Source organism: Haliotis rubra, unplaced genomic scaffold (genome assembly GCF_003918875.1).
Source record: "Haliotis rubra isolate DU_JTF1 unplaced genomic scaffold, ASM391887v1 Scf42, whole genome shotgun sequence".
NCBI classification, from domain to species: Eukaryota; Metazoa; Mollusca; class Gastropoda; order Lepetellida; family Haliotidae; genus Haliotis; species Haliotis rubra.
This window is the reverse complement of record NW_025767102.1, coordinates 1939268-2083446: the sequence shown is the minus strand read 5'-3', so window position 1 is coordinate 2083446 and position 144179 is coordinate 1939268. Positions and strand designations below refer to the sequence as shown.

The 144179-nt window shown below is 40.1% G+C and overlaps 3 protein-coding genes and 1 non-coding gene across 6 annotated transcripts in view; all 4 read right to left on the bottom strand.

Moving 5' to 3' along the window:
* LOC124288568 overlaps positions 1–3833 on the bottom strand; it is a 7245-nt gene extending 3412 nt beyond the window's left edge. The window contains exons 1-4 of the mRNA XM_046725120.1: positions 3662–3833; positions 2028–2207; positions 767–884; positions 217–369 (exon numbers count right to left, since the gene is read on the bottom strand). Of these exons, the coding sequence (XP_046581076.1) occupies positions 217–369; positions 767–884; positions 2028–2152 (396 nt within the window). The 5' untranslated portion in view covers positions 2153–2207; positions 3662–3833. The remainder of the gene's footprint in view (positions 1–216; positions 370–766; positions 885–2027; positions 2208–3661) is intronic.
* On the bottom strand, positions 3706–17311 carry LOC124288566 (dentin sialophosphoprotein-like). The gene is made up of 9 exons (XM_046725119.1): positions 17248–17311; positions 8993–9067; positions 8064–8702; positions 7265–7606; positions 6794–6882; positions 6075–6139; positions 5376–5405; positions 4486–4660; positions 3706–3839 (listed from the first exon to the last, which is right to left on the bottom strand). The coding sequence occupies exons 1-8, from the start codon at positions 17291–17293 to the stop codon at positions 4537–4539; spliced, it is 1410 nt and encodes a 469-aa protein (XP_046581075.1). The 5' UTR covers positions 17294–17311; the 3' UTR covers positions 3706–3839; positions 4486–4536.
* Positions 17312–40175: 22864 nt separating this feature from the next.
* On the bottom strand, positions 40176–98907 carry LOC124288529. 3 transcript variants are annotated; one of them, XM_046725049.1, is made up of 15 exons: positions 98856–98907; positions 50806–50889; positions 46988–47050; positions 46576–46734; positions 46070–46318; positions 45487–45642; positions 45125–45202; positions 44761–44937; positions 44444–44488; positions 44145–44316; positions 43491–43681; positions 43095–43275; positions 42567–42734; positions 41969–42059; positions 40176–41700 (listed from the first exon to the last, which is right to left on the bottom strand). In XM_046725049.1, exons 1-15 carry the CDS (start codon positions 98890–98892, stop codon positions 41632–41634), a joined length of 1920 nt encoding a protein of 639 aa, XP_046581005.1. In that variant the 5' UTR covers positions 98893–98907; the 3' UTR covers positions 40176–41631. The 3 variants fall into 3 exon arrangements, with proteins under 3 accessions (XP_046581005.1, XP_046581006.1, XP_046581007.1); XM_046725050.1 differs by lacking the exon at positions 98856–98907 and adding an exon at positions 80473–80509; XM_046725051.1 differs by lacking the exons at positions 50806–50889; positions 98856–98907 and adding an exon at positions 48134–48152.
* Positions 98908–136026: 37119 nt separating this feature from the next.
* Positions 136027–136108, bottom strand: Trnal-aag. The gene has a single exon. It is a non-coding gene; the product is annotated as a tRNA-Leu (tRNA).
* Positions 136109–144179: the final 8071 nt, after the last annotated feature.

Below are 144179 nucleotides of genomic sequence, written 5' to 3'. Positions count from 1 at the left end.
AGTCAGAGAGCCTGACCACCCGATCCCGTTAGTCGTCTCTTAAGACAAGCATGTTTTATTGAAGAGCAATTCTAACACGGATCTTCAGTAGTCTCCCCGTTCAACAAACCTTCACAAGTATGTGTAAAAGGAAAATTGCGTTGAGAATATTATGCACTGATCACTAAACCCATCTGTTCCGAAAATGGCTGAATATGTAGTTTATACAATACTTACACTCCTGTCGGAATCAATGCTGGGGAAGCCTGACTGGAAGCCCTTCTCGGCTCTGTGCTGCTTCTCCATGGCGCTCTGGGCTTCCACCGAATGAAGCCATGACCTGTTTTCTGACTGGTAGGAGTACGGATCGTAGCCATCTGGCTGGTAACCCTGGAAACAGGAGATGCAGGGTGACGTAGGTCATGGTCATGTGGTAACTGGATGTATACTCAACAAAATTGGAAACGTGACACTTGTCAGAAGGTATGTATGGCCAAAAAGCTAAACGTATTACCCCTCCGGTCAGTAATTACGTTTTCCTATTTAAATTAACATTGTTATGGATATTCAAGGTAAAATAGTTTTGTACATGTGAATTATCACTGTACAGACAAATAGTTTGTTTCCCTAAACCAAAGATCCCTACACTTTACCAATTTACAATAAATAGATCGCTCTACCTTTGGAGACAACTCAATGTATTACATTCGGATGTGTATATGTTTGACGAGTAAGTTTAAATTATTTTCACATTTTTCGTGTGTGTTTATTCCTTTGTAGACATTACCTCGTTGCTATGCGCCATGTTGGTGTAACCGGTTTTGAAGCGTGGGTTTATCAGGGATCGGCGCTGATTGAAGTCTTGCAGTGAAATATCGTGTCCCCCTTCAGAGTAACCGTCAAGCCTGTAGGCAAGAACAGTTGTTATACGACTGGCAAAACATTCATACTACTCATAAAAAGTAAAAGAAAAATTGAATCTGACATATAAATCATTCTGTAGTTAATCTGCCCTCGAGGATATGGCCTGGACGTGTAAATTGACACCATTCACGTTCATTTAGATCTTTGCATAAAGATGCAGACAAATAAATATCACAAGGCTGTATGACAAAAGGGGTTATTTCAACTTTCCAATACTCAGCTTTCATTTCATGTCGGGCAATACTTTAAATGTTCCGCATCAGTGACAAACATGACGTCCGGTGCAAACCTCTGTGATAACTTGCACCACATGTTCCCTAACTGTTTCAGCCTATGACTGGTGCTACCGGTGGTGCGGGACACGCTCACCTTTTCGCGAACATCGGGCATCTTCACTATTTGATAGTGATTCATAAAGTGCTACAGCCGGAATTGTACAAAGGACTCTGTTTTAGCAGAGACTTCCTATGGATGTGGAAAGGGTTTCGTTGCAATTATTGTTGAAATATATGAATGCCTTTTTTGTGGGCATAATTTAAATATACATTATAAATATTATATATCTGTCTCTTTGGTTTGCTTGTTAACATACGTATTTTATTTGATACATTTCTTAAATGTTTACACATATTATTTACAGTTTTCGTTTCATTACTGACTTGTAACATTATAAAAATGATAATAAGATATTTTATAAGGATCTTTTTTATAAGACTCGAGTTACTACCAGGTATCAATGATAGGAATAAACAACAGTAATAATTATTCTTGTCTATTTTACCGTAAGTATTTTGAAGCTAGATTCCTAAAAGGCGATAGATGTGTTGCTGCATATAAGCATTACAGAAACATGGTTGAGTGTTGTTTTACGCCGCACTCAGCAATATTCCAGCTATATAGCGGCGGTCTGTAAATAATCGAGTCTGGGTCAGACAATCCAGTGATCAACAGCGTTTATCTACGCAATTGGGATACGATGACATGTGTTAACCAAGTCAGCGAGCCTGACCACCCGATCCCGTTAGTCGCCTCTTACGACAAGCATGGGTTACTGAAGATCAATTCTAACCCGGATCTTCACGGGTATTACAGCAACTAATTATCATGCAATGTGGAATCCTTACAATGACCGGTCTGTCTTGGGTCCCTTCCTTCTTCTGAGACAGCAGTAGATGACGGCGACAGCGAGGATGAGGATGATGCCTCCGCCGATGCTGCAGGTTATGATCAGTATATACATCCAGTTCATCACCTGAGTCTGACACTTTTCGCCGCTGTAGTCGTACAAGCTGTCACTCGAACACCTGGGAGTGGACGGGGTAAGTCAGTGGTTAATGTCATTACCTGGAATTTCCGTGTTTAAGCGCCGGGCTTAAATACGGAAAATCATTGTTCTAGTGATGAAATATCTTAACTATATTTAAGTCCAGGGGTTAAATTCGAAAATGCGCACGCAATATGTTGATAAAATAAAAGGAATAGTTTTTTGTTTTAAACTCATTTATCAGTAATCTGGTCAATAAATTCAAAATTGAATGACTACTTGGAGAGTAGTTGTTTTGTGATATGAATAAAGTGTTACGTAAATTGTGTATGTAGAGTGTCGCTGTGTATGTGCACCTAGAATGTCAGCCCACATGACAGTCATGTTCACTGTGTGGTAATGATGGGACTTTTGGATACATGATATGACCATGATTTTTTGTCATCCTAATTATAAACATTATTATCATCATTAATGACAGTAGGTGTCTTCTTGTAGCGCAAGAATGGTAGCAGAGGTGGCAGCAATTACATTAGCAGTAGCAGTAGGAGTAGGAAGAACAGTCGCAGTAGTAGTAGTAACAGTTGAAGCATTAGTATAAGTAGTAGTAGGAGTAGCAGTAACGGAAGTAAGACTAGAAGTAGCAGTGTTAGTAGTAGTTGTAGTAGCAGAAGTAGTAGTTGCATAAGTATCAGTAGCAGTCTCAGTATTAGCAGCAGTTATAGTAGTAGTAAAAGCATTAGTAGTAGTAGCATTCCTGGTAGTAGTAGTAGTAGAAGTAGTAGCAGTCCTAGTAGTAGTAGTAGCATTCCTGGTAGTAGTAGTAGTAGAAGTAGTAGCAGTCCTAGTAGTAGTAGTAGTAGGAGGCAGTAGTAGTTATAGTGGTTGTAGGAGTAGTAGTAGTATAAGTAGTAGTAGTAGTAGTAGTAGTAACAGTAGTAGTAGCAGTAGTAGTAGTAGTAGTAGTAGTAGTAGTAGTAGTAGCAGGTAGCAGTAGTAGTAGTAGTAGTAGCAGTAGTAGTAGTAGTAGTAGTAGTAGTAGTAGTAGTAGTAGTAGTAACAGTAGTAGTAGTAGTAGTAGTAGTAGTAGTAGTAGCAGTAGTAGTAGTAGCAGTAGTAGTAGTAGTAGTAGTAGTAGTAGTAACAGTAGTAGTAGTAGTAGTAGTAGTAGTAGTAGCAGTAGTAGTAGTAGTAGTAGTAGTAGTAGTAGTAGTAGTAGTAGTAGTAGTAGTAGTAGTAGCAGTAGTAGTAGTAGTAGTAGTAGTAGTAGTTGTAGTAGTAGTAGTAGTAGTAGTAGTAGTAGTAGTAGTAGCAGTAGTAGTAGTAGTAGTAGTAGTCCTTGTAGTAGTAGTAGTTGTTGTAGAAGTAGTAACAGTAGTAGTAGTAGGAAGTGGTTATTAGTGTCAACATTCTTGCCCAAGCCTTATTTGACATCTTCATTGAACGAAATATCGATTATTCGTTAGAAGAGGGCGTAGATTTTGGTATACTTACTGGCATTGTGCTTGAATGGAGTTCTCATCTATACCAGCAACTTGACATTCTCCATGGTCCCCACAGTTTAGGAACTCACAACGATGGTAGCAGAGTTGATTCGTTTTATCACAGACCTGATTGAAAGAACATACATCATTCCCGACCGCCTCGCAGAGGTCTCCTAGTGTGTTTGTAACTGTAACAGAGATGTAGGCAGGGATTGACAATTTGTTCAAAACTCCAATGGACACAGATTCATTAAACTTTAAAAATCCACTTAACCAAATATTAATTTCACTTGACCACAATTAACAATTTGGTTTCTTTTGCAAATGATCTTTATCAATTATAAACAACAGACAATCGCATTTTATTTCATCATCAAAATACATACATGTACATGAAAAATTTCAGTAGTTTGGCATTACTGTACCAAGGTAAAATTAACAAAAACCGGATCATCCGCACGGCTGAGGTACGATGAAATGCAATACTTATCCAACGAATACCCATTTTAGTCTGCCCTTATTGAAAACACGACTGGTGAAGATCCGGGTTAGAATTGATCTTCAGCAACCCATGCTTGTCGTAAGAGGCGACTAACGGGATCGGGTGGTCAGTCTCGCTGACTTGGTTGACACATGTCATCGTATCCAAATTGTGTAGATCGATGCTCATGCTGTTGATCACTGGATTGTGTCTGGTCCAGACTCGATTATTTACAGACCGCCGCCTTATAGCTGGAATATTGCTGAACGCGGCGTAAAACTATACTCATCCACTCACTCCCGCCAGTAATGCATATAACATACTGAGGCGTGATCTGTTACACAGCTACTTACAATCATTTACAAGACTGTTGAACTCTGGATCTTCTTTCCATGTGACACCATCTATGGTTTGGGGACATTGTTCATGGCAACCTTCAAGTTATCCCCCAACTGTTTAGCTACAGTCGTATTTGTCGTATAAACATCCGAGGCGTTAAATGCCGCGTTACAGTTCATAGTTGTCGACCTGTAATAAAGTACAGTAATGTCACAACAATTTCAAGCAATCAGTGCGGTTTTGTGAAAGTAGGAACAATGAAAAAAAATTATAATAATTTAAAATTAAAGATCAAAACATATATTTGCATTTTAGTTACTAGATATAAACCTAAAACGATATTTTCAGTGTATTTAATTGAAAGTGAGATATCTTAATATCTTTAGTATAACTCAGATCGGAAAGTGATAAACGAATTCTGGTTTGAGTCCTTTGTCGCTCTAAAATCAGACATGTAGTCACGAGTCGAAAATCTACATAATAAATATTCAATCCATTTGTCAGTTTTATTGGCAAAGCGATCTTTTTTTCGCGGTGGGCGGATCTGTAAAGTTAACCCAACAATAGGAAGCCAAAGTTTGTAATGATCACAATGATCATCTATCATTTTGGTAGGAGAGGGTCCTACAGATGCCTATCGATGCAAACAATCATTATCGATGACATGGCTAAAGTTATTTAAATGATGTTTCAAATATTGCAATTGATAGCCTAAAGAATCTAAACCAGTTTAAACAAGTAGTTATGTCGATGTTTATCATTTTTAAAATCTAGTTGCAATGATAATATACTATGGTTGATATTTCACATACAATTGCCACGATTTGGAAATATAATGTTTGTTGGGTAAACGTACGTTATGTTATGACACACACTCTATAAATACAATTATTCATATACTCACGATGTGGCTCTTTTTCGTCTACGGGCATTACTGAAGAAACAAACGGATTACAAATAAATACAAGGCAAAAATCAACGAATAGAGAGTTATGAAGGTATCAACACCATGTGTGTTAACGCTAAATCTACTGGAAAATAATTGAAAGCACAGTACATTTAACTCTATTGGGCAATAAAAGAAAACGCAAACACTTTTGTTGTTAGCCAAGAAATCACGTGAAGCACCTAGGTTGAGCCTAAAGGGTTGTCGATTCGAATGAAGGAAATACCAATTACAGCCAAAATGTGGCATTTTATAGTTCAAATATTTATTTTCCTTATCATAATTCGCATGTATGACATACACTGATAGTAATAGGTAAACAGTAGACATGACGTCACGGTCGGATATTGAAACCGCCAAACTTCAAGCCCCCTTGAAACACATTCTCTACTTTTGTCTTGTTTTCTCCGAAAATACTCTTTCACACGTATTCAGCAACATTATAGTACTTGTAACTCTGTACTCTGGTCCTATAATTATATATATCATTATTTAAACTGCATTCCCACTTTAAAAGAAGTACTGTCAATATTAGCCGTCAAGCCAGTTGATAACTGTGAGTTGAAACCTCTCATTGACCAATCAGAGTCAATTATTTGATCTTCTATGGGGATCTTCTACGGACTAAGAAAGGAACAGTCAGGGAGGGATACCTACGTAGGTGCTTCCGGGAGAATCGTCACTTTGAAGAAGCCCTCTACAGAGCCAAAAGCTTTTGTAATCTGAAATTAAACAGAATGATCTAACACACACTGACAAATGAAAAAGGGTAAAGTGTCTTTTTAAAAAAAAACCAAACAACGCGTGACGTTTGTATGTCCCACAAACCCTACAATGAATGAACATGAATGAGAGAGTATGGTTTAACGCCACTTTTAGCAATATTCCAGCTATATCACAGCTCTCGGACACAAGAAATGGGCTTCAGACATTGTACCCATGTGGGGAATCGAACCCGGGTCTTCGGCGTGACGAGCAGACGCTTTAACCACAAGGCTACCCCACCGCCCGAATAGACATGTGCTTCATTATCATTATCTGTATGAAGCATTTATGACGTGTTTGTATGTTAGTTTTCTTGTTGCAAAAGGCAACCTTTAACAGGAACCTTTGTCTAGTAAGTTGAGATCTTACAAAGGTTATCTAACTGCATTAACTAAACGCGATGGTAAGCTACGTGTGTCGACATACATATCGAACAGCTTTTAACTGACAATCCTACATCCTTTAAAGATCATGGGTTCAAATATGACAGTACAGGCCAAGAGGTGGAAAACTCAATTCCTGTAGGAAACATACAGGCTGAAAGAGAAAACTCTTTGCAAAGTTTTGTGTGCACTTTGTCTATCTGTCTTCTTATAGAAATATGTACTTACTTCATCTGTTAATTTTCCAACCAGTTTTAATGCTTCAATATACTCTGCTTCTACAGAAACTGTAAAATGAAGTTCATACTTGGCGCCATCTAAAACAGTTAAAAACAGAAACCTTGTATGATTACGTCAGCACAAACACTCAAAGACATATGTATGTATGTATGTATGTATGTATGTATGTATGTATGTATGTATGTATGTATGTATGTATGTATGTATGTATGTATGTATGTATGTATGTATGTATGTATGTATGTATGTATGTATGTATGTATGTATGTATGTATGTATGTATGTATGTATGTATGTAAGTAAAATACAATACGGTGTGTAATTAAACTCTGTGTGGGTTTCATGGCTATTCCATGTTCTTATGTTTCAGCCATATAATGACGACTTGGTGATACCATTGACGAATATTAATGTGATAAATCTCACATTCTCTGTAGCTGACAACACACGATAACTTACCAAGAGAAGGCTTCTTGACGGGAAAGGACGTTGATGCAGGAGGGGCTTGTGTTGTTGGAGGTAGGGTTGACGTAGAATGGGGACTACTGCTCTCCACAGCGCCCGACACTGTACTGTCTGTGGAATCAGTGGATGCCGTACTGTCTGTCGAACCTGTGGGTGCTGAGCTGTCTGTCGAACCTGTGGGTGCTGAGCTCTCTGTCGAACCTGTGGGTGCTGAGCTGTCTGTCGAACCTGTGGATGCTGAGCTGTCTGTAGAATCCGTGGGTGCCAGGCTGTCTGTCGAACCTGTGGGTGCTGAGCTGTCTGTCGAACCTGTGGGTGCTGAGCTGTCTGTCGAGCCTGTGGGTGCTGAGCTGTCTGTAGAACCTGTGGGTGCTGAGCTGTCTGTCGAAACTGGGTGCTGAGCTGTCTGTCGAGCCTGTGGCTGCTGAGCTGTCTGTCAAGCCTGTGGCTGCTGAGCTGTCTGTCGAACCCGTGGCCGCTGAGCTGTCTGTCGCACCCACAGATGATGAGCTGTCTGTCGCACCCGCAGATGATGAGCTGCCTGTCGACCCCGTGGCTGCTGAGCTGTCTGTCGAACCCGTGGCTGCTGAGCTGGCTGTCGCACCCGCAGATGATGAGCTGTCTGTCGAACCCGTGGCTGCTGTGCTGTCTGTTGAGCCTGTGGGTGCTGAGCTGGCTGTTGCACCCACAGATGATGAGCTGTCTGTCACACCCGCAGATGATGAGCTGTCTGTCGCACCCGCAGATGATGAGCTGTCTGTCGCACCCACGGATGATGAGCTGTCTGTCGAACCCGTGGCTGCTGAGCTGTCTGTCGCACCCACAGATGATGAGCTGTCTGTCACACCCGCAGATGATGAGCTGCCTGTCGAGTCTGTGGCTGCTGAGCTGTCTGTCGAACCCGTGGCTGCTGAGCTGGCTGTCGCATCCGCAGATGATGAGCTGTCTGTCGCACCCGCAGATGATGAGCTGTCTGTCGCACCCGCAGATGATGAGCTGTCTGTCGAACCCGTGGCTGCTGTGCTGTCTGTTGAGCCTGTGGGTGCTGAGCTGGCTGTTGCACCCACAGATGATGAGCTGTCTGTCACACCCGCAGATGATGAGCTGTCTGTCGAACCCGTGGCTGCTGAGCTGGCTGTCGCATCCGCAGATGATGAGCTGTCTGTCGCACCCGCAGATGATGAGCTGTCTGTCGCACCCGCAGATGATGAGCTGTCTGTCGAACCCGTGGCTGCTGTGCTGTCTGTTGAGCCTGTGGGTGCTGAGCTGTCTGTGGAGCCTGTGAGTGATGAGCTGTCTGTTGAGCCTGTGGGTGCTGAGCTGGCTGTCACACCCGCAGATGATGAGCTGTCTGTCGCACCCGCAGATGGTGAGTTGTCTGTCGAGTCTGTGGATGCTGATGTTGGACTACTTGATACGGTGCTTGTACTTTCTGTGAAAAGTTGAGATTTATTCCATTTTACTGAGAGAAACTTTCCTCGTTAGTCATCAATCAACATGTTTAAGTTATTTAGATGTTTAAGTTATTGAGTTAATTCCAGAAATGGTAAAGATATGTATGTCATTATGGTTTTGAATATGATAAATTAAATAAGACCAAATATACATACCATACTACACAGTATTTCACAATGCGTTTTAGTTTTTGACAATCTAAATGGTAAAACATAACAAATAACTCTTTTTAAACAGAGGTCAATGTCACAAGTAAAGTTGTCTTACCACTTGAAGAGTTGATACATGCGGATATCACCAGCAGGATATATATCATAAACACGGAGGTTCCCATCTTGGTGTCTGAAACGTGGAAGAAAGAAATGAAAACGAGATGTTGAAACTGTTAATATAATACCACAGCACAGATGGTATTATTCGACTCAAGGTACAACGTGCTAAGAACTCTTCTGATACATTTTCGAAACCACAAAAAAACTGACGATGGCTAATCGATCATCACTTAAAACCACCGTGCCTGTGACGTCATCTCAGGACAGGGAGTCACTAGAACATATTTCAGTCACGGATTCCACTGTGAATCATGCCGACATTAATTCATGTCACCAGAAGATGCGCACTAAACACTGCCTGAAGTACGCCACTAAAACTCAATATCTCCACTAAACACTGCCAAAAGTACGTCATTCAAGCACAATATCTCCACTAAACACTGCCAGAAGTACGTTATTCAAGCAGACAATCTCCAATAACCCTGCTAGAATTACGTCATTCAAGCACAAGATCTCCACTGAATCCTACCAGCAGTACGTCATTCAAGCACAAAATCTTCAGTAAACACTACCAGTAATTCATAATCTCAGAGCAAGATCTGCAATGATCCTTCCAGTGATGGCATATCAGTCAAAAGAAATGCACTCAAACCTGCCACTATTACGCCATACGTGTTCTCTTGAAGAACAAAATATGTACTATAGGAGTGACAAGGTAGCATGGTTGCTTGTGTGGGCCCTTGGACAACACTATTGATGATTAAGTAATATGCTAACCAGACCTCTGGAAGAACATCACAAGTAAATGGGTGGTAGAGTAACTTGTGTGTCCTCCTGAAGAACATCGCAAGTACAGGTATGAAAGGGTCACTTGTTGTCCTCTTGAAGAAAGTTGCAAGTACAGGGATGAAAAAACTTGTTGTACAGAACGAGTACAGGGATGAAATGGTCACTTGTTGTCCTTTTGAAGAACATCGCAAGTACAGGTTTGAAAGTTTCACTTGTTGTCCACTTGAAGAACATCGCAAGTACAGGTATGAAAGAGTCACTTGTTGTCCCCTTCAAGAACATCGCAAGTACAGATATGAAAGAGTCACTTGTTGTCCCCTTCAAGAACATCGCAGGTACAAGGATGGTAGGGTCAATTGTTGTCCCCTTCAAGAACATTGCAGGTACAAGGATGGTAGGGTAACGTGTTGTCCCCTTCAAGAACATCGCAGGTACAAGGATGGTAGGGTAACTTGTTGTCCCCTTCAAGAACATCGCAGGTACAAGGATGGTAGGGTAACTTGTTGTCCCTTCAAGAACATCGCAGGTACAAGGGTAGGGTGACTTGTTGTAGGGTAACTTGTTGTCCCCTTCAAGAACATCGCAGGTACAAGGATGGTAGGGTAACTTGTTGTCCCCTTCAAGAACATCGCAGGTACAAGGATGGTAGGGTAACTTGTTGTCCCCTTCAAGAACATCGCAGGTACAAGGATGGTAGGGTAACTTGTTGTCCCCTTCAAGAACATCGCAGGTACAGGAGGATGGTAGGGTAAGGATGTTGTAACCCCTTCAAGAACATCGCAGGTACAAGGATGGTAGGGTAACTTGTTGTCCCCTTCAAGAACATCGCAGGTACAAGGATGTAGGTAACTTGTTGTACAAGGATGGTAGGGTAACTTGTTGTCCCCTTCAAGAACATCGCAGGTACAAGGATGGTAGGGTAACTTGTTGTCCCTTCAAGAACATCGCGCAGGTTAAGGGTCACTTGTTGTCCACTTGAAGGATGGTAGGGTAACGTGTTGTCCCCTTCAAGAACATCGCAGGTACAAGGATGGTAGGGTAACGTGTTGTCCCCTTCAAGAACATCGCAGGTACAAGGATGGTAGGGTAACGTGTTGTCCCCTTCAAGAACATCGCAGGTACAAGGATGGTAGGGTAACGTGTTGTCCCCTTCAAGAACATCGCAGGTACAAGGATGGTAGGGTTACTTGTTGTCCCTTCAAGAACATCGCAGGTACAAGGATGGTAGGGTAACTTGTTGTCCCTTCAAGAACATCGCAGGTACAAGGATGGTAGGGTAACGTGTTGTCCCCTTCAAGAACATCGCAGGTACAAGGATGGTAGGGTAACGTGTTGTCCCCTTCAAGAACATCGCAGGTACAAGGATGGTAGGGTAACGTGTTGTCCCCTTCAAGAACATCGCAGGTACAAGGATGGTAGGGTAACGTGTTGTCCCCTTCAAGAACATCGCAGGTACAAGGATGGTAGGGTAACTTGTTGTCCCTTCAAGAACATCGCAGGCACAAGGATGGTAGGGTAACTTGTTGTCCCCTTCAAGAACATCGCAGGTACAAGGATGGTAGGGTAACTTGTTGTCCCCTTCAAGAACATCGCAGGTACAAGGATGGTAGGGTAACTTGTTGTCCCCTTCAAGAACATCGCAGGTACAAGGATGGTAGGGTAACGTGTTGTCCCCTTCAAGAACATCGCATGTACAAGGATGGTAGGGTTACTTGTTGTCCATTCAAGAACATCCCAGGTACAAGGATGGTAGGGTAACGTGTTGTCCCCTTCAAGAACATCGCAGGTACAAGGATGGTAGGGTAACGTGTTGTCCCCTTCAAGAACATCGCAGGCACAAGGATGGTAGTGTCACCTTGTGTTCTGTTGAAGAACAGGGATGATAAAGTAACTAATGGGCTACTTCAGGTTTGAAGACGAGCAAACTTACCCTGTAAATGTGAGACGTCGGTTTGATTTTAGACACACGTATTCGTACTTTTCACTGCACTATCAGTCAGGTAAAACGTCGCTGTAGGACTTTCAAACACAAGTCATATACAGAAGCACCTCGCCACATAACAAGCATATGTGTATGACATCACGGCGTCCTTGTGATAAACATGAACCACTTGGCAACGCCTGTTAGTAAATATGGATCAAGTACCGTCTGGCACAGAAATAAAAAAATGTTTCCTATGTTCAAAGTGTACTTTACCTTGATATTTTTTAAGATATTGCTACAAATTTGTGTGCTCAGGCTTCACGACTTCAGGCTTCAATATATATATGGAACAGAAATATAGACCTCTATCCAATCTTTTATTGCATTTGAGGAGATAGTTAAGTCTTTTATAAGCCTTTATGTTTTATAACAAGTGTTCACACACATCTCAAAGCTAGTAACCTGTGCGTCTATGGGGAATCATAAATCACAGAACCATTAAACGTAAGTACAGAACAACGCTCCCGAGGGGGTAGTAGGACTGTGAAACATAATTCACCCCGACATTTACAATGCTCTTTTCATGATTTAGGGAGTAATAGAGCATCGGGGCAACGATTTGATTTTCTGCTGGGTGGGGGTGAGGTGAGTTGACGAGGTTATAGGAATGGTGCAGGGTGTTTTTGGGAAAGAAATAATCACACTCTGGTCAACTGAATATGTTTTAGCTGTAATAATGTCGTTTCTATATAAAAAGACAAGACGTGAGTGAGTGTTTTTAGCAATATTCCAACAATATCACAGCGGGGGACACCAGAAATGGACTTCAAACATTGTGCCCATGTGGGGAATCAAACCCGGGTTTTCGACGTGACAAGTGAATGCTTTAACTACTAGGCAAACCCACCGCCCCAAAAGGGAATGAAGATTCAGGATGACCCACAGTACATCAATCGAGGTTTGCATGTTGTAAATTCATCACTGAATCAAGAAATTAGCCTTGCTATCTTCAGCTGATGTTACTTGGAGTTTGCTAACCCGAACACCCTTCCGCAACAACCAATCTGAGTAGCATTCATCAACCTCACAAAGCCTTCATCCCCGTGTACCGAGACTGATTCCTCGGGGTGATCCAGTTTCTCCAAACATCCATGAAAGAAATCGTGCAGTGGAGTAAAGCAGGGCTGTGTACTTTGTCCTACCCTTTTCAGAATCTTCGCAGTCGCGCTTTGAACCCTTGCGGTGCTGAGTCGTTCAATCGGACCAGCCTGCAGTCAAAATCTGAAGTACGTGAAGCCTTATCAGAGCCATTCTTTTCATAGACGTCTCGGCTGTGGCAACCCGTTCAACAAAGGCAAAGAAAAGACATTAACCACGTCATCGAACAGAATACAGCAATCTTTATCAACATCTGGAGATGGTGGACCACCATCAATTTGTCCTTGATGCTGAGATTAACAGGACAGGTAGGCATAGCGTCAACCACCCTCGCCAAACTGACGAAAGGGGAAGCTGACCATCCACACCAGGGTTGTTGTCTACGAGGCCTGCATCCTAAGCAAATTGATGTGCGGCAACCAGTCTTGGACTCTCTCCTGTCGACAAGAGTGAGTGAGTAAGGCTGTACGCCGGCTTGAACAATATTCCAGTAATATCATGGCGGGGCACGTATGTTTCACACATTGCACCAATGTGAGAAATCGAACCTGTGTCTCTAACCACTGGGCTACCCAACTGACCCATGACAAGAACAGATTGTAAATGTGTTCCACATGCGCAGCCAAATGGCGGATCCTTTGAATGAGCTTGAACGACTAGGTCACAAACATAAGGTTCATTTTCATCTTTAGTCGTACCTTCTACTGTGCCTTCTTTGGCAATCATGCTTGTGCTTTTCTGGTACATCATGTATCATCACTGATTGACAGCCATTCATTCAAGTAACTGTCACCACCTATTTTGCCTTTTATTTTACCCCCCAATGGGAATACTCGAGACTGGCAATTCTCTGGTGTTGGCGACAATCATTAAATATAGAACGTGTGTGCAAACGAATACCTAATCTTGACTATCCTCAGAAACAAATTCCGTTTGGTGTAAAGTTTAAAACAGTTTTGAAAGTGAAATGAAAGGATCACTGAAAATCAGGGACGACACCAGGTGTTCAAATGGTGGGCATGTCCTGTCCTACTGGTAGCATCCGCCATGCAAACTTTCCGCCAAATGGAATCATGTTTTGCCTGACGCAAAACGAGTAAATATTTTGTTATTTAAACATCAGTCCAGCAATAGCACTACGGAGGACAGCAGGAATGACCTGCATGGTAACAATGTGAGTGGTAACTTCACCACTACGGAGGACAGCAGGAATGACCTGCATGGTAACAATGTGGGTGGTAACTTCACCACTACGGAGGACAGCAGGAATGACCTGCATAGTAACAATGTGGGTGATAACTTCAAGGAATGACCTGCAATGGGTGATAACTTCACCACTACGGAGGAGGACAGCAGGAATGGCCCTGCATAGTAACAATGACAGGGTGATAACTTCACCACTACGGAGGACAGCAGGAATGGCCTGCATAGTAACAATGTGGGTGATAACTTCACCACTACGGAGGACAGCAGGAAAAGCCTGCATAGTAACAATGTGGGTGATAACTTCACCACTACGGAGGACAGCAGGAATGACCCTGCATAGTAACAATCACCACTACGGAGGACAGCAGGGGTGATAACTTCACCACTACGGAGGACAGCAGGAATGGCCTGCATGGTAACAATGTGGGTGATAACTTCACCACTACGGAGGACAGCAGGAATGGCCTGCATGGTAACAATGTGGGTGATAACTTCACCACTACGGAGGACAGCAGGAATGGCCTGCATAGTAACAATGAGGGTGATAACTTCACCACTACGGAGGACAGCAGGAATGGCCTGCATGGTAACAATGTGGGTGATAACTTCAGCATAACGCGCGGACCCTTTGACCTCTGGTCTATCCCACCACCCCACATAGATTAGAACAACTTACAAGAAAATTTGTTTATCCAGGAAACCTGTCTAGGGTTACTCACGCACTATCACGACTAGAAAACCGGAAATGGTAGTCACAGTTGTCCCCAGCTGAAGAAATTAATCCCTTTGTTCATTGTTCGGACACTTCATCAACTGGACTGTCCTATTGCTCTCGATACATTGTCGGCGACATTCCCGACTTAAAGGTGTTCACTCATAATTTCATATGAATATTCACAGCCTTTCCAGTCACACAAGGAAAAGACAAGCATATTGTACTGGTATTATGCTAAGCTCAGTGATTTAATCCCAAACCCACACATAAGTTCAAATAGGCTTTAATGTCAACACAAACCTTGTCAACAGTACTAAATACAGGCTTGTGTAGTCAGTCACGATCACGTTCTCCTCACAGAAATCTCGAGATAGGTCACGCTGTACACCCATCATCATTCACTGACACAGAGGATGCGATAAGTGTCTTGCATCAGCATTAGGTCACTGTTTGGTGGACAAATACCTACATATGTCCTTCAGGGGCTGTAACATTCTATACTGTTGATCACTGGATTGTCTGGTCCAGACTCAATTATTTACAGACCGCCGCCATGTAGCCCGAATACTGTTGAATGTGGCGTTAAACAACCAACCAACTTAATATTCTAACAGTTTCTTTATGAACTGCTACATGAAATCATAATTGTTACTGTGAATATTATTGACTATTGACAATTTTACATTGACCTTAAACAAGAATTAATTTCGTTTGGTGTATACTCAAACAATACTAGTCCGGCAAAGGTTATATTTGTATAATTTCAAATAACAGGAAACACTTTTAATTATCAAGAAACCGAAACTGCGTTGTATCATACTGAGTCATATTAAGCGTCACTGTCTTTGGTTTTGTTGAGAGTTTAAAAAATAGATATTTAGATTATGAAACATAATTGATGTGTGCGACTTCGCCCTTGAGTGTTTGCGCTCATCCAAATCTCTGTACCATAATGATTTTACAGGGAAAATAATGGCCAGTGACTGCATCATAATGGTTTTACAGGGAAAATAATGGCCAGGAAAATAATGGCCAGTGACTGTACCATAATGGTTTTACAGGGAAAATAATGGCTAGTGACTGTACCATAATGGTTTTACAGGGAAACTAATGGTTAGTGACTGTACCATAATGGTTTTACAGGGAAACTAATGGCTAGTGACTGTACCATAATGGTTTTTACAGGGAATATAATGGCTAGTGTTCACTCACTGACAGAATATTATTTTACGCACAATGAGCATTATTCATGCTATACCAGTACACACTTATCTGGATCAAATAAACAAATGGTGTAAATAACTTCCCGGGCCGTCGTATGACAGACAGCCAACCAAATCCCTTCTACCCCATCCCAAACATAGGTAACTCGGGACATACCTATCTAGAGATCACGGGGTGCTTTTGCCACGTAATTCATAATAATTTGACAGATGAATTTCGTGTCACTGAGAAATCTGTAAGTACTTGGTCCGCTCAGATACCATGGTACAGACCCATGTCAATGAGCCATCTTATTGCGTGGCGTCTGAGAGGTCAACGTGGTCAGTTTATATACAGAAGCCTAATCGTCTTACCACACTCACTGCACTGGTAAGGTGTGGCAACATTCCAGGACATAATGCCATCTCTCTAGCAACCGAAACGTGGTGTAGATAACAGCTCTGTGCATGACATGTCTCTCAATGGTGTAGACCTCGAAGATAAGAAGAGACATGCCACATCCACTAGCTGTGGGGTAGTACTTGTTGTAGGTAGTCGTGAATTGAACATCTCTTGACATGATTGATTGGACGGTAGATTGATCGTTAGACAACAAAGATCCTCATAGATGTTAATTGCTTGAGAATTACAACATTTTAACCAAAAAGAGAGTTATTTCGAAATATTGAAAGAGGACACACACACACACACACACACACACACACACACACACACACACATAGATATATGTATAAGCGATAAGTATTTTATATAAATGTTGAAAGCAGTATAGAAACCGTGACACAGACAGAAGGTGTAGATATGTGAGCGAACGAACGAACGTGCGCACGAACGAACGTGCGAACGAACAATCCGACCAACCGACCACACAATCAAACAATAAATCGATTTCTAAATCAATGAATGAAGGAGTGGGTGGATGAATGAATCAATGAATGAAATAGTGAATGATGCTTTACGCCTATATTAGCAATACCAACAAATGGTTGTATACAATGTTCCCATTTGCCAGTAATATCCAGCACTGCAAGTATAACGTCTTTAAGTGGCATTTAGAAGCTGGTATGATGAAGAGGAACACCTTTTATGGACAAGAAGCAGCTGTCTATCCATAAACAGTATTTCTCTCCACTGTAAGTATAAAACGCAAGAGAATAATCGGTCTGGAGTATCTGCCGACACCGATTCCAGTAGTCGTGATGGGTATAATGATGGTGAAAACTGAATAGCTCACCGAAAATGAGGCGATGACTCCAGGTGTTTTGGAAGAGGGTTAGCATGTCTTTATCAACTGTACTGCATAATTTGTGCTTAATAAGTGCTTAAAATGATAAGTGTTTGGTCACAAAGGTACGCCACAGCCCTTATCACCTGGACAGATAAACAGACACACACATTCTCAGACAATTAACGATTATCTACATATACTGAACGAATGTGAAGAAACTATTTCTATTTATAGGCGGAGAACAAACAGAGAAATATATATATATTAAGTATACATAATATATAGGCAGCTTCACACACAGGCATAAATATAGAGAACTGCGGTTATAACGAAGTCAAAGCATCCGTTAGATCGTTATAACCGTTGTTCCTTAACAGCATTTTGATTTATTTTATAGTGCAAGTAACCAAAATGAAAAGTTCGTTATGTCGGCCAGTTCGTAATAAGCGGGTTCGTTTTAAACGTAGTTTACTGTACATATTTAATTATTGCCAATAAAACGGATATATAGCAACTGCTATTGTTATTGCTTATAGGAGATATATCTTATGGATGTGGAAAGGGTTTTGACGTTCTTATTTAAAAAGAACTGTGATGACATGTGAGTGAGTGTATTTTTACGCCGCTTTTAGCAATATTTCAACGATATCACTGCGGTGGATTCCAGACATGGGCTTCACACATTGTACCCATGTGTGGAATCGAACCTGGGTCATCGACGTGACGAGCGAACACTTTAACCACTAGGCAACCCCCACCGGCCCCGTGATGGCATGTACTGATGTATAATACATACAATAATATAGTACAGTATGATACAGTCGGAATCATACAGTCGAATCTTCTTTGTGAAGAGATTTATTTATGATTATTGAAAGAGATTTGTCTGTTTCTTTATTTATCATTCATTACTTAACTTGATCTCTCCTTAGTCCAAGATAGTGACCATTACATTATTTAACCTTCCTTGATTGTGACGGTGGGCAGACATCAGGTAGACGACGAATGTTATCGTAAACTGTTTGATCGATAGCAGGAAATATATTGTGATTTATTGTTATTCCTTTATGTGGCTCTTTAGATTAGCAAGTAATTCCTTAACAAATCATTATGATAAAATATCGTTGACCGTTCTGTTATATGAGTAAGTTGTATAAATCATTAAAACGACGACTCAAAACCAGAGTTATATATTTCAAACGGAGTTTCCTTGAGATGACCAGGATATGTTCCAACTAAAATGTGTTCTAAATAAATAATTAAACTTTCTTTGAGAGGCATTTTAGAAGTTGTGAAGATGAAGGAAAACTGATTTGTATAGATAGTCAATAAAGAAGTTGACTATCCATACAAATCAGTTTTCCTTCAAATAATTAAACATTAAAATGAGCAGGATATGGTCCAACTAATCACGTGTTTTAAAATAATTAATAACTAAAAGTTAGATCTTTACCTTACAATGGCGAAATCCACCTGTATAAAGTTCCTTGAATCTGGCAACGTAGTGTGGCGGATGCAACCCGAAGTACGTTGCTATCTATATCCGCGAGGCGCGACACTGATAGGGAATATACCTGATCTCACATATACCCCGGGTTTTATGGGTAAGTAGGACCCCACCCGTACGTGCCAACAACGTGACCTCGATTAACCGGCCTGTGTTTCTTCATTGTAGCCATGATCCTTATCAGACATCGCGTCTATGACGTAGTAATAATCTTTCCGGGTCAATCAATATTGCATCGTAAAAGGCATTGCTCAATCTTCCGTATGCTTAGTGGCAAAAACGATATATACGAGTGGTTATGTTTTTTTAAAGAAAATTACAGATTGAGTTTTGGGAGGATAATGATTATGCGTGAACATTACTCTGACATATGGGGACATGTTAGAGAGTAAAGTTCTCGTTTAGGTTTGGTTTGACAATACCTAATTACTTTTTGTTGTCATACTTAGTAACTCGATACTTCCTTCACTTAAGAGTTTACCTCAACATAGGCTCTTTATGCGGAAAGTCGATACGACAAGGAGTTGGGCCATATGACTCGACGGTGGCCATCTGTTGTGACTTGTCTAGTGTTGTGCGGTGGAACGGTTACATGTGTATTTGTCTGTCCATACTCAACTGGCACCCATTTATATTTGTGGCCTGTCTTCGCTCGTCGTTTCAAAGGCCCTGGCATTCATTTATCATTGTGGTGGGTGGTGGGTGGCCAAGTGGTTAAAGGGTTCGCTCGTCGTCAAGCGTACAAGGTTGTGGTGGGTGGCGAAGTGGTTGAAGTGTTCGCTCGTCGTGTCGAAGGCCCGGGTTCCATTCCCATCGCGGTAAATTCGATACCAGTTTCAAGCGTTCCAAGCTGGGATATGGTTGTGGTGGGTGGCGAAGTGGTTGAAGTGTTCGCTCGTCGTGTCGAATCCACGGGTTCGATTCCCATCGCGGTAAATTCGATACCAGTTTCAAGCGTTCCAAGCTGGGATATGGTTGTGGTGGGTGGCGAAGTGGTTGAAGTGTTCGCTCGTCGTGTCGAATCCACGGGTTCGATTCCCATCACGGTAAGTTCGATACCAGTTTCAAGCGTTCCAAGCTGGGATATGGTTGTGGTGGGTGGCCAATGGGTTACAGTGTTCTCCCATTTTGTCGAACCCTCGGGTTCGAACACCGGTACAGTTCGTTATAATTTTCAGGCGTCCTAAGCTGTCATATCGCTGTGGTGGGTGGCCAAGTGCTTAAAGTTCACTGGTCGTGTCGAACACCCGGGTTCGAATCCAAACAAGGTATAACAGTATAATCACAATATATTTCCTCTTTAAATATAACAAAGTATCTTTTATTGTTACAGTAACAGAATAAGACACACCTCATACGAGCCCAAGGCATGTAGGTTGACGATTTCAAGCACCTCGTACATTCGATACCAATTTCAAGTCTCTCGTCAACCAACATGCCTCGAACTAGTATCGGGTGTGTCTAATTCATTTACTGTTACATGACAGATACTTTGTTTCGTGTGTTTTTTTCACTTATGACTGAAGTTAAAATATATGAAAGAGCTACTTGAATATTATGAATAATTCTTCCGGTTTGTTATTGAGTGTGTGTTAATTGATCAATCAATCAATGGTTATCCAATCAAATGCAGTGGAATCATTTGCTGATTGGGATCTGGTGGTCACTGGGGCCAGAGGCCCACTCACTCACTCACTCCCTCACTCACTCATTATTAAGAATCTGGGAAAAGAATGCTTTATTTCTCATATTATAGTATTTTAGAGATTCCGTTTCTCGGCAGTCTTCTGCTGCGTGACAACTGCTATGAAACATTTACCGCTACATGTACAGCTGGGTAACGCACACACAGGTTACTGGTTATAATTTAACACAACAACAGTTAACCGATAAATCACCGAATGACACTGTAATCCCGTGTATAAAAGTTGTGTGAGTAATGGCCTTCAAATCTCAGGTAAAGCAGGTACCTCTGTGTTAAACGTTATAATGATTGCCAGCATCAACATCAAATGAAATATATTAAATATCTTGAATATAAATGATTTAAAAGGGACGTCACATTGGTCATTTATTTCTATGAAGGACACAAGCCTGACTCTTTCCAAACAGTGGTTGGTGGTTTGGTTGGTTGGTGTTTAAGGCGGCACTCAGCAATATTCCAGCTATATGACGTCGGTCTGTAAATAATGGAGTCTGGGCCAGACAATCCAGTAATCAATAGCATGACTTGGTTGATACATGTCATGGTATCCCACTTGCGTAGATCGATGCTCATGCTGTTGATTACCGGATTGTTTGGTCCAGACTCGATTATTTACAGACCGTCGCCAAATAGGTGGAATATTACTTAAACAACAACAACAAAAACAAAATCATGAAATACATAATCGCTATCAGTAAAGAGACAGGTATTCACCATGTATTTGTGATATGTAATTGATTGCCATGCTGATTAAACATAAGTCATATGGTGTGCCAATTTGGAACAATACGGTAGTTGTAGCATAACCTTTTTAATCTTGTTTTTTATAAATTCCATAAACATTTTATGCCTGCTTTAAATATTTTACCCCTTGAATGGCGAGTACCGTTCAACGTTCATGTACTAATGTCCACCATCATGAGTTTTACTTAGTAAATAGTCATGGCCTTATCTTAGTCACACCTAGTTGTTGACGTCGAGTAAAGATCGTAAATATCTTAGGACGCTATCACCGGGCACTACAGTCGGAGGAAGGTGTGTTCATGTACGTCAGCTGGCGATGTAACAGAATTATCATGTTACTCCGTTAATCGAGCTTCCTGAGATATTTCAGTGTCTCATATCTCCTATTTCTGTGCATTACTATGAATCAGTGAGGAAGAGAACCCACTTCCTTGTTGGCCACCTTGTGGCGAAAATAACTTTAGTTCGACATTCAGACACGTTTGTGTCCTTAGCGGGGGAAGCCTTTAGACGGGCACCGTCGTTATTCCCAGAAATAGAGGCGGTGGCCTAGCCCAGTGGGTAAAGCGGTCGCTCGTCATGCAGAAGACCCGGGTTCGAGTCGCCACATGGGTACAATGTATGAAGGCAATTTCTGGTGTCCCCCGCTGTGATATTGCTGGAATATTGCTAAAAGCGGCGTAAAACCATACTCACACACTTTACTGAGAAAATGTTATATTTCTCACGTGTCGTCATGCCCGTTGACCTGAATGTTATTGTTCATGCAATCAAGCATTCGTTTACCAAGACTCTACTAGGTCACCGTGACATAGCTTTTAACAAATGGACTTGGGACAAAAGAAACCCACTGACTCATATTGTAGTTCGTTAAAGGCCGCACTCTGTGGCAGCGTCCAAATGTAGTAAGTGGTAGTTATGGAAGGTCCCACGTTAAACAATGACCTAAATTAAAAGGCAGATAGAGCTTTCTAAACGTTTGAGTGATATCAGTTTCCCCCATGCCCAGTTGATCAAACACCGGCATATGTACAGAAGGAGTACTAGCGTCAGATTTGAATTAGGTCACTCGATCAGACAAACAGATCTGAATATTCATGTTGAATTTGTTATGTACATTCAAGATCAACATACTGATGAGGTAACATGTCAGTGAAAGGATATACTCGGTGCTGGTGTACTGAATCATTGCTGCCATGTTGAATCATGCTTATTGCACTGAATCATTGCTTTTGTGTTGATCCATGGTTTGTATACTGAATTATATGCATGGACGTTCTTCTGAATTATTGATGTACTGAATCATTTCTGGTGGACTGAATCATGGCATGTAGAATGAATCGGTGAATTTCGTAAAGAATCATGATTATCACAGTGATTGGGGATTTTTTCAATATTGTTGTACTGAATTATGTCTATTTGTACCAGGGGCGGTGGGGTAGCCTTTGTGGATAAAGCGTTCGCTCGTCACGCCGAAGACCCGGGTTCGATTCCCCACATGGGTACCATGTGTGAAGCACATTTCTGGTGTCCCCCGTCGTGATATTGCTGGAATATTGCGATGAGATTATGCCCATACTACTGAATTACGGTTATTCTGCTGAATCATGGCTTTTGTATTGAATCAGGTTATTGTGTTATTACTAGTTGTGGTGAATTGTTGTATTGAATAATGGATTTTGAAAATGAATCATTGCTTTGGATTGAATTGTCCCTTAAATCAAGACATTTTGAACTATTGGTGCATCACAATCAATCATGGGCCGATGGCAAATTATTGATGACAAACGGTGCCAACTTAACATGAAATGACCACAATATTGCAAACACATTCAGATTTCATTTTTACTCAACATCACATCTATATTGAAGAGTGAGTGAGTGAGTTTAGTTTTACGCCGCACTCAGCAATATTCCAGCTATATGGCGGCGGTCGGTAAATAATCGAGTCTGGACCAGACAATCCAGTGATCAACAGCATGATCATCGATCTGCGTAATTGGGAACCGATGACATGTGTCAACCAAGTCAGCAAGCCTGACCACCCGATCCCGTTAGTCGCCTCTTACGACAAGCATAGTCGCCTTTTGTGGCAAGCATGGGTTGCTGAAGACCTATTCTACCCCGGATCTTCACGGGTCCTATATTGAAGAGACGTGAGTATGCATTTATTCATGACAATCCGACATTTGTGGGTGGGTTGGTAAGTAAGGTTCAGCAATATTCCAGCAACATCTTGAAGGAGGACACCAGAAATGGGCTTCACACATTGTACCCATGTGGGGAATCGAACCCGGGTATTCGGCGTTACGAGCGAACGCTTTAACCACTAGGCTACCGCTCCCATTGTGAAAGACATCTGAGTGTAATTTTAATAAATATTCTGAGAAATGTTAAGCTATTTTCTTCTATGAAATCGGAAGTTTTTTCCACAGCAGACAGATCCATTATTCTGTCCACAACTCCAAACATCGGTCCTTCATGTTCACGTGTAATCTGAGAATGTTAATGATATTCAATATCTGCCACGATAAAATCGTAAACAAGATTATGTCATAAGCGCCGTGTTTCAAGTGCTGTACAGAGACACATGAAGCGGACTAACATGTTGGCATGCGCAATCGATACCTTATGACGTAACACAGACTGTTGTCCAATCAAGGTCGCCGATATTTTGGAAGGGTATAAAACTGGATGCTTCGTATCAGAGCTGTGTTGTGTCTAGCTATTAGCATTAAGTCTAAGGTTTAACAATGGGGCCACTCCAGTTGTAACATTTGAACATCAACCTACTTCATTGTAAGCTACAGAAGACACAAAATCACGAATATCAAAAGAATAAATCAGAGATCATTGTTGAATGTAAAGTCAAAAATATTCTTTAGCTCTTTCAAAATCGACATGAGGGCAAATGCTGACGTCAAAACCAGTCTGTAACGATACACCTTCGTAGTACGGACAATGGTGCATACTATCAGCTGTTTGTTCAAGGTTCGATTGTATAATCGTTGCTGAGCAGACGCTTGCACGAATTATCGATTCTTGTTGACAGCGGGTTCAGATATTTCCATTCTTAGGATCAAGTCCTTACAATAGCTGCTTCAAGCTTTAGTTGATGTAGGTCTAGCAGATTAGGCCTGGGCTAGGTTCCACAGAACGCATGTTGAAGAATGATAATTTTATGGATATGCAACTTCTTCTTTCTGTGAAAGGCGACGTTAAGCAAGTGATACCGACATAAGAATCTATGTGGAAACGTCGCCTTTCACAGAATAAAGAAGTTGCATATCCATTAAATTATCATCATTCTTCAACACCTCAACTTCTATAATGCCCATCAAAGAAGAGATGCTCATGCTCTTGATCACTAGAATGTCTGGTCCAGAGTCGATTAATCACAGACCGACCCCATATAGTATGGATATTACTGAGATCGGCGTTAAACAACATCCAAACCAAACCAAACCCACCCTAGCCTGTCTACCCAACCCGAACAGTCGCTTCTGTCAAGCCGGGTCGCTTAGGTCAAACAATCTTACCCTGGTCCCCGAGAGCCCGGTACTTATGTGGATGGTATATAGTCTACGTCAGCTGCCCCGCCGCGGAAAGTAAACACTTGAAGAATTATAACCCCCGGGACGGGAGAGATAACACTCGACACATTCCCCTCAACACACTCCTACATGCATAGACCGGGAAGTGTCGTCATATTCCATGTAGAAACAGTTAACTTCGAGGCAATATGTACACTACGACGTTCTGTTTGTTTTAAAACTACAATATGAGTTATTTCTATTGGCTTACGTAATGTTCAAGGTTCGATTGTATAATCGTTGCTGAGCAGACGCTTGCACGAATTATCGATTCTTGTTGACAGCGGGTTCAGATATTTCCATCTCTTAGGATCAAGTCCTTACAATAGCTGCTTCAAGCTTTAGTTGATGTAGGTCTAGCAGATTAGGCCTGGGCTAGGTTCCATTAGAACGCATGTTGAAGAATGATAATTTTATGGATATGCAACTTCTTCTGTGAAAGGCGACGTTAAGCAAGTGATACCGACATAAGAATCTATGTGGAAACGTCGCCTTTCACAGAATAAAGAAGTTGCATATCCATTAAATTATCATCATTCTTCAACACCTCAACTTCTATAATGCCCATCAAAGAAGAGATGCTCATGCTCTTGATCACTAGAATGTCTGGTCCAGAGTCGATTAATCACAGACCGACCCCATATAGTATGGATATTACTGAGATCGGCGTTAAACAACATCCAAACCAAACCAAACCCACCCTAGCCTGTCTACCCAACCCGAACAGTCGCTTCTGTCAAGCCGGGTCGCTTAGGTCAAACAATCTTACCCTGGTCCCCGAGAGCCCGGTACTTATGTGGATGGTATATAGTCTCACGTCAGCTGCCCCGCCGCGGAAAGTAAACACTTGAAGAATTATAACCCCCGGGACGGGAGAGATAACACTCGACACATTCCCCTCAACACACTCCTACATGCATAGACCGGGAAGTGTCGTCATATTCCATGTAGAAACAGTTAACTTCGAGGCAATATGTACACTACGACGTTCTGTTTGTTTTAAAAACTACAATATGAGTTATTTCTATTGGCTTACGTAATAAAGGTGTGTGATATATTGACACCGTTTATAAAGGACACTATTATTTCCTAATACTGCGCCATTGATCAAAGGATGACACTACTATTTCCTAATACTGCGCCATTGATCAAAGGATGACACTACTATTTCCTAATACTGCGCAAAATAACAATCTTTGTCAATATCAGAATGACATTCTCTGGAAAATGTCACACTAAAGCTTCGCCACATATATCACGAACTTTGTCTGGGTTAGAACGATAATTCTAAAACACGAATTAAACAAGTTTCAATATCACCCACAATATCTTTGAACAACATATATAAATTTATATGCAAACTAGTTCACAACTGACTTCCCTCCATTTATCGAACAATTAACTTTGCCCGTCCAGGATATTAAAGAGGTATGGGGACTATTATTCCTTAATTTTACCTGTGACTCGGCAAACGAGTACAACAGGAGTCGTTTGTGTTGCTTTCAGCGTTTGAAATGAAACCGATTTTGATAGTGGAAAAAACTGCAGGTTTTGTTTGTTTACTTGTTGTTTAACGCCGCACTCAGAAGTATTTCATTTGTCTGTACACAATCAAGTATGAACAAGACAATCCAGTGATCAACAGCATGAGCATCGATCTACGCAACTGGGATACGATGACATGTGTCAACCAAGTCAGCAAGCCTGACCACCCGATCCCGTTAGTCGCCTTATACAACAAGCATGGATTACTGAAGGTTCATTCTAACCCTGATCTTCACGGGTCGTAGCGTGTGTGTGCAGAAAATGCATCATTGGATCTTAACATGCACTTCCACCCTGACTAAGGAAATGTCATTCAGGACACACATTAACGGAACGTTCACATCACGTGTTGTTTTTCTACACGAAACTTTTCCCGAACGTGATCGCGTGTATAATAAACTCTGTCAAAAAAGAAACGCAACCCCTGTCCTCAGATATGAAAAATTCGTTTGAATGAAGTTATTGCTTCCAAACTAAATTTTATTCGAATGTATTGAAATGATACACGTAATTAATGAAGATTACCATCCAAACAACTGCATTTGTACGCATAAGTGTATTTTATTGCTTATTCCGTCACAACGCATGAAATGACCCTCATGGTGACTTCGCACAAAAAAAACACATGCAAATCATGAAAATGGCAGTTAATGTAGGGGTGTATAAAAGCCCATGTGCTTCCGTATTATATTCATTCATTTGTCGCCGAAAAGCTGTGTTAAAATGCCACGATTGAGTGCTGCCGACCGAAATATCGCCATTGGTCGTTCAAGCTGGAGAAAGTTTTGAACTGTTGCACGGCACCTAAATGTTCACAAAACAACGATATCCCGACTTTGGAGCCGCTACAACAACTTCAATTTGACCAACGATCGCCCGAGAAGTGGAAGGCCAAGAATCACGATCCCCTTCAAGATCGGTACATCCGGGTCCATCACCTGCGTAATCGGCATGCCCTACCAACCGTGACTGCCACACAAATACCAGGTTTGAGGAGAGTGTCAGCTCAAACGATTAGGAACCGTCTGAAAGAAGCGGGTTTACGTGCCTGTAGACCAGTTGTTGGACCTGTACTACGCCCCCTACATCGACGCCGACGACTCAGGTGGTGCAACAACGTAAGGATACGGACTTTACAAAACTGGAGGCGAATCTGGTTTTCTGATGAATCACGTTTTCTTTTGCAACGTCACGACGGAAGACAGCGTCTGTATAGGAGACGTCATAACGTTTTGCGCCCATCTGCGTCCGACAGGTGGACAGATTTGGCGGAGAAAGCGTCATGGTTTGGGGAACCATCTCATACAACCAGAAATCAGACTTGGTGATCGTTCCAGGAACCTGACAGCCCAACGTTACATCAACCACGTGTTACAGCTTCACCTTCTCCCGATTATTGACCAACAGACACAGATTTTTCAACGGGACAACGCCCGGCCTCATACTGCACGTGCAACAATGAACTTTCTGCAGAATTCCAACGTCAATGTCTTGCCATGACCCCTCTAAATCACCAGACCTCAACCCTATTGAACACCTGTGGGATACTCTGGATCGACGCGTACGTCAACGTCAGCCGCCGCCACAGACGCTGCAACAGCTCGCCGTTGCACTGCAGGAGGAGTGGAGAGCCATTCCCAGGAAAGAATCCGGCGTCTTATCCGTTCTTGTCCAAGGAGATGCCGTGCAGTGATTGCAGCGCGTGGTGCTCATACGAGATACTGAGAAAGACGCCCCCCTGGTGACAAACTGGTGTCTGTGAGATGACTTTTGAAATGACAATTTTAAACATGCCCATCTGGGTTATTATTCTGCCAAATTTCAGACTTCTGTCTTAAATAATAAAAATGCCGTGTCGTCCTAAAACTTCAGATCAAAATCTCTAAAATACAGGGGTTGCGTTTCTTTTTTGACAGAGTTTACATATTATTTACAAATTGAGATTCCTTGGAAAATGTAAATGACAGATTGTGATGACTGACTGACTGAGGTTTTAGCACTTTTCCAGCAATATCACGTAGGGGGCCACCAGAAATGGGCTTCACACATAGTACCCATGTGGGGAATCGAACCCGGGCCTTCTAGAGACTGCTTTAACCACTAGGCTACCCACCGCCCCTAAACACCAAGTGAAACACTATACAGTGATATGCAATGATAACAACAACGAGGAAATTATGGGTGTTTATCTTTGTGTACAATCTGCTGCGAGGAACATTGTGTTATATTACGAATTCAAGTGTGAGTTATGACTAGCAGCTGAACTGTTGTCGCAGTTTATCACTAGTAACTATATAGATAACTGTGAAGCCAATTCCGATACCATCTGTGTCATTATCGAGCTGGTTCGCTCACGTCAACATTGCGACCATTCCGCTATATCAAGTCGCTAGTGCCGCGCTGATGCAGTGAAGCTAGACACCTATATAGTGAAGCTAAACACATATACAGTGAAGCTAAACACCTATACAGTGAAGCTAAAGACTTATACAGTGAAGCTAAACATATACAAAGCTAAACACTATACAGTGAAGCTAAACACCTATACAGTGAAGCTAAACACCTATACAGTGAAGCTAAAGACTTATACAGTGAAGCTAAACACCTATACAGTGAAGCTAAACACCTATACAGTGAAGCTAAACACATATACAGTGAAGCTAAAGTGTTAAACACATAGATACAGGAAGCTAAAGACCTATATAGTGAAGCTAAATACATATACAGTGAAGCTAAACACATATACAGTGAAGCTAAACACATATACAGTGAAGCTAAACACATATACAGTGAAGTTATATAGTGAAGCTAAACACATATTATACAGTGAAGCTAAAGACATATACAGTGAAGCTAAACAGTGAAGCTAAAGACTTATACAGTAAACACATATACAGTGAAGCTAAACACATATACAGTGAAGCTAAAGTGAACTAAACACATATATATACAGTGAAGCTAAACACACATATACAGTGAAGCTAAAACACATGTACAGTGAAGCTAAACACATATACAGTGAAGCTAAACACATATACAGTGAAGCTAAACACATATACAGTGAAGCTAAAGACTTATACAGTGAAGCTAAACACATATACAGTGAAGCTAAACACATATACAGTGAGTGAAGCTAAACAAATACAGTGAAGCTGACACACCTATACAGTGAAGCTAAAATAGAGTGAAGCTAAAGACATGCAGTGAAGCTGCACTATACAGTGAAGCTATATAGTGAAGCTAAACACATATACAGTGAAGCTAAAACACATATATATACAGTGAAGCTAAACACATATACAGTGAAGCTAAAAGAACACTAGTGAACACATATACAGTGAAGCTAAACATATACAGTATACAGTGAAGCTAAACACACATATACAGTGAAGCTAAACACATATACAGTGAAGTAGTGAAGCTAAAGACATATACAGTGAAGCTAAACACTTATATACAGCTAAACACATATAAGTGAAGCTTAAGACATAAGCTAAAGACTTATACAGTGAAGCTAAACACCTATATAGTGAAGCTAAACACATATAAACACCTATACAGTGAAGCTATATAGTGAAGCTAAAAACATATATAGTGAAGCTAAAGACTTATACAGTGAAGCTAAAACACCTATACAGTGAAGCTAAAGACTTATACAGTGAAGCTACAGTGAAACAGTATAAGCTGAAACACATATACAGTGAAGCTAAAGACAGTATATAGTGAAAGACATGCTAAAGCTAAAGACATATACAGTATACAGTGAAGCTAAACACCTATACAGTGAAGCTAAACACCTATACAGTGAAGCTAAAGACTTATACAGTGAAGCTAAACACATATATAGTGAAGCTAAACAGTGAAGCTAAACACATATACAGTGAAGCTAAACACATATACAGTGAAGCTAAAGACTTATAAACACATATATAGTGAAGCTAAACATGAAGCTAAAGATATACAGTGAAGCTAAAGACATATACAGTGAAGCTAAACACATATACAGTGAAGCTAAACACCTATACAGTGAAGCTAAACACTTATACAGTGAAGCTAAACACATATATAGTGAAGCTAAACACACTATACAGTGAAGCTAAACACATATACAGTGAAGCTAAACACATATACAGTGAAGCTAAACACATATACAGTGAAGCTAAACACCTATACAGTGAAGCTAAACACATATACAGTGAAGTTAAGCTAGTGAAGCTAAAACATTATACAGTGAAGCTAAACACATATACAGTGAAGCTAAACACATATACAGTGAAGCTAAACACCTATACAGTGAAGCTAAACACCTATACAGTGAAGCTAAAACACATATACAGTGAAGCTAACAGAAAGTGAAGCTATATGACAGTAAACACCTATACAGTGAAGCTAAACACATATACAGTGAAGCTAAACACATATACAGTGAAGCTAAAGACTTATACAGTGAAGCTAAACACATATACAGTGAAGCTAAACACCTATACAGTGAAGCTAAACACCTATACAGTGAAGCTAAACACATATTCAGTGAAGCTAAAGACTCATAAAGTGAAGCTAAAACATATACAGTGAAGCTAAACACCTATACAGTGAAGCTAAACACCTATACAGTGAAGCTAACTACATATACAGTGAAGCTAAAACACTTATAGCAACCTATATAGTGAAGCTAAAAACTTATACAGTGAAGCTAAACACCTATACAGTCAAACTAAACACCTTTACAGTGAAGCTTAACACATATTCAGTGAAGCTAAAGACTTATAAAGTGAAGCTAAACACCTATACAGTGTAGCTAAACACCTTTACAGTGAAGCTCAACACCTATATAGTGAAGCTAACTACCTATACAGTGTAGCTAAACACCTTTACAGTGAATCTCAACACCTATATAGTGAAGCTAAATACCTGTACCGTCAAACTAAACACCTATACAGTGAAGCTAAACACCTTTACAGTGAAGCTAAACACCTATACAGTGAAGCTAAACACCTACACAGTGAAGTAAACACCTATACAGTAAAGCTTAACACCTATAAGGTGAAGCTAAACACCTATACAGTGAAGGTATCACGGAAGCTAAATACTTGTACAGTGAAGCTAAATGCATATACAGTGAAGCTAAACATCTACACCGTGAGGCTAAATTGAGTTAGTGAGTGAGTTGGGTTTTACGCCGCTTATAGCAATATTCCAGCAATATCACGCGGGGGATACCAGAAATGGGCACATTATACCCATGTGGGGAATCGAACCCGGGCCTTCAGCGTGATGAGTGAACGCTTTAACTGCTAGGCTACCCCACCGCCCTTTAACACCTATAAAGTGAAACACTATACAGTGGTAAGCATTGATAACAACAACGAGGAACGTATATCGGGCCGAATGCAAACCGTGTTACTAATATGTGCGAACAGTCATTCTATAGTGTAATGAGATCCCGATCTCCCCGAATATCTCCAAACTTCAAGTGTCTCTGTGTCAAACCGTTTTAAAAAGTGTTTCTACCCGGTAATTACCTAAGTCGACGCCACACCTTGTTCAGGCTATCACAATGCATGAGGAAACATTTCACTCAAGTGTGTTGGGCTGGGTTCTATTTGACCCGAGCTGGTCACGCTGTGTATTTATTTACTCGAGAAGGATATAGTATGTGAACCGACAATTGTATTTCATCCTCTGAGAAGGAGGGTCAGACCACTTTTCGATACATTAAATAGTTGGCAAGACAAAGTTTTACACAAAATTACCAAATTCACCTTTCGATACATTATCTTTTAATGTATTACTTTTATGGACAACATGTCCTATATGTATTTAGTGTCTCATAGGTCAGTGATGGCCGGACACTTTTATAAAGTGTGTGACACACAAATACAATAATTTTCTTCTTCTTCTTCATAAAATAATTGGCAAGGCAACAATTAACATGCTCGTATATGTGACACAAAATGACCACATCCACCTTTTCGATACAATAACTGGCAAGACAAAAATTACATGCTCGTACATGTGACACAAAATTACCACACCGCCTCACCCACCCAAGTAACCTGATTAGGCAATAACAATAAACGTATAACCCGTGTCCTCTTCCCCAGCATATGTTGGAGCAATTGTCAGAATACTTATGTCGTATATAAGTCATAAAACCACATTTGAACCGTGCGGACATGCCGTTATGACACTGTGATGATCATTGCTCTCTGTCCAGGCCATCCGTTTCGACCTACTACCACGGTAACATCATTATCACGCATCGTACAAGGTCTGTTATAAATTACATGTGAGAGTGACGGGAATTTCTAGTGCCATAAAGGCTAAATCCTGCTGGCACTCCCAATCACCCAGACAAGGCCTCTGATTGGTCGTCTATAAATACACCATAATATAAGGCATTGAGGACTCGATCAGATTTGATAACAGCTGCATAAACCCAGTGGTCGTGTGTGGTGTCAGTACTGCCCATATCTGTTGAAGCGTAGTATGTAACATGACCGGTTTTTTAAATATCCTTGTGACGTGTTGTTGTTACTAGAAAAGGATTTTTAAACTAACAATTGCACCAGAATAATAGTTAACTAACGGTAGCACACGAATAGGATTTAATTAACGATAGTACACGAATTGAAGTTAACTAACAATAGTACACGAATAGGGGCCAACCAACGATAGTACACGAATAGGATTTAATTAACGATAGTACACGAATTGAAGTTAACTAACAATAGTACACGAATTCGATTTGACTAACGATAGTCCACGAATAAGATTTAACGGTAGTACACGAATAGAAGTTAACTACAGATTGTACACAAATACTAGGTAACTACAAACATTACACGTTTACGAGTTAACAAACAATAGTACACGAATTGAAGTTAACGTGTTTGTACTTGACTATGTGTTAACATTGTGCGACCCGAGTTAACCAACAGTAGTACCCTAATAGAAGTTAACTAAAACAGTACCCAAATAAGGGTTAACTAACAAAAGTACCAGAATAGGAGTTAACACGTTTGTACTTGAATATGTGTTAACATGCATAACCCGAGTTAACTAACAAGAGTACTCGAATAGGAGTTAACTAACAATATTGCACGAATATGAGTTAACGTGATTGTACTTGAACATGTGATAGCATGTTAATGACCGAGTTAACCAAGAATAGTACCCGAGTAAGAGCTAACTAGCAAAAGAAACCGAATAGGAGTTTAGTTTAGGTTTACGCCGCACTCAGCAATATTCCAGCTATATGGTAAACCGAATAGGAAGTACCATGTGAGTGGCCAAACAGAAGTTAGTATGGGTCTCAGTGATCTTTTGACAAAGAATATGTGCTTCATGAAATCACTATTGATTGTATCTGATCAAGTACAGGCGTATCGGCGTTTGTTAATGTCGTATTGAAGCGAAAATTGTGATCACTAAGCAAAGAGTGAGTGAGTGTGGTTTTACGCCTCTTTAGCAATATCACGACGGAGAACACCAGAAATGGGCTTCACACATTGTACCCATGTGGGGAATCGAACCCCGGTCTTCCGCGTGATGAGCGAACGCTTAAACCACTAGGCTACCCCACCGCCCAGAATGAGCGAATGACTAAGTGAGAGATTGAGTGTGGGCAAGTGAGCGAGTGAGCGGGTGAAACGCATTGTGATGACCAAAGGCTATGAATGGAAAATGCCTTTCAACGTTAATGAGAATGGTCGTACGATGATTACTCTATCAATATCAATGGAGAAAGGGGAGGTTTAGTCTCAACATATTGTACTAATGTCGGGAATCAAACCCAGACGGCTTCTATCACCAGACAACCCCAGCACCTACAGCTAGTTTCAGCACATGATTGGTACACAGCAGTCAAGATCACGAGGGCCCTGGGGACGATCATGTTGTCTGAATTTAAATGTTATATCCAGAGAGGAGACAATATCGAGACAACACCTTTCGATTTTACAGCAACAGTGAATAACAATCATTTTATGTTTGATTCTAAAGTCATCAATTCATTTCCTGAAGACTAAAATCTCAGTTCTGACTGACTTAAGTTGTTAACTGTGCAATAAAATAGACGTGTTGTCTAAATCTGTCTAGTTAATGTAAATATATATCGATACTCATCTATCTGCGATGATGTACTATTCTCTAATACAATTATAACACCATTCAAACACATAACATGTATTGATTTTAATAATTTTCTAGCTAATACATTATATAAATAATTCATATTATATCATGGCTTTCTTTGGTAAGGGAATGACATCTTTTGTCACGGAGAACAAACAGTCGTGGCAGAGTTATTTCCCTTACACCGTCATGACACCCGCTACCCAAGCTGTATCAGTATCGGTAATGGATAGCGTTTCCTGATTCACTCAGATATTTCAGCTTTATGACGACTATCTTGAAATACCCGAGTCTTAACCAGACAATCCAGTGACTGGACCATAACGTTAGTCGGCTCTTCAACAAGCGTGGTTTGCTGAAGATCTTCACGGGTTTCCCGATGCATTGATTGAATTTGATACATGCGTTGTGTTCAGTGGTACTTCAGCAATCTTCAGATTCATATTATCTAAGTGAGATCTGCAAACACCTGGTATCATCAGTATTCTCATCGTGAGGGTGAATTTAGTTTTACGCCACACTCAATAATATTCCAGCTATATGTCGGCGGTCTGTAAATAATCGAGTCTGGACTAAACAATCCAGTGATCAACAGCATGAGCATCGTTCTACGCAATTGGGATGTGATGACATGTGTCAACCACGTCAGCGAGCCTGACAACCCGATCCCATTAGTCGCCCCTTATGACAAGTATGGGTTACTGAAAATCAATTCCTACCCGGATCTTCATGGGTCCTTAATAGTGAAACATATATAGATACAAGTCATTCTTATGATACATTCGGTGTCTTACAAAGATTTCTGGTTTAGCATTACTGTGTTTGTGTATGGAAAATGATTTTGTTGCTGTATTTCCATTCTATCATGACGTGTCACTTTGATGAAGTACGAGATGACGTACTCGCTGACGCTTGTTAAAGCTACACCATGCACACACCCTTCTATTACATTTACATCATCTACCCATCCTTCTGTGTACATTTACATCATCCACACATCCTTCTGTTACATTTACATCATGTACACATCCTTCTGTTACATTTTCATCATCCACCCTTCCTTCTGTGTACATTTACATAATCCACACATCCTTCTGTGTACATTTACATCATTCACACATCCTTCTGTGTACATTTACATCATCCACACATCCTTCTGTGTACATTTACATCATCCACACATCCTTCTGTTACATTTACATCATCTACCCATCCTTCTGTGTACATTTACATCATCCACACATGCTTCTGTGTACATTTACATCATCCACACAACCTTCTGTTACATTTACATCATCCGCACATCTTTCTGTTACATTTACATCATCCGCACATCCTTCTGTTACATTTACATCATCCACACATCCTTCTGTTACATTTACATCATCCACACATCCTTCTGTTACATTTACATCATGTACACATCCTTCTGTTACATTTACATCATCCACACATCCTTCTGTTACATTTACATCATCCACACATCCTTCTGTTACATTTACATCATCCACACATCCTTCTGTTACATTTACATCATGTACACATCCTTCTGTGTACATTTACATCATCCACACATCCTTCTGTTACATTTACATCATCCATTTACATTTACATCATCCACACATCCTTCTGTTACATTTACATCATCCACACATCCTTCTGTTACATTTACATCATGTACACATCCTTCTGTTACATTTACATCATCCACACATCCTTCTGTGTACATTTACATCATCCACACATCCTTCTGTGTACATTCACATCATCCACACACCCTTCTGTTACATTTACATCATCTACACGTATTTTGTAGTACAGCCAAACACTGTTGTGTCGATCTTTGATGTTTCAAACTTACGGTTATCTCGAAGTAAAGTTTTGTCCCTTCATGAGGTTTTATGTCACCAGATTCCTGTTGTGTCGAACCACGGGTATCTCGAAGTATTTACGTAGGTACCTTCAACTTCGACACAAATGTGTTTGCCTGTATACTAAAACCGCGGGGATGGGGTAGCCTAGAAGTAAAAGCGTTCGCTCGTCACGCCGAAGACCAGGGTTCGATTCCCCACGTTGGGTACAATGTGTGAAGCCGATTTCGGGTGTCCCCGCTGTGATATTGCTGGAATATTGTTAAAAGCGGCGTAAAACCAAACTCACTCACCCACTACTCAAACCTACCCGTGTTCATAGCAGGAAAAACATTCCGACAGAACCCCTTCCAGCATCAGCAACGGGAATCGGTTCCAGAACATAAAGAGTATATATACTGTAATGCCAGTCTACAAAGCACAAAAGATGCAATAAATATCTACAAACAAGTCTCTGACTGTCAGATAAACACACCAGACCGCCGCATGGATCCACAATATCCACAGTAATTCTGTTCCACATGTCTTAGCGCATCATGTTTCACCAAGGCCAAGTCTACGTAAACACCAACAAGACGCTAAATAAACAGGGCACAGCATATATTAGATATATATGATTGTATGCTTTTAAATCTTCTTTGACGAAATATTCTTAAAATGACAATTCCACAAATTGTTCATCTCGTACTCGGTATAAGGTCACCGTTGGGTAATGACTATTTAAAATATCTTTTCTGTAGGATCTAGCATGGTAAATATTCTCTTTCTTATTATCCCTTTTTGTAAACCTGGCTTTAAGTAAACATATTCCATTCCATCTGATAAACCACTGCATTCTTTCAATGAAGTCCATGTAACCAAGGTGACGTCATCTTACTAAAGTACAAATTCCTCAGAGTTTCGAACATGTTCAACCATAAAGAAAATTTGATTTTTTTAAGAACTTTGATGTGCTACTTCTATTATCAAAGGTCTTTTTAAAATTGAAAGGGTTGTTCCAATGACCTGTTTGTTGTTAAGAATGCACATCCTTGACCCTAACGACCTCCACTGACAGACAGAACACACTGTCTCTGAATCTGGGCTACCGATGTCTCCCCGTACCACGATTCTGCTGTTGATGTCATCGTCGCAGGTCATCGGCATGACCCAGAGAAAGGACTTGGATGCTGGGAAAATAATAGTTACATATCACCGGGCGTGTCTGGTTTGTTCGCGTATGGGTGCCATACCTGATACCCACGCCTATTCACAAATTTCTTTCCGAGCCGTCCCTCCTTGTGATGGACGGGGACACTGAGATATCAGTGAAGGTATTCAAAGAGACATGTTTTACTATGGATTGAAGAACCCATTCAGCGTTAACGGTGTTGTCAGGTGTGTTAGGTCGGACGGTTTAATGATAACGGTTGTTGTATCGGTTGACAGGTGAACAGATACTTTATAATGAATATTCTTTTAAATAATCATAAAGTTCCTATTCTGGATATTAAAGACACACCTTCTTGAATACGATGCTTAAGCCTTTTTCTTGATCGCTATGCCATGTGGCTGTCAACTTGGCCCGTTTCAATCAGTTTTAACCACTTCACCTGCTCTATATTATGGTGTTCAGTGAGTGAGTGAGTTTAGTTTTATGCCGCTTTAGGCAATATCACCAGAAATGGGCTTCACATTGTATCCATATGGGGAATCGAAACCGTGTCTTCGGCGTGACTTGGATGACCTTATCTACTGTTAACCTTATATTCTCTTTATTGACTTGATGACCTTATCTACTGTTAACCCATGGCCACCTGATGACCTTATCTACTGTTAACCCAGCTGATGACCTTATTTACTGTTAACCCAGCTGATGACCTTATTTACTGTTAACCCAGCTGATGACCTTATTTACTGTTAACCCACCCGAAGACCTTATCTACTGTTAACCCGCCTGATGACATTATCTACTGTTAACCCACCTGATGACCTTATCCACTGTTAACCCACCTGATGACCTTATCTACTGTTAACCCACCTGAAGACCTTATCCACTGTTTACCCACCCGAAGACCTTATCTACTGTTAACCCACCTGATGATCTTATATACTGTTAACCCACGCGAAGACCTTATCTACTGTTAACCCACCTGATGACCTTATATACTGTTAACCCACCTGATGACCTTATCCACTGTTAACCCACCTGAACACCTTATATACTGTTAACCCACCTGATGACCCTGAAGACCTTATATACTGTTAACCCACCTGATGACCTTATATTCACTTCATGACCTTTTACTGTTAACCCACCTGATGACCTTATCTACTGTTAACCCATCCGAAGACCTTATATACTGTTATCCCACTTCATGACCTTATCCACTGTTAACCCACCCGAAGACCTTATATACTGTTATCCCACTTCATGACCTTATTTACTGTTAACCCACCTGATGACCTTATCTACTGTTAACCCACCTGAAGACCTTATCTACTGTTAACCCACCTGATGACCTTATCTACTGTTAACCCACCTGATGACCTTATCTACTGTTAACCCATCCGATGACCTTATCTACTGTTAACCCACCTGAAGACCTTATCTACTGTTATCCCACTTGATGACCTTATCTACTGTTAGCCCGCTTGAGGACCTTAGCTACTGTTAAACCACTAAATGACCCTATCTACTGTTAAACAACTTGATACACCTCACTTAGTGTTATCCCACTTGATACACATCACCAAGTGTTAACCCACTCGGTACACTCAAAACACATGACATAGTGGCAACAAACAGGTTCGACATCACCCTGTGTCCAAATCTCACTTGAAACAGTGGGCTAATGTTACGATTCGGGTCAAGTTTCGGGTCAACCCGGGAAATGTCATGATTCGCTGTCACATTTGCAGATGTCACAATTTGGGTCAAGTGGGCTAATGTCTTGGCACGGGTCAAGTTGGCTAATGTTGTGATTCATGTCAAGTTGGCTAATGTCATGATTCGGTTCAGATAGGCGAATGGAATGTACCGATTCAGGTGATGTGGCCTTATGTCATGATTCGGGTCAAGTGGGCAAGTGACGTCATTGGGGCTAGTGAACTGTTGTCCCCATTCGGGTTATGTGTGTCAAATACCCAATTCGCGTCAAGTGGGTTCATGCCATGAATTGTACCATGTCAGCGAATGTCATAATTCGGGTCAAGTCACATTCCATTACCCAGTGTATTATACTTTCGTTCTATAATGATATATCGTCATGCAATGGTACAAGAGAGTTGATGCAGAAAATGGTTTCCTCTGTGTAGTAATGTAATCGTGTTCAGTCTAATCATCTTGACAGCTCTCTTGTATTAGAATACTTATCAGTTGTGTTCTGTTTCCCACGACTGCAGCTCATTGGTGCAAAGTAAAAAACACGTAATATCCAGCTAATTAAAATGAGTGACTGAATGTTGTTTTACGGCGCGCGAGTAGCGTTTCCATTATTTCGTTCTATCACCCTATAGGATAAAGCAAAAACATTTGAAAGTAGTAGATTTTAATTTGTTTGAAGCATATGAGCACAGGCTTACTTCTGGAATCAGTTCGAATCTGGAATCAGCTGATCCTGGCATTGATATGGGGGGCAATTATGATAGCTTTCTCTCAGATGCAACAACGCTACCGACTCATTGCAGAGCCGTAGTTCAAAGTTGCATTTATGAATAAACTTTATACATTGCTTGGAATTAAACCCAGGTTTGCCAAGTGAGAGCATTAACCTTGGACCTACCTCAGCATGACCCCTGGTCAGTCTTGCCTGTGGATATACCATGAGAACAAGAATACAGTAAAGACAAGATCAAGTACGTCAAAACATTTAATAAATATCATATCAATATGGCCATGAGATATGTCGTGTGAATGTATACAACAGTGATGTCTATTTACATATGAATATTGCACCGGGATATATCAATATGTATTTACAATATTTACATCTTCATATACAATTTACAAGACAAATATACAATGTTCAATAACTTAAAATGTCTAACATAACAAATATAGAGATATATTTCATTGCAACCCCAACTTCTCAGAAAGAAGACTAAATATTGAATTGTACAAAACGACTAAAATGTCTCCCACAAAGATAATCAATTATCGCAAAGTGAAATTACATATTTTATAGAATACTCGTATAAAGCGGTGGTTGGTTATAATCAGTTTTAATTTTTGTTTTAAATCAAAGCTAATTCCCTCGGCCAAATAACTGGAATATGATTCACTGTGTAAAGAAATATGGAAGACTATGCTGGAATATCACAGAATCGTTCATTTTGAGACATTTCACTACAGCTAGATCGGTACACAAAAATATTGCAGTACCAACCTCCTTTAGAGAGGAATACCCGTGGTGAGCAAGATATTTTTGGCAAAAGTGGCACTAGAATTATAAATTAAAGCCTTGAGACTCATCACATCCCTCAATATAAACTACGTCATTTTGTCATTTTACGACCAAGACGTAAAAACGAAATTTTGAAAATTACTTGAAAATTGAAACACCTACAATTCGAACACCAAATATTGGAACACTAAAAATTGAAACACCTAAACTTGGAACACCAAAAATTTGAACACATATGACTGTGTATTGCATTGTAATGAAATATAGTTCCGATTTTGTCTTCTTATTACAAATATTGGTTTTGGTTCACATCGAGAGATGGCATCATTGACATTGTTTATCCAAGTACGTGAAATGTGTGAAGCCCATTTCTGGTGTCCCCCGCCGTGATATTGCTGGAATATTGCAAAAAGCGGCGTAAAACTAAACTCACTCACTCACTCCAACAACGTGACTGTATAAAGCGTGATCGTTTACGACTACAGGGTGGGATTATACGTCCTCTGTCTAACACATCCCTCAGTAACATTGGTCCTTTACATGGTCACCTAGGACTATGCAGTGTAGTCTCCGTATTATTGCATCTTTCAGCTGCCCAAGGGCCCACGTGCGGTTTTGCGCCCACTGAGATCAGTTCACTGGTTCCGTTTCCTGTCACGTGCCATGCACGTGCAGTACGTGCAGAGCGTGGAACTCGCACTCTTCGATCGTCCCATTTAGCTGCCTTGAGAAATATCAGGTTTCAACGAGTTTCCTTGGTTCGAAACTGGTTGTCAAAACACCAAGGAAACAAGATCCATCTCCACTCCATCCAATAGCCTAGCAACGGTTGCTAAGCCTCTTTTGGGACAATCGTCACATTTGAGCAAGTAATAATTTGTTATCCTAGTTTCAATGTTCCGACTTAGGCGTGCGTTCCTGTTTGATGGTATATATCCAGGGGCGTCAAACTCACACTAGGACGATCGATATACTGAAAATATAAAATATGAAATAAGTCGAGGCAAATGTGGTTATTTCGAACAAAATAGATATATTTAATTGTACTTAACTAAGTTTTGTACAGCATTAAGTCTCGATTTATAGCTTAAGCCAATATCCGATAGAATTCATCTTTGCTTTACATCATAAATTTATATCGGCATGTTTCGAGGACCGCATAACTCGACATAAATCGATAATTCATTTTTGCATTCCTTTTTGCATAGATATTAACATATAAACTTTTACTCAATACTTACATAGCTGCTAATTCCGAGAGCATTATCAGCATCATTGAAGGCGCCGGGACCGGAGGAGTCATCGTCACCAAAGTAGGAGTAATCCATGTCCCTGGAAAAAGAAGTTCTCACGTAAGTCCTGAGTGAATGAGCGAGTTTAGTTTTACACCGCTTTTAGCAATATTCCAGCAGTATCACGGCGGGGACACCCCACCGCCAAGTCCTGTGTGAACACCGTATGGACATAGATATTGACACAAATAGCAGGAAGTAATACATTCTTATATTGTGTTACCGGAATTCTGTAGAGAAATGGGTGAGTGAATTTAGTTTTACGCCGCCTTTAGCATTATTCCAGTAATATCACGGCGGGGGACACCAGATATGGGCTTCACGCATTGTACCCATTCAGGGTATCAAACACACATTTTCTACAATCATTAAATGCCGATGACTTCGCAGAAACGAAAATGCGAACATTGGTGATTCCTGGGGATTTACCTTTATGATACATGTCTGAGACCTGCGTCTCTTCGGGCTTTACGTTCAGTGCACGAAATACTGTTCAAAGAGGTGCGTAATCTATTCGCTCGCTCATTATTGACGAAATTCAACTTACTCTTCCTTCTTCTTCCTGAAGAACGCAATGTATATGCAGGACGCCGTCGTTGCCATGATCATCACGGCAGCACCGACACCAGCACCTACAATTTGGCCTGTGGTGTAGGACGGGTCCTGGGTCGCCGGGGCCTGCTCACATAATGACCCGGAATATCCAGTACCGCATCTGTAGGGAGAGAAAACACAACGTTAGGAGTGGCGTAGTCGAATACGTAATATGTACGAACTTCTGTTTTGTCCATTATATTTTTCATATTAATCATGGTCGTCATCGACCCATGCTTGTTGGGTGGTCAGGCTCGCTGACTTGTTTAACACATGTCATCGTATCCCAGTTGCGTAGATCGATGCTCGTACTGTTGATCACTGGATTGTCTGGTCCAGACTCGATTATTTACAGACCGCCGCCATACAGCTGGAATATTGCTGAGAGCGGCGTTTAACATTAATCCAACCAACAACTCATCGTCGTTGTGATGATTATGATGCTGATGATGAAGATGATGATGACGATGATGCTACTTACTGGCAATATGCTTCGTAGTTGTCGTTGATCTGACAGGCGCCCCCATGCTGACATTGATCAAACAGCCCTGTGCTGTAGCACTTATGTTGGCAGTAAGTTAACGAAGCCTGGTCTCGAATACACGTGTATTCTTGGGGACAAGCGTTTTCTGCTTTACATGCATCCGTTAACAAAAGCTTGGCTGGAAAATAGAAATAGTTACATTTTAATAATAATAAGAGTACTTTTTAGCGCCTCATCCACATCACCGAGGGACATGCTTTAAGCGCATTTTAGCATTACTTTCACGTATATCGGATATATAAAATTATTTTATTGATTATATCCATGATTATATATTTATAGTCACGAACGAAATATATTGAATGGAAGGTGCTATTGAAATATAAATATTACCTGCTTCTCCAACGACAAGACCATTGAGTTCTGAATATACCACTTCGTCGTTTATGGTCATGTTGTTGATGGCAGGTACGCCAACTCGGACCAGCTGGTCAAGAAGGTCTTGGGTCTGCGTATTGTCCGTGTTGCTTCTGGCCCCAGTGAGAGTGACCACCAGATCCCAATCAGCCGTCACGCGTTTGTTTCTGTAAAAAATATATTGCAAATGATTCCACGGCATTTGATTGGATAACCATTTGATTCGAAAACACCCCACCCCACCCCCACATTTGTGAAAATGACTAAAGTTGATGTTTTGCAATGGCGGAGCCAAGGTGGGATTCAGGGGTTTTGAACCCCCTTTGAAAATTTCTGGATCCGCCTATGATTATTATTTATTTATTTATAATGATGGACTGCAAGTGTATTTGTAGGTTTTCTGAGGTATAACCACAAAGACTACTGGAATGAGTTCTTAAATTAGAGTCTTTTTTCTGCACCATGGCTGATATAAACAGACGCATACTTGGCTGATGATCTGTTGGCTAATTCAGTTAGGTAATAGGCTAATGTAAACATAGTTTGGTTCACCTCAGCCTTTTCATCATCTGCGTCATTTAACATCTAAATTTAAATCGGTTTCATTCGGCAAAATATAGGACTACTTACTCGTCAAGTCGAATATTCCTCACAACTGCTTCCAATGATCCATTTATCCCGCCAAAAATATTGTTGAGTTGTTGAGTGAAGGTCTGAATATAGTTCGCTATTTCTTCCGGTGTCAGAGGCTGATTGTGTTGTTTGTCCAGGGTCGTGCTGAACTGCATATTGAACGTCGGGTCTGAAAAAGACGGCATACTCATGTCATTTCTAATAACTTTTGTGTCACATTCCTCAATACGGAATTTCGGTAACAGTAAAATGTAACAGAATAAAAGTGCCATTAACTGTTCAGTAACGGTACTTACCTTCTGTGGTATTTGTTGTAGGCATGAAACTGGCTCCTCCTCCATCTGTAGAAAGACAAAGATCACAATAATGAAAACAACGTCATTTTCCAAACATACCTCAATAGCGTTTAATCGTAATTTAAAATATTCATACGGGCAAATGATAAATAAAGTGATGATCTCGAGTCCACGGACTGCAGTACAACGGCATCTATCGCGATTGAGATTTCGAGTTTTTCTGTGCGTCATAAAGGTCCAGGAATGCTATTTTTATCGAAGGTACCATGTTCAACTTAGTTTACATAAATTCAAATATTAGTCCGGTGTTGACGTACCTCCTGAACCAATAACATCATCTGGCTGAATCTGTCTCTTGAATCTCCGAATGATCTCCTCGGCTTGTTGATCGTTAGAATAGATCTCGTTCTCAAGAGCATCTTCATCCACCTCCTCCTCAACCTCTTCCAATAGAGGCTGCAGAACAGGCTTCTCAGGGAGGACAGGTTTGACTCCTGTAATCAGAAAGTTATCAATAATGAAAACTTTGTCCAATGCCTATCTGTTAAATGGGTAATGAACGATCGCTAATTTTCGAATCCTTGGAAACCATTGTATTCTCCGTGAACTGATAAAGTCAATGTAATAATATTATATATAAACCCACAGAAGGCCTGTGAACAATGATTTCATGCTTCTTACCCTCTCTCTGGAGGAGTCTTCTGTGAAGTGCCGACTTTTCCACTTCAGTTTGTTTCTTAACTTCTGGTTTGATGTCATCTGAAATATAAGAATAATATAGCTATATTAAAACATTTTAAAACTATATTTAAATAAACTCTAAAGGATGTAAGCAATGACATTAACGTATACTATACGAAGTTGACACACATCTTCGCTATTGTTTACAGGCAGGAAATATATAAGGGTATTAAAGGGATGCGGGGACAACAGCCAGTCGTTTGATTGTTGCACAGACCAATTTTGATAATTCGAAACATTCATGTTTAATGTTTTAGTGTTCCGTTATTGTTTCCGTCAGTATATTCACAACATATGCCCACCTTCTTTCTTCATTTGTTCCACCAAGTCGTTTTTGATAACGGGTTGGCTCTGCTTCTTTGTTGCAGCTGGCTTCACCACCTTCTTCTTGCCAACGAGGATGAGTTCCTCTGTCTCCAGGAGACAATCCATATCGGTTTCTGGGTCACATGGCTCATCTGTAACAGTCAAACACTGCATTAATAACTTCGACCTTAAATACCTACCAAAGCCATATTAAATCTAACTTAAATATATTACAAATCCTTAGTATGAGACTACCGTTAATTCCTATGTTAAGATAATAATTACGTATCTATGTAATTGAACTGCACCAAGATCAGTAAATTCATGTTAAAATCCTAATACATCCAAATGAAATTTATTACATAGCATTGCTATGAAGCTAATGTTAATTCCCATGTCAAGATAATCATTACGTATCTATTATTGAATTGCATCTGGAACAGTCAATTCAAGTTGAAATCTTGTTACATCCAAATGAAATATACTACATAGCATTACTTTGAGGCTAATGTTAATTCCTATTGTAAGATAATCATCACGTATACTTGCGAGAACAGTAAATTTGTGTCCATAGCTTACCTTCATCAAGGATTTGCGGACTAGATACATGGGATGGTTTTTTGTCGGTCTTGACAGTTTTAACATCAACTCTCTGCTTGTGATCATCTGCAGCCTGAAGTGGTTTCCTGCCTGTGGCATATGCGGGTTTTTTGTGTACTGGGATCAAATTCTCTGATTCAATTTCATTCACTTCCTGTTTGGCCGCTGGTTTAGGTTTTGGTTTAGCTTTAGGTTTATCTGGACTCTTATGGACTTTAGTATCTGTCACTGAAAAGGTGAATGTGAAAGATTAACCATTTGTCTCAGAACACATGTCAATAGATCAGCAAATAGAAGGGCTGTAACCCGTACTCGGTATACTTTGTGTGCAATATTTTACGAGAGCTTTTATTTTGTAGCCCCCCTATTTCGCAAGCCGTATCGCAGTTAAGCAAATATTTATGTAGGCGTGAGTGCAGTGTCACTCCTTCTAAGCTCAATATCAAGTTAAGAAATGTTTGGGTGAGGTTTTTCAAAATACTTACCATGCGATAGGGCCTGTGGTTTTGGTTTTATATGAGGAGCGTCAGGTTTTGGATTTGTTTGTTTCTTCAGTTGTACTGGTAGTAGATGCTCGCTTGAGAATAGATCTTCATTATCCCCCCCATCAAGGGGATAATCATGGACGAACCACTTTGGGTCAGCTAAGAAATACAACATAAATATCCCTAAATGAAACAAAATTTAGGTCATGATATGAACAAATGAATAAGATATGATGTAAAAATAACTATCACTGATATAATTTTCGTTTTATAAAAATATTGTTTTACATTATGTTATTATATGATAATAATATTGAGAGTTGACAAATATCAAACTTTAAAAAACTATTATTTTTTTTATACAAAGTTAATGTTTCTAAATAAAAAAATCATAAAATATTTTAATATTCACCTATCACAACGGAGATGCTAATCCAAGTGATGATCAGTATAATCCACAGATTCATCGAAGTTTCTGAAATAGCAGAAAAACACACTGTCAGGTAATGTGTCCTTGTCGTACTCCAAGTCCAAATTTCTTACAGTGTAATGGCGTGCGCTTCATGAACCAGCACGAGCGCTCACATGAACCAGCATGTACGCCGCTTTGAGAACTAATGTTCAAGTGATCATAGTTACTGTCTAAGTATGAGTGAATCGGCTGCCATTTCCAATCGCAGCTTATATAGCTGTTATTTTGGTCACATATTGTAGAAGAGAAAAGTACAGTGACGCAGGACAGTTACTTTCCCCGTCAGCCAATCACAACCTCACCAGGGTGTGTCTAACGCTTTCGGGAGGAGCCAGTCCGCTCTCCGTTGTCACAATACGCGAAGATAACCGTTGCGTGTAATTGTGCCATTCACGATTTCGTCGCTATTGTGGAAGAACTCTGTTCCGTGATTGTTGTTGGCGAGTAAGTATAACGTCGCTTACAGCATATCAGTATATGTCTCGTAAACAACCACCTTAGCATCAAATCATTGCCAAGTACATTTAAGTCATGGAGACTTCAATTGAGGAAAGTTACTTAAGCATAAATATTTTGAATCACACGCCCGTTTTAATGTAGTCGTACTCGATGGACCCCGCTTACGTACGGAAAATGTTGTGTCATTTCATGTGAATATGACAGCTTTTTCAGCGTAATTTTCACAACACTGTTTTAAAATAACTAGTAAAATCTTTCTAAATATCAAATATGAAATGAAATATTCACTATGTTGTTTACAGTCATCACTAAAGCTTTCAAACTGTTTAATGGTAGACAGTGGCGGACATATCCAATGTAACGTATCAGAGACAAAACTATTTCCGACACAATTCCTTAGGTTTGTACTATATGCTGCCGTGTTGTTTCAGAAGTACACATGCCTTGCCTTTGGGTGTATTTATTACGGGTTTCAACGGTGGAGCAGGATACGCACACCTCACCTGGTATCATCGCTATTTGATTCATTAACACATGTTTATAGTATACTGACTGAATGAGTATGGTTTTACGCCGCTTTAGCAATATCAGGGCGGGGGACACCAGAACGGGCTTCACATATCTTACCCATATGGGAATCGAACCAGGGTCTTCGACGTGACGAACGAACGCTTTAACCACTAGGCTACCCCACTGACCCTACGCTTCATTGAGGAACTTCAGTAAAACTTCCGACCAGGAATTTGACTGAATATTATGCAGTTTGCTCATCACTAAACCAGGTATGATATATATACCTGCCTTGTCATCAGGAAATTGAAAGTCACCATATAGACATGTGAAATAAAGTTCCTTTGTTACATTTGAGTCATCCCTTATGACGATAGTAGCGGATGCTCTATTATCAGGAATCGAAGCGGAACACAAATGGCGTCGCAGGGGTTAACCTACACAACGTGTCCCATGTTTGCAAACTATTGTGCAATTGCAATTACATCATAAAGACTGTTAATAAATACACGAAATTTCTTTTTTAACTAAACTGACGAGAACTGATTCAAGACAACTGCAAAGTTTCAATGTATCAAACAATCTTTTCAAAACTGTTGTTTTACATAGAGAAATCATAAGGCTAAACAACACACCCCTCCCTCACCCCCTAAAGGAAAAAAAAAAGCTGGAATATGTGAATACCCCACTCAGACACATTATACTGACTCCGAGCCGACCAGTCTTTGGTGTACCCATTAATGCCGCGCACCAGACAGGGACCAACAAGTACCATATTTTAACGTGTTAGGGTATGACGCGACCGGGGACCGACCCCTCAACCTTCAGCTCTCCGGGCGGACGCTCTAACCACTACACCACGGAGGCGGTGGCATATGTAAGGCTGATGGAGATGTTCCCATAACGTCGATATTATCCATAAATTAATAATATTTATTTAATAATAATCAAGTAATATTTTTTAGGAATATGGAAATGTCGCTTCTCTTTATACAAACACTTCTGTTACATGATGACGTCCACTGAAGGTATATTTCAATAAGCTTGGCTATCATAATAAATAGATTCTTATTAAAGTCACGGAGCTTTTACTTATCTAAACACAATCAGATCAACAACAAAAAAAAGCTGGTAGTGTGCGTTTACGTAAAGACGTCGAAAAACAGCGTGGAAAGACATCCGCTATATTTGTCATCGTGGGCGTGGTCGTCACGCTAGAGCATTCAGTGACTTGAGGCTGACGCAGCCAGTGACAAAATGTCTCCTCACATCACTTGTATCCTATTGTTATCCTACAATAATACTTTGACGTCATTCAGGTAGGGATTTAGCATGTGTTCTTTCACTAATGTATCACGAAAATTATATTTATCGACTAGTGTGGATAGCATGTGTTCCTGGGTGTAAACGGTTTTGGGTCAGTGGTTGTGTTAATGTCAGTTTGGGTTGGGCTATAGATAGGCGCAGGTTGTAATTATAGACATTCAAGTTTACATGCCTATATTCTGACGTTAGTTAAACGGATCACGATAAATATTTTTGGCCTGATGTTGTTTGGCTTTGCAATACAGCATAAATCCATGAATTATGTGGGTGGTGATTTAGTATTAATGCGGGCCGACAATTCGTTATAGGAAGAGATGGTGAGGAATGGAGCAGGAGTGGACTGGGGCTTTGTCTGGAGACTAGATATTGTTTTAGCTAGAGTCGAAAATATTCTTTTTATTTAAATAGTTTGCCTGAGATAAAACAGCAGCAAAATGTATTTCTAAGGCAGATAATGCCTATTATTTTCATTTTCTAAGAAGGGGCGGTGGGGTAGTCTAGTTAAAGCGTTCGCTTTTCACGCTGAAGACCCGGGTTCGATTCCCCACATGGTGACAATGTGTGAAACCCATTTCTGGTGTTCCCCGCCGTGATATTGCTGGAATATTACTAAAAGCGGCGTAAAACCATACTCACTCACTCACTCGACATCCTTCTTTAAAGTTCATTATCACTGATAATAGTAATCTGTTACCATACCACCCTTTCGTTTTAGTTATCTCTTACGACCAACATGTGGTGCTTGTGGTATGTTCTAACATGTTGGGGAGGTGGGGTAGCCTAGTAGTTAAATCGTTCGCTCGTCACTCCGAAGACCCGGGTTGGATTCCCCACTTGGGTACAATCTGTGAAACCCATTTCTGGTGTCCCCCGCCGTGGTATTGCTGGAATATCGCTAAAAGCGGCGTAAAACTAATCTCACTCACTCTAAAATGAAAACCTCGACACTGTAAGCCAGAAGATATAACTAACGGATTTTCCCGAAACACCTGAAGCAAACTACATCGTTGACTTCATCTCGAGACTACAGTTGTCACATTCCGGCTTAGGGGAATGGTCTTCAGCAGCCCATGTTTGTCTAAACAGACGACTTATGGGCTCAGGAGATCAGGCCCGCTGATTCATGTCCTAATTGCGTCGATGTTGTTGTTTTTCCTATTTGTTTTGTTTGTTGCTTAATACCCCGATCAGCAATATTCCAGCTATATGGCAGCGGTCTGTAAATGATCGAGTCTGGACCAGACAATCCAGTGATCAACAGCATGAGCATCGATCTAGGGTACGATGACACGTGTCAGCCACGCCAGCTAGCCTGTTAGTAGCCTCTTAAAACAAGCAATGCCAGATCTAACCAGGTTGCGTAGATGTATGTTCATGATGTCAATCACAGGTTAAACAACAAACAACTAAAGATGACGTCCCCAAAGAAACAACAGCTGCGACTACCAGCTCGTCACACCTACCTCGTCTTTGGTCCTTCAGCCTGGTCTGCTGTGATCTAAGTCGGGCTATTTCTCTCTTGTTGAGGCAGCCACTATATTTCCGTTCTGTAACAGAAAATGTTCAACAGATATAATTTCAGTGGATTGATAGAAGAGATATGTTGGGTGTTACCGAGGAAGCAGTAATTATTTAACAAAATGTAATTTTCTTATTTCCTTTGACAAACCGCTGACAGTGACTGCTCCATTCGTAACTACTCGCCTCTTTCCGTGACCTACAAGAAGACTCGTACCTGTATAGTACGCCATTACCAGAATAGTGGCAAACCAATCAAATCGCGCGTAGTAAAACGCATTTCAAAGCATGACAATGTCAGCACCGTCGAACTTTAAAACTTCGCTAAACAATGCAAAGCACGATTTAAACATAAACTTTGAGCTACAGGATTAGCAGCTTTCAGCACTGAAACATATTTACGAAGGGAATGACTGTATATCTGTTTTGCACACGGGATATGGGATATTCTAGGAGTAGCAATGGCTGGAAATTCAGAATTATCTTTCCTTGGAAATAGTACTAGACTATATTCATCTCAGTGCCCGTTTGCGCACGACAGGGCCAAGTCGTGGACATGGCCACGAGAGGGGTACGAGTCGCCATCCGGCTTGCCGGAATGACACGAGTAGTTACGAATGCCTAGAAAGAGAAACTTCCTCTTCCGGCGTAACAGTCGTCTGCTTCACAATGCAAACACAGAAAAAGCCAACAGACAACGGACATAGATGGTGCGTATATTGGCGGTAAAAGTCTTGTCAAACCTGGGATACCTCTTTGAAAAATAATATCATTTTATTTCTTACAGCAAGATAATCGGTTGTTTTGTTTATGAGATTGGACACATTAATAATGCACAAACGCAATCAATTAATATATTTGACTTATAAAAATGTCAGAAATGATGCGAGCTTCTATTCAATATTCGAGTGAGTGAGTGTAATTTTATGGCGCTTTTAGCAATATTCCCGCAATATCACGACGGGGGACACCGGAAATGGGCTTCACACATTGTACATTTGAACATAATGACAGTATATCGTGGGAAGAAAGCCCTGCATATACATGCTTATATACTCTGTACCGTATGTATTTTATGTGACAATTTGAGGTGAGACTTTAATAAATAATCTGTCTGTCTGTCCCAATGTTTACACTCCTGTAATTACAGAGCTCAGAAAAGGTTAATGTCCAGTCGCTCAATGCATGTAAAGAATGTAGAACATGCATCGTCACCATTGGAACAATGCACTCATTGTTTCATTAAGGAATGAATCATATTCTCCAAAACTAATCAGTTAATAAAGCAGAGAACTCCAAACATTTTGCTTGGTCTAAATATCCCGCTAATAAAGTATATATAGAAAAGCAGAGTTTTAAGTATTATCAATACTGTCAGTGTTGACATTAGTAATTCCATTACTGCGCTCTATTATTTGTCTTCCATGGTGCAAATTCTCCCTTCATCAAAATACACGCACGCATGTTGTATTTAAAGTAATGTATTGCCAAATGACAGTTCTATTTTATTGATTTATTATTGAAGTGGCCATTCATAAAGCATGCCCACATGGATACAATATGTCAAGCCCATTTCTGGTGTTCCCCGCCGAGATATTGCTGAAATATTGCTAAAAGCGGCGTAAAACCCAACTCACTCGTAAAGCATGCTCATGGCGTTATATCATTACCCTGGTCAATGGACACCCAATTTTTATTCTCAGCTTCTTGGGGAGTATACTACCCAAAAACCTCTTGAGGAGCAAGAACGTTAACATGGATGTATATGCAAACCAGGCCATTAAGAGTATTTCGTGAAGGGAGGATAACAATACATGGATAAACATCATCTTGATCGCTTGCTTGATAACGGTGTCAGAATCTACAGCGAAACGTCTTACTGTAATAAAATAGTTCATCCATATTTTGTTATCCTGCCACAGTGCTCCAATTCTAAATGCCTCTCAAGCAAAAATATTTCGTTGTTATGTTGCCAAGACAATTTCCCCTATCATTACCCTACGGGCTACATGGGATCTACCTGTTATGAAACAATATCGAGTCTTTAGATCAATATTGAATTTATCAGCAGTATAAGAAAGGTTCTCTTATATCATTGTGTCCAGTTGATTCGCCTGTATTTGAACAACCAGGCCACTTTATCGGCTTATAATTGAAACTGTGTGATGGGTGTGTCCAGTATACGATTATCTGAAGTACATATGCCGGCACGGTGTTGTTGCGTTAACATATGAATATGTATAGCTAAACGAGGCCGATGTATTTTATATTGACCCGACGATATTATATACATAATTTGAAATTTAATTTGCATTTCTGAAGGATCGGCTTAGTTACAAATGTGGTAGTTATATTCAATAAATTGATATTTCAACCGCACATCGGGGACCCAAAACCCCAGAACTATTTCGTTATATCTATCTGTTCGTTCTAAGCGTGTTCATATTAGTTGAGTGAATATGGTATTCGCCGCAGTATTACCATGGCGGGGATACCAGGAATGGGCTTCAAACATTGCACACATGTGAGGAATCGAACCCGGGTCTTCGGCGTGACTAGCGAACGCTTTAACCACTAGGCTACCCCACGCCCTGTTCGTTTATTAACGTGGTCAACTGTAATTCATCTGAAATGCTGCTCCACTGTAACTCAGTAATTCATATAAACATCTGTCTCTCTGTCTGTGTGTTCGTATTTGTGTCCTTTAAGTCCTTTGGGCGGTGGGGTAGCCCAGTGGTTAAAGGCCTGGGTTCGATTCCTCACATGAGACCCATTTCTGGAATATTGCTGAAAGCGGCTTTGAGCATTGCCTTTGTGTGGTGGAAGTCAGCGCTATATAAATACTCTTATTATTATTATTATTATTAAACCCAACTCACTCATTAACTCACTCACTTTAGGTCCATTAAATTTACCATTTAAGACCGCCACGATATTGCTGGAATGTTGCGGCGTAAAACCATACTCACTCACTACCATTTAAGATGTAGTATAATGTTTCTGTCTCAGCGCCGCTGAAGGCTATTGGTAACTCGAATTCACTTCTTATTATGCCGAGGGCTTCGAGATAACAAGGTGTCACTTTTGTCTAATAGTACATCTCTATTAATCTATCTATCTACATGTATCTACTATTTATACCTATCAAATACACTTACATGTTGGTGATATCCCGTTACTCCCAACTGATTTACGTTTATCGTCTATCAGATTTGAGGAACCGTGCGCCTTTCACTCTTGCGCAAGAGATTGTCACTTAACACTAACAAAACACACGTATACACATGCGGTATCTGCGAGAGTGCACGGTTTCCAATGTCAGCTATGATGTCATGCATTCGATCAATCATACACTATATGCATAATGAGAGACGCCGTGAATACGACTGCCTTCAGTACATGCTCCGCTCAATAGGAAGTTATGCCTGTTCTGTTCCATAGGAAGTTACACCGACGAGGGCTTAAGGTGTGGCAGGTGTCCTGTATATAAAATATGTTTATTTTAGATTTCTTAAGATTTATTTTGGTGAATTCATCTACTCTGCGCACTTTTAACTTTTGAAATGTTGACTTGGTACTTTGTGAGATGTTTGGTTAATCACTCCCATGTGTACTTAAAGGGGTTTTAGGATGGGCGCGGGCATTTGAACATAAATTGTTGGGATAAATTGTACTGGAAATTCAAGAGGTTTCAACCTTACAGAAAAAGATTCTATTTACTAGTATTTAGCATTTCGGTACACATTGTATTGTATTTCAAATTAAAATTTACTTGTTGGCTGGCTTTTGATCCGTTACCATGACATCAATATATATTGATCAATGAAATATGAATTATAAGTCATACAATGCACTTTATAAATCTATTTAAGTAATTTTTCGTCAATATAGTGTTGTTCCGCCGTTTCGGATCTATCTACAGAATACTCTTCACGTTTTTGTTTGGAATTTTATACAAAAACCTTCAAACGAAAAGATAATTTTCAATTTCAATTTTTCAAACCCAAATTATATTTTTTTTCCGAATACGGATGTTCTTAAAACTAGGTCTTTTATTTGCCGAGACAACAAACCAACTGCTGGTCTAACCCACGTCCAATAGGCTCTGAACCCTCGGCTGCTCGGGGCCTGCACTCTGAATTGAATCACATGGGAACCGCACACAGTTCTTGTGTCACACCTAACGCAGCTCAATAGATTAGCGTTTGTAAAGAGAGCAAAGTAAGTATCCCTCTTGATAGCCAGTTCAAGGCACTGTTCGTTATCAACACTGGATCAAAATGATTAGTTGTTATGCTTTCAGTGCAAGATAGAGCATCATCATCCCAGATGAATGCAGGCGCTGGGATGTCACGTTCAGTCAACATGACATCGCCTGAAGGCTATGTACCCTGACAACCTTTCGAACTTACTTCCAAATTCAAAGACTTAATTCATATACGATTGACGTAAATGAGCACAGGTGCATCTTATCCCATGATAAAGAGAGAGTGAGTGAAAAGAGAGAGAGAGAGAGTGAGATGAGAGAGAGAGAGAGTGAGAGAGAGATTTACGCCGCACTCAGCAATATTCCAGCTATATGGCGGCGGTCTACATAATAATCGACCAGTCTCGGACCAGACAATCCTGTGATCAACATGCGATGAGCATCGATCATGCAATTGGGATACGATGACATGTGATTGGGATACGATGACATGTGTCAACCAAGTCAGCGAGCCTGACCACCGGATCCCGTTAGTCGCCTCTTACGACAAGCATGGGCTACTGAAGATCAACTCTAACCCGGATCTTCAGGGGTCTCCCCGTTCAACAAACCAAGGGTAGCGCTACGTCTGTTCTAGTTATGGTCGTCTTAACGCTAGGATTGCTTAGTGGAACGCAGACCTGGCCATGGTCAGTCAGCGAGGTTCCTGTTCTCCTTTACGACTCTAAGAGACAGATTTGGGATTTTGTGAAAACAAATTAAACCTTCAACACCATTCCCTTGACAAACCCTTGATGTCTACACACAAACGTCTTGGGAAGTAATCCTAGAAATGTTTCATTATTATTTCTCATCGAACCACGTCGTTGCTTGACTCATCGAACTTGTGGGAGTCTGTCTGTAACCTTGGTGGTATACTTACGGCTGGCTGACTCAACTATAAGATATGGCTTGTTGTTATGCTCCATTATACTCCTGGAGACTTGATTTAGCCTACCTGTCTGAGGGCCTTTCAAATAATTTCCATAAACCTCCATAAATTCTATTTATTCATAAGAAAACTCTATCTACTGCTGTGAACTTATGACACCAATTTGAAAGGTTCGCTGGCTATCCGTTATAGTTCGGTTCAGTATGCAATATCACTATAGAGATTTCATGTGAAGGTGTTTTAATTTACTCTTTTTCTAAAAACATGCGTTTTAATGCTTACATGTTGCTATAAAAGTAATCTGACTATCAAGGACAGAAAGTCCCTGAAAAAGCCTTGGATGACAAACGAATCAAGTCACAGAGTGTGTGCAGTGAATGAGTGAGTTTTTTAGTTTCACACGGCTTGTGGCAATATTCCAGCAATATCACGGCGGGGGACACCAGAAATAGGCTTCACATATTGTACCCATGTGGGGAATCGAGCCCGGGTCTTCAGCGTGACGATCGGACGCTTTAATTTTAACCACTAGGCTACCCCACCGCCCCTGTGTGCAGTGAAGCTATAACAGCGTAGGTCGAGGAACAGAAGGTGCTGTTGACATGCACCACCCATTCATTGACAATGTTGTTTCCTTGTTCGTTCTGTCAAGTGTCCCCCCATTCTGGTTATTTATCATGACGTATTCAACACGCAAACACCTGTCACAGGACCATAATTTTTCAAAGCCTGCATTACGCTTGCTGCAGCCCCAATTAACGTTGTAAATTCAAACTACATAATGACTGTTTGGCTTGAAATGCTTGCCATTCTGGGGTGTGTTTCTGATTTGTCTCGCTACTTGACTGGGTAACTATAGGTGCACTAGGTAGAGTAGAAAAACGCACAGATTAACGTATCATTTAACATTGAACCGTTTGCACTGATAGGTTTGGTGTGTCTCGACTGCATGACGCAGGTAGTAACAATGAGAGGGCGTGGGCGGCCTCGTCGTCAAGGAGTCGCCATTCACGGAGTTGCGTCGCCTGGGCAAGACTATGACTTAATGCCCCGTTTGCTGTACTGTACTATCAGTTCTAGGTCTGTCAGCATAACTGCTTTCGCCATAACGGTAAACTCTTGAGACTAAGGCCCCGTTCAGTAAAGCGGTCGTAGAGCTGAAACAGTCGTAAGTCTACGTAAAAGAGTTACCGTAACGATGACCATAGCGATACGATCGATTTGTAGGACAGGGCTTAATTAGCATCGGGCTTTCCTGTCACCATAACCTAACACGCAGTGACAGACCTGTAAGTGAGTGAGTGAGTTTAGGTTTACGCCACTCTCAGCAATATTCCAGTTATATGTAAATAATCGAGTCTGGACCAGACAATCCAGTGATAAACACCATGAACATCGATCAACGCAATTGGGATACCATGACATGCGTCAACCAAATCAGCGAGCCTGACCACCCGATCCCGTTTGTCGCCTCTTACGGCAAACATGGGTTACTTAAGTCCAATTCTTACCCGGATCTTCACGGGTCGACATAGCTGTAACGAGTGTAATAAACCAGCCCCATTACGATCCCGTGAAGATCCGGGTTAGAAGTGATGTTCAGTAACCCATGCTTGCCGTAAGAGGCGACTAGGGGATCGGGTGGTCAGGCTCCTGTATCTCAATTGCGTACATCGATGTTCATGATATCAGTCACTGGATTGTCTTGTTTAGATTCGATTATTTTCAGACAGTCGTGATATATTGCTGGCAAATTGCTGAAAAACACTCTCTCTTAAGAATCAATCGATGCCGTTTTTGTTTCATTTAAACTGTTCGTTGCGAAAATCATCCGCTGGCAAATTGCTGAAAAACACTCTCTCTTAAGAATCAATCGATGCCGTTTTTGTTTCATTTAAACTGTTCGTTGCGAAAATCATCCGCTCTAGGTATCTCTTTTAGGCAGACATTTCATAATAACTACAACTGCTCTGTGTCCTTGAGAATAATACTGAAAGCATGTTCGAGTGAGTGAGTGAGTTTAGTTTAATGCCGTACTCAGCAATATACAAGCTATATGGCGGCGGTCTGTAAATAATCGAATCTGGACCAGAGACTCCATCCAGTGATCAACAGCATGAGCATCGATTTACGTAATTGGGATACGATGACATGTGTCAACCAAGTCAGCGAGCCTGACCACCCGATCCCGTCAGTCGCCTCTTGGGACAAGCATGGGTTACTGAAGATCATTTCTAACCCGGCTCTTCACGGGTCGCATGTTCTGGTCTTGCAATACGTATGTCTATGCTTACCAGACGATGCCATCACTCTAAACACAACAATTTAAGTGGGGTGTTCATTGAAATGTTAACAACGCTACTTCTATCTATTCTTCTTTTACATAAAATATTCATAGATATAAGTTTACAAGTGAGTATATTGAATTCGTTTCCCGACGTTGAAATCCTGTGCTCTATCCTCCACCGGTAATGTTCTCAATGTCTTACTGAGGCGCGATCACCCATCCACTCAAATAGCTGTGAGCGTTAGCCGTTTCTACACTAAATGTAAGCCAGTCAATTTGAATAAGTCGTTTGTGGCAATATTTGGTTGACTTGAGCCCTTAAACGAATTCAGTTCCAGTCGACTTGTTCCGTTACCAACGTCGCACCTTGGGCAGCAGTGGGATATTGACATTGTCGATTTCACTGTCAATCGCATACCAACCCACCCCTCTGTATATGGTTCATACAGTATAACTGTCGATTTTGATAAAAGCATTTGAACTGGTTAATGGAAATGTGATAAGCAATTTCACATCAAGGAACATTCAATCCCGATTGTAACGCGGTAGTCATTTTAAAGTCACGTGTACACGTCATGTGCTCGTATCTACTACCCGTATCTAGCGCCATGTACCCGTATCTACACACCATGTATCTACCGTATCTACACGCCATGTACCCGTATCTACACGTCATGTACCCGTATCTACACGTCATGTACCCGTATCTACACGTCATGTACCCGTATCTACACGTCATGAACCCGTATCTACACGTCATGTACCCGTATCTACATGTCATGTACCCGTATCTACACGTTATTACCACTCTCTAGGCGCCATGTGCCTGTATCTACACAACATGCACCCGTATCTACACAACATGCACGCCATGTATATACACGCCATGTACCCGTATCGAAGCGCCATGTACCCGTATCTACACACATTGTATCTACGTCATGTACCCGTATCTACCGCCATGTACCCGTACCTGTACCCGTATATACATGCAATGTACCCGTATCTACACGTCATACCCGTAACTACACGTCATGTACCCGTATCTACACGCCATGTACCCGTATCTACATGTACCCACCCGTATCTACATCGCCATGTACCCGTATCTACACGTCATGTACCTCTACACGCCATGTCGTATCTACACGCCATGTACCCGTATCTACACGCCATGTACCCGTAACTACACGTCATAACCCGTATCTACATCGCGCCATGCACCCGTATCTACACGTCATGCACCCGTATCTACACGCCGTATACCCGTATCTACATCGTCATGTACCCGTATCTACATGCCATGTACCGTATCTACACGCCATGTACCCGTATCTACATCATGTACCCGTATCTACACGTCATTGTACCCGTATCTACACGTCATGTACCCGTATCTACATGCCATGTACCAGTATCTACACGCCATGTACCCGTATCTACACGCCACGTACCCATATCTACACGTTATTACCACTCACTACAGGGCCGTGTGCCTGTATCTACAGACCATGCACCGTATCTACACGTTATTACCACTCTCTACACGCCATGTACCCGTATCTACACGCCATGTACCCGTATCTACACGTTATTACCATGTACATCCATAAATTATGTATCTACACGCAATGTACCCGTATCTACACGTTATTACCACTCTCTACACGCCATGTACCCGTATCTACACGCCATGTACCCGTATCTACACGTTATTACCATTTTCTAGGCGCCATGTGCCTGTATCCACACACCATACACCCGTATCTACACGCCATGTGCCCGTACCTACACGTCATGCACCCGTATCTACACGCCATTACCTCTAGTATCTACACGTCATGTACCCGTATCTACACACCATGTACCCGTACAAACACGCCTTGTACCCGTATCTACAAGCTATTACAACTCTACCCGCCATGTACCGGTATCTACACGTCATGTACTCGTATCTACACCCCATGTACCCGTATCTACACGTTATTACCACTCTCTACACGCCATGCACCCGTATCTACACGCCATGCACCCGTATCTACACGCCATTACCCGTATCTACACGCCATGTACCCGTATCTACACATCATATATCCGTATCCACACGCCATTACCTCTTTCTAGTATCTACACGCCATGTGTCCGTATCTACATGTCTTGTACCCGTATTTACACGTCATGTACCCGTATCTACACGTCATGTGCCCTTATCTACACGTTATTACCCACTCTCTACGCGCCATGTGCCTGCATCTACACGTCATTATCTCTATCTACACTCCATGTACCCGTATCTACACATCCTATATCCGTATCCACACGCCATTACCTCTATCTAGTATCAACACGCCATGTGTCCGTATCTACACGTCATGTACCCGTATCTACACGTCATGTACCCGTAACTACACCTCATGTACCCGAATCTACACGCCATGTACCCGTATCTACACGCCATGTGTCCGTATCTACACGCCATGTACCCGTATCTACACGCCATGTGTCCGTATCTACACGCCATTACCTCTAGTATCTACACGCCGTGTACCCGTATCTATTCGACAGGCACTTGTACCTACGCGCCATGAACCGATATCTACACGCCACATACCCGTATCTACTGACTATTCTGACCCCGTCTCAGTACCAGCAGCAGCACGATCTGACCACGCCCTGGAGATTCAGTCCGTGTTTGAACGAATAGAAATGGTCGTTTTTCAACAATAACGACTGTAGACCATTATCTAACAAATATCCACCTCAGTAGCTACACGCACCCCGTGGCTCATGGGTGGGAGCTAGATGCGTCTGAGATTAGAATATCAGGGGAACACACTTCAGTGTTGTCGAAACGACACCTCTTCATCTCATGTGTACTCGATCGTGTACAAGGACTAATAGTCATTGTATCGTAACATGAAACATAATCCTTCGATTTGGAAAGTGATGTTTTTTGTAGCTTCTGTTGTGTCAGTACATTGTATATTCGGGATCTTGGGACAATGATAATCTCATTTGATCCAGTTTCGTAGACTAAGGATATAATTGCCACAAAGTTACACTAGACTCACATCACATTAAGAGGTGATGAAAATACTCAGTCCTCATATTTTGTGAATAATAATTTCACTGTCCACCCTGTCCACTCATGAATACAAATATGGAAACACTTGAAAATGCAAGTGTTCCTTTATTCTTTTCCAGGTTTCTTCACAAGGTATGTATTGAACTGTGGGTGAAATTCTGGACATAAATAAAGGAACACTTGTACCTTCATGTGTTCCCTTACTTGTACCTTCATGTGTTCCCTTACTTGTACCTTCATGTGTTCCCTTACTTGCACCTTCATGTGTTCCCTTACTTGTACCATCATGTGTTCCCTTACTTGTACCTTCATGTGTTCCCTTACTTGTACCATCATGTGTTCCCTTACTTGTACCTTCATGTGTTCCCTTACTTGTACCTTCATGTGTTCCCTTACTTGTACCTTCATGTGTTCCCTTACTTGTACCTTCATGTGTTCCCCCCACCTTCATGTGTTCCCCTTACTTGTACCTTCATGTGTTCCCTTACTTGTACCTTCATGTGTTCCCCTTACTTGTACCCTTCATGTGTTCCCCTTACTTGTACCCTTCATGTGTTCCCTTACTTGTACCTTCATGTGTTCCCCACTTGTACCTTCATGTGTTCCCTTACTTGTACCTTCATGTGTTCCCTTACTTGTACCTTCATGTGTTCCCCTTACTTGTACCTCTTCATGTGTTCCCTTACTTGTACCTTCATGTGTTCCCTTACTTGTACCTTCATGTGTTCCCTTTACTTGTACCTTCATGTGTTCCCCTTACTTGTACCTTCATGTGTTCCCTTACTTGTACCTTCATGTGTTCCCTTACTTGTACCTTCATGTGTTCCCTTACTTGTACCTTCATGTGTTCCCTTACTTGTACCTTCATGTGTTCCCTTACTTGTACCTTCATGTGTTCCCTTACTTGTACCTTCATGTGTTCCCTTACTTGTACCATCATGTGTTCCCTTACTTGTACCTTCATGTGTTCCCTTACTTGTACCATCATGTGTTCCCTTACTTGTACCTTCATGTGTTCCCTTACTTGTACCTTCATGTGTTCCCTTACTTGTACCGTCATGTGTTCCCTTACTTGTACCTTCATGTGTTCCCTTACTTGTACCTTCATGTGTTCCCTTACTTGTTTAATGAGTATATCATGAAACCTGAAGCATGAAGAAAAGTAGCACACGAAACTGTTAGAAACCCCATCCTTACCCTAAACCGAACAGACAGGGGCCACGTAACCATCGTACTATTACAGTTCTCAAACTAATAAAATTCATACGATTCATTTTTAAGTCGTTTCTAGAATTTTCTGCTCAAAATATACAAACCTGCAAAAGAAAGTAGCCATACATGTTTAACGGTGGCTACCGATGAAACAACCTCAAAAATTGAATCCGATGATGATGTATTTCACACGGGTTTCATAGCTGTTGTGTTTTATCTGAGGCGAAAATTTGATAACGTTTTCAATATTTTTGTTAAATCCTATTCCCAAGTGTATCCCTCTTTTGCCGGGCAGTTCATATTGCCACGCACGTTCTTGAATATCTTGGAAAGAAAACGGGGCATTTCAATAGCAGTAATATGGCTAAGCTATATCGTTTTTGATGCCGCTGGCGGACTCTTCAGAATGCACGATTCTTACATACTGCCGATTGAATATATAATACAGTTGAACAGCGAGACGTATTGGGGATATATACAGTGGGGTCATTGTGGGCGGTTTCAGAGTACTTGGGTAACCTCAGTCTCTTAGTTCATCTTGGCACACTTGGGAGATTCAATAGTTCCATCGGTTCGTGCAACTGTCACGTAGACAATCATAATCGTGACCCTCACAGAATTGGGCTTGACCTTAAATTGTATACCACATTTTAAGTAACCATTTAAAAATCTTTTACCCAAATCGGTACCCGATTGTACAAATTTATATTTCAATTTTTTTGTACCATATTTGTGTAGAGGGTTCGGCCGCTGTGTAGTTTACTCATACATATACTCATGCCAATAATGGTTGTCACCCCCTTCAATTTTTTTAATTGGAGAGTGTGTGTGGGGTGGGGGTGTGAGGTGTGTGGGGGTTGGGATGTGGAGGGGGGTGACAACCATTATTGGCATGAGTATATATTTATATTTCTCTCATGCAGGAGGTGTTCTATAGGAAACAGAACAAGCGAATGGACCTGAACTCCTTTTTGGCCGTAGAGTGAACCCATTGCATAAAATCAACGAATTATTGCAATGTCATGGTCGACACCAGGTGCTGCTCATGGGGATGGCTGTGTGAGTGGGCTCCATCACATTCTTGCCCACCCCGACCCCATCCCTGGATAAACACACTGTATAGGAACCAGTCGGAAACACGGGGTATCAATACAGATCATTTATGGCCAACGCGTACATTATTCATTGCATGACATTAAAATATTTTCCGGATATCTGGAGATGATTTCTATTAACGACGTAGACGCTGGGTGGAGCTGACCCTCGTGGCTTCGTGGGTGAGTGGAGGTACGTACTGATAAGCAGGTGGGTTCTTTCAGTCGCCGTGGTGAACGGTAGGTGAATGTTGCTGAGTCAAATTGGAGGGTGCATCTATTCTGAGCTCAGTCATCTACGTCAACGTCTCTTGTAACCATTGTCATCGACAAACGTCAGCTGGTTCACTAAAGATCGATCGCCAGCATGTATTGCAAGTCACTGATGTTGCACTTATGTAAACCAAGAAGTCATTGTCTCCTTGCTTCCGCGCATTTTATATTAAGGCTTTTTTAATCATCTTGGATTGGGCGACAATGCAACATATTTTTTACCATTTTGAACATACGATATATATGTTATTGATACGTATTTTCGAAAGCATTTCTTTCCGCGATGTAATCTCGGCTTAATATTTGACAGTGAGTGAGTCTTTACAACGCCTTTAGCAATATTCCAGCAATATCGCGGCGGGGCCACCCAAAATGGGTTTAACACATTTTACCCATGTTGGGAATCTAACCCAGGTCTTCGACGTGACGAGCGAACGCTTTAACCACCAGGCTACCCCAAAGCCCTAATATTTCACAGAACATCAACGGTGATTATAAGGACGAAAACACCACTCTCCTACACCATAAAAGAACTGGATATTTACGGTGCGTTGATTCATGCTAATACCGCTGCAAATGAATATTCAAGAGGAGGCTGAAATCTGGTCTGGAGAAATCGGTTCCACTACAGAAAGGGGAGAAAATTTAAGGGTGGCAGTGATAGGATTAAAAGATTACGGAATATGCAAATATGTGGTGAATGATGTAGACAGTGATTAAGGATGCAATGAAGGAACGTTGATGTCAACAAACATGTGGTCGATGATATGACCAGTATATTGTGGAATGGTCAGTTATGTGTATCGAATATATTCAAACTAGAATTACCGTAAGTGATGAGCAATAAGAAGTGAGGAGTTAAAACACTGGAGAAAATGTTTGGCCGATAAAGATAATAATAATCCTCCTATTTTCATAGAAAGATCGGTTGTGAAAATATTTTATTTGTTCGGTTCCATCTTCAACAGAAAACTAAATTGCGTTCCTGAATCTAATAACCATCCACACTCACCTGGGTTATTAAAACGTGGCTAACAATGAATGGATTGACTACACTCTCAGCAATAAACCAACGGAGGGGAATACCAGAAAAGGGCTTCACACATTGTGCCCAAGTGGGGAATCGAACTCAGGTCTGTGGCGTGACGAGCGGATGCTTAAACCACTAGGCTACCCCACCGCCCCACAACGAACAATAACAAGGAGAAGTTGTGCTATGACGCTATTTGTTAAATCTTAACGTTACGGAATTAATATACGCAACTGTCATGCTACACACAAGAGGTGCTCGGTGACTGAAGGTCTATAAACAAAATTGAATGTTATATTTCTCCACTTCGTTTTTTCCTTTGAACTTTATTACAGGTGCAACAGGTGAATCAAACGAGTCAAAGAAATCTCACGTGATGGAATTCCAGTGTCATGTCTATATATTCGTCAGTTCCCGGGTATGACGAAGACTATTACGTATTTCCATTCAAATGAACATATGACCTTACTCACAACGTGACCTACACAATAGGTACATTGCACATTACCTTTGCAGTAGGTGTCACTGTTACTCTTAGCTGTAACTGACTCTACGGGACGTTATGTACAAAGCCTTTCAATCGAAATATGACTTCTTTAACAGAGTGAATGAGTGAGTATGTATAACGCCGCTTTTAGCAATTACATTCCAGCTATATCACGGCGGGAGACACCAGGAATGGGCTTCACACATTGTACCCATGTGGGGAATCGAACCCGGGTGTTCGGCGACGAGCGAACGCCTTTACCACTAGGCTACCCCACCGGCCCCAAGGGACAAGGAAGGATGATCAGATCTTGTCAACTATTTTTTAACAAATAAGCTCCGCTCCATCCTTCATGCGACCTCTGCCACACATACACTTAGCATTACAAACGATAGTGTACGATGTTCCGGGGTCAACATTAGATGGGCAGCGTGACACTATGCGACTCAACAAAGACATGTACGTTAGATTATAGATTCGCTGCTATCCAGGTCGCCACAAAATGATAGGAATTCTTCCACAGCTTATCGGTGTCCCAGACATCACTTAAAGCCCACACAATTTTGTCCATACAATAAAGATCCCTTTGCTTATATAGGTGTCGACCGCCTAACGCCACAGTTTGACCCGTCTATTGTCCACTGGCCGAAACACGACCGCGTATTTGTCTCCCCTTTAACTCTGTAATGTTTAGAATCGTGCGCGGATGAATACATTCCCCACAGCGCACTAGGCGAACGAAACCCAAGGACGGATGTGATGATACGATTATCATATCGTGCCCTAGAAAACTCACCCCATTCCCCGCCGCTGCCTGTGTTGACATATCTCTGCGTTTTACGATTATTTCCGCGTCTGAGAGTAGTTTTTCTGTTCTTAAAAAGATATGTATGTGGGACATTTTCTGTCCTCCTGTCTTAGTAACCTCGAAACCAATGCCTCCAGTCATTATATAAAAACGGGTCTTTTTGAGGATGCTTTAACCCCTATCGATGTTGACATATACTGGAAAGACACAATTCGAAACAATAATGATTTTGACCACTTTCCCATGGGATCCTGGAAGGGACATTGTCGCATTGTCGCGCTTTGGTTAATTTTGACTCATTTTCCTTGTTTTTGAGAGGGCGACAACGTGTCAGTGTCCCTTCCAGGATTCCATACTTTCCCAATAAACTGTAGCATATTGAAACAGCTCGAGAATATGGTGGGGGTGTAGCCTAGTGGTTAAAGTGTTCGCTCGTCACACCAAAACCCGGGTTCGTTTGCCCACATGGGTACAATGTGTGAAGCTTATTTCGGGTGTCCCCGCCATGATATTGCTGGAGTATTGCTAAATGCGATGTAAAGCCTCACTCACTCACTCACGAATAAGCATGTTTTGACCATCAAATCCAAAAATGTGTTTTGTTCTGGACGAGAAAATATTCGAACATAACAGTTTGCAATGCGAGACAAATTTCCGAATAACGAAACCCAATTTATAATGGAATCCAGAACTGTCCTCATCTTACCCACGGATGTTGGTTACTACTGATCAGGAAGTGAACAAGTGGGAAGGGTGGAGTTGGAGGATGAAAAGAATCTCAATCCTGAATCTTTCGGTATCAGATATATCAATGTTATCAATGCAAGTAAACATTCTTTAGACTTCGGGAGTATTATATATCGCGCGGGTTTAAATTTATATCTACATGTAATCCCCATACAATGAAATACGTGAAAATGACTTTAGTTCTTTAAAAGCGACAAAATCCATTTCATAATCATACAAAATATTTGCTAAAAGCGAAGCCCATTTTCCAATTCTATCAATGTCATGAGCCCGCGTTTATGACTCACGTGATGATACAATTACCAGGGCCTATAAGTCGCTAAGGTAACCTTAGTGTAATGTTAAAGAATGGGAGTTAAGGTTAACCTTAGTAAAGGTTGCTTCGTGAAAGGAGCCCCTGGTCTGCCAGAAAAGGTTAGCGGATCCTGCCCCACCGGTAGCGGCCGTCATAAACACACGCACAGGCAAGTCTGTGTTAAAGCACGGGACCTTAAACTCAATATCCCGGACACAATGTATGGAGCTCCAGGGGATGCTGGCACCACGGAGTCTAGAGACTCTGAAATATAACTTGTGTCGATTATAACTACAGAGGCCGTATTGCAAGCAGCTAGGGTTAGACCTAACCTATCACCCCTAACCTATCAACCCCTGAAAGGATGACAGGCTATTAAAATTGATACATATTATATATCTTATACAAATACTGCGACCTGTTCATAGAACAGGATTATTTACGTCCCCAAAGCATCTAACCGTTACGATTTTCTTTTCTTCATGTTGATTCAAGTAGTAAATAGTGAATGGACCATCTCAGGAATCAAATTAAAGTATCTCAAAAGGTATGTGTTCAATTGCAATTATTGAATTCAATGTTGACGATTTCTATATTTTTAATACAGTTCCATATTTCAAGACCAGTAAGACAGTTGCGGATTAATTAGCTATTAATATCCATCAAATATATTATCCATTTATTTCTCAATAATTCATTGTCAGTAGCCATCCTTAGCAGCAGATCGTTTCATAGTCTGAAGATTAAATGTGATGGGGTAGAGTTATTGTTTGAAACAGAAAATGTTTCAGATGACATAGAAAAAGCTGAACAAAAACTTAACACTTTTGGGAGACCAAAACACCTTATGTTCCAGAGTTTTCAGCTTCTAAATTTAAAAAACCCATTTGTTAGTAAAACCGAATGTCAATTAATATAAATTTGTGTCAGAAATATTTCTTTGTTCCCAAATCGAAAGACGCCTTCCCTCCCCAGGAGCTCGCGTTAGAGGCAGTATTTATACATGTTCAGGTTAAGGTTTGGCTGGGAAAATCCAGTCTTTGCAAACTTCAAAGCTCTACTTCAACGCAAGAAGCATTTTGTACAGACAGTTATGATAATATTATAAATTCTAAAGGCGTAAAATGGGACATTTGTCGATCTTTCCTAATCCGATGGGGATATATAACGTTCTTTTCTTATCTGAAGATAGTACTGTTGTTGTGATGGTAATTTAGCTTTCGATAAAGCTTTTTCTAAGGAACAGTGTGTGTCGCTGACAAAGATTTACCGCATTTATGTAAGTAACGTTCTACTTCAACTAGAAGCGACAAAACCCTTTCCACATTCATAAGAAATCTCTGCCAAAAGCAGAGCTGATTGAACAGTTGTGACTATGTCATGAGTATATATTTGTTCCAGCAGCATTACATCTTCACGTTGTTGTTTGTAAACAATCGAGTCAGGACCAGACAATCCGATCATGTTTTTAAAAAAAACATAACACCACAACGCATCCGATAGTTTGCACATTTTTTAGTGGACGATCACACTCAACTGACCAAAATTAGTTTATACGTATTTTATGTGTTTCTTACCTCTGCCAGCACTGGAGCGGTCCTACGAAATATACATATAAATAAAAAGGAAATAAAAATGTTTTTCACTAATTATGTAACTTAGTTGATTAAATTTTAAAATTAGATTTGTTGGCAATAGCCTTTAAATCGATTTATGAAGTAGATCAAGTCGGAAAGAAGTTTTTGTTAAATGCAGTGATGCAAAATCAGAAAGACGTCGACCTTCTTTTTACGCGTGTGCATGGGCATGGTTATTTCTGCGTCATATCAAGACGTTAATTTCCACAGCGGCGGGGGAAATTGAGAAAACAACACTTTTCATTGTTTCATGTAGGAATGAAAAGGCGAGTGTGAGGTGGGAAACAGACATAAACACGGACAGCATTATGAACAGTAGACTGTTAATATACGGGCCATTTACGTTAGTCCAATATCTCACATTATCATTATAATTACTGTCTTTTAGTCATACCGCCCTTCAGCTGGTTTGGAATTAAAGCCAATTTCTCTATATTCATTACATTAACGACAAAACCCACATTCATACGAAATCTCTGCTAAAAGCAGATTCGATTGTACAATTGTGACTAGATCATGAGTATATATTAGTTACAGCTGTGCGATGTTGTTTGTAAACAACTCGAGTCTGGACCAGACAATCCAGCGATTGTCACCATGCGATAACAAGACAGCATGTGTTTATGAATCACTATGAAACAGTGATGATACCAGGTGTTAGCGAAAAGGTGAGCGTATCTTGCCCCAACGGTGGTACCCTTCATAAACATACACAAAGTCTAGACAATTGTTTACCTGAAATAATTCGGGAATGTATGGTACAATCTTTGTCACTGATGCATCAAATTTCGAAATGTCCTCCACATGTCTACCATAAAACTTTTTCAAAGCTTTACTGAGGTCTTGAATGTTGTAACCTTGATCGAAAACCTTCTGAGCAAGAGTGGTATTGCGCTCTTTGAAATCTTGGTAAATAGAGCACGCTCGATTGTGCCTCAAAAATGTGAATTGTAAACACCAAAGGCTGGAACTGTTGGAATATTGCTGGACATGAAAGGGAAGTTGACTAATGGAAAGTTGAAATCATCCTTGTTGCCATACAGCCTTGTGGAGATTTTTATGTCACTTTGAATCTTTATGTACAGATGTAAATATGAAACAGTTGAGGCGGTCTCACTTGTCTCCTTAATTTCAACTCTAGGAAGATAAATCAGTGGAAGGCAATTGGTTATTTGATAGTTATTGAACGATATAAAATCATCGATATACCTGAAGCTTAAGGGACCCGTGAAGATCCGGGTTAGAATTGATCTACATAAACCCATGCTTGTCGTAAGGGGCGACTAACGGGATCGGGTGGTCTGGCTCGCTGACTTGGTTGACATGTCATCGGTTCCCAATTGCGCAGATGGATACTCATGCTATTGATCACTGGAATGTCTGGACTAGACTCGATTATTTACAGACCGCCGCCATATAGCTGGGATATTGCTGAGTGCGGCGTAAAACTAAACGCAGTCAATCACTCACTCACTGACGCTTTAAGGTGGGTAGATCAGTGAAAGAATCAGGTGCAACTGGCATTGATGATTTGTCCAAAGCTTATTCTGTCAGAACTGGTAGACCTAGTTCCTTGAATGGAATGGTTACCAGGTACTCGTGACACGAACCTAGTACGTGCCGACACTATTCGAAAGGCTTGCTCAATGGAAACCCTGGACAATAAAACCTGCCATTGAAAGCCATTCGTCACTGCCAATGAAGAAAACATATACCAATGGTATATGATCTCTGCCAAGAATAAGTAATCTCACACATTTGCACTACTCCAGAATGAGAGTGTTTTCAACATATAAGCAGATGTTTCTACACCCGTCGCTTGCGTTTAGCCCAACTGCACTGGCACACAATATATCACACAACATGAGATAGCGATTTCTTTTGGGAGTAGTCATGTATTACGAAGTCAGTGTCACAAACGTCAACAACCTAACGCCCATCTCTGTTCTGGCATAATTTATTATCACATGCGTGAGAAAAGATGTGAGAAGGTTACATGCCTTTGTGCACTTTTCCCGTAAACAAAACAACAATTCCATTTTTCCCACAGGTTATATTCACATGGCTAAATGTTCGTCAGAGGATTATATATATCCAGTAAACACGGCCTGTAACAATAGCATAGAGGTGTTATACCGTTCCGGTGGGCGGTTCATTGAGGGAGCGTACGTACTTTAAGCAATTTCGTGACGTTAATAATTAGTTGACTGGGAAGTAGTATGTTGGGATAATGCATAATGATCATGGCATATCCTTGAGAAAATGTGCAAGTAATATGTGAGTAACGGATGCAGATTTTAGTTAATATGGTGCATTGGTGGATGTAGTTCAAATAGGTTATCAGTGTGCAGATCGATATGTTTGGCAGGTGGCTTATATACACATAGGTATTACTGGACATGCATTTCTGAGGCGCTCATGTGTGGCTTTTGTGCATGGGGGTCAGTGTGGACATGCATTCCTGGGGCGCACGTGTGTCGCTTTTGTGCATGAAGATCAGAGAGGACATGTATTTCCGGGGCGCAAGTGTGTGGCTTTTGTGCATGAGGGTCAGTGTGGACATGCATTCCTGGGGCGCAAGTGTGTGGCTTTTGTGCATGAGTGTCAGTGTGGACATGCATTTCTGGGGCGCAAGTGTGTGGCTTTTGTGCATGAAGGTCAGTGTGGACATGCATTTCTGGAGCACTCTAATGTGTCTTTCATGCAGGTCGGTTTTATACATGGAGCGTGTGTGTGGCCTTTATCCTAACACAATGACCTAATACTTAACCTCATTTCGTTGTATAGACAACCTACAGTAGAACCTGACAAAAGTTTAATTTTTGTCAACCTTAAACCATCACACCTGCCCTCTAAAATTCCACACCGGCTCCTATTTCCTGTAAGGTTAAACAAAACCCATCCCTTTGAAGAAAACATTGATAGTGAACTTTTAAACGGAATCTCGTCGATCCGGGCCATGCTACTACTATCAGATATATCTCAACCCTTGACAGTTAAACACGTCTTACACAATACCGAACTACCTGGTTTAAGAAACAGGACCGCCCCGACTTGCAAGGATGTGTCAATGACTTCGATATCAAACGAAACACTCCTGATATTAAAACATGTTTACTTCTAAATAGCGGTGCTTCAGTCTTGCTGGTTCGATTAAATATGTTTCATAAGTACCAGTCAAATGTTTACAAGACTGAGTATCAATATCAATAACAATTTCTATACAACATTAATCCTATTGCCTATTCAGGCCCATGCCCCGGGCTGTGAGTACAGCGCTGAGACTACATGATACAGACGGATAATGCCCATTCTTTGCCCCTGTAGCTACTCCCCAGAGTAATATTCTCACGAACCAGCGAGTACCAAACATCAAAGTCGCCTAGGAAAGAGTTTAGCGAATTGCTTTAAGATCCAGGTTAGAGTGAATGAGTTTAGTTTTACGCCGCTTTCAGCAATATTCCAGCCCTATCAATGCGGGTGACAGCACCTGAAATGGGCTTCACGCATTGTACATATGTGGGGAATCGAACCCGGTGTTCGGCGTGACGAGCGAACGCTTTAACCACTAGGCTATCCCACCGCCCCGATCCAGGTTATTGCCGTGACCTTGGAGTCAGAGAAGTCACTTACTGATTTGGGTGACGCCATGTCATCGTCACCCAATTGCATCGATCGATGATTATGGAGTAAATCACTGGATTGTCTGACCGTCATATAGTTGCTGGAGTAACGCTGAGTGCAACGTTCATGGACAAGCAAACAACTGTTTCAGACACTAAGTTGATGGGTGGGTGGGGAATGAGGGGTGTGGGGTGGGTGGGGGTAGGGGAAGGGTCACTCGTCAGGTTTTTTTTGTGGAGACGGGGTTCGAATCCGACCCAAACTGATTATATCTCTAGGTCTGTAAGTACTGGCCTCTTGGGTTTCATGACGTTAGTGGGGTGGTAGGGTAGCCTAATGGTTAAAGCGTTCGCTCGTCACGCTAAAAACCCGGGTTCGATTTCCTACATGGGTACAATGCGTAAACCCCATTTCTGGTTTCCCAGGCGTGATATTGCTGGAATATTGCTAAAAGCGACCTAATACTATACTCACTCACTCACACATTCACGACGTTAGTAAACGTCTAAGTCCTGCCTTCGTGCTTTCCTCACGATACAACTGAAATAGTTTTCATAGCGGCATTAAGTCCATTCACTACACTGGGCGGTTCAAAAGCCTACTGTGTAGCTCGATGCTCATGATGTCAATCACTGGATTTACAGACCGGACCGTCATCATATAGCTTATTACGGAGTTCAGCAACAACGAAACACAACAGGAAGGCATGCATCGAGAGAAGTTTACAGCGCAGGCGCAGTGATAACATTTCATCACTATTTGTAAAGATAAAAAAATCTCGTCTTACTCAAATATCCCGGTTTGATATTTTCAAGTTCAAGTTCATTCAGAAAGCAAACCACAGCAACACCTTTCTTATCATGATGAAAGGTACACGACCGACTTCGCCTTGTGAAATAGTTTCAAGCTAACGAGCCACAAAAGCTGGATATATTTCCCTAGGGTTTCTTCGTAAGACTTATTTTTCATAATGAGTATATTTACCCCGAACACACATTACCAAGACAAACATTTGGCGACTTATCACCAGGCGATCATAAAGTCAATATACTTCTTTCAATGTCATCTGTAGTAAAAAGTTTATGCCTTTTACTGTCTCTCTCGTTGTGCGTTTCTGATGGTTCCTCAAACAGATGTTTTCACAAATTGTAAATAAATTACTTGCAGAGAAACTTCACCAGCTGTGATCCTTCAAGACTGAAGGTCTTCTGTTTGGAAGAATGCTTGCACTTTTTCCTCTTTCCCACAGTACAAATCACGTGATACAATCAGCAAACACTACATCTTCTTCACAGATATTTGCTCGGTGTACTTAGATGGAGTCAAACGCTGCCCTTGAACTTAACAGTCAACAACACCGTAGTGCATTATGGGCGACGTGGATAGGACATTGTCAACAATAGAGGGCAATTATCATATCATGGAAAAGACACCCCATCTAAAATTCACATATGAAAGGTCATAGATATCTATATATTAGAGCGCTTTTTGGTTGTGAAAGCGGAATAGTATGGACTTAATGAACTTTCAGTGTAAGTGGAAAACGCATTTTGTTAAATGTTGGATCACTTGAGGCTATACGTATTTAACAAAACATTCAAGTTGAGCAACTTATTTTCAGAACATCTGAATATACTAAATGTATGTATGTGCTTACGTGCGTACGTGCGCGCGTGCGTGCGTGCGTGCGTGCGAGCTTGCGTGCGTCCATCCAAAGAATACCAAGCGGTCACTGAGGGTACTGAGACTAAACATTTTTCCGCTACATCTGCAAAACCACATTAAATATCAAACGTCAATGCCAGGGAAGACCCAGTCTCCATTTTCTCCCCACAACCCGCACGTTTTCACAGTAAAAGTAGGTGACACCTTCTATTAAATTATATGGGTGAGTGGGTTTAGTTTTACGGGGGCTTTTGGCAATATTCCAACAATATTACGGCGGGGGACACCAGAAATGGGCTTCATACTTTGTACCCATATGGGGAATCGAACCCAGGTGCACGGTGTGACGAGCGAACGCTTTAACCACTAGGCTATCCCACCGCCCCTTTAAGTGCATGTATATGAAATGAAATCGATCAGACTGAATGTTGTAAGTGAAATCATAAATCTAAATCATCACATTCAGTTTTCGATAGAAAAGGTATGCAAGAGAAACACCATGTATTCCAAGTGAGTGAGTTTAGTTTTACGCCGTTCTCAGCAATATACCAGCTACATGGCGGCAATCTGTAAATAATCGAGTCTGGACAAGACAATTCAGTGATCAACAACATGAGCATCGATCTCCGCAATTGGGATACGATGACATGTGTCAACCAAGCCAGCGAACCTGACCACCCGATCCCGTCAGTCGCCTCTTATGACAAGCGTGGGTTGCTAAAGAGCAATTCTAACCCGTATCTTCCCGGGTTATATGTATTTCAACATAGGTTCGTCATTGTGGTGCACCTGCTTGTATTAAGTCACACCTACTGCAGGATTTTACACTCCAGACAAAGGATTGTGGGCCTCCATATCCTCCAGCCTGACAACAGGATCTCACGCATAACACACACGTAGACATATGGTTTATGAATCATATGGTTTGAAGATTCTGAGGATGGTACACATTTATAAAATTACGTACTATCACCTTACGGGATTAACGACAGAACGACTAGAATGTGACTTAGTCAGCATGACAATCAGTTTCGTCACGCCACTCCCAACACTGAGTCCGTCGCCGTTGTCGATGCCGACTGCATTATGAGTATGTGTTTGCTTGCTTAACGCTCCGGTCCGCAATATCATAACGCTTGTATTCGATTTTTTGTAATGATTGGCAAAATGGACACACGAATCAAATGAATTATAAGTGGTTCTGTATGTTAGGATTGAGGTCATCAACTGCATCGTCGTTCGGGTTCAAATCCCATTCTTAATGACCCGTGAAGATCCAATTTAGAATTGATCTTCAGTAACCCATGCTTGTCGTAAGAGGCGACTAACGGGATCGGGTGGTCGGGTGGACGTGGTTGACACATGCCATCGTATCCCAATTGCGTAGATCGATGCTCATGATGTTGATCACTGGATTGTCTGGTCCAGATTCGATTATTTACAGACCGCCGCCATATAGCTGGAATATTGCTGAGTGCGGCCTAAAACAACAACCAAGCCCTTCCCCTATCTTTCGAGATGTACTTCGAGAGCATAATTCTGTTCGTGAAAACATGATGTGTTTTCACAGGGTGTCAGTATGAAAATATTCCTGAAAACATATAAACTCACCACTGATAAACTCACGTTGTCGGTCTCTGTTTTATCATTGAATATATGATTTATCATCAAATGTTATCGCCAATGCTAGACCCTGCCCACCAACTAAATACTTTATTTAGTCAATATAGGGAGCGTAGTTCAATGGCTCTGTAATTGTGTCACTAGGCCTTGACGAATACATTCATTGCTCGTGAATATATTAATATGAATAGATATATAAATCCTAAATCCACTTCAGCTGTATGAAAAGTATACCCGACTTGAGTTTAAGAACACGTTTGAATATATTACACACTCAAGCTCGATGTGACAGTCTAACACACGAGAGAACATGGTGTCGCTGTCAGGATTCTTACACGCTTATGATCAATCACCTCTTTACACGCTCCTCAACTCCTCAAGTGGACAGTGACACAGTGTGTACAGTAGACGTACTACTGTGTCAGCTTGAGAGCTGAGTATCATTGTACACAACTAATTATACTGTGTATCATATATCTCGAACTAGCAACTGATGAAAATACGAATCTACCTCGCAGGAAGTAGGTGAATTAGTTGTGTAGTTTTATTACAGACATTGACAAGATCATGTGTTACTGTCTTTAACATTTTTGAGTTGGCAGTGACAAGGCTGTCTGGTAACCGGCCTACCCATGATACAGAGATACCCGTGGGGAGATTAGAAACATGGGAATAAACAGGAGAAGAATAACGGGAGTGAGTGGGTTGGGTGGAGTGAGTGGAGTGAGTGAGTGAGTGAGAGTGAGTGAGTGAGTGAGTGAGTGAGTGAGTGAGTGAGTGAGTGAGTGAGCGAGTGTTCTCTAACTAATAAACACAATGAAAGGGTAATAACTGTGATTCAAAATTTATCTATGCTGGTGCATTTGTAAGCCCTCTTTGACGTCATAGTTGTGTTTTGGACCATACGCTTGCAGTGCCGCCGACATTTTTAAGCCTAATAAAGGTCATAATGATCTGATCAAATCAAGGTTTCACGTGTATACTTCATAACCCGGTCACATTATTATCACAAACTATTCAGCTTTAAACATAAAACGTACAAGCCATACACTTGCTATTATATCTATAGGCTGATAGACAGCCACACCCAGTACAAATCACAAAGAAAGATATAATGTATTCAGGTCGAAGATATGTGGATGTAAAGATCATGGAAAGCTCTCAAGACAGGTGGTTAAAAGATATGCTTTCATATCTAACTGCATTTGATACGTCTCCTTTAATTTGCATTCAACCAACCGCCCTGAAATCATTTCGACACGATTACCTACAGGATGTATTTCTTGTCGTAGATTTCTTGTCTAATATCAATTGATCGATGACGTTTTTACTAATTTAAAAAAATTGTTTTGAAAGTTATTCCCACGCCTTTAGCTATAATTGGGGTGGTGGGGTAGCCTAGTGGTTAAAGCGTTCACTCGTCACGCCGAAGACCCGGGTTCGATTCCCCACATTGGTACAACTACTGAAGCCCATTTCTGGTGTCCCCCGCCGTGATATTGCTAGAATATTGCTTAAAAACGGCGTAAAACCATACTCAGCCAGTCAGACAGCTATAATTATTTCAATTTGGCAAGTGTCTCCTACAAAATGTTCGTGTAATGAGCTTATGAACGTTGAGTTTTAAGTTACACGTTTACAATGAACAAGATAGTTGTTTCGTTAAAGATAAAATATTCTATCTTTCTATCTAAGATTCTATCGCTCGACCCCCCGTGATGTAAATATGTACCACCGTGGATTGTATTTCCACGTCATATCTTTACATATATAATTTGGATAGGGATTTCCAGGTTTAACCTTTACACTTCTGTGTACATTTGATTATGTTAATTTCAATTAAAAAAAGTCCACGCCAAAAATTATTAAATCTTGATTACCCTCAAACTCCATTCTGTTCAAAAGGCCAAACAGTGATGGATATTATTTTGAAGATCACTGAAAATCAGTGGCGAAACTTGGTATTTGTGAATAGGATTACCACGTATTACAAAAATATTATTAAGGCGAGAATTTATGGATGCCAACCTCTTTATATTAAGGAACACAACGTTATAAGTATATTCTTACTCCTTAATCAGGGGAGTGAAACAACTAGGAAACAGATAGCTATAGAAGTACATATGAAAATCACTATTGGTAAGATTACAACGCGGGAAGCCAGTAGGTAATTGGTGAAATATATGTGTGTATATTCTACATTAACTTGGGGGAACCAACTGCAAACCATATGCAGATGAACTGCACGAGGATCAGGCATCAGATTGCTGAAAGGCATGTGCAAATGTCGTGCATGTGAACAGCTGAGTTTTGGTGTAAAGTTTTTTTTATGAATTCGCCAAGTTTCACTGATTTTTATCATTTATTGAACTCATGACGATAATCTTTTCATCGTTACGAATTGTTTTACAATACATCAGTTCATGTGTAAACAGTACTTTTAAACAGTCTGGAATCATTTGCAAAATTTAGTTTAGAACAGTTGCCTGAAGTTAGTGGCTATATTTACACTAGTGAGTCTAAACTTTTGATGGGAAGAATATATTATAACCAAGATTCCATTGCATAATCCAAACTCATTTTGGTAAATTCTGATATTTTCATTTGCTTTGAATTGTTGTATTGTTTCAAGGTCAGACGAGACCATTTTTAATGTAATAAAGGTAACTGACTTTGAGCCAGCCAATTTTGATCATATCGAATATTAGAGATGAGACCACTTACTTTGATGTTTCGTGAGCTATAGTGTGATTGTACGTCTTGTGTTTCACTCATTCAAAACCCTCCGCTTTAGTAGTCTCCACTATCTCATCGGGGCGGTAGGGTAGCCTAGTGGTTAAAGCGTTCACTCGTCACGCCGAAACCCCCGGGTTCGATTCCCCACATGGGTGCAATGTCTGAAGCCTATTTCTGGTGTCCCCGCCGTGATATTGCTGGAATATTTTTTTTTTCAGGATCTTACACCCTTAACGTCTGTGCAATGTAATGCAAATAATATTCACAAATGAGCATGTGAAACAAAAATTAAAATTAAAACGGTTGGGAAACAAAAAACAATATTTAAAAAAAAACGATTTAAACACATCAAATAAGTTTCGATATGTAGGTGGTTTAGCAATGATATTACAAATGTCCTTGTCATGCCAAAATTGTATTCTCTTTATTGATATTCAGTGCACTACGGTTGTAACGAACTCGAATGGATCATCAATTGTATTTCGTTATAACCGTCATTCGTTATGAATATTTTGACTCAAAAGTATAGTAAATGGCGGGATCAAACCTAGTTCGATACATCCTCGGCATAAGCGTATTCGTTATAAGCATAGCTATGTAGTTAGTGTTGTCATGTTTCAGTGTTTCCACGCGGTACTGGTCCCATGTCGCTTCAATTAAATATAAGTCAACTGACACCTTCTCTACCTGTCCTGGCTGGCCTGGCGTGTGTTCGTACCCCAACTAAACAGTTCCACTGACAGAATTATGGCAACTAAAGTCCTTGAGGTTCAGCTATACCACAGAATCAAACCCGGTTATATTCATCTCCCTTTACGCGGAAGACCAGGGCCCAGTTCCACAAAGCGATCTTAGCGCTTCGACTGACGTAAGTCTGTGTTAACATATTGGAGGATTACCTTAGCGCTAAGGTCGCTTCGTGGAACTGGTCCCAGACACAACTTTATGCATATTCAACAAAATACCTCCACAATACAGCTATGTTTAACGTATTCCAAGCGTAGAGCTCAGACATAAAACCAGTCGGCCAAGCGAAATATTTTCACGTTAATGTAACACCGCAGCAACTAACAAAGGCTACGAGATTAGCATTGTGAATCACCTCGGCTCAAAACTTTCAATTTCCTCTCACCGGAAAGCCAATACCCCGTACTATATGGGACGGAAAGAACACATTACTATTCTGCAATATAATATTACAACTGTATTTCTACATGTTATAACGATTCATTGTATTTTAACAATTCAACTGAAAATACAATAACGGAACCGGCTATATGTCAGCTCAGTGGATTGTTACAAGCATAAAGGTGGTTTTGTCAATGAAAACATTGGGCAGATAGTAATGCTGAAGACGATTTGAAACCAACTTTGAAAATTCCTTTTTAACCCTTTATCATTTATAGACTATACATCAGACATATCTTTTCTGTCATTTATACACGATTTATCAGGGGGTACATACTTTACAGTAAACTACGTTTGTCGGTTCGGTTTCTTGATGAATATCTTAATGGAAATTACGAACTAAACTGTGTGCGTTCGTTATAACCGAGGCTTACTGTTTGGTATTACTTTAGATTTACTTATTAGTTTACTGTTATTGGTATAATTGTTTTGGTACGTTCCTGTATAATCATTAAATGTACAGTACACGTTTACGTATGTGATAGATATCAGGATAACGTATTATAATTATATACTTCAGCTTTCGTCTCGTTTTTGACAGATTTACATAGATGAAAGATTTACGGTTCAATTTGTGTTGCGTTATAATTATATGGATAAAGAGAGTAAAAGTTTGACAAAAATAGAAAAGAATTAAATTATTTTTATAAACAATGAAACGAAAAGTGATTCTATGGACGTACCTCCTTTCCTCTGTTTCGTCATAACGGTGCATCCATTAGAGTCCTTGATGAATTTAACAGTCAGGTGTCTGATTCCTCTGTGTCGTTTGAGATAAATGATAAACGGCAACGGTTGGTATGAGGTAGGTGTGCGTCCATTGATAAACTTACTCCACCCAGTTTCTTCAATAGCGCTATTTGCCAGCGATAGCTCTACCACGGCAACCGCTAAAGATTTCCAGGCGAGCAACGGTATAATGACCCTGGCTTCGTAATACGTATACCCGTCTACATAGGTACAATGGACATAGCGGCTTGACTGAAAGCTATTGCGGGTTGTCAGATAGCCGCCCTATCTACTTTAGTCCACCTCTGATTGTCCGAAAACAGCAGTTAACAATGTGTATCGATCGTTTTGGAAAAGCAAATAATTTCAAAGGAGTTGAATTTCAATGTGCGAGTCTATGGGATCGGTTGATATATAGTACAAGTATGAAGGGTTACTCGAAACTCTTTTGTGAGTGATTAGAAATGTGATTGTTGCTTGCACTCATGAGTATAATGTAATAACACTTCAATGGTCAGGGCTTTGCGTGTTGGTATTACATTATAGGTGAGATACAAAGGGGTGTGTCCAAGCGTTAAAATGCGAGCACTTGGTCAAGAGCCTTCGCAAGTGTCTTCCAATATTTAAATAAATTCAATTTCATGAGTTTGAACTTCCTTGCCCATCCAGACATATATGTCTTGACTCATACCGAATGACTTTTTTCTGACAGGGCCTCAATCACTTGATCTAAACCAGACGTGTTTGCATATGTTAAATACTACATTGGTAGCTGTATTCATATTTCAATGGGCGTTCTGAACATAAAAGATATCTTTTTAGCTTATATATATAAATTTATTTTTCATCATAGACTGTTTGCAGTAATTGACATAATTTCATATTTATCTAATTTACTGAAGACTTCAGCAAACGGAAGGGAGATTCATGTCAGTGTTACTACACATGAGAGTCGGGTTTGAAAGTTAGTTACAGGATGTATAAATGTGTCTCATTTAGGACGTAATGGAGACAAAATGTCGCCATATTGGTTGATTTAGCTAAAGCGTTTGACTCAGTTAACAGAAACATGCTGTGGTCCTTTGTAAATCTCAAGGCATCAGTACTGGAATTGGCAAAATATTATGTCACAGTTGCATGTGCCACAACATGAAGGCTTGTGTTCGAAACAATAACACCTTATCTGATTCATTCTGCTGTAACATTGGGGTAAGACAAGGATGTATTCTAAGTCCATTTCTATTTTCGTTACAGATATAAGAAAATTGCAACGAGGACATTCAATTGCATCCGGAAACTATAACACTTTTTCTCCTCCTTTTTACTGATGATATTGTTATGTTCGCGAGCACAGTACCTGGACTTCAAAAGTAAATTAATGAACTTGAGCACTCTTAAGCTTGTAATCAATGGAAATTGAAAGTCAGTATCGATAAGACAAAGGTTATAGTTTTCAAAAATGGGGAGAAATTATCAAAACGAGAAAAATGGTTTTATAAAAGTAAAAAATTGGAGGCTGTAAGAAGTTACAAATACTTGAGAGTACATGTTACAAATCGACTAACTTGATCATTGCACTGCGACAAAGCCGCACTGGAGGCCAAAAAGATCCAGTGATCAACAGCATAAGAATCGATCTACGCAACTGGGATACGATGAAATTTGTCAACCAGGTCAGCGAGTCTGACCACCCGACCCCGTTAGTCGCCTCTTAACACCAGCATGGGTTACTGAAGATCAATTCTAACCCGGATCTTCACGGGTCTAATGTTGGAGGAACCTCGGAGTGATACAGCTCTCGAACATTCCACACTTTGGTGAAGCCCACGACCACGAGTAAGGTGCTGGCTGACCTGGAAATATAATCTTGGCAACAGGGATTCGAACCCTTCGATCGAGCCCAAGGATTTACGGTCCCTCAGATGACAGAGACACCGCACCAACACCACTATTACATACCTACCCCCGACTTGGTCGGACTGTATTTACAGTGATTCTAACCAATTACTCATTCTCCTTTATTCAGGTCGATAACCTAATGAAGCTAAGACTTAAACTACCCCAGTGTAAATTATATCTTCATGTTCTTCAATATCGCAATAATTTCACGATAGAACGGAGACAAAGTGTTCCGCTTTTTGAAATCTCAAGCTGTCAGTTCGGTTCCTAATTCAATTGAGCGCCCTCAAATCTACAGGTAACGAAATAGAGTCAGACAATATTTGATCTCCTAAACATAACAAACGAAATGCCAATTCAGTGCTTTATTTCTCAAGGAAATGGCATACGGCAATGTTAGAAAGTTCATATTACAAATATTTGGGTTAAATTATTCAACAACTGGGACCACTTGTGGTGTAGCTATAGTTGACATGTGAAACGCACATCAATGAATACGACGCGGGCATCCAAAGTTATTCGTTGAAGTTGAGCGAGTTAGTCTTTATATTGTGGTCGTTTGTTGAGGGGATTTTTCTATTTGTTTGTTTAGTGCTGACACAGAAAGGGTCATAATCAGGTAGAATCTGGCTTCGAATCCACGATCAGCGGATCCTTGCACTGCTAAGGGACGCAACTCTTCAGAGGGAATTAGGGAGGCCCTCACCTCTCACATTCTCCCTTTCCTCCGCATAAATGCACCAAAGAACGTATGAATTCAATCACCCATTCGACTTCACGATATTTTGTATTTAAAATTAGAAGGTATCAGGTACAAGATAAGTAGCAAACCGTTATTTTTCAGGCGAAACAATGTAAAGCTCACCGCCATTATAACCTCATTATGACAACAAAGATTGTTGCACCTGGAGCCGCTGGCTATATAAGCTTAAAGGATCAGGTCCTTCCAAATAGAATGTTTGTGTGTCAAATTGACCGTTCATTGTTGTTATTACCTTGTTACAATCTACACTAAAAACGGGCGACACGCTTGCCCACTCGATTCAGACTTACATCACTGAGGTGTGTCAGAAATCTATAATCGTGGGTTCGAATCCTCTATTTTAGGTTTGTCATCTCTGCACCTGTGTGCGTGGACTTCATGTCTCGGACTACCTGTTTTATTCCTACATCGAGCTGTCACGTCATTCAGTTGTTTTAAGTCAGACAACTCACCCAAAATGACATGGCCTTATCCCAAGACAACGTGAATGTCCATGTATTTCAGTCTGTGTGTAAACACTTCCGCGTTATCCGTGAAAATCCGGGTTAAAATTGGTCTTTAGCAACCACTGCTGTTATTACAGGACTGATAGGATAGTGTGATCAGGCTCGTTGACTTGGTTGACAGATCTGAATTGGTAGATCGTTCTGATAATGTTAATCATTGGATTGTCTGGTCCAAGATCGATTACATCCAGGGCGCAGTCATGTAGGTGGAAATTTATACAATAAACAACGGCGTTAAACAGCAGCTACAACTCTTCCGTGTTTCGCTGTAAAAGTATACTGTCATTTCGTCACCTTTCTAACGACAGGGTTACTCCGGTGATTACAGGTTTTGTGTCCGAGACTGGCTTTGCCTTCTTGACAGTCAGCCGACGTTGTCCCACTTGCGGTTGACCTTCGAAAGAAAGTTCCTACGTGACCAATGAACAGACGGGCTGCATTACCACTTGAGTAGATTGCACTTGAGATCAGATCGAAAAACCCCAATAAGGACAGAATTATATCCTTTGAAGAAGGAAATACCTTACTGACATGACTCGGGTTCCAGTGCGTGTAAACCCTGAATCAGCCCGATCTGTCGACAAATGAAACATACGATGTTGCTAACCGTCGACAGAATAAAAAGCCCGGAGTGACGACATCGCGTGGTCAACATACCGTGACGGTGTTAATTAATTAAAGAGAAAGTTTGTTTAGAGATTTGCAAGTGGCTATGGTGGCTATACTCGTATCATGAGTAAATGAATTTAGTTAATTAAAAGAATGTCGTTTTGAACAATTTGTAAGAGAATTAATGTTGCAAACAGACTATTATTTGACGTTATGCGAGTGGAAGGATTACCATTTTGGAGTTTAAACATGCAAAAAAAACCTGGAAAGAAAGAGAGAGCTTACAAATTATTTTGTGATATTGGGAGTAGAAGGATTATGGAAATGCTGTTGAAACCATTTAGCATTTGGGTATATATAATATATATAATAGATCATGACATTTTTTTTTACCACTATCAAAATGGCAAATGCTGTGGTGCGGGTTATACTGATTGACAACATTCATGGAGGTCATGCAGAATCTTTACAACAATGGATTCAAGTACAGAGCCAATAGACGCAGAGCTCAGAAAACATACTGGAGATGTACAGGTGCCACCTGTCCATCGTATCTGGTTTCTATCTATCTATCTATCTATCTATCTATCTATCTATCTATCTATCTATCTATCTATCTATCTATCTATCTATCTATCTATCTATCTATCTATCTATCTATCTATCTATCTATCTATCTATCTATCTATCTATCTATCTATCTATCTATCTATCTATCTATCTATCCATCCATCCATCCATCCATCCATCCATCTATCTATCTATCATCCATCCATCTATCTATCTATCTATCTATCTATTTATCTATCTATCTATCTATCTATATTGTGTGAGATTTACGGAAGATATATTATACAAATATGTTATATTGTGTGACATATGATACATACATGTCGTTATATTGACTAAATAAATATATTGTCTACTACATATACCGCACTCTGTTTCTAACTGGTTTGTTAATTTCGAGAACACTGGGCGTGAAGTCACTCATGTAGAACATCATCTCCCTTTCCCCGGACTGTCGACAAGTAATTTGGACGGATTATTTGTTGTTGTCGACAGTCCGGGTATAAACCCTTATTAACATACTGATTATATATGTGATGTTATCTGTTGCGACAGCTCTACGTTGGCAACGCTAAGGTAGCATATGTCGTTGATAACGTCTTGCCGTAGTTTGTCTCTAGTGTGTGTGATTGATGTATGTGTGTCGTGGAGTTGTTTACAGTAGTGTGTGTGATTGATGTCTGTTTCGTGCAGTGGTTTAAAGTGGCATTGGCAGTTGGGATTTTAAAAGACTCACACTGCCTCAACTCAAAGTCTTTTTTTTATTTTTTATGATGAATACATAAGTTAAAGCTTTTTGAAATACATTTTCACTCGCTAATCAGTAATGTTATCTATATCAATAGAGGCGGCTTATATTGAGGATCCTCCTTTTGAACAGCCCGTGTTTTAATATAAAAACGTGCAATATTCTTGTATATGTGTGTTTACATATGCCGCTATGGTCCTACATAATAAAGGGTGTTGCATAATGTGCACTACATCCAGTCCTCATTTGCAGTCTAGTCACACGTACCATTATGTATGTTAATGAGCCCCTCCCGCATGGAGATTATATTAAGTGTTTTATGTGCCTATAGATAATAAAATGCATGTTTATCTGTTGGGGAGCTATGTCGCTTACACCTTGTCAACTAACAGCGACGCACGCAGAAAGACAGCCCCATACTTTGAGATTATTTATTTTATGTGATAATAAGGACGTGACAAATTAATTGTCTTCAAGCAAAGCAGGTGAACGGACCTTTTTCTCACGTTTCTCATCGGGCAGGCAATTTTGTCAAACATATTTAAAGGCTTGGTGGTATAGTGTGTGTTAGGAAAGATAATAGTTGGTTACAATCCTAATAACTTTCCTTGAACTATTTTAATCACAATACCACAATGTTTATCACGCTGTGATCAAAGTGTGTAACATTCTAAGACCAAACCCACTGAATGCTCATTTGTGTATTACATGTATGTAGTTTACAGTGTTATCGATGTGAAAAACTAATCCAGTAAACAGGATATCACGATCTAGTAAACAGGATGTCACGATCCGGTCAACGTAATATCACCATCCACTAAACACGATATCATGATCCGGTCATCGTAATATCACCATGCACTAAACACGATATCATGATCCGGTCAACGTAATATCACCATGCACTAAACACGATATCATGATCCGGTCAACGTAATATCACCATGCACTAAACACGATATCATGATCCGGTCAACGTAATATCACCATCCACTAAACACGATATCATGATCCGGTCAACGTAATATCACCATGTACTAAACACGATATCATGATCCGGTCAACGTAATATCACCATGTACTAAACACGATATCATGATCCGGTCAACGTAATATCACCATGTACTCGATATCATGATCCGGTCAACGTAACATCACCATGTACTAAACACGATATCATGATCCGGTCAACGTAATATCACCATGTACTAAACACGATATCACGATCCGGTCAACGTAATATCACCATCTACTAAACACGATATCATGATCCGGTCAACGTAATATCACCATGTACTAAACACGATATCATGATCCGGTCAACGTAATATCACCATGTACTAAACACGATATCACGATCCGGTCAACGTAATATCACCATCTACTAAACACGATATCATGATCCGGTCAACGTAATATCACCATCATGCACTAAACACGATATCATGATCCGGTCAACGTAACATCACCATGTACTAAACACGATATCATGATCCGGTCAACGTAACATCACCATGTACTAAACACGATATCACCATCCGGTCAACGTAATATCACCATCCACTTAACACGATATCACGATCCGGTCATCGTAATATCACCATCTACTAAACACGATATCATGATCCGGTCAACGTAATATCACCATCTACTAAACACAATATCATGATCCGGTCAACGTAATATCACCATCTACTAAACACGATAACACGATCCGGTCAACGTAATATCACCATCTACTTAACATGATATCACGATCCGGTCAACATAATATCACCATCCGGTAAAGACAATATCCCGATCCGGTCAATATAATATCACCATTCGGTAAACTTGATATCGCTATCTGGTAATCATGATATTGCGATTCAGTAAACATGATATCACGATCCGGTAAAAGAGAAAATAGAATACTTTTAACACGATATCACATTCCAGTAAACATGAGAAAAATGCCAGGCTAATAATTTCTACTGATCTACTTTCTACTGAAATATAAGTACGGACATAGGTTTTGTTATAAAAACAAACCAGAACCCTAAAACTTCAGAGGTTAGACTGTTGCCCTAAACTGTTGCAATTGTTTAGTAGCTGACAAAACATTATGTTATCCATAATGTATTTGGCACGCATAATTTTCCTGACACATTTTTTTAGCTTAACATAATGAACATGTTTATATCAATGCATGAAATAATTTCAAAAGATTTGTTACATGTCGGAAACAACAACAACTACACTGACGATTTGGCAGAAATCGTAAGGAACAATTCACAATTCAATTAATATATTGTCGGTTCAGATTATCCACTTAAGTCTTCTTGATTGAATATGAATGAGAACCTATCCCTCAATTTGTTATACAGGTTCTGACGGGCTGGAAGAAGATCGTTTCATGCATTGAGCTGTATACGGGTCGGTTGACTCTCTTGCTTAGGCGCTGCAGTACGTTACGCAGATTATGTCCCTTAGACTAAACAGGATCCATTGGTCTTGAATTCCCTGTTCACCACAGTTGTGATCCCTGATTGTCATAAATTTTAATATTGGCGATGGATTTGGGGCTTCTATGCCGAAAAGGCGGACAGGCCATGATGTGGTTCAATAAAATTTATCCAAATCAAAAGGAGCATTACATACGATGACTTATGTAGAGATTAACCTTTATCATACCGGTACTAAATCCCATTGTCAGAAACACTTCAAATTTAACAAATAAATCGAAGATGCAGGTATATTCCAGGAAGAGCTAGGCAATGAAATAAACTGACCGGCAAAAGAAAGTATACCAAAAGTTACCATTTCTCAAATTTTAAACCATGATTTTTGGCCTCTGTCTGAGTTCCACATGCACTAAGGGTATAAAACTTAGTGTGCGGACAGGTTACACATGCAGTTTGAAAAATATCACCACAGATATGCCACAACTATCAGCAGTATCAGAACGTGAGAGGGCCATAGGTATGTTCCAGATGGGGTCAACACACGCCAACGTTGCAAGAACCTTCGGCTGCACCCGTGTAGCCGTCTCTAGATTGCTGCAACGTTACAGGCAGACGGGCCAGACACAGGACAGACCAAGAAGTGGGAGACCGCGAGTAACGGCATTTGAGGACGTTACACCCAAGAAACCGTTTCCTGACGGTAACGTCATCAGCGTCGAATTCCCTTGATCACCGTGTCAGTCGATACACGGTGGCTAGACGTCTTCTGACAGCAGGTATCAGAGCCTACAGACCCTTCAAAGGACAGGTGTTGAGCCCTGAACACAGATGCCACAGATTGCGTTGGGCCCGAGTTGTTTGTCGTTGGCAGCAACGAGAGGAACAGCGTGAACGTTCTACAGTGGCCAACACGTTCTCCAGACATGTCCCCGATCGAGCACATGTGGGATGCACTAGACAGACGCGTGCGGAAACGCCCTAACCCACGATTGAAGAGACAGCAACTTGCACAAGCCCTCCAGGACGAATGGCGTCGCATACCCAGTGACCTTGTCCGACGTTTGACGTCTTCGGCTAGAAGGAGGCTGCGTGCCTGTATTGATGCAAGGGTTGGACATACAGGATACTAAAGTGATGGTAGTGAACATTTATTGTGTGTAAATCAGTACCTGTTTCTCCTCTATGAGATTGAAAACTGATTTTCAGGACCCCCACTGAACGTGCGCATGTCTGACGCCACGTGTTTCTGTAGTATGCGTGTGACCTTTAGCTCAGGTTGAGTAAAGATGTTGTTCACACCACTGTATTATGTTTTGTGTGTCAGGTAGTCTGGGTCAATGATAATGACTCTTCACAATACGATATATTGCGGTGCACTTTTCGCGAACCGGTTCAACCGATGCGATCGGCAATTTCCGTGACCATGATCGGTAAGTTTCCTGATGAAGTCAGAAATACTAATAATATTTGTATTTCCTTTATATTACTATACATTAATAGTTTTGAGAATGTTTATTGGTCATATAATTGCATTTGCGTGACTTTTAAACCATATAAATATAACAAAATAGAATTGGTTCTGGCACTCGTTGTTGGGATAAACAAATCAAAATGGCGGACGCCGCTGCAGACGCTTTTACCCGAGTTGTAAACTTTAAAGCGAAGTCTTCAATTTGGAAACATTTTCAATTGATATTGCAATATTACATTTCACAATATATTGCAATACATATTGCAATACGCCAACACATATCGCAATATATCGCAATACGAAAATTTTGGCAATACCCAACCCTAATAATGACCTCTTGAAAACCTTGTATACTTTCTTTTGCCGGTCAGCTTAGTTGTTAAACGATCACATAAATTACGATGATGAGTATACAACGCAGCTGGAACGGGTTTTCTTCCCAACATTTCTGCGACCAAAATCATGTGGCAAGTGTTCCTGAATGATAGTCCAGCCTTGTCACCAGGTCATCTGGTTCTAATAGGGGATTTCAATATCCATGTTGATTCTATGTCGGACTCCTTTGCTAAATCCTTCTGTGACATCTTTCACTCTCCTACAGCACGTGTCTGGTCCAACTCATCGATCAGGTCATACACAACTAGTCATCACCACGGAGAGTTGTGATATTCTGGATGTCGTTGATGTTAGTGACAAACAGATATCTGATCATTCACTTATTCAGTGCCCTGTCACACTTACTAAATCTAAGGGGGCGGTTGGGTAGCCTAGTGGTTAAAGCGTCCGCTCGTCACGCCGAAGACCTGGGTTCGATTCCCCACATGGGCACAATGTGTTAAGCCCATTTCTGGTGTCCCCCGCCGTGATATTGCTGGAATATTGCTAAAAGCGGCGTAAAACTAAACTCAGTCAGTACTAAATGTAAGCAAGTGAGAAAAGGAATTAGCTACAGGAAGACTTGAAATATAGACATAAGACAGTTTTCTAAGGACACTGAATCTTCTGAACTTCTACAGTCACTGTCTGATTCTTGTGGAGTTGATGATCAGACTGATGTGTTAACTACTTGCTTATCACGAATATTGGATAAGCATGCTCCTCTGAAGTATAGTTCTGTTGTCATTCGTCCTTGTTCTGTTGTCATATATTCCTTGTTGAACAGTCTCTTGAAGCTGGATACAAATAATACACTAGCCAATAGTTTTGCCGGGTTTTTTCAACGCCAAATTATGAGATATACGCCAAGAACTTGACATTAGACTACTCTGCAGAATCAGGTTTTAATGAGTAATGATTTAGTAGTACATATTTGTCTGAACTCTCCTTAGCCTATCCGGAAGAAATAGGCAGGTTATATCCAAAGCTTAACCAACTTCTAGCCTGGAAGGCATCACATAATGGCTATGTAAAGGAAGCTTGCAATCTCTCATCAGTCTATTATCCAATTGAGGGATGCCACGGTTACCAAAGTTTTCAAACAGGCTGTCGTCACTCCTCTCATTAAAAAGGCCAATTAAAATTCGGATGAGTTAAAAAACTACCGGCCAGTATCTAATCTGTCTTTCATTTCAAAATGTTTGGAGAAAATTGTTTCACGAAGGCTTGAAGAACACCTACTCAAAAACAACCTGCTTGAACCCTTCCAGAGTGCTTACAAATCAAAACACAGCACAGAGACTGCACTTGTTCGTATCCTAAACGATGTCATGAGGGCAATGGACCAGCAGAATGTAATCCTGCTGGTCCTTCTTGATTTATCATCAGCCTTCGATACCCTAGACCACACGATACTGCTATCTCGCTTGGAGGAAGGACTCGGTGTTACAGGAAAGGCTCTTTCTTGGATCAAATCATATCTGTCCGCCAGAACTCAGGTTGTCAAGACTGGCGACATTACCTCACTTCAGACAATAGTTAACGTTGGTGTTCAGCAGGGTTCAGTTCTGGGGCCTTTGCTTTTCAGCATATATATCCTTCCAAAAGGTGATATAATCAGGAAACACGGTTTGATGTTTGATCTCTATGCTGACAACAGTTAGATCTACATATCTAAAAAGCCACCTGAAACCGCTACTGGAATCAGTCAAATTGAAGACTGGGTGAGGGAGGTTAGATTCTAGATGACTGTCAATTTTCTCAAATTAAATGACAGTAAAACAGAATGTCTACTACTTGGTTCTAAACAGCAGCTTTTGAATGTGCCTGCAGGTCTGTCACTTAACATTGGCAACAGCAATGTCAGAACCACTCAATCTTTAAGAAATCTTGGAATCATATTTCAATCGAGCATGTCCCTTGAAAGAAAAATGTCAAGAACTTCAGCAAAACTTGCTTCTTCCACAGTCACAACATCAGTAAAATCCGCCATCTTCTTGATCATGAAACGACAAAACCTCTTATGCAGACTCTCATCACATCACGACTGGATTACTCCCTTGGACAGCACCCTTTTCTTCCATATTCATTCATCGCTGATCAAAGTTACAGCGAACACAGAATGCAGCAGCAAGGGCTGTAACGCGCACGCCACGAGCTGAGCATTTAACACCTATCCTGAAGGCAACTCCACTGACTGCCCGTGAATTTCAGGATTCAGTACAATATACTTCTTCTAGCCCAAAACTGTGTCTATGGTGAATCATCGTGTCACTATCTCAGAAGTCTTGTCAGCATATACCAACCAAGCCATACCCTCCGTTCTGTCGACCATCTTCGCCTGTCAGTCCCAATCATGAAATCATCAATGGATGATCGGGCCTTCTCTGCCTCAGCTCCTCTACTGTGGAACGATCTTCCTGTTCCTATAAGGACTGTCTCTGACAGATCTCATTTTAAGACTCTTAACGACACACCTCTTCAAGCAAGCCTTTGACTAGCTATTCTGAATGACTTTTTTAATACTAGTATATCTCCTGTACACTGAGCAACCTATATGGATGAAAGTTATAGAAATATATGTATTTATCATTATGTTGTACAGATTAAGAATAGTATGCATCAGAAAGAATTCGGGTGATCATGGCACAGTCAGGCTCATCATCAGCTCAGGGCCCTAGCCCCCTCTACACGCAGCTCTGTGTCGAACCCACGAAGAACTTTTCGGAGAATATGTAGACACCCCAACACTGCAGCCTACTACATTACCCAGAGTGTCAGAAGGGTTGTGCTCCCGATGGAGAACCCGGGTACCAAACCAAGGGCACCAAGAACAATGGGGAGCCTGACGACAGTGTACTTGGGATGCAAGCAAGACATTTCAAAGGCGAAGTCCGCATATTTAGCATGCTTTTCCTGAATCTTGCCAATCACAATGCTGTCAAAAGAGACAGAAAATTCAATAACATAATATACTGTTCAAAACAAGAAACGCATAGCCAGAAAACTGTTGCGAAAATGTTGTATTTTCAAATATGTATAACTCGTCCACAAATAGACTTTAGGAAAGGATTTTTTACATCAGTTTAGAAGAAGGAAATGTCTATACAACCAAGTGGACAAAGTTAGATAACGGAGACGCTGAGCGCCATGGTGACGACGTAGCACGGGCCCGACGTCGGATCTCCTGGCTCTCAGTCCAATCTCTCTCAACCTGTTCCGTACAGTTTGACCGGATATCCTCCGACGTCCAGACACCTGTCTGCTGTGCTCTCACCCGTGGCAGTACAATCACGCAAATGTAGTACCCGGATATACCGATCTTGGGCTGCAGGGGTGACTCGAGGTTTGCCTGTACGGGGAGGGTCATTTGTTATACCTGTTTGGTTGTGACGAGCTGTAAGCCGTGATATCGTGCTCAGACGCCTGGCAACAGAAAACTGGTAATCTCCAGCGTGCATTCTTTCAATGGCGATGCTCCGTGTCGCAGCGTCAAGACGTGGCGTAGTGATTTGACCTTGAAATTCCTTCAAAACGATTCCGATTTCCGGAAGTAATCTGGATGTTTATAGCCAGACAGTACATGCTGTTTGCTGCACAATTTTAACTGGAAGGGGATTTCTGTTGCGTTGTGGTGATGCCTGTTTAATCCTTGTAAGAAATCTCATCAAAATCAACATTTTCAGGTAAAGTCGATCTGTTACTTGTGCAATTGTGTAAAATCATGATCATTCATTGTTTTTCTTATCTTTTAATGCAGGTGATGTGAATATATTGATTTTAACGATGATCCTTCAATTCAAAATTTTGACCTAAATTCTTTCTATCAAGATAAAATTTATTTTGCCATATTAAACCTACATCATTTGTTTCTAAGGACATGTAAAACAACCTTTAAAATAATGCAATTATATATGTCCAATTTATAGAACGTTTTCGGTTGAACACACGTTTTGGGGCATTTTTGGACCCTTGTGAATTCATTTAAGAAACTCAAAAGTATGATTTTGAAATATTAGGACATTGGCAATTATGTTAAGATCAATATGGTAAAAAAACATTAAATTATCTTCACGCATAAAAAACACGCATGAGAAAACCATAGTTGGGTGACAACCTCAACGTAACAATCTTTCCCCTCCTGGGATATGATGAAAACCATAGTTGGGTGACAACCTCAACGTAACAATTGTGTTACACATACATGTGTCATTGTGTTACCCATAGAGGTGTCAATGCATTACACCTAGAGATCTCATGGTGTTGCGCACAAAGAAATCACTGTGACACATAGAAGGTCAGCGTGTTACATAAAGAGCTGTCATTGTGTTGCACATACATATGTCATTATGCTACACATGCAGGTGACAGTGTGTCGCACATAGATGTATCATTGTACTACATATACAAGTGCCAGTGTGCTACAGATACAGGTGTCAGTGTGCTACACATACAGGTGTCAGTGTGCTACACATACAGGTGTCAGTGTGCTACACATACAGGTGTCAGTGTGCTACACATACAGGTGTCAGTGTGCTACACATACAGGTGTCAGTGTGCTACACATACAGGTGCCAGTGTGCTACATATACAGGTGTCAGTGTGTTGCACATACAGGTGTCAGTGTGTTGCACATAGAGATGTCATTGTGTTGCATATAGAGGTGTCACTGTGTTGCACATACAGGTGTCATTGTGCTACACATACAGGTGTCAGTGTGCTACACATACGGTGTCAGTGTGCTATTCATACAGGTGTCAGTGTGTTGCACATAGAGGTGTCATTGTGTTGCACATAGAGGTGTTATTGTGCTACACATTGAGATGTCATTGTGTTGCACATAGATGTGTCATTGTGTTGCACATACCGGTGTCATTGTGCTACACATACATGTGTCAGTGTGCTACACATACAGGTGTCAGTGTGTTGCATATAGAGGTGTCATTATACTATACATACATGTGCCATTCTAGTGCACATAGAGTGATCAGTGCAGTACCCATTGATTAATAAGTTTTGTAGGCAAAGAGAATATAAGTTTGTACCCATAGGTACTTCATATTTCATCCGTATAAGGGGTCCGTAAAAACTGCAGTTTTGTACACATAACCGTTGACCGTTTAGAAGCAACGGATATCACGTTCTTTTTTATACGTTCACTGCTGTTCAAGGTATGTTTAAATGCAGCTCGGGGCGGTGGGGTGGCCTAGTGGTCAAAGCGTCCGCTCGTCACGCCGAAGGCCCGGGTTCGATTCCCCACATGGGCACCATGTGTGGAGCCCATTTCTGGTGTTCCCCGCCGTGATATTGCTGGAATATTGCTAAAAGCGGCGTAAAACCACACTCACTCACTCACTTAAATGCAGCTCACTCACTCATCCGTTCTGTAGTGTTAATCGGAAACATGTTGATGACATGATCCTGCTTGCTAATGAATACTCAATTTGTAAATTTCCACATCAGCAACATTTATCTCAAGTATATACATTCTTGGAAATTAAGCATGATATAATCTTAAATACCAGGATTTAGCTCTTGTGATATTAAACACCCGGATTTGTCAATTACAGCTTCTACTTCAGATTGCATATTTGTACCAATGGTGCTCAACCCTTTTCTTCAGTCGTTTACGGGGGTCAGTTCAGAGTGACTTCCGCGTTTGACGTCATTCACAACATGGGCAAAATTGTTGGAATTTTCGGCGTGTCAGTAAGATGTGATCACTGATGTTCTTCGTTTGTCACCCGATTTTTGCAGGTTTAGCTTCAAGCATGTTGTGTTTGTGAATGCAAGTTGGTTTTGTTTTAATAGCATGAATCATCTCGTGGGTACTCGTTTAAACCAAGCATCAGAAAACATTGCAAGTTCAGCACGATGACACCAAATATTGTTCTCTTGGCCAGTTATTGTATGTACATGCTTTTATAAGTAAGGAACTCATTTACGATTGTAATGATCTCTTGTTTTGCACGTAAATATTATTAAGAATGATGTAGATTTAAAAGGCTGGTGAGAACAACCATGTAGAGCAGGCTGAATGTGCTTCCTGATTTTTTTGCTGATGGCGTTAAGTGGGGTTTATCTTTTTAAACGTCCATTATTAAATTTGTACTTTTGTATTTTAGTGCATGCTGTACTATTTTTAATTAAATTTTAACAAAGGAATTAGGCTCATACATAGATAATGTGCTTATATACGTATTCGCTACATGACGTTTTACGTAATTTACACAAACGTATTATTGGTATTTGGAGTGAGTATGGTTCTAGCGATATTCCATCAATATTAGGGCGGGGGACACCAGAAATCTGAACCCGGGTCTTCAGTGTGACGAGCGAACGCTTTAACCACTACGCTACCGCACTGACCCTGGTATTTGGAAAACTTTCTCTCATTCAATAAATGTTATAGATAGATATATTCAAATTTATCATACAATGGATAGCGTTCTCGGCAGGATAAAGCCAACCTATATTTTCGGTATCCTTTGGGGTCATATACGGATATCGATGCAAATTAGAGAGGTCATATGTAAATTATAGGGACTACTTTCACAGTGTAAACCACTATGATTGACGGCCGTGGTTAGGGTATTATCAGCGCTTTTATCCAAGAAAATTCATGTTTGGTAGTGATAGATGGCGTTGATTACGAAGGCTTACGAAGACACCAATGCCAGTTCCCCGACCGACTGTCACTAGAGTCAGTGTCAGCGTCTCGCGAACATTAAAATGTATTTGTTGTTCAAAAGGTTACTTGAAGGTTTCTGAAGTTCCACACAATTTTGTTGCTATTTTTCAAACGTAAGCTAAGGTTTGTTGACGACAATACGTGCTACGACAATACGTGTTTTAACATAAACCTTACTGGGAACTAAATGACCTAACGCAGTCAATTGAGTGATCAGTAAACAATTGTGTCACCGAGCTTGTGACGTAACGTATTACTACGCACATATTAGTGACGTCATAAATATCTGCACATTCCACAAAGTTAAGTTACATGATTTGTGGCAATTGAAAAAGTATTTTATTTAAATTATAAAGTAATGACATTGTATGATGAATATATAGGTTATCACACTCGTGTGTTTTGGGTTGATTAATATCCTGCATTAGGAATAAACACTATATATTCAAGGCTCGCTGAATACAATGTTCATTCCTAATGCCGGATATTAACCAACCCAAAACACACACCTATATTTCTTTCGGTAACCTTACATCGTTTGAAGAGAGAAAAGTTCTAAATCTATTGCACATTTTTAACATTTCTACATTAATTATTACACGCGCGTGATAACCTATAGTTCTTTCGGTAACCTTACATCGTTTGAAGAGAGAAAAGTTCTAAATCTATTGCACATTTTTAACATTTCTACATTTATTACACTCGCGTGATAACCTATAGTTCTTTCGGTAACCTTACATCGTTTGAAGAGAGAAAAGTTCTAAATCTATTGCACATTTTTAACATTTCTACATTTATTACACTCGCGTGATAACCTATATTTCTTTCGGTAACCTTACATCGTTTGAAGAGAGAAAAGTTCTAAATCTATTGCACATTTTTAACATTTCTACATTAATTACACTCGCGTGATAACCTATATTTCTTTCGGTAACCTTACATCGTTTGAAGAGAAAAAGGTTCTAATCTATTGCACATTTTTAACAATTCTACATTAATTACACTCGCGTGATAACCTATATTTCTTTCGGTAACCTTACATCGTTTGAAGAGAGAATTAATTTTTGTCTAGATTTACTATTAAACCTCATACATCCACATGCTATTCTGAAATATTATGTTTTGTTACTCAGATACTACGTCAGATACCAGTATAATTGTTATATCATCTGAAAACATCGCCAATACTATTCTCAAGTACATTAGAGAATAATCGTCAGATTTTCAATTGTCTGATATTTCCATAAATGATTCATTGATAATTCCAGAGTAATAATGATAAGGTTTTACGCTTTGAGCAGGATATCTAGCCTGGAAAAGGCGCGTTGTAAATATTTTCATTAATATTATTTTATAAAGTTGAAAAAAGGGGGCTTAGTATACAACCTTGCTTTAAACCAACAGGATAGTCAAAATGTTCACTACATACACCCTCATTGCATCTTACAGACACTTCCACCGGAGTATAGAGGCTTAAAGTTCTCTGAACATTTTATCTAGGTATACCATATCATTACAAATAATTCAAGAGATTAATACGATTCGCAGAGACGAATGCGTTTCTAAAGTCAACAAATACGTCATAGAGTTCGTTTTCTCCTTTGACAAATAAGACATGCAATTAAAATCCATAAACTGAGAGAGGAATATTTCAGGTATTCAGTAACGTGGAATGTGTGAGATAAGACTGACATAAGTCATGCTTTCCCTAAGACTACATGAGTGTCACATAGTGTTACGCCTAACGTATTATCGATTACAAATCGGAATATGTTCGCATGAGGCTTGAGTGCCTTTTAATTCCAGAATATGTTGGGGTTTTCTTTTTAAAAAGGCTCTCGATGGCATACTGTCTCTTTGCGTGAATTTTGTAAGTTATAATTGATTTTGTGGTCGTGAATGTGTTTGTTAGTCGGGATCTACCATTTGGATACGTTAGTATTACGACTATCATACACAAATGTTATAGTTAGGGTTATCTTTGCATATTATCTGGTGTTGGCTCTCATGTTGATAGGCGTGAAAGTAAGTGTTGGAAATGAACTGTGCAGTTGGGTCCATCGTGATTACAGTATTGGAATCTATGAATGTTGTTGAAACCCATTTGTCCCCGTCGTGATATTGCTGGAATATTGTTAAATGCCATGTAAAATTAAACTCACTCACTCACTCACTCACTCACTCACTCACTCACTCACTCACTCACTCACTCACTCACTCACTCACTCACTCACGGAATCGGTAGTAAAACTTCAACTCACCGAACACAGCTTTCTCTGTCGACTTGTTGGAATCCATAGAGTGGTTCACTCTAAACTGCCGGTATACTGGATCCTCTGGTGGTATGCTTGACCACGGTAAGGTGGATCCTGCGGCGGTGTAGTTCAGGCTAGTGTGGCGCAGTTTAGACTTAACTGTTGGTATGCTGTACCCTAGTGTGACGTACTTTAGACTTGGTTGTTGGTATGCTGGACCCGAGTGTGACTTCGTTCAGACTTGACTGTGGGTATGCTGGACCCTAGTGTGACGTCGTTCAGACTTGACTGTGGGTATGCTGGACCCTAGTGTGACGTCGTTCAGACTTGACTGTTGGTATCCTGGACCCTAGTGTGACGTCGTTCAGACTTTAGTGTGGGTATGCTGGATCCGAGTGTGACGTCGTTCAGACTTGACTGATGGTATGCTGGACCCTAGTGTGACGTCGTTCAGGCTTTAGTGTGGGTATGCTGGACCCTAGTGTGACGTCGTTCAGACTTGACTGTCGGTATACTGGACCCGAGTGTGACGTCGTTCAGACTTGACTGTCGGTATACTGGACCCTAGTGTGACGTCGTTCAGACTTGACTGTCGGTATGCTGGACCCTAGTGTGACGTCGTTCAGACTTGACTGTGGGTATGCTGGACCCTAGTGTGACGTCGTTCAGACTTGACTGTTGGTATGCTGGACCCTAGTGTGACGTCGTTCAGACTTGACTGTCGGTATACTGGACCCTAGTGTGACGTCGTTCAGACTTGACTGTGGTATGCTGGACCCTAGTGTGACGTCGTTCAGACTTGACTGTGGGTATGCTGGACCCTAGTGTGACGTCGTTCAGACTTGACTGTGGGTATGCTGGACCCTAGTGTGACGTCGTTCAGACTTGACTGTGGGTATACTGGACCCTAGTGTGACGTCGTTCAGACTTGACTGTGGGTATGCTGGACCCTAGTGTGACGTCGTTCAGACTTGACTGTCGGTATACTGGACCCTAGTGTGACGTCGTTCAGACTTGACTGTGGGTATGCTGGACCCTAGTGTGACGTCGTTCAGACTTGACTGTCGGTATACTGGACCCGAGTGTGACGTCGTTCAGACTTGACTGTCGGTATACTGGACCCTAGTGTGACGTCGTTCAGACTTGACTGTGGGTATGCTGGATGCGAGTGTGACGTCGTTCAGACTTGACTGTGGGTATGCTGGACCCTAGTGTGACGTCGTTCAGACTTGACTGTGGGTCTGCTGGACCCTAATGTGACGTCGTTCAGACTTGACTGTCGGTATACTGGACCCCAGTGTGACGTCGTTCAGACTTGACTGTCGGTATACTGGACCCTAGTGTGACGTCGTTTAGACTTGACTGTTGGTATGCTGGACCCTTTTGTGACGTCGTTCAGACTTGACTGATGGTATACTGGACCCTAGTGTGGTGTAGTTCAGTCTTCACTGTTGTTATACGGGATCCTAAACTGATGACGTTCAGTCTTCTCGACCTGTATGCTGGAGCCTATGGTAATGTAGCGCAACCTTCATTCTCCATATGCTGGACCCTTGTACCTTGCAACTAATACTTCACTGTGTTCTGGTTTAAGATTGCTTGCTACATATATCACGTCCCTTCATCGTTCTTCTCAACAAAGCAGGAAACTGGGGAGAGGGGGTGTTTGGTTCGGCCAGTCATGTTATGCACTTTCTAAACGGATCTAGAATAACTAAGTTGATGGGGGGTACTCTTTCATGTGCTGAACAGGATATTTAAACATCCTTAACTATTAGAAAGCTCACATATCATTTCATCCCCAGCTATTTTATATCTTTAATCGGCTTACTTATTCAAGAATACTAATAGAACAAAACACGGGAGCTGCTCAAACTCATTATTTGCAACCGGAATATAGTTGCAATAAATATTATACAGAAACGAGAACCCTGTTTTGCAATATGATTTTAAGACTTCGACAACGACTGAAGTATAGAAATTTTAGTAAACGATCCATATCGCGTAATGGTGTTTTAGAAGTGATGGGCCTTATTGTTTTGTAAAGATTATTGTACGAATATTATAGTATAACCAGGCGCATGTTCACTTTGAACACTATTGTATACCAGATGAACGTTCAATTTGAACACTATTGAATACCAGGTACACGTTCAGTTTGAATACTGTAGAATACCAGGTGCACGTTCAATTTCATAATTACTATTAAAGATATCAGATACACGCTCAATTTGAATTCTATTGTATACCAGATGCACGTTCAATTTGAACACTAGTGTATGACAGATGCACAGTCAATTTGAACACTATTGTATACCAGATGAACGTTCAATTTGAATTCTGAACACTATTGAACACTATTGTATACCAGATGAACGTTCAATCTGAACACTATTGAATACCAGGTACACTTTCAATTTGAATTCTATTGTATGCCAGATGCACGTTCGTTTTAAACACTAGTGTATGACAGATGCACACTCAATTTGAACACTATTGAATACCAGATGCATGTTCAATTTAATACTATCAAAGATACCAGGTACACGTTCAATTTCAACACTATTGCATACCAAATGTACGTTCAATTTGAACACTATTGAATACCAGATGCACGTTCAATTTGATGCTGTTAAAGATATCAGATACACGTTCAATTTATACACAATTGAAAACCAGGTACACATTCACTTTAAATTCTATTGTATACCAGGTACACGTTCAATTTGAACACTATTGAATACCCGATGCACGTTCAATTTGATGCTGTTAAAGATATCAGATACACGTTCAATTTACACACAATTGAAAACCAGGTACACATTCACTTTAAATTCTATTGTATACCAGATGCACGTTCAATTTAAACACTATTGTATGCCAGGTACACGTTCAATTTGAATACTGTTGAATTCCAGATGGACGTTCAATTTGATACTATTAAAGATATCAGATACACGTTCAATTTGAACACTATTGAAAACCAGCTCAGGTACACGTTCAATTTGAACACTATTGAATACCAGATGCACGTTCAATTTGATGCTATTAAATATATCAGATACACGTTCAATTTGAACTATATTGAAAATCAGGTACGTTCAATTTGAATTCTAGTGTATACCTGATGCACGTTCAATTTAAACACTAGTGTATAACAGATGCACACTCAATTTGAACACTACTGAATACCAGATGCCAGATTAAAAATAGTAAAACATGCAATAAAAGTACAAGCTGACAATATTCCTGGCTCTTTACAAACCAACTCAAACATTTTACATACCTCAAAATATGGGTTTTATTCTGTAAAGACATTTAACTGGTTGTAAGATAAAGCAGATAAACATTACCGACACACCCGATCTCAGTACAGGCACCAAGCTGTCTATTCCATTTGAGACTGAATTTGTAAAGATGACACCCCATGGATGGCAAGGGCGTATAACTCTCTAAGATATACGTTGCCATTTTGACTATTTGCAAATATTTAATTTAACTTCTGTTAGTGCGGGAATGTTGAAATGCATTGTGAACCATCTTTTTGCTTCTTGAAAGGATACTTTCATCGTTCCTAAATGCTATGTGTTTATAGATCAATATTATTTGTTGAACAGAGCAAATATAGAATTTGTAGTGAGCATTTTTTTGGCAGGACGTTATTCTATGATAATATTTTCAACTAATGGAACATGTCTGAAGGTCACAGAAGTGGCAAATACCTAGGCGGTCTTAACATGCTGTTATAGCCACGCCTTTGAGTGGAGATGAATTTATACCGCTTTTAGTAATATTGCAGTAATCTCACAACAAGTGGCCTGATGTAGGCTTCACAAATTGAATTCGTGTGGAGAATCGAACTTGAACCTTGGGCGTGAAGATGGAACGCTGCATCAACTTGGCTATCCCACCGCCAATTTGAACTGAAATGCAGTACAGTCATATCCTTGGTGCCTATTGACAATTTCCTCACTCGATTTCCAATAATTTCACTAATGTTAATTCGAGTATAGCGCATGTGTCGCGTAGGGGCGGTTGGGTAGCGTAGTGGTTAAAGCGTTCGTTCGTCGCGTCAAAAACCCGGGTTCGATTTCCCACATGAAATACAGTGCTTGAAGCCCATTTCTTGTGTCCCCGCCGTGATGTTGCTGAAATATTGATAAAATCGGCGGAAAACTAAATGTCACGCATATGTCAAGTTGACATCTACTGCCCATGACCAACTAAAGAGTAGTGGTAAAACACTGGTATTCGCATTTTCATGTTAGGAATCCGGAAGAGAATGGTGCACTTTGGAACGTGGAACGGAAATTGATATGCGGCGGAGATTATGGTGAAACAAAGGATGTTTGTTGAGAAGAATGCATTTATCCTGGTTCAACTGCATAACATACAACATTTCCTAGTATTGTGCTCATTCGGTCGTCCTGAGTGGCTTGCAGTTTAGCGAACACGAGATCTTCGTGTTTGTTTCAGGCGTAGTCCTTATTGCTGAGACCCGTGATGATCCGGGTTAGAATTGATCTTCAGTAACCCATACTTGTCGTAAGAGGCAACTAACGGAATCGGTTGGTCAGGCTCGCTGATTTGTTTGACACATGCCATCGTATCCCAGTTACATCGATGCTCATGCTGTTGATCACTGGATTGTCTGGTCCAGACTCGATTATTTACAGATCCCCACCATACACCCACATAAAGTATTTTTAACATTAAGCCACAGTCACACCCTCATTAAGTCATTTTCACATTCAATCATCAAACTCACCTTCAGTCATGTCATATTACGTCACACTCACACTCACCTTCAGTCATGTCATATTAAGTCACACTCACACTAACAGTCAGTATGTTTAACATTAAGCCACATTTACACCCTCATAATTATAAAGTAATTTTAACATTAAGCCATATTCTCTGTCTTTATTCCAGTACGGAAGAGGCCACAGGCCTATAGTACAAAGTATGATAACGATAATGGCATACAATCACAATGTTTGCAGACGTTGTTTTCTATGTGCAAAAGTATGGTAGATATAATACATACCAAGTTTGCGAAATTAAGTTGTATTATTGGAGTTTATTAACAAATTAAATTTAAACAGGGTAGGATATGAATGGTAATATTGTGGTAGATATTTTTCCTTAAATCAGTGTAGTAAGGACATAACAGCAAAAAGTGGAACTCATTTTCAATTACATTTAATGCACAAAATTTGCACAATCTGTTTTCTCTTGGAATGTTATAATATCTGCCCTTCTCGTTCATAAGATCATGTGAAGAGCATCTAATTCTGGATAATGAAACGTGGAATTTTCTGAGATTAATATCGTGGAGGTGTTGCTCTGCATTCAAAACAGATTTAAAAGTAATGTAAAAAGTGGATTTGGGCGATTGTACTAAAAATGAATTCACACCCTCATTAAGACATTTTCACATTCAATCACTTTCACATTCAATCACAATCGCACTCACGCTCAATCAGTATCACATTAGGTTACAAGCAGCTGGGTCAATATAACAATCATCTTTCTTCAACGTGACAACAGTTTACATTAAACAGCAGTAATGAGATGGTCCGTGTTGAGGACCACATGGTCCAGTTCGTATCAGTTACCCCGAGTATATCCCTCGGTGTGTTTTCCACCAATATTGTTTTGCCTTCATGGAGGTATACACGTATTCGAGTGTGCACACTGTGTAAATACTCACAGCGGATTGCCATAAAGTGTGCGCATTCCTCAAAAGCAAACACATACATGTATCGAAGTCATTTCTTATAAATAAATACCTCAACATTAAAAATTTACAGACTGTATTTGATCATTACTTCAAAAATAACCGTACACGGCGATACGAAACAGTGACATCGTTCAACCGCAAACATACAACACAAGCCCCACCCGTTCTATTATTACCGTTGGTATATAACCTTTCTGATTACTGACTTGCACGGACAAAGCACATGAGCATATCAAATATCCAGGAGTGACTTGCAATACAGTCACTGCATGTTATATCGTACTCGAAATCCCAAGTTACACATCACGTTCCCACTGCGCTAGACAAGCAGTTATTACCCGTGAAGATCGGGTAAAGATTTGTCTTCAGCAACCCATGCGTGTCGTAAGAGGCGACTAACGGGATCGGATGGTCAGGCTCACTGACTTGGTTGACACATGTCATCGTATCCCAGTTGCGTAGATCGATGCTCATGCTGTTGATCACTGGATTGTCTGGTCCAGACTCGATTATTTACAGACCGCCGTCATATAGCTGGAGTATGGCTGAATACGGCATAAAACAACAATCAAACAAACCTTATTGCTGCACGACCCACAACCTTTTTGTCGCATTCCTGTTGACGTTTTCTGGACGAAATATTATAATATGAATAAATACGAAAATAGAATGATAATTCGTGTCATAATATTGATTCAAAGGGGCGATAGCCATATTCAGTTTATACTATGAACATTCAAACATTATATTTACTTCTGAAATCAATTATTTTACTGAAATATGCAATAATTCAACGCACAGTTTATTGTGCTTGTTCTACACAATGAATTTCAGATAAATGAATGATAATATTCAAGACAAAAAATATTTTGACAAATACATATTTAAATTTTAATTCAATAATGAGGTCCGTAATTCAGTCTATTGGAAGCTAAAAATGATTACATTCATTTTATAATTTTCAGGTACAACCAATAGGGAATAAATTTATCTAATTGCAAATATATGTAAATTATAATCACTCCAATAATTCCCATTATAATAGGAAATTTCTACTTCAAGTAGAGTCAACTCTCCACCTAAAAAAGAACGGGAACATACTGAACATGTCAAAATAAGAAATTGTATCGGACACCATTTGACTGACTGTAAGACGTCACTTTAAACGAATATTCACAGGCGGTATCACAGTTGGGTAAATCAACAGAACAATAGGATGTTTGACCAATATTCAACGAAATCAGATTATCGATAGATTTGAAGGATCCAAACTTCTCATCCAAAATTCCTTGTTTTGATTTTACCCGTCCAAGCAGAAATGTATAAAGAGAGAGATCAAAACGAAGGGAAGCACAACTGAAGCCTTCTTGCCTAAATGTCGCATTCCCAAATTCTTCAATGATCCGAAGTCGAACGCCTTGCCACATGACCAGAGAGGTTAACCCCATGATGACAAGGTAAGCGCGGTAGTTGGAACAGTGAAACAAATGCACGTGTGGTAACTTAAACCAAACCTACATGTTCTCTGTGTTTCATTTAATGTGCATACCCCTTTGTAATAGAAACCAATAATAGCTATTTGAAACTATGATCGTTTGTTAAACAACTTTTATCCTCAGTTGAATATAATTCTGTAAATAAATGTATAAATGTTCAATTGACAAGGTAAAATTATGAGGATTCGAAATCTTAATTTCACTTTAGTCGATTTACTTTTTTGTTTAAAGTGAAATTCATCGGTGCGTTTTCACTGCAAACAGACTATAGTTATACCTGCTACAGTCAGTTCAGGATAGAAACAATATACAACACAATTAACAATTAACACGCTTCATGAGGTACGGGACCCGTGAAGATCCGGGTTAGAATTGATCTTCAGTATCCCATGCTTGTCGTAAGAGGCGACTAACGGGATCGGATGGTCAGGCTCGCTGACTTGGTTGACACATGTCATCGGTTCCCAATTGCGTAGATCGACGCTCATGAATGTTGTTTGATCACTGGATTGTCTGGTCCAGGCTCGAGTATTTACAGACCGCCGCCATATAGCTGGAATATTGCTGAGTGCGGCGTAAAACTAAACTCATTGACTCATGAGTTGAGACCTCGACAGTCACATCACGCACGGCCTCATCAATGACCACGCGGAAGAAGATTATACAACAGCCTATTTAATGTTGCAGCTCGGGATCTTCAGTTTCGTGTTGCAGTGGGGTAGCCTAATGGGTAAAGCGTTCACTCGTCACGCCAATGATCCGCGTTCGATCCCCACACGGGTACAATGTGTGAATTTTGGTGTCCCCCGCTTTAATATTCCTGGAATATTACTAACAGCGGCGTAAAACTAAACTCACTCACTCACACACATGTCCAGTTAACATATACTGCCGACAAATGTGTCACTCTCTAGTTTCATGACACGAACACACCATCTTATGTATGGTAGAAGCTGGTCTCTAAACAGTAGTTGATGGGTATACGAGACATCCTTAGAATGGATAATATTATTTCAGGCAGGTAAAAACAGGCAGGTAAAATCGTTGAAATAGTCCAACTATTTCTGATATATGCCCGAAGAATTATCCTGATTCTAAGGATACATTTGTGCCACAGCCCTTCAACAGTGACATGAAATATATTCTTCCAAAAGGAAAAATCCAAAACATTTAATAATAACCGTGTCGGTTCCCACCACAACTAATCACAAATCCAATTATTACATGTTGTCTCATGAATAAGATATTTATTAATATAAAGCATGTGCTCCCGCCTACAACATCAAGTACATCCCACCGAGCCGATATCAAACATGGGCGTTTTGTTTCCTTGGTCTACTGAATACATAAAATGTATCCTCAAACAAATCATAAATATAAATACATTATCACAGGTTTATACGAGTGACGTCTTCATAAAATATATATAATCTAATGTTAGTGCATTGGACATGCACAGGTGAGTGGAAACAGGCGCTTTATTAATAGCATTATCATTATTATTATTGTAATTACCTGACAGTGTCGTATTTCCAATATTTGCTCCGAACTTATTATTATATTGATTACACTTTATAACAGTAACCTTACTGGATTAAAGAGTGAAGGTGTGAAGGCTGTGAAGGTGCGGAGGCGTGGTTGGGTGTGAGTGTTTGTCTGACTTGTTTAAGCTAAGGTGTGTAAGGGGATGAATGTGTTCTTTTAAAAAGAATGTTTGTAAATGTTGTTTGTAATCTTATGCCAGGTGTCTTTTCTACCAGTAATGGCCCGGTGTTTTAAAAATGAATATGTATGCATTCTATCTGTTTGTACACATGTCACCATTAGAAACTATATTATTACAATATTATTATTATTACTTTTTATCGTAAAGCTGTTGACAAAACAACCGTCATGCAACACTGGTTAAACAACTCAGTCAGAACAAATTATAACATGAACAGGGCGGCAACTGTTTGGTTCTCATAAGCACGAGCGAGATCATCGTCGACTACATCGGAAGCTCCAATGCCATTCAGTTGCTTTCACCCAGACACTAATGTTGACGTAAAGGGAGGGTGTGGTCTCGTCTCTCCGCTCCAATACCAACCTAACTATTTCAGAAGATATAATCTGGCTGATTCCCAGGAGATAAATATTAAATTCCCACGTCGGTGTTACAGAGGCATGACATACCCCACCGTGCACTTTAAATTTAGTACTTATGGAAAAAATTATATTGTCACAGGTTTGATTTTCAGGTCACTGTGATGTACTAATGTAATTCATAAGGCGTTGAATATGAATATCAGATATATAGTGTAATTTTAAACAATTCAAAACATTTTAGCGGCGTTGCCTGTCGTATTATCGTTAAGTAACAGGTGTTGTAGTGCGAACAATGAGATGTTTTGGGGGGTTCTTTAATAATTCCAATATTCCATCATGATGTTTTCCATCATGATAAAGTCTGCACCAGACAATCAAGTGATTGAAATCATGGGCATCAGTCTAAACAATTTAGAGAAGAATTAAAATTCACATCCCTCTGGAATCGAATGCTTGAGCGTTTATAAAACTGTATAGCTTATAAATTAATCCTTTCATCACAATAAGAAAACTTATTGCATTGACCGCGGAATTTGCCTAAGAACATCTGAGCGAAAGTGAAAAATTAGAAAACCAAGACAAGGTCTTTGAAGGACAAGATGGTGAACATTTGGAAACAAACTGCTCTTTCAAATATGAAAACATAATTAGTGTGACGGTTATCGTAAACAAGCATAGACACTAATTACGAGAGCATGATTGAAATGGAAACTGGATCATTCGAGCATCGCTGCATCTAACCCGAACTAACGTATTCCGATGTAAAGTTAACGCGATAAAATTACCAGGATACTCGACCAGGAGGTTTTACCTTAGTGTGTCAGCAAACTAATTCCTGGTCTTGCCCGCAGAAAGATGGGGGTACCCTGCGCCACGGGTCTCATCTGTCATAAATACATGCAAAGGCTAGTCAACTGTTTACCTGAAGCTATAAAGGAGTGAGTGAATGAGTTTAGTTTCACGCTGCTTTTAGCAATATTCCAGCAATATCATGGCGGGGGACACCTGAAACCAGTAGGCTACCCCGCCGCCCAGCAATAAAAGAATGTATCTTACAACTCTAACAAAAGGGACTGCATTGGACACGTTGTCAATGACACCTCAAATTTTGAAATGTCCTCGACATGTCAACAATCCCGAACTGATTCTTAGTCTCCTTGATATCACAAGAGTACACTGGCAGAACAGTTCTGTGCACTAAAATACGTTTATAACGAACACCCTTATAACGAACTGTATTTTTAGTCCGACCCACTGTATATTTAAACGGGTTCGATTCCCCACATGGGTACCATGTGTGAAGCCCATTTCATGTCCTGGTGTCCCCCGCCGTGATATTGCTGGAATATTGCTAAAAACGGCGTAAAACCATACTAAGTCAGTCAGTATATTTCAATATAAATGCATGTAACGAACTAGGGTTAAAAGGAACTAGCATAAGTTGTCCCTTTGAGTTTAGTATCAATATCGTTTACTGTATTTGGCCTGAACTGCGCGTTCCTGCTTACATATACCGTATATTGAGACACCCAATACACATTTGAATATCAATTGAGACATTGGCCCTGGGAACCATGGGGGCCTTCAGGATGCCTCTGTTTACCCGGACACTACCTGTTTAAATACCTGGGTGGAGCCCTTGACTGTCGTCACCGGAACGCTGTTCCAATTCAATCTGAGACTGTCAAATCAAACACTGAATGTGTCCCCAGATTAGAATAGCTTTACTTCAGAATCAACCCTGTCATGTCTATTCATCGCTAACGATAACCAATACATGCATGCATATTGCATTATCTGTGTATAGAATTTTTATTATGATTCCTATCCTATATGTTGTGAGACAGACAAGCATGAAACAAGATGATTATATATTCATAGCATATCAGCAGGCTCGTCTCACAACATGGTATTCTCACCATGGGACTGGGTGCGTCCGATGACCTCGGAATCACCTAGCATTGTCACTATGTGATATTTATTCATAAACACATGTTTTTAGTATACCACGGAATCTGCTAAATAAACATTTCTTATAATTTATAAATGATTTTGACAGTTTTAGTTTGGTAACCCTTACCTGGATGAAAAAAGTTTTACGCCGTGTGGTTTCAGCAATTTTCCAGCTCTATCACCATGGGAGACATTATACTTTCGTAGATGAAACCATTGTAAATGATAGTTGGTATCGCAGTTTATACATACATATGTCAGAAATCTGAGTTTATATTTTTGATATTTGATATTTTACCTGCATTTGAAAAGAAGATCTGTCAGATAGTCGATGCAGTTTATCTGATAGAACAATGTACCGCCATGATCACGATGAGCGGAAAATCCTGTTTTAACGGCAATATGTTTTTTTTGTAGTTCAGTAGTTTAGCTTTGTCTAATACAAAAAGAAATTATGGCCATGAAATTAATTTTGTCAGACACATTTTGGTAACTGTAATACCAACATTGCTTCCATGAGTCGACAAGACACTGACTTGTGAAATCATATTGTGAAACCTGTACGTATCTGATCCAACCGGCATGAATTTCTGCGAGGAGTACAAGTTGTTCCTTCTAATTATGAAATTTGTTCTATTTTAAGTTTTATTTAAATAGCTTAGGCCACACTAGATCAAATATGAAATCGTTTAGGTGACCAGTTACCACACAAACACACACACACACTCACACACACACACACTCCCCATATACATGTATGAGACACCAGGTGGTCTATTCTCGATGCGTGCCAATTTAGCCAGTATCTTTGTGTTATCTAGTCCCCCAGCTGACACGTCCCATACCAGAATATATTCTTGTTAGGGTTGGTTGTTGTTTTTCTATCGAGAAGCCCTCCAAACAGGTCTGCCGAAGTTGTAATAGATCCATATGACACGTTCAGGACAGCCACGACACCCTTTCTCCATTTTTGTTGCAAACCTACGATATCTGAGCGCTAAGCCATCTTGAGAATAGACTTAGCTCAGATGTTTTTTGCTGCAACACCTTTGAATTAACGTCAATCTTAGCACTAAGTCATCTTGAGAATCGAGTAAGCTTAGATGTTTTTCGCAACGGCACCTTGTTCTCAACGTCAATCTTAGCACTAAGCCACCTTGAGAATCGACATAGCTTATATGCTTTTTGATACGACACCTTTACCTTAACGTCAATCTTAGCACTAAGCCACCTTGAGAATCGACATAGCTAAGATGCTTTTTGATACGACACCTTTACCTTAACGTCAATCTTAGCACTAAGCCAGCTTGAAAATCGACATAGCTTATATGCTTTTTGATACGACACCTTTACCTTAACGTCAATCTTAGCACTAAGCCATCTTGAGAATAGACTTAGCTTAGATATTTTTCGCTACGACACCTTTACCTTAACGTCAATCTTAGCACTAAGCCAGCTTGAAAATCGACATAGCTTATATGCTTTTTGATACGACACCTTTACCTTAACGTCAATCTTAGCACTAAGCCACCTTGAGAATCGACATAGCTTAGATGTTTTCGCTACGACACCTTTACCTCAACGTCAATCTTAGCACTAAGTCACCTTGAGAATCGACATAGCTTTACCTTAACGTCAATCTTAGCACTAAAGCCACCTTGAGAAACGACTTAGCTTATATATTTTTTGCTACGACACCCTTACCTTAACGTCAATCTTAGCACTAAGCCACGTTGAGAATCGACATAGCTAAAATGCTTTTCGCTACGACACCTTTACCTTAACGTCAATCTTAGCACTAAGCCACCTTGAAAATCGACATAGCTTAGATGCTTTTTGATACGACACCTTTACCTTAACGTCAATCTTAGCACTAAGCCACCTTGAGAATCGACATAGCTTAGATGCTTTTTGATACGACACCTTTACCTTAACGTCAATCTTAGCACTAAGTCACCTTGAGAATCGACATAGCTTAGATGCTTTTCGCTACGACACCTTTACCTTAACGTCAATCTTAGCACTAAGTCACATTGAGAATCGACATAGCTTAGATATTTTTCGCTACGACACCTTTACCTTAACGTCAATCTTAGCACTAAGCCACGTTGAGTTACGACTTAGCTTATATATTTTTCGCTACGACACCCTTACCTTAACGTCAATCTTAGCACTAAGCCACGTTGAGAATCGACATAGCTTAAATGCTTTTGATACGACACCTTTACCTTAACGTCAATCTTAGCACTAAGTCACCTTGAGAATCGACATAGCTTAGATGCTTTTCACTACGACACCTTTACCTTAACGTCAATCTTAGCGCTAAGACAGCTTAATCAATAGGCTGCAAGGTCCACCTGTATCTTCTAATCATTATCCTTTCAAGTGTTTGTTGTAGGCTTGTGGCCTTAAATGATTAACTATCCTGTATAAAACGATTGAAAACTACGCACATATATCCAAACAAAATGCTTATGCTCCAATAATTCTTTATACGAATTAAGCATGCTTACTTAAGAGAGAGTTACACTGAGTACCCGAAATTACGGGGTACTGGTTATCTGAAGATCAAAGGTTTGAATTTACATTTATTTATTCACAAGAGTAGATATTTGGAAGGGTTACTTTCGCTCAGTGTATGTAACTTACTGAAGGTGCGAGAAAGGAGGTAAAGAAAAATGGTTAACTCATCCTTAATTAAGTTACAGCTCCTATGACTACCAAATGCTGACAATGTAATGGTCCATGAGACAAATTACTTTATTTCCGTCTGCATAAAAGCCATGAAACGAAGCTGTCGGAAAAAGAAAACACTTCAGTGGAAGTCTCCCATAGAATTTGCTACCTTATATCGTCCTGTAACTCACATACCCTTTTATCCATCTAACAGCGTTGTTCATCCGAATAGCTGTGAGCGAATATCAAAAGGGACTGCAATTATATACCTGTAGAAAAGCAGTACACATTTTAAAAGATGATTTTGCAAGCATTAGCCATCGGCAAAAAAGTAATTAGTTTATTCATCGACTTCAATATGTTTCACACATTTATTCTGCTTGAGGGATGTAACTTTATACTGTCACCAGACTATCTACTTCCACATGGACGTGATGACCGCGAAGGCGTACTTTCCTCCGAGTTTTTTCACAAGACCTGCTCATTGTAACGGACTTCAAAACAGTTATAATACCGAAACATTCATGAATGGAAACGGCTTATTTATTGATGGTTAAATATTACACAGTTATGCATATTATATAATAATATTGAAAAAGTAAAACGGTATAATAGTTTATTGTACAATGGACATGAAGAAACGAAATCTCTGTTAAATATAGGATGTCGGCGCAAACAAATACCCAGTTTTGAGTATCTTCAGAAACAAATTCTGTTTGGTGTAAAGCAAAACATACCTGTGAAAATTATATGAATGCATGACTGAAAATCAGTGATGACACCTATTGCTTCTGAATTAACACGATAAATTCAACCTCAACTGCGTGTAAATCATGCCACAGCTTACAGAATATCAGCGTCTCCGCGCCGTGGATGTGTTGGAGGCTGGAATGGCTCAAAATGTAGTGGCGAGACATTTTGGTGTCCATCCAAACACTATCCCATCTCTATGGAGACGTTTTCGACATGATGGGAACACGAGAGATTTGCTTAGGCCCGGCCGTCCACGAGTGCCGTCACGTCAGCAAGACAACCACATTCGGCTGATCCATCTAAGGAATCGATTCCAGACTGTTTGAACGATTCCTGGCTTACGTCTATTCAGTAACAGGGCTGTACAGAACCGACTGAGAGAACGCAAAATCTGGTCCGACGGCCTGCAATACGTCCAATTTTGCTCCAACGTCACCGACAGGGCACGTCTTGCCTAGTGCAGACATAATTTACGGTACAGGAGACAAGACTGGGATGGTGTTTTGTTCACTGACGAGCCAAGATTTCATCTGGACAGCTCAGATGGCAGGGCAAGGGTGTAAAGACGGCGAGGTGGACGGTATGCTGACGTGTGCGTTGTTCAACGTCGACATTTTGATGGCGGGAGCATTATGGTATGGGGAAGCATCACATCTCATGGTCGGACACAACTTGTCATTGTCAATGGCAATCTGACAGGTCTGCAATACAGAGATGAGATCATGTGGCCTCATGTTCAGCCGTTCATTCAAGGACAGAGACGTAGCTTCACGCTTCAAGACAATACCCGTCCACATGTCGCTCATGTTGTGACAAATGTCCTGAGACAGTAGAACATTCCGGTACTCACCTGGCCAGCTGTTTCTCCGGACCTGTCCCCTATCGAACACCCTTGGGATAAAATGGAGCACGAACATCGATCAATACAATACAACTGGGATACGATGACATGTATGAACCAAGTCGGCGAGCCTGACCACCCGATCCCGTTAGTCGCCTCTTACGACAAGCATGGGAAGCTATGCGTCAGTTTGACAGGTTAATGCATTAAGCATAGTGTGCCAAACATCCATACACTTTGTTATTGCATGAAGATTTTTTGTCGAAAAAATGGCAGAATATGTCTGTTGTATCAATTTCAAATAAAACTAACTATTGGTAGCTATATGTGAAACGCTTATTGGTGTTTCGTTATTGGCATCTCGGGATTGGTGACCAAAGACGTCTGAGACTGGCACAGGATACTGTCACGTTTTCACGAACACCAGGTCTCATCAATGATTGGCAGGGAAGCATAAACGCATCAGTATGACAGAGCCTTAACGCACAACAAACTCTGCTTTCTGGAAGAAAACTGTCATTACTGTAGAAGGTTGCATTTTGTCGCTTTGTGCACTATGCTTTTGTATGAAAGCAAATATTTACTTTGTAAAACATTATATTGTATACCAATCCCAAGATTTACAGAAGGAGTTGAGTGAAAATTGTTGAGAGTTGAAGCGTGTCAGTTTGTAGATTTATCAGTATAATATATACCATATACATTTTATTCGATTGATACAAATTATTAGTATTATTATTGATTACTTTATGTTGGCTGATGCTGCACAAAACACTATTACAAAAGCCAAGGTATCAATGACGAAATGCATATGACATGCACGCCTAGTTAAAGTAAACGACTTGTAAGTACATCACGAATGCCGGTTTGGAGGGCTTCAACTGTATACGTATGGGGCTTGCTGAATGATGAAGAAGGTATGATAACGCTGGTCCCCATTGCTGGTGATGTCGTGTGCTGTATCAGCAGCTGAAACCACCTTATGGATGACAGCAGCATTTCTTTTCAAAAACATACAAAAACTTGTCTCAACCATTTATAAAAGAATTACAAGATCGTGACATTCCTTCATTTCACATACAAACTTTTTTAACTTTCTCACCAGGCATATGTATGACGTTTGCTATGATGGCTGGTTCTATCACGCCTTTTGAACGTATGAAACATCCGATTGGCCCGTCCGACAGCCAATGGCCAACCATTTCTGTTAATGTTTCTTTATGTTGCTGCTAGTTCATTTGCATAATTCAGTATATGTTAAAAATAGACCGCTATATAAATGTTCGCAGTATCACAAAGCAGAAATGACTTAGAACTTTGACTGCCTTAACTGTACCAAGACATAAAGCACACTAATACGTCAGTAAGACCGAGAGCTTCACCGAGACCTCAAGTTTTCTTTACTAAATTATGCATTTGGCACGTAAAGAAAAGCGACAAAACCCTCTCCATAGACATACAAAATCTGTGCCACAATCCCAGTCGCTTATGTGGTTCCGTCTATAATGTATGGGTGGGTTAATGAATCACTATCAAACAGTGCAAAGGGTTCGCGACAAGCTTAAGTCGATCCTATATTGTCCAACAGGTGGCACCCGTCAAAACACATGCGCAGGCAAGGCAAAAACACTTGGAACGAAATGGTTGATAGCATGACAACATTGTAACTTTCACTTGACCCTATGATCTGTTTGACTCGTGGTATAGAATGTAGGTGCTCCTGCCAAAAAATGTTAAGGCATCAAAACTTGATGGAATCATAATGAACCTGCGTAGATCGATGCTCATGCTGTTGATCACTGGATTGTCTGGTCCAGACTCGATTAATACATACTGCCGCCATATAGCTGGAATATTGCTGAGTGCGGCGTAAAACAGAACTCACTCACTTTCATACGTCTCAAAAGATTTTTTGATTTTTTCTTTTACCATTTTTGTAAGATTAAAATATATCCCAACAGACTGTAAGTTCAGTGTGAGCTGAACAGACCAGCGGACGACGTCTCATCCAGCCGGTATAATATGACACATAATCACAAATATAGAGGATAAGTGCAGATTAGGCATGCAAACAGTTTTGATTAGCATGAGCATTTTGATAAACATGAATGTTACAATGGCGTCAGTATTGTCAAAGGGCACAGTACAGGAACGCCGTACACGTTTCATGCGAAAGGGGTCAATGAGGGAATTTAGCTTACACTCATTATTATTCAAGCTACATCATGATCCTTTGTGCTGAATCTAGTGTTACATGCCGATTTTCAAGTTGAAACCAAAAGTTTCCAGAAGTCAGTACGAACAGGTCAGAGAATTCGGTGTGAATCCAACAAAGTTATTTTATACCATTAGTTTCAGAGCTAAGTCTTGCTCCTTCATCAGGTGAATGAAATTACCTCTGAAAATGTCGTGATGAAGAATAAAAAGAAGTTGCTATCACCAGGTGAATGAAGGAGCAAGAAGTAGCTCTGAAACGCAGTGATAAAGAATAAAAAGAAGTTGTTATCACCAGGTGAATGAAGGAGCAAGAAGTAGCTCTGAAACGTAGTGATAAAGAATAAAAAGAAGTTGTTATCACCAGGTGAATGAAGGAGCAAGAAGTAGCTCTGAAACGTAGTGATAATGAATAGAAAAAAGTTGTTATCATAAAACGTGTCATGCATTCATGTTTGTCCAACTTCTAAATGCTTCTAAATTCTAGCTAGATTTACAAATCAAAACAAAATAATGCAAAGAAATAACAATGTTTAGAATTCCAAATCTTTCTTGACTTAACTGAATTATTCTGATGTTCTATAAGTTTCCATATAATCAAAGCTCCCAGTTTACATGTAGTACTGGCACGTCCTTGCCTACTACTGAACCTTAAGGGAAACAATGTAGTACAATTACATAACTATTTCACAATGAATTACACTGCCGCATAACACTATAAGGAATAAAACAAAACCTCATTGTGATACGATGACATGTGTGAACCAAGTCAGCGAGCCTGACCACCCAATCACGTTAGTCGCCTCTTAGGACAAGCATGGGTTACTGAAGATCAATTCTTCACGGGTATCATCACAGAGATTCATGAACAATTGCTAACGACATAGTCGGAATCACGCAACAGACTCCGCTTTTAGTATATTTTTAGGATTAAGGTCAGTGTTTTTCTCGCTTCTATTTTGGTAAACTTTTAATAAAATACTTACAAAAATATATATTAGCATCGAACTTTCTAACAAATTAATATAAGTTATCTTATCAGTTTATATTTTCATAAAAAACAACACTTTTTCCTGAATTTTAAAAACGAGATATGCTCAGTCATTCGAATACAATATTTTGACTGTAAATGTACTGTCTTAATCATGACGGGAGGAATATTCCACGCATTTTTAACGGCAATATTTTCTTTATAACCTGTGCCTCAAGCAGTTTGCGTTATGCTTTGTACAAAAGCAAGACATTTGACAGGAGTGGTTTATTGTAACTTGTAATGTCAATAGTTGCAGACATGTGGCACAATGACGACTCGGGCACACCCAGTAGACCTAACAGTCGGCACAAACATATATAGAATATCCACATAATGGCTTCAGAATTATACTTCAGAGATACTAAAACATGTAACGGAAAAAAGCGGAATTTCATTTCAACATTGCAATGAATTGAAAAATTCAGTTTTGATAATTTACTAAGATAATTTAAGTGTATTTTATCTGTATGTTTCTTTAATAACACAAAGTACATATGGAAAATTACATACACATAAGAGGGTTGGGCAGCGAGAACAGACGTTGCCATAGGTTTAAACCGTTGAAACGATCATATGATAGATTCCGACCAATAGTGTGGACCAATAGAGTGGACCTGTGGACCAATGTGTCAATGTCATAACATGACTGACAGCCGATAAAATACTGGGCGTGGTTTGTCAATGCGAGTGAATGCAATAACCAGAACCTGTTGTGGTGCTTCAAATGTGGCTAATTGTGTTTATAAAAATATTCCTGTTCTATATTCGACTGGTATATAAAGGAACCTCACACACCAGGATCCCTGATATTCAGACACAGGTTGTCAGTTGCACTGATCGCTGGCATGGGCGTTCTATATCAATGACATAAAACGCTCACATTCTTCAAACAATAAATCTGAATGTAAAGGTTCTACAAATAAAAATCCAATTTGAAATTTTACTGAAATTCATCGACTGAAAATGTTATTGTCTCTACACCTATATAACAAATCTATGAATTTTGTTTGTCTGAGATGTACATGCAATTAGTTAAAATAGACATAAATATGCTCTTTGAAAAAAGATAACGAAGACATTTTCATATGTTCTTTATTTAATTAATCTTCTTTTGGACGATGCAAGTGATATTCTATTTAGACGAAAACATCACTGAAGTACCAAGGACGTCTTTGTCCGATGTCGAGTTGTTGCAGGTTCAGCGCAGAGCTACAGAACATGAAGCTCAAGAGATTCACAAATTAAGCAACAAAACACTTTCCATACTAATAAGAAATGTCTCCTACAAAGTTTATTGTATAACTTATGTTTATGCGTGATCACGTTCAGTGTGACATATGTCTCTAAGTGAGCTGTTCCACGACAATCTGGGAACAACTGTTATTCTTTGGTTCGGTTTGATGTTTGCTGTAGTTTCACTGTGACGTTTTCTGTGATAATTGCTGTTATGTTCGATTTGGCGTTTGCTACCATGGTATTTCGTTTTATTTTTGCTGTGATAATTGATGTGATGTTTGCGGCGATATTTTCTCTGGTGTATGCTGTCACATATTGTTCTTGTTTTGCTGTTGGCTGTGTTTTTGCTGTGGTAACTGACAGATGTGGAACATGAAATGCATTTTTACTTGTATGTCCTTTTTATGAAGATTTGCGTACGAAATATTTACCTAAATGTTGTCTATGGAAGCCATCTTCATTAGCTTTTAAATTACTTGTTTCATCAACTGACCAACATGTAATAATGCCCTTATAAAACGTAATAATTTGATATATAGTTTTGTAGATCCATCGTCGTTCCCTATTTGTAACGTAATTTATTACACGTAACGTCATTCACTGTTTGGAACACAAATGACTACTTTTTGCAACATAATATATTTGTATACCTCCAATGTATACGGGGCGGAGGCCGTTTGTACAATACACATGTTTGACTTTGACATGATGTTTGACGTTGTGTTTGCAGTGATGTTTGCTGTGCTGTTGGACTGATGTTTGCTGTTGTCTTTCCTGCCATGCCTACGTTGATGTTCGTGTTTTAATACTGTTATGTTTGCTGTTGTGTTTGCAGTGATTTGTGCTGTTGTCTTTCGTGATCGTTTGATGTTATGTTTGCTGTTGTCTTTGCAGTGATTTGTGCTGTTGTCTTTCATGATCGTTAGCCGTTATTGTTGCTTTGGACTTTGCGGTGATCTTTGCTGTTGTTGTTTATGATATTATGTAGTTACTGATGCTACAGCCTTTGTTGTGGTGTTCGTCGTTTGATTTTCTGTGATCTTCACTGTGGTGTATGCTGTAGCCTTAGTTATGATGACTGCGTGCTGTGATGTTTCTGTGGTTTGTGTTGTGGTGTTTTGTGCTATTTCTGTTTATCCAACAGAATATGGGTACCCGGTGGGATAAGTCATGTGAATATAACCTTCTAGCGCCTCACGGGCAACTTTGGTTATGTGGGGTAATAATGAACTATCTATTTGTATGCGTTTGAGCGTGCACTTGGTTTATGGAATTTAGCGCTATAGAAGTACACATTGTTATTTATTAGCATTATTTCTCGGGGGATTTCATAAGGTGTTCCAACATAACGCTTGTTCCACCAAGAAATGCACCAAGGTTCACATTCAACCTAAAGCGAGTTATTGTTCAAATTGCATTTTTATAGAAAACATGTTCAAAAGGTCTAACGGAATATTTCAATGCTTCACAGCGGAGGGACTCTCAAGTTGAATGTTCCCAAACAAAAACACTTAAAATACTGTTTCGAACAGCATAATGATAGACGCTAAGTATATTTGTGTGCTAGGGACCATGATAAAATTATTTAACAAAATGATTTGCCTTTCAAATAGCTGTCAGGACCTCGATACATTTACCTGTTTTTAACAACGATATGCACTGTTTAAATTGTATATGCAAATACATGTATGTAGCTACACAGGACCAGGCACAAGGAAAATTGTGTTATCCAGTGAATATATCAGATGTTAAAGGAATAGTGTTCTAAACATTATTTCACTTCCTATTTGGCTGAGAGCTTGCTTTTCTTAAACTTGGAGTTTTGTGCTTCATGTACACGAGGATATGACACCACCAGCCACACCACCATCCACACCATTACCCACCCAAAGGGCGGCGGTCTGTAAATAATCGAGTCTGGACCAGACAATCCAGTCATCAACAGCATGAGCATCTGTAACATATGTTATATTTGGGATTGGGAATGGCATTGTGTATTTCATAGCATGAGCATCGATTTATGCAATTGGGATACGATGACATGTGTCAACCAAATCAGCGAGCCTGACCACCCGATCCCTTTAACTACCCCTTGCGACAAGCATGGGTTGCTGAAGACCAGCTCTTACCCGGATGTTCACGAATTACAATTGCTTGTCTGCACAGCGGGAACCTGAGGTGTAACTTGTAATTTCGAGTAGAATATAACATACAGTGAATATATTGCATGTGACTCCGAGATATTTAATATCCTCAACGGGCAATTTGTAAGTCCATAATCTTAAAGGTTATATACCAACGGTAATAATAGAACGGGTGGGGCTTGTGTTGTATGTTTGCGGTTGAACGATGTCACTGTTTCGTCTTGCCGTGTCCGCTCATTTGTGTAAACATGATTACATAAACAGTCTGTAAATTGTTCACGTTGACGTGTTTATTTACAAGACATGACGTCAATACATGTATGTGTTTGCTTTTGAGGAGTTACAATCATAAAATTGCACCACTTTTGTCAATCCGCTGCGAGTATTTACACAGTGTGCACACTCGATTTTACGTGTATACCTCCATAAAGGCAAAACAATATTGGTGGAAAACACACCGAGGGATGTAATCGAAGTAACTGACACGAACCGTGGACAATGCGATCCTCAACACTGACCTCCATTACTGCTGTTTAATGTAAACTGTTGTCACGTTGAAGAAAGTGAACTTATCGTTATGTTGAGGCTAGGGCTTGTGAATGTGAATATGCCTAAATGTGAGTGTGAGTGTGACTGAAAAGAATATTGAAGTCAGTTCTCCAATAAGGAGCATGTCGGAGTTACTGAATAGTGGAACACACCAAAGTCCATAACCTTGCCTAAGGACTCGAACTCGGACCATCTGACGCTGGTACGCATCGCTATGGTCTGGGCCATTCGCGTGCCGTCAATGGGAAATGCCGCCACCTTGTAGAAAGGACTAACCGTTGTATTGTCGGATTATCACGTCAGCAACAGATTTCAAATTGTTATTCTGACTTTGTTCTGAGACTTACGATGAAGCTTCTTAACTTTAATTCACTCGGAAACATTAAACTGACTTTAAACGAACATACCCATTTTCGACAATTATAATGCTTTTGTAGTATGTTTTATGTCACAATTATGTTTTAAACTAGTTTCGTTGATAGTTTTAAATAGTCCTCAAGACCCTCAATCTCGTGCTTTCCAGTTCTTGCATACACACTTAAGCCATTTTAATGTAGGCCCACCATGTGGCCCGCATTGTGCCAGGTAATATAGACACTTAAACTTTTACACTCCCGAATATTCATCAAATATTTATCTTTTCTGCCATTTCAAAATATAAAGTACACCTCGATAAAATGGATGGATGTCAGTATTGTCTATTCAAATATGTATGTTCTTATATGTTAATTATATTCCTCCCTGTGGTACATACAATAGTATCAATACACTCGTTGACCGAATTCAACCAGATTAAAACTAATTACGCCCTTAGGAAGACTCAAAATACATCCGAGTCCTCCACTATGTGTATTTTTCAAGTGTTATAACACTGCGATCCCCCAGTACGAAGCGGTTTGTACACAAGCCCTCAAATGCAAATTTGAAAATGTATTGAGGTGGTTTGCAAAGCATATGGGCCAAGATGCACGCCTCTGAATTGGAGTGTTTGGTTTGATATAGCAAATGTTTTCTTTGCAATATACCTTTGGGTAAGATTAAAGGGTAGTTTATTAAACACTTCTGCTTTAGAAGGTCATACTTGTGCTTTAAAAGGCTTAAAAACTTTCTTATGAATGTTAGCCTTAATAGTTTATATAAGTGTACCTGTAAGTGTAAGTAGGATATAATGACTGATTGTGAGTGTGACAGAGTGTTAGTCCTAATAGTTTATATAAGTGTACCTGTAAGTGTAAGTAGGATATAATGACTGATTGTGAGAGTGACTGAGTGTTAGCCCTAATAGTTTATATAAGTGTACCTGTAAGTGTAAGTAGGATATAATAGCCCTAATAGTTTATATAAGTGTACCTGTAAGTGTAAGTAGGATATAATGACTGATTGTGAGTGTGACTGAGTGTTAGTCCTAATAGTTTATATAAGTGTACCTGTAAGTGTAAGTAGGATATAATGACTGATTGTGAGTGTGACAGAGTGTTAGTCTTAATAGTTTATATAAGTGTACCTGTAAGTGTAAGTAGGATATAATGACTGATTGTGAGTGTGACTGAGTGTTAGTCTTAATAGTTTATATAAGTGTACCTGTAAGTGTAAGTAGGATATAATGACTGATTGTGAGTGTGATAGAGTGTTAGTCTTAATAGTTTATATAAGTGTACCTGTAAGTGTAAGTAGGATATAATGACTGATTGTGAGTGTGACAGAGTGTTAGTCCTAATAGTTTATATAAGTGTACCTGTAAGTGTAAGTAGGATATAATGACTGATTGTGGGTGTGATAGAGTGTTAGTCCTAATAGTTTATATAAGTGTACCTGTAAGTGTAAGTAGGATATAATGACTGATTGTGAGTGTGACAGAGTGTTAGTCCTAATAGTTTATATAAGTGTACCTGTAAGTGTAAGTAGGATATAATGACTGATTGTGAGTGTGACAGAGTGTTAGTCTTAATAGTTTATATAAGTGTACCTGTAAGTGTAAGTAGGATATAATGACTGATTGTGAGTGTGACAGAGTGTTAGTTGTGAGTGTATACAGAGTGTTAGCCCTAATAGTTTATATAAAGTGTACCTGTAAGTGTAAGTAGGATATAATGACTGATTGTGAGTGTGACAGAGTGTTAGTCCTAATAGTTTATATAAGTGTACCTGTAAGTGTAAGTAGGATATAATGACTGATTGTGAGTGTGACAGAGTGTTAGTCTTAATAGTTTATATAAGTGTACCTGTAAGTGTAAGTAGGATATAATGACTGATTGTGAGTGTGACTGAGTGTTAGCGCTAATAGTTAATATAAGTGTACCTGTAAGTGTGAGTAGGATATCATGACTGATTGTGAGTGTGACTGAGTGTTAGCCCTAATAGTTTTTATAATAGATTACCTGTAAGTGTAAGTAGGATATACTGACTGATTGTGAGTGTGACTGCGTGTTAGCCCTAATAGTTTATATGTGTACTTGTAAGTGTAAGTAGGATATAATGACTGATTGTGAGTGTGACTGAGTGTTAGTCTTAATAGTTTATATAAGTGTACCTGTAAGTGTAAGTAGGATATAATGACTGATTGTGAGTGTGACTGAGTGTTAGTCCTAATAGTTTATATAAGTGTACCTGTAAGTGTAAGTAGGATATAATGACTGATTGTCAAGGTGACAGAGTGTTAGTCTTAATAGTTTATATAAGTGTACCTGTAAGTGTAAGTAGGATATAATGACTGATTGTGAGTGTGACAGAGTGTTAGTCTTAATAGTTTATATAAGTGTACCTGTAGGTGTAAGTAGAATATAATGACTGATTGTGAGTGTGACAGAATGTGAAAATGACTGTATGAGATTGTGAGTGACTGAATGTGAAAATGACTATATGAGATTGTGAGTGACTGGATGTGAAAATGATTGTATGAGATTGTGAGTGACAGAATGTGAAAATGACTGTATGAGATTGTGAGTGACTGGATGTGCAAATGACTTCATGTGAGTGTGACAGAATGTGAAACTGACTTCATGATTGTGTATGTGACTGTGACTGAATGTGAAAATGACTGCATGAGATTGTGAGTGACTAGATGTGCAAATGACTTCATGTTAGTTTGAGTGTGATAGAATGTGAAAATGACTGCATGACATTGTGAGCGACTGGATCTCCAAATGACTTCATGTGAGTGTGACAGAATGTGAAAAATGACTTCATGTATATGTGAGTGTGACTGAATGTGAAAATGACTGCATGAGATTGTGAGTGACTAGACGTGCAAATGACTTCATGTATATGTGAGTGTGACTGAATGTTAAAATCGCTGCACATGAGTGTGAATTTGACTGAATGTGAAAATGACTTCATTTCAACTCAACGCTGATGTGGGTGTGACTGTATGTCGGTGTACGTGTGTCTGGATGTGAGTTTAGATGTGACTGAATTTTAATGATAGTGCAAATGAATGTGAGTGTGAGGGTGACAGAATGTGAGTGTGACAGAATGTAATTTTGAGGGTGAGCGAAGGTGGATATAAATGATTTTAAATGTTAGTTGGACATGAATATTACTTAATATGAGTTTGATTCGAAGTGTGTTCAAGTGAATATGAATGTAAGTTTGAGTGAGTGAGTATGGTTTTACGCCACCTTAGCAATGTTGTACCCATGTGGGGAATCGAACCCGGGTCTTTAGGGTGACGATCTGATCTTTAACCACTAGGCTATCCAATCACCAGTAAGTATGAGAGTACATTCCACATTTTACTCAAGTTTCCATATAAGAGCGGTAATCGGGTGGTCAGCTTGGCTGACTTGGTTCATGTATGCTATCTTTGCTTATTACAACTGCTCTCAGTTATTATAAAATTCAACATCATCAGACTACTTTTTGACGTTATTGCGTTGTCACGTTTATCTTGTCACAAAGCGCACACCTATCCCAAGTACCTCGAATAACAAGTCTGTTATTTTTTTATTTGAAAATGTTTAAATAATTGTTATGTGATATCTGCCTACATCATTTATCGAGTCTCGGTGAAGCGGTTCAAGTTTTATGTGCACGTTATAGTTACGATATACTTAACAAACATTGGAGATCGAAACCGAGCTATAACCCAAAGGAACAATCTGGAGATGACAAATTTAAGTTAGAGGTTTCAAACTTTGATACAGTACTTGAATAATCTTCAAATTCTAATCGGTTTCCATTGGGAGTTTGAAACTTCGATTGAATACCCGTTAATTTCATTTGTAACTAGAATTTGATAAAGTACCAAGTTAACGTGGAAGAACACTGTACACTGACAAGAGTTTCTGCTTTTAGCAGTGATCTGGCTTTATTTTGGAAATGATTTTGTCACTTTAATTTATACGTAAAGTGGGTCTGTTTACTCGTTAGATCATTTAGATTATATACCCTCAACAGTTCCACTACGTAGGTATATTCTATGCCAATGTATACTGTACAGAGGGACAACTTTCTTTATATGAGGGAGTGTCTGTTTGCTCATTTAGACCCAGACTAATATTTGCTAATTATACATCGTCCTCATATCAAACTTCCTTATCAATAGAGTGTCATTTTTTCTTGCATATGCAAAGAGTATACACGTCCAGAGGCACGCTTGGGAAAATGAACTGTTCTGAGTTTAAACCCACAATACAGATGTGTGCCATTAGTCTATACGAAGGGTGTCTGAACAAGGCTACTGGATGGTCAACTTGTAGAAAGAAGAAGATGGAGAAGTTGAAGTAGAACAAGAATAAGAAGGACAATACAATATAACTAAAACGTTGTGAGGGAAATAAAAAAGAGTTCACCTGATGAAGGTACCTGGAATGGTCCCGAAACGTTGTGAGGGAAATAAAAATGGGTTCACCTGATGAAGGGACCTGGAATGGTCCCGAAACGTTGTGAGGGAAATAAAAAGAAGTTTAATCCATAAAAATATCTTGGACATATATTTCTAGAAGTTAAAATAAATACACTTGGAAATTCAACATTCATCAATATTAACTGAATATGTACGACACACCATGGATATGTGTACATACTTCACATTACATACACTTATGCATACACACGCACGCGCACACACACACACACACACACACATGTGTACTATTACACACTTTCATGGATACAAAGTTATGTAGACTAGTTCATGCGATGAAGCACTCATGGAGATATATAATTTGCATTTTACCAATTTACATGTATTTTGATTCAAATTGTTCTCCTGGTACGTTATGCTTACATACACTAAAGTGTCGTCATCTTCGTATGACAATTTGGTCAGAATAAAGTAACATTGTACATGTTTGTTTAAACCATTTGTCAACATGAACATTCTCAAGACTTAGTCTATTTTGTTTCGATTCGATTCGATTGAGGCCCATAGGAATTAATATCAACAATAACACCTTGTCTACATACTTTTTTCACCGTGTATTTGTCAATGATACGATTGGATCAAGCAGTCTATAATAAATGCAGTCTTTCCTTTTTAATTCCATGACCGATTACTCTTGTCGACCATATATGTCTACTGTCTATATAGCGATATACACGATGCCTAAGCTTGCACGAAACACAGAAACAATGTACATGTATGCCTTCTATTCATCCTTATTCCCTGATCCTGAAGCTGCTAGAAAATGTTATCACTCGTGTTTAGATCTATATACATGTATTAAGATTCAGAGTGACAAAATACATTATCCTCAAGTAAGTGTAAGAAAAGAGTTGACTTCAATTTTCAACAGTCATTTTAACCTTTTGAGAGACAGTCGGGAGTGTTTGAAATATAATATTTATATTTTAAAGTACGAACTAGTAAAAGAATTGTATTTGTAAAAACTTGCTGATTAAGAATCTACATGGGTACACACTCAAACCAGGTAAAAGTTAACACGCAAGTCCATCATCTTGATCTGTCAGTTAAGTCGTTGCAGATTTGGGCCTGTTACAAACTCCGCTTGTATCGAATCCCGGTTAAGTCGACAGATTTTAAATAATCCTCGAGGATTTCACTCTAGTTCTTTACCGCCTAAACCACTCACATTTTCAGCAAAACATCTTGTCAACAGACACAAAGTGTTTGTGTAGGGAATTTCAACTAACTCATCGCTATGATGATTTGTACACAAGCTTCACATTCCTACTTCAACTCAAGCGCCATTAGAAGACCCTTTATTATATCCATCTTGTGTGTAGCGTGTCTGTCTGGTGTTGACAGACAATACGAGGCTATAGTCTAACCTTCTCTGGCAATCCCCGCTTTACACCAGCACAATACGCGATCATACCACGATAATACATTCTCTTGTCACCGAGCCTTTCATGGCCCTCGTTTTTCGTCAGTAAGCCGCACATATTTGTGAAAATTAGGGTATAATGGTGTAGATGAATGTGTAATGCTATACCTCAATACGGTGTTTCTGTCATCGGGACTCGGTACTGCTGCTCCGGTGCATATCAAACTGTTAAGTAGCTTCAAATACTGTAGCCAGTATTGGCTTGTTGAGAGTGTTATGATATGAGTGTGGTGTGATTTGGAATGTGGGGTGGCTGATGACACAGTTAAAAGATTATATTTGTTTTTTTGTATTTTTTTGTTCTTTGGGGGTTCTTCTTGTTTTCGTTTTATTATTATTGTTTTTGCTTTTTTCTATTTTTTTTATTTGTTTAAGGCCGTTGTATTCGAGTATATTCAAATTAAGTCTGGATCCGAAATCCAGGGGTTGACATTATGAGCATCAACTTAGTGACTGAATTTAGTTTTACGCCGCCTTTGGCAATATTCCAGCACTATCAGGGCGGGGGACACCCGAAATGGGCTTCACACTTTGTGCCCATGTGGGGAATCGAACCCGGGTCTTCGGCTGAACGTAACCACTTGGCTATCCCACCGCCCCTTATGAGCACCGATCCTCGCAAATGAGGTGGGATGACATGCTATCAACCAAGTTATGGAGGCTACCACCCGTTCCATTTAGTTGTCTTTTACCACAGAATATGTTGAGGAATATCTACAGTGGTACAAGTGACGCAAATTAGTGAGCTTTAACAACCAATATTTATCCTTTTCCTAAAATCGTCTCATTGTGGGTAAGATCTGTTTGCACCTATTCAATATGTTTAAAAATATGAAATATTGAATAATATTTGTCGTGGCAATTGGCTAGGATTGTCACCTGAGAAAAGCGTGGTATTCGTTGCATAGCATTCATTGTATTGACAGCCCTGTGAATGGCAGGTCTAATAAGCTTAAGGAGTACGATTTCAAAGATATTTTACATTCAGTTTATGCAGTGCAGACCTTTGTTAACGGCGTAAAGCGGTAGACAAAAAACATGCTCTTTTTTCTCATGTATCGTTCGCCTGATCAAAAGCCTAAGCGGAAGTAGAAATAAATAGTCTTAACAAAGAAACAAAAAGTAATCTAAAGAAATATTGACTTTGAAATGGTTTTCATATTAATCTCAAAAGGAGGCATGAAATAGCATGTCCATGTTTTTGCACATATTTTTTAATGCAGAGAATAGCGTGTTTGCCTCTGTCTAAGATTGTGACTAAGTGTTCAAATGGTCGGTTGTCCTTCGCCGCTCTCGTTGTGTTTGTATTGACTGAATGTTTTCATAAAGAACTTATTATGGATCCATTTTTAGGACCGGGGTATTTCACGAAGTACATGTTGCATTTTTGTATGCTTGAGAAATTGGTATGTACGTAAAATTTCAAAAAACATATTTGATGGTGGTTGAAAAGGAAAATCAAGAACCCAGTTTGTTTAATGGCGATGCATGAAACGGGTTTCATAGTTACGTTTTGGATATTAGTTTGCGGTGTTTTGGCGACTGGCCATGGTTTCTGTCGATAACTTTGTAATTTACATACAAATTTTTAACAGAAAATGAAGACACCGGATGTTCGCGAACAGGATGAACGTGTACTTTTCAACCTGTAGCGTCCGCCACTTTCACAGTTGCCTCAAGAAACCACTGATACTTTTAAACTCACAAACACAATCGTCTCTAACTACCAAGTTGTAAGCCAGGAGAAAACATTTGCAATGGCCTCCCATTTTGGCATAGACTATTAATATATATTTACTTTCTGCCTTCAATGGATCATCGGTCAGTCCCCTTATTTATGTTGGTCAATATACATTCACTGTACAATATATCAGGGTAATGTCCGGTCAAAGTTCTCTGATAGGTATTGTTGCTGGAAAGTCGGAACGCCGTGTGAATAGAATGTTTGTTTATGTCAAAAGTGATCTGGGCAGTAAGTTCAGCATCCACAGTGTGTCTTGATAGTAAGCACATTAGACACAGAGGGCAGGCATATTATGTGTTATTAGAAAGGTAGTACGATTTGCTTGACGCTTCAGTGATAATCAAAGCATATGTCACATACAGGCATAATTGTGGTCGGGATGTCGCCATCAATGATCTGACGTATCGCGCCTGGTTTCTGGTTAAAGGTTATTCGGGGTGCCCAATTGCTCAATGAAATAGTCATCTTCTAGCACAAGGTTAATTTGATATGTTACAGGTGGATGGATGTAAACACCTTGTTTGGCTGCTTGGCTTGTACACACACATGTTTGTTTGTTGTTTAAAGCAACAATATCCCTGCTTTTTGACGGCTGCATGTAAACCATCGAGTCTGAGACTTTTCCGAACTTTTCCAGGTTAAAAACACTCGCCGAATCGATCACGGCCAACTTAAGGTTCCTAAACCCAACAATGATACTCATGTTAAAAGCATCACTGGATAAGTGTGATTTGTTCTTTGTTTTGTTTTTTTCAGTTTTGCCACCGTATATATTTTCGTTTTCGTTTAAATTGTTCATCAAATGTTTGCATGCATCTTGTTTAGAATATTCTTTACACTTCATATATTTTCAGGAAAATGATTTGATGGGAAAAAGTGTCTGGTTGTTCCATATGCTTGAAATTACAGCAACAGGCACATATGACGTCATGTCACGTGATACCCCTCTGCTCATTAACTGTCGGGTGTTTCCGTAATAGGCGGAAATACGAGTACGTTTTTTGTGTTTTTATTGCTATTTTATAATTTTTTTGTTTAATTTAATCACGAAAGGTGACTTATAGAATATCCTTTACAATACATCAAAAGTTTTGTTTTCTCTCGTATTCTCCTTTAATTTTCATTATCAACACAACAAGCCAAAGAGCAAGGTTCGATTCCTCTAATGGGTGCAATGTGTGAAGCCCATTTTGATGTCCCATGATATTTCTGCAATATTACTAAACTCGGCGTCAAACCCAACTCACTCTTTCGAGATCAAAATTATGGTGTGCACATTTTTTTGTATGTCAGTTTAATATTTGCATAGAAAGGTTCCATAATAATCCACTCCAATTATAACCAGTGATATCGAACTTTAAAATGTATCGACTGTGTCATACTCCAACACCGGTGTTTGTGACACCACACAAGTTCACCATATCCTTGGACATAGGCCAAATCAATTAAATTTCTTCACTAGAACGTATGTTTGTCGGCACGTGAATATTATCAAGATTATTATTGACATGTGGCAAAGATAATATTTAATTTCCTATTATTATTCTTAGATTTTTTTGCGACAGCTTTGTGGTCTGTTCTTATTATTCAATCTGTGCATAAAGAATGTCGGGGTAGAGACAGCAGATAACAGTATACCTTACAAACTTGTATCTGTTCATCTCGTCATTACTGGCGGTTACGTCAGATCTCTATCATAAAAGTCAACCTTCAATACACCATTTGCGAGGAGAAGTACAACACGAGCATTTAGATATATTAGTTTAGGGGCGTAAGTATCAAATATCCGGATATGCGAGTTAACAATGTCAAATAAACGATGCATTGTACTACTAAAGTGTGTGTGTGTGTGTGTGTGTGTGTGTGTGTGTGTGTGTGTGTGTGTGTGTGTGTGTGTGTGTGTGTGTGTGTGTGTGTGTTTTGATCCATATTAACTGATGATAGATAATTTTAGGTTTAATCAACTCACAACAGCAAAAATCCCACAACCCCTTCTCTCCCTGTCTCACTCTTGAATACTTTTGATTACAAATTCAAGCTGAGAAAAGGAACAAGCAGCGGAGAATTACTTTCAAATATATTATTTTGGTAACAGAAAATACAGATATTTTTGCCATGAAACAAAAACATATACTGCATTCACACAAATATAATGACAAGATAGAAGAAGAACTAGAGAACGAAACAAATCAACTGTTAATAATATACTGATCCACATATACTGATGATAGATGCTTTTGTTAGCTGTACGCCCCTACCCCCACCCCAACCCCCCCACACACACCTTTCTTTCTATATCTCCTAACTCCCTTTCTGCAAGTGTTGATATCTTTACTTTTATAGTTCTAGATTATATGCAATCAGCTCACATACAGGCAACAGGTAAACGAATTTTAGACGTAGATGTCGTCAGAAATTTCAAAAACTATCTGTAAGTAAACGGCACCTTGCAGTACGCCACTCTGGAACCACGTGATGAACTGGCTCCTCCACAGGAGGGTTCGGCAGCTTATATACCGCCTATATTTAGACCCAGCCCCCGAGGACTAACAGCAAAGAGGCTTACCTATAACGACCATCTGATTTGTGGATCTCAACAAAGGCGACGCCAGGCACTCACACAAGAAGGTTGTTAGTTATGTCTTTTTATGCCGGTTATCGGGTCTTTTCTCTGGGCGATTCTTCCGCGTAGATATATACCTTACCTGTTTTATGTAAGATGTACTGTTAGTCTATCTCACTGTCCCTGAACCATATTATTTCCCCTACTGCCCAGCCCTCCCTGCAATGCTAAAGCCCTAAATGAAGCAAGTCATGTACCATCAGCATGATAGGGTTTGTGTCTTGGGAATGTGCATGGAGTTTCTGTTGTAGTCATTCAATTAAAACGGCGTTCAAGTCAACAGAGAGACAGAGAGACTGATCAATTACATTATGCCAATTCAAAAAATCCAATTGCATCATTTAACATGACATTTAGCGCATAGTCTATATTACGTATTCAAGTATAATAAAAACACTAGTCTACAAACATTTCCTTAATGATGGGAAAGTCTATTGTTCTATGTCGACTTTATCGCAATTATATGTGCATAAATCTCAGTCAGATAGTGACTTTACCAGAATTATTTTTCGATAAGGTGAGAATATCCCACTCCCCCGGTATCACGTCACAAACACACGCAAAGGTAAGTAAATAGTAATAATAAATAGTCGCTTGAAATTAAACTGGGTATTCGCGTATACGTATTGCTTTGTAGGTGGACATGTTAGTACAGCAATGGTTGACATGGGTGTTCGAGTTGTCATGCATGTCTTTGATAATATACTCATCTGTCCCATAGTCCTGAAAGCCATGAATGGTATAATAATTCTTTTGACCCAGTTCCCCACGCGACGACACAGGCGGGTCAGTGTAGACGCAGTATGTCACTAGGCGGCGCTGAAATGATCGTTCGATTTTCCGCTTTTGTTCAATTGAACATTTGCCAACTGTACACAAGCAATTGTAAACACCCTATGAGTTATACTTCTATGTCGATACACAGGTATTAATCGTGTGAAAGGTGCCTGTGTGGGCCAAGAATCAATTAAAGGCGATCATTGAACAGTGACAGAGTTTCAATGCAAAGGTACATACGTTATATCTACATCAAAGAAAATGTCAGTTAATAACATACATCCTGGTGCCACGGATGATTGGTTGTATAGGTTTGAACAAACATGCGAGTGTCACGTGGAATTATGGCTGTTTCGTGCGCTGATCTTCCATGTGACAGTGACTGTGTCATGAAGTAAAACAGATCATACACTATCGGGAAAAAGAAAGTTATCACTTTTTAAATAATTATATAAACAACGAAAACGATAGTACAGGTTTGAACGCAAGCATTCGCTAAAACGCAACATGGTCCCGATTACGAAAACTGTACGAAAACGTCTGCATTTTAGAAAACGTGAAAAACGTAATTGAGGGACATTGGTCCAAATGCACGTGTATGATTGTGGCTTAAATACCGTTGTTGGACAGAGCAAGCATCCAGTAACGAAAACACCATCACGAATATGCCAAGACTTACGCAAGCGCAACGATATAGTTCGATCGGTATGGCGATATGGGTCTTCACAATGTCAGCTGTCAAGAACCTTCAACTGCAGACATTTCACGATCAGAAAAGGGATAAACCGCTACCGCTATTTTTCAAAATTCAATATATTTATGTTAAGACTGACAAGTACTTTGTGTGTGTTCATTGCATTTTGAACATTTACAGACTGTATGAACCTTGGCGACCAAAATCCCACAACAGTCAATTCAGTCTTACTTGTCCAACTAGATGTCCAGTCATCACCTTAATGTTTAGGACTACCGGTAATGATAAAAAATAACGGTCTACATCCACATATAAGGAGTGATGTAGCGATCTCAACGCTGACAAACACAACAGACATATATCAGAGAGAACAGATTGTTTGTGTGGCCAGCCTACTGAAGATGCACGTCATTATTTCTTTGTATGTCCCAGATTTGATGCTGTAAGAATAAATAAATTTTATGATACCAATGGCTTTTCATTAGAAACAATCTTATACGGAACGTCTTCCATGGACCCACAAATTCAATCACATATCTTAAAATCAGTCCATCTATTTATAATTGAAACTAGGTGCTTTAACTGAGCAAGTCATACACTAAAACCTATAATTCCCAAAGCTATACTACTATGGATCCCGACTGCAGATGCCATGAATGTATACAACCATCATGATTTTAATTTTCCGACTACATGTCATACCATCTACTTTCATTTTAGATATCATCTTTTCTTGTCATGATACTGTTTCATATATCTTTGTATATTGGAGCGTTCTTCATATAAGTTCTTTTGAGCTTGTTGACCAATCCAGTTCATGAAAATTGTGTCTTTGCTTTTTCATGAAATAAATATGTTTAAACCATATAAGGAGTGATACAACTTGTAATGTCTAGGATGCTCTTCCATAAAACTAATATCTTCACACATCTGTTTTAATTTATGACAGTACGATCGCCTTAGCACGAAGACGGTACTCTAATCACCAGTATTCCCGTTGCCTGCCTGTGCAGATCCATTGTATTGTACTGTTATGTAGGCAATACATAGACGTTCAGTTCATGATCACTTATGTCACTCGACTTGGCACACTGTATGGTTACCGACTCATTCATAAAAGATCCCATATCTATTACGCACTGGCGTTCGACTCAACTTGAACTTGAACTTGACAAAGGTTTGTTGAATTATCTGAATCTCACTAACTCACAACTATTATGGCTCCGATCCAGACATGTTTGAATTGATTATGTTAATAACGACGGACAGAAATTGACCTCCCCCCAAAAGCTCATCTGTGTCATTGCCATATGTTATGCTGTGGACAGATTCAGGAAAAGTGCTTAATCACGAGTTGATTATTTCATACACGTTGTTTGTTGAATATATGGTAAGCTTGGCAGACAAGGTCGTATAGATTGGGTCTGTTACTGGCGCCATCTTTAGAAATACCAAGGGCTGTCTTCCAACAACCGTGTAAAGGGCAGTCACGATGATAGTCATATTTACATGCGTCACTCGTGAACTTGACATGTTTCAATTCCAAATGCTTTTATAACAAATGGACAGATTGAAATTGCTTTCAGAAAAGTGTTTGAATATTTCTTCCTGCATTAAACGTAGGGTTTCAATAGACCTTTTGTCGTGTATAGACCACCTGTAAATACTTCTATTATGCAAGCATATTTTTCCGGCTACCTGATTGGTCTAGAGGCGGTCACGTGGCCGTCGACAGAAAAGCATACTGACTCCAACCCAGGTCCGACCAAAAGTCATATTGACCTGAGTTACTATGACGTCAAACTATGACGTCATTCACGTCAAGCTATGACGTCATTCTATTGTTTACATGTCACAGTATTGTTGACATAACGTTATTGGCTTGTAGTGAAAATATAATTACTTTTTTGGACTAAATGGACATGTTTTGGATTTTAGAAGCTTTTTTTCGGTAATTATATAATAAAACAATTATAGACTGGCAAATTCGGTCCATAAAAACGCGGGTCCATAAACACCTCATCACCAGTCTATAATTGTATAGAATGTCTTGCATGAAGGTGCATATAGTAAAAAGATTCCCGATTCATAACAGTTGTTAGACGTAGATACGTGTCTACATAGGAGTTAGCACCATCTACGAGAACTGCAATGTAATTTATTGTAATGTATTTATAACTATTGGTCATCACCCAAGCCATTGTGGTCATTCTACGTTCAAACCTTCGAACGGTCCAGTGGAAAGACCGTGGTACAATTCCCTGAAATATTGGGTTTTGGTTCCCTTAATGTTTATTGGTAAAATATTCCTGACATAAAATGTATTTGGCAGCGGTGGGATTCGAACCCACGCCCCCGAAGAGACTGGTGCCTTAAACCAGCGCCTTAGACCGCTCGGCCACGCTACCGCTGTTTTTTATGGAAAAACCTTCAGAGCAGCAATGTAGGTAAAGATAAGCCCAGCATGTTATCTGACAGAGCTAAAAATAGATTTGCTTTAGCACAAGGCACCGCCAACCGTGTTCATAATCTTCCCTTGCTGCCAGTTGCGGTGTGTTCGGTATTGATTCTTGAAAATACCACCTTACCAGCGTATTGACACTAAGCAGGGGAAATTGGTTTGGTTTTACGCCGCTTTTAGCAATATTCCTATCATATCACGGAGAAATCATACCAGCAATGGGATTAACAAATGGTACCCAAGCAGGGAGTCGAAGCTGGGTCTTCGGCGTGATAACCGAACGCTATGCTACTACTTCGACCCCTTAACCTGTTTAGGAGCTCGCGAGAGAACTTACACAATCTATTTAACACCTGGGGCGGTGGGGTAGCCTAGTGGTTAAAGCGTTCGCTCGTCACGCCGAAGACCCGGGTTCGATTCCCCACATGGGTACAATGTGTGAAGCCGTTTCTGATGACCCCCGCCGTTATATTGCTGGAATATTGCTAAAAGTGGCGTAAAGCTTTATTCACACCAACACTCGGTCAGAACTTAACGTAAGAAACGCAGTATTTCAATGTTCAACAGCGGACGGTGGGTATCAGTTGATTACGTCACGCACCTGAGTCTACGTGTACTAACATGGGATTGCACATGTACGTGACAGTTGCGTGACACTTTAGAAATCTGTTTTATAACAACAAATATTCTAACAGTCGGTTCTGTTCAAATTGAAACTTTTTTAGACATAGCTCATAAACTCCTATTCTCCACTGAGTACCGAGGCCCGTCTCTTTCTCACTCCCGAGAGGCTAGATAATATTTGATTTTATGATTGCATGTTGGTCAACACAAATAGAAATTACAAAGAAATCGTGCTCGCATGCAGAACTCAGACGTTCAGGTGGTAATCGATGAGATCAATTTAAACACGTGACGATCGGTTTTTAATACCACACGCCCTAGACAATGTCAAACTTTGTCCATCTTGTATTCAAGTCGTCTTGATTTTAACGTCTAGATGTTGAAAGTGCTTTTGAAGGGTTTTCAGACCAAACGTAGTGTCATTGGGTCGACGAAGTTGCTCACTATTTGCGATTCCCTCACGTTTGGACACACAACCTGCTCGAGAGCAGATCATTGCTTAATAATGGCCTTAAATACCCACCTGCAGAATACAGGTAAGCCATTACTAACGAATAATTAAATCACACGACTACCAACTATAAGAAAATCACCGCTTAATTCTGGTAAAATCAGACACATGAACAATAAATGTAAACCATTCCTATCTCATATTTAATTACACATTTACAAAGAACAGGTAACTCATTGCTTAATAAAGGTCGAAAGCAGGTAAACCACTGCTAAACACTCATTAAATCAAACAAATACAAAATTGAAAATCAAAATTAAAATACTGGTCACACCTTACAGGATAAATCCCTAACCCATACAGTAAGATACACCATTACAGGACCTTATTGCTATTTTTGTTGTTATTTAGTTTCGATACTCGGTACATATATACAATACAATATAAGCTATACATCAGTTATTGTATATAGGGACTGATGTCATGTAACCCGGGATCGTCTTCATACATCTGGTCCCCGCTTTACAAAATGATCTTAGCCTGTGGTGAGCGTAACTTCAATATTTTAACATATACTTACGACACCCGTAACGTTACGATCACTTTGTGGAACGAGGCCTTTGAGGGCAGAGGTAAACCTTAGTCCCTTAATATATAAGTTTGATAGTAACAAATAAACCCATTTAAATTGAAAAGGAGCCCCGGTGAGTTGGGAGATTCAGAACCTGGGGAAATCTAGACTTGCTTCATTTAGGGCTTTATCATTGCAGGGAGGGATGGGCAGTAGGTCAGGGACTGTGAGACAGACTAGGACAGAGGCAGTCACGGACGATATCAAAACATGTCAGTCTGTGTGTCCAGGGACTTAACGGGGGGTTTAAGGGAGGGGTACCTTTACATTGAAATTTCGAAATTGTTTTTATTTAAAATTGAAATTGAACCTATAGTAAACATTTTAATAGACGTTATGAAACGTGTGTATGTAAGTTGAACCCTGGGTGGTGCCTCTGTCGGAGGTAAAGGTGTAGTAACCTTCGCTTTGGATTGCTGTATACGTGAACAGAAGAGCTTGGGCTCTTAAACAGTAGCAGTTCGCCTTGTTATATTCAGCTTCTGTTTTAGTGGAATCAATATGGCAGACGGGTGGTACGGTTATAGGGTCAGAAGGTGCGTGGTGAGGTACGTGGAGGTAGGTGTGTCAGGCTGGAGGTAATGCGTGTTGCATGGTGGCAGTCACCGGAGCGGAAGGACCCTGTCAGCCTTTCCGAGCACCCAGTGTCATTACAGATTTTCAGTGATCCATTCATATTATTGTCACCTCCGTTTTGTTTTTCCTACTTTGGAATCTGATTACCAAAGCGTAAGGACACTGTTAGCTGGATATTTGTAGGAAAATATAGGCCGATAGTGTTACGTGTCCATCAGAGTATTTATATTCAAGACCCGTGAAGATCCGGGTTAGAATATTGATCTTCAGTAACCCATGCTTGTCGTGACAGGCGACCAACGGGATCGGGTGGTCAGGCTCGCTGACTTGGTTGACACATGTCATCGGTTCCCAATTGCGCAGATCGATGCTCAGACTCCATTATTTACAGACCGCCGCCATGTAGCTGGAATATTGCTGAGTGCGGCGTAAAACTAAACTCACTCACACACCCACTTATAGTCAAACAAGCAAATAAATGGCACAGAGATGTGATGAAATTAAGAAGTTTACAAAATATTACAAATCACTACGAAGGTATTACTGTGGCAGTACAAACTTAGAGAGGAGGTACAAATTCAAACGCAGTGGAATACGCAAACAGTTCGTCTTCTTGAGATCTTGAGATCAAATGTGAGATGAGGAACAACAGTTACTCCACCCACCCATACACACACACCCCAACCCCCTCCCGTCCCGTCCCCCCAGACTCCAGTGGACTCTCCAACTCTTTGAGTCAGAATATAGTAGAAGTGCCAGTTGGTTGTAGTACCTTGTAGTACCTTCTAGAACATTGTATCCATGTGGGGAGTCGATCCCGGGTCTTCGGCATGACGAGCGAACGCTTTAACCACTAGGCTACCCCACCGCCCCTAGTTACATATAAGGCGATACATGTAAGTATGTATACTGTATGGTTGGTTGGGTTGCTGCTTCACGCCGCACTCAACAATATTCCAGCTATATGGTGGCGGTCTGCAAATAATCAGGTCTGGACCAGACAATCCAGTGATCAAAAGCATGAATATCGATCTACGCAATTGGGATTCGATGATGTGTCAACCAAGTCAGCGAGCCTGACCACCCGATCACGTTAGTCGCCTCTTGGTTAGTCGCAGTCATTGGTTACTGAAGATCAATTCTAACCGGGATCTTCACGGGTCTGGTATGTATACATTATGGAATATCCGTGGTTTGTTTGTTTGTTGTCTCACGCCGCACTCAGCAATATTCCAGCTATATGACGGTGGTCTGTAAGTAATCAAGTCTTGATCGGAACATCTAGTTGCTGACATCATGAGTTTCTGAGATACGATGACATGAATCAAGTTACCGAGCCTGACCGCACGATCCCGTTAGTCCACTTCAGCATGGCTGCTGAAGACCATTTGCAACACGGGTCTTTAAGGGCAGTGAACGGTGGGGCAGCCTAGCGGTTAAAGCGTTCGCTCCTCACGCCAAAAACCCGGGTTTGATTCCCCACATAGGTATAATGTGTTTCGCCCATTCCTGGTGCGCCCCGCCTTGATATTGCTGGAATATTGCTAAAAGCGGCGTAAAACTAAACTCACTAACATAAATGGCAGAGACAAGCATGGGTTTATGAAGATAAATTCTAACACGGACATTCAATGGTTGCATACCTATGGGATAAACTTGGTAAATTTCAATAGGCTACATATAATTAGCCAGGTCTAGGATGTGGGTGGCCTCCTCGAAAATCAATTTTCCATTCGTGAGTTGAATATATCATTCTTGTGTGGGAACAGGATTCGAGGTGGCAAACTTCAAAGAGAGCTAAATCCACCAGAAAAGGACGTTAGTTCAAAATGACCAAATCACACAGTAGCATCCTGTTGTCCATTACCGGACAGGTGTTGTCAAGGACGATGACCATTACAGAGGACATGGCAATAAAGCCGTAACGTGGACGTGTACAACGGCAGAACGTGTGTCAATATTTAGCCACTGACTTGTCCATTGATGCCTTATCTGTGCCCTCTGTTGTACATCAAAGTAAATTTTGGGGAGGGACGGTCGCTGTGACTTCTAGATGTCTTTGTTCATCCAGCAGATGTCCTCAACACTCCCGTCACTGTCCCGGGTGTGGTTTACGTGAGCTGACGCCCGTTGACTCCTGTCGTGTTTGTCAACGGAGACATTTTTGTTTGCGCTTCATATAGACTGGTATTAGTTTAGGGTTAGCTTTTAAAGAAAGCCTTTCGGGACTCAACCATATAAAATCATGTTTTATCGAAGATGTTTAAGTCCACGTAGAATGGTTTCTTTTCAATTGCTTTGTGTTTGTGTTTCTTGTGAGAACTGGCTGTAATACTTATTTGAATACCTGTGAAATAGGAGCATCGGTGAACCGGTGCAACTAAATTAATCTGAATTCTTTTTGAAAAATATTAGAATAAATATAAGCTTTTAAAGATGTCCTGACTTGTTCGTTTAACAGTCAATCGCGGTCGGTGGGTAGCCCAGTGACTAAGCCATTCGCCCGTCGCGTTGGAGGCCTGGGTTCGACCTCCACATGGGTACAAGCCAGTTCCTTCTTTCACCCTCTGTGATATTGCTGGAATATTGCTAAAGGCAGCGTGAAACCTGACTCACTCACTCCCACTCAATGTGCATGAACATTTGTATTAGGAAAGATTGCATTACAAGAGCTCTGTGCTTGGGGTTGCCGAGAAGGGCTTCTGTCTTTCTCGCGGACTTACATCAAGGCGAGAAAGCGATGGCCCTTCTTGGCCACCATAGATAGGTGAATGAACTTTGCAAATTGTATCCATACTGGTAATGAATGATTTGAAGAATAAAGAATAAAAACCGTCTCCTAATGAATATTTAATTTTATCACATTGGGTTGAAATAATGTTGGGTATTTTTATGCCTGTTGTTTAATGTTCTTAATATTCAGTGATTTGTTTGTTCTTTAACGCCGCACTCATTCAAGCTAATAGCAGCTATATGGCGGCGGTCTAAAAATAACCGCCATCGGGACCAGACAAATCCAGTGACCAACAGCATGAGCACTACGATCTATATGGATACGATGACATGTGTCCACCAACTCATCTCTTGCGATAAGCATGGGTTGCAGAAGACCAATTCTAACGGGTTATTATTCCCTAGACATAAAGGACTACCCATATCATCAACATACAACGCTTGGCGTAGATCTTAAATGAAGAAAACCTGAAACTATTTCAAGATTGAAAAAAGTAGCGTAACGCGTTTGAAAAGAAATTCATCAATTCTTTAAATATTTTTTTAAGTGTAATGGTTGTGTTATTTCTTATAATATTATTTTTGTGCACTAAATCTTCCACTATGTCATTAAATGTATATTTCATGTCACCGTGAATTATTTCAGTCACCTAAAACGTCAATATATTCGAGCACAGGCTTGAGAACTTCGACCACACGTGAGACGGTGCTTATTTTGAATTACCCTTGATCCAGAGTATCCAAGCTATCTTCATTGTGTGTCGCCTCGCCATAGAGACAGTGGATAGTCTGTTCCGCGACAATTTGCGGCCGATTCAAATGTGGACCAAGTCCCTCACACAGATGATGTTTTACTTTATTTCCGGCCATGAATATTTATGACCATATTTCACAGTATTCCCATAGTATTTCCCCTATCTGTGAGTTGATCGAGACGGACAACTCCTATCGTATAACAAAATAGATATGCCTTCTTTATTCAACATGGGGCCTCTTTGATCATTCGCTTTGCAGAGCTGTTTCCCTTTGCTGTGCAGGATTCAGTGAGGTGGTTTCGGATCCGGTTCCTCTGTTGTCTGTCTTGATAAGTTTCAAGATCATATTCGTGTTCAACCCGTGAAGATCTGGGTTAGAACTGATCTGCAGCAACCCATGCTTGTCGTAAGAGGCGACTAACGGGATCGGGTGGTCAGGCTCGCTGACTTGGTTGACACATGTCATCGGTTCCCAATTGCGCAGATCGATGCTCAGACTCCATTATTTACAGACCGCCGCCATATAGCTGGAATATTGCTGGGTGCTAGAAATCCCAAGTCACACATCACGTTCCCACTGCGCTAGACAAGCAGTTATTACCCGTGAAGATCGGGTAAAAATTGGTCTTCAGCAACCCATGCTTGTCGTAACTGGCGACTAACGGGATCGGATGGTCAGGCTCGCTGACTTGGTTGACACATGGCATCGTATCCCAATTGCGTAGATCGATGCCTATGCTGTTGATCACTGGATTGTCTGGTCCAGACTGGATTATTTACAGACCGCCGCCATGTAGCTGGAATATTGCTCAGTCGCTCATATTCGTGTCCGTGGGTTTTACCATAACGGTAAACGCTGGGGACTAGCATCACGTGTATTCCCAAACTCCAGGCCGTGGTGTATCTGGAGTAACTCACTGTCTCGCTTGACTGAATGTAAAAACTTTTACACCGTTTTCATCACTTTTCCATAAATTAACAACGGGGACGTCAGAATTCTGCATCACATATTGACCCTGTGTGGGGAAACGAACTCGGGTCGAGTGAGTGAGTTTAGTTTTACGCCGCGCTCAGCAATATTCAAGCTATATGGCGGTGGTCTGTAAATAATCGAGTCCAGTGATCAATAGCATGATCAGAGTTCTACGCAATTGGGATACGATGACATGTGTCAACCAAGTCAGCGAGCCTGACCACCCGATCCCGTTAGTCGCCTCTTACGACAAGCATGGGTTACTGAAGAATCGGATCTTCACGGGTAGAATTCGGGTCGAACAAACGCTTATCTACCAGACAACCGCATCGCCCTACATTTAACATCAACACAGGAATTCGGTAGCACCTCGTCAAGATCATTATAACATGCTGATTGTACAATAAACAGTAAATTTACAAATATCAAACGGTACACATTTTATTTCTTTTTTATATTCAAGTACAAATCAACAACGTATTTACAATATATATACATGTATTGGTATAAAACAGCTATGTAGGCAGTATTTGATACAATCAACATAAAAGTATAGCCTATATATATGATAGAAATACGACATAAGAGAAACCTTACATATGAAAGTTTAGAAATGCATTTAACTCCAACGATAGCAATAACTGCTCATATGTGATTGGCATTTACACACATAAATCATAACGATGACACATTCAGATGAAACACCTTAAAATAATTATATTTCTGTGAATTACCTACGATATAAACTGCTGGAAAGAGAAAAGTAAACATGCATATTTGATGGCTAAAAATGAAAAAAAAACAAAAATTGTTTATTTCAATGGTGATGTATGTGATATAGGTATCATATTTACGTTTTTACCTTAAGTTTGCGTGAACAATATTTTCACACGAGATACGTTTCAATGAAAATTGTTATTTTGGGGCAAATCCATTTTTAAGTGTATATTTTATTTTGTTGAGCAGTTATGGCAGTATTGCGCAACAATTACAAAAGAAAACGATTTCATGACAACAATAACTTAAATCAAGTAAGCACAAAATCGCGGACTGAGAATATACACGCCCAAACATTCACACTAAATATACATGTATATATAATATATACAATATTACACGCCATGTACACATTTTTAATAGAAATAGTCCTTATGATCTCGACATGTGAAGTGACTATCAAATCTAACCATCTTAAGTCACCTATCAAAGAAACCTAAGACACTTCCGGTGAAACTATACATAATGTTTAATATTGTCCTTAAAATAGTCTTTCTT

Excerpts from the sequence above, each read along its gene's own strand:
- LOC124288566 (XM_046725119.1), bottom strand. The coding sequence starts at position 17,293 with ATGCTAACCCTCTTCCAAAACACCTGGAGTCATCGCCTCATTTTCG. Across the intron at positions 6,140-6,793 it reads TTGGAAAATTAACAGATGAA|ATTACAAAAGCTTTTGGCTC; the intron begins GTAAGTACATAT and ends GTTTAATTTCAG. Across the intron at positions 4,661-5,375 it reads AGACGAAAAAGAGCCACATC|GTCGACAACTATGAACTGTA; the intron begins GTGAGTATATGA and ends ACTTTATTACAG.
- LOC124288529 (XM_046725049.1), bottom strand. The coding sequence starts at position 98,892 with ATGGATTCCAACAAGTCGACAGAGAAAGCTGTGTTCG. Across the intron at positions 46,735-46,987 it reads TAGCATCTCCGTTGTGATAG|CTGACCCAAAGTGGTTCGTC; the intron begins GTGAATATTAAA and ends TGTATTTCTTAG. Across the intron at positions 42,060-42,566 it reads TTCAGGAAGAAGAAGGAAGA|GGACATGGATTACTCCTACT; the intron begins GTAAGTTGAATT and ends TTCTTTTTCCAG.